Consider the following 136977-nt stretch of genomic DNA (forward strand, 5'->3'; position numbering starts at 1 on the left):
CGCACAGAGAGTGGCTTAAGATGTCAAAGTAGATTCTTTTCTAGTCCCCTGAATTTTACTGAGAATCACAGAGAGACCATCCATTGTTAAAGCTGTTTTCCTTTTGCTCAGCAGAGAGGGCGTTCCTCACTAGCAAGCCAGCAACTGCAGAGTCAGAGGATGCTGAGGTTGACCTGAGTTCCTGCAGGTGACAGAGCAGATGCACCATGGCCAGGTCCAATTGGACCTTCCCCCTGGTGAGGTTCATTCTCCTGGGCCTCTCAGCCCACCCAAGGCTGGAGAAAACATTCTTTGTGCTCATCTTGCTCATGTACCTGGTGACCCTGCTGGGCAGCGGGGTCCTCATCCTGGTGACCATCCTTGACTCCCGCCTACACAAGCCCATGTACTTCTTCCTGAGGAACCTCTCCTTCCTGGACATCTGCTACACAGCCTCCTCAGTCCCCCTCATCCTGGATAGCTTCCTGACCCCCAGGAAAACCATCTCCTTCTCAGCTTGTTTTGGGCAGATGTTCCTCTCCTTTGCCATGGGAACCACGGAGTATGTGCTCCTGAGCATGATGGCGTTTGATCGCTCCATGGCCATCTGCAACCCCCTGAGGTACTCTGTGGTCATGAGCAAGGCTGCCTATTTGCCCGTGGCCAGCTCCTGGGCAGCTGGTATCATCAACACTGTGGTCCAAACATCCCTTGCAATACGACTGCCCCTCTGTGGGGACAACATCATCAATCACTTCACCTGTGAGATCCTGGCTGTCCTGAAGTTGGCCTGTGCTGACATCTCCATCAGTGTGACCAGTCTGAGGACAACAATTATTATCTTCCTGGGCATCCCAGTTCTGTTCATCTTCTTCTCCTATGTGTTCATCATTGCTACCATCCTGAGGATCCCCTCAGCTGAGGGGAGGGAAAAGGCCTTCTCCACCTGCTCTGCCCACCTCACAGTTGTGGTCATATTCTATGGGACCATTGTCTTTATGTATGCCAAGCCCAAGTCTAAGGACCCACTGGGGACAGATAAACAGGACCTTTCAGGCAAGCTCATCTCCCTCTTCTATGGGGTGGTGACTCCCATGCTCAACCCCATCATCTACAGCCTAAGGAACAAAGATGTAAAGGCTGCTGTGAAGAACTTTGTGTGTCAGAAACACCTGAGTAATGTTGCATTGTATATCTAGAAAAATAGTATAGATGATCTTATTTGCAAAGCAGAAATAGAGACACAGATGTAGAGAACAAATGTATGGATACCAAGGGGGAAAGGGGGGAAGGTGGGATGAATTGGGTGATTGGGATTGACATATATACACTATTGCTACCATGTATAAAATAGATAACTAATGAGAACCTACTGTATAGCTCAGGGAACTCCATTCAGTGTTCTGTGGTGACCTAAATGGGAAAGAAACCCAAAAAAGAGTGGATATATGTATATGTATAGCTGATTCACTTTGCCGTACAGTAGAAACTAACACAACAGTGTAAAGCAACTATACTCCAATAAAAATTAATTTTTTAAAAAAGAAATTTAAATTAAAAAAAAAAATAGGAACACCTATCTGAGTGACTGTCATGGAATTCCACACTGCCAGAACACATGATCTCCAAACTCCTCAGTGTCCTCCTGGGGAAGTGGGAGCCCAGTGTAGAGAAGGGAGTCTCCCAAGGTTCATGTTGTGGACCATGTGAGTAAGACTAAAAAGTAAACTGGCCCTCCTCCCCTTGTTACATAGGCAATGGAATCTTCTATCTAAGAATCTAGAAGGAAAGAGCTTCGCATTTCTAGAAATGCTGGCTAGTTGTTGGCTTTGTGCATAACCATGGTGACGTCACATCATAGCTACTTTATGCCAATGAAATCTAAGATCCTCTGCAACCAGAAGCTGACTCTTTGTTCTTATAACTGAAAAAACAAAACTAAATAGATAGGGATGAAAGTTCATTGAAGAGTCAGTGGCTCATAGCTGGTCCTGGCCATAGACTCAGGGACCATCAAGATTCCCAGGGGGACTGTCTGGGGACCATGGCTTGTCCTGTTTGTTCCCAATTAAATCTGATGCTTTGTTCCCCTGGGGGTTAAGTACAGAACCCTAAGTATTGGGAAAAGCCCATTAACATTCCAAATTATTGTATTATTACAACAGCTGCTTCTAGTACTCCCAGAGAAAACAAGATAGCTGTTCAAAGAGCAGCTGGGTGGGAGAGGACAGGGAAGGGGATAAGCAGGCCACCCAGGTCAGCATAGACTGGGGCTGAACCATCCTGCCCTGTCCATCTAGAGGTGCTCTCAGCCCAGGCCAGGCAGCCAGAAACCAGCCTTCCAATTCCACCTCCAACACCATTTGCCACTGCTGAGCGCTTGGCTAAGTGTCTTTCCCTCTCTGGACCTTAAGTCCTTTGTCTGTAAAATAAGAGCTTATGGCCCATCCCTCTCACTAGACAATGCGTGTAAAAACACCTGGGGAAAGCCCAGAGAGGAGTAGTTCATGGCTCACACCCCACAAACTGCCGCTCATTGATTAGGGATCTCCTCTGGGCTCTCTCCCCATCCTTCGCAGATCAAGAGCAATGGCTCCAAATTTCTAAGGCCACTTAGGGCACTATTGGAAGGAGACTTGGGTGGGCTGATTGTGGCTCTGGATACCTGTGCCTGCTGCAAACCCGCCATCTGGTGGACATTCTGCAAGCTCCTGAGGTCAGTGCTTCTGGAACTTTAACATGCTCCTGATTCACCTGGGGATGTTGTGAAAATGCCAGTTCGGATTCACTGAGTCTGAGGTGAGGTTGGAGATTCTGCATCTCTGACAAGTTCCCAGGTGATGCCTATGCTGCTGCCCTTCGGACCACACTTTGAGTAGCAGGCTCTGCAAGATGTGCGACTAGGGCCAAGGGTCTGAAGGGAGAGTCAGGGAAGCAACTCCTGCGTGTGCCAAGTCCTCCAGCATCGGCAACCGAGGCTGCTCTCTCCACTCTGGGGGCAGCAGTTTGCCCTGTGACCTCTCTGCTCTTACAGGTCTAAGAAGAATTTTTGATTTATCAGTTTGTTCAGCTTTTCACTTGTTAGTACAGAGTGGTGTCTTCCAAGCTTCTTCCATGCTAGACCAGAAACCAGCCATTCCCACTTCAAATAGCTCTAAAAGTGCAGTCAAGTGCAAGTGCAAATAGATAAAACAATGTTGTCAAGTGCAAAATTAGAGGCATAAATATAGCAGAGAAAGAAACGGATGTCAAATTTTGCAGAAAACAAAATTGTACTTCTAAAAATTAACCAGAAAAATATTATCAGTAATATGAGTTCAGAAAAGCTAAGGAGACAGAAATAACTTCTCAAAAATCAATTGTATTCCTACATACCATCAGTATAGAACAAAAAAAACAAAACAAAACAGAAATAATATCCTATTTGCAGTAGTAACAAGTACCAAATAATTGGGAAAAAACATAATTCCAGACATGACAGACTGTGTCAAGGAAAAAATGATGCGTGTTGTCGGAGTATAAAGGAAGGCGGAGTGATTGACCAGGGGCTTGAGAGTATAAATACAAAACAATGGCCTTAATTTCTAAGGGGGAAGCTCTCAAATTGTAACAAATAGAACTTCTTTCATATGCATATTCCTGGTCTCTACCCCTCCCCCCCAACAATGATTCAAATTTCACTGTGTCTGCGGTAAGGCCAATAGGAAACCTGGGCTTAGAAACAAAGTTATTTAGTGTTTTAAATTCCCCAGAAGCCAGGACATCCTTGGTGGTCCAGTGGGTAAGACTGCGTGTTACAACGCAGGGGGCCTGCGTTTGGTTAGGGGAACTAGGTCCCACATGCATGCCACAACTAAAATGTCCGCATGCTGCAACTAAAGATCCCAAGTGCCGCAACGATGATCACACATGCTGCAACTAAGACCCGGCGCAGCCAAAATAAACAAACAATAAATAAATTCCCCAGAAGACTGTACCGAACTACATAAGTTGCTAGTGAAGAATAATTGAACGGGACTTCCCTGGTGGTGCAGTGGTTAAGAACCTGCCTGCCAATGCAGGGCACTCGGGTTCAAGCCCTGGTCTGGGAAGATCCCACATGCCGCGGAGCAACTAAGCCTGTGTGCCACAACTACTGAGCCTGCACTCTAGAGCCCGTGAGCCACAACTACTGAGCCCACGCACCACACCTACTGAAGCCCGTGTGCCTAGAGCCTGTGCTCCGCAACAAGAGAAGCCACCGCCACGAGAAGCCTATGCACCGCAACGGAGAGTAGCCCCTGCTCACCGCAACTAGAGAAAGACCGCGTGCAGGAAAGAAGACCCAATGCAGCCATAAATAAATAAAGTTAATTGTTAAAAAAAAAAAGAATAATTGAACAATACAAGGATCTTTTGAAAGTAATGATGTTAGAGTCTTCCTGCCAGATTTGAACTTATTACAAAGTAACAATTACTGAACGATACATCACTGGCTATTTTTAAAAGTTTTGTAAAATCAGTGGTTATCAGAGATACCAGAAAATTAATTCCAACTATAGAATTTAATACATATATATCAGGTCAAAATTAATAGCATGAAGAAGGAACCACTTTTTAATAAATAGTGGGACAGCAGCAACATTCAATTGAATGAAGGTTTGCCTTTAATCCATACATCACACCACACGCTACCATAAACTTAGGATGGATTAGAATTAAACATAAGACACCATCATGATTACACGAAACAAAAAGAGAACAGAATGACATATTTATTCCAGCTGGGGAAGAGGGCATGATTCACTATTCTGGAAGAGAAAGAGGGTTATCAGAATTAAAATAGACATATTCAAACATACATCGCACAAAACTCTTGAATAATATGGTCTGATCAAACAAGAATCAAACTTCTCCCAAATGGAGGTTTGTTGGGTTCTGCAAGTATTTGATTTGAGTTTCTTTTATATATATGTATATATATTCTAAATGACTTTTAATATGTAGTAAGACCATGGACACATGCAAACTTACGTTTTGATTTTTGGCACACAAGAGGCCGCTACCACAATAGCATGTGTATTGTTGAGTTGACTCCTTTGCATAGACCTCAGAATAAATCTTTTCCTGCCATCTCTTCATATTTATTTTATCTTCTTTAAATGTGTCCTTGATTAGAAAAAGTGTAATTCTGCACTGATCTTTTCCCTAATCCAAGCCTACGCTCAACTGCTCATTTATAATTGTACCAGGGAGTACAAATGTGCACTGTTCCCAATTAAGTGTCAGGCAAGGCTCAGAAGCATCTGCTTGGTACATGTTCTCATCATGGTGTCATAGCCAATTGCACAATAACAAGGAAACATGTAACTGGTCACACAGTAATAATGTCTCATTATAAATAGTATTGGGATTAACCATACATTTGGGGTGTTACTTCTCTGACTACATTTATGATAAGGAATTTGAGCAGTTATCCAAACTTATTAGTAAATCAATATTTTTTCTTATTTTTAATGTCTAATGGGCATTTAAAAAATCAACACAGTTTGTTTTTTAGAGTAGTTTTAGGTTCACAGCAAAACTGAGCAGGAAGTACAGAGAGTTCCCATATACCCAGTCCCCCCACACACACAACCTCTCCGACTATCAACATCCAGCAGCAGAATGGTATCTTTGTTACAATCAGTGAATCTACATTGATACATCATCACCCAGAGTTCATAGTTTTAGAGTTCACTCTTAGTGTACATTCTGTGGATTTGGACAAATGTGTAATGACATGTATCCAGCATTATAGTTTTGTACAGAATGCTTTAACTGCTCTGAAAATCCTCTGTGCTCTGCCTCTTCATCCCTCCCACCCCCTCTAACCCCTGGCAACCCCTAATCTTTTTACTGTCTCCATAATTTTGCCTTTTCCAGAATGTCACAGAGTTGGAATCATTTAGTATGTAGGCTTTTCAGATTGGCTTCTTTCACTTAGTAACATGCTTTTAGGTTTCCTCCATGTCTTTTTGTGGTTTGATAGCTCATTTCTTTTTATTGCTGAATAATCTTCCATTGTATGGATGTACCACAGTTTATGTAACCACTTACCTATTAAAGGACATCTTGGTTGCTTCCAAGTTTTGGTAGTTATGAACAAAGCTGCTATAAATATCCGTGTGCAGGTTTTGGTATGGACATGAGTGTTCATGAGTCAATATTGAAATTAAAATCTCTCAGTACTTCTTTTTCAAGGTACCATCTTAATTTGAACAAAGAGTAGTCTGAGATTGCAAGGTGGGCTAGTTCAAAAAACATGACCCTTTGCAAACTACTCATCTGTATCAATCAGGATTTTCTCTTATAGCAGGCAACCAAAACAAAATACAGAAATGGAAGCCAAGACTGATGTGACTGCAGTTATCATACATAATTCCAGATTTCAAGTTTTTGTGTTCATCAAAGTCTCATTTATTATCATCTTTGAACCAGTTAATTATTATTAATTATTATAAATTTGAACTTAGAAAATAAATGTAGAACTAAAACACAGCTTTTTTCTATTTTGTATGGCAGAACTCTGTAAGATTTTGTTGGATAAAAGGATTCCACTGCTAAAAAATAAAAATAATATTTTTTAAGTTTGAAAATTACTGAAATAAGCAGGCAAGGAAAGTAGAGAATGGGGACAACTTCATACTCACAAGCTCATATCTTTAGAGGGCTCACTGGAGGCTGGCAGGATATTGTACCAGTATCACAGACTAAGGTCACAGTGCTAAATTTTATAACGTGTTGGTGTTGGATGCCTTGGCATTAGGGCTTCTCTCCCTCCTGTGAGATCTCAATATAGGGGCCAACGGGGCTTTCAGATACACCGATTCTGCTCCAAGTCATGGGATCTTTTGTTCTCCAAGGCAATATTCACAGTTAGTAAATTAACAGAGAACATGATAGCACTTAGAAAATGTTTGCTCTGGCTGGGCAGTTGCTTCCAAGCGACAATTTCTAGAAGGGCTGCACAAATCTTTGATGGACAGCTACTTGTCTCTGCAAGTCCCCTTCCTGCTGAATGACTAAAACTTAATCTCAGTCAATTCAGTAGGATCTCAGCTTAGTCAAGGCCTCTCCCGAACCGCCCCCCGAGTTTTGAGAGGAAAATACAGAGTCAAACCCACCAACTGGGACTGAGGAAGAAGGCAGGACATCTGGTCCTCAGTTGTCATCATCAATCCCTGTTGACACCTGCATTCTCACCTGGTGTCCAGTGTATAGACCATGCAAATGCCAGCTACAGCCTTCTCATTCTGATCTTGAGGCCTCTTCAGGCTCTCAGCTTTCTCAGCTCCTGCCTTGCCCCTCTCAAAGGGCATAGAAAACACTCAGCTCCTCTTCTGTGTCACTTTAGGTGGGGAGCGAGGAACAGTACATACCTGCAGCCATTTCTCCTCTACACTCCCATCATGCTCAGTGCAGGGGAACTTCATGAGGTGTGTCACTTCCCTGAGCTCCATGGGAAACGAGGCTCAGATCCCCTCTTATCTCATATTCTCAAGCTTTTCTGGGGTTCTGTGTCCCAGCCCACAGTAGCCTCCCTTCTCCAGTGGCTCTCCTCCTCCCCCATCACAGGGAGTCAAGTTGTTGGGGACTGATGGGGGTGGAGGGACTGTATTGACTGACCACGGTATTCTTACAAGTCCATTGTTCAGACAAATACTTTACGCCCTCAGCCTTTTGGGCTAGGTTCTGATATCTCAAAAGCTTTTACTCTTAAAACCACTGTCTCTGGGAATTTCAGATGTCTTGTTTTTAAAACCAAAAAGCTAGGAATTATCATCTTTGTCTACTTTTCTACTCTAATAATCATCCCTGAGGAAATGAATGCCTTGCTCTCATGTCTAGTTTTAGTAAAGAAATTACTGGGAATATACTTAAAATATATTAATATTTCAAAAAATTGGCCCACCATATATATATATATGTGTGTGTGTGTGTATACATATATATGTGTGTGTGTATACATATATATGTGTGTGTATACATATATATATGTGTGTGTATACATATATATATATATATAAGACTTTATATATAAAGTCTTAAAGAATTCAAAATGGACCTATTCCTTATCAAGATAGGTCAATTTGTGATAAGAAAATGTGTTTAGGCTAAATAAACCCAGAAAAATTATTTCCATTAAAGATTAACTTCAGGAATTTACTGTGCATAAATTCCAAAAACCAATGTATGGGGTCCTAGTTAATTAAAATCAGCAAAACTTGCCATGTTCTTAATAAAAATGTTTCTCTTCCTCTAGATACTAGAGAGAAGGAGCTACATAAAGGAATGAAGAGCATTAGAAATGCTTAACATGTGGGTAAATATAAAACACATTGTCGGGACTTCCCTGGTGGTGCAGTGGTTAAGAATCCACCTGCCAATGCAGGGGACACGGGTTTGAGCCCTGGTCTGGGAAGATCCCACATGCCATGGAGCAACTAAGCCCAAGAGCCACAACTACTGAGCCCGCATGCTGCAACTACTGAAACCCACGCACCTAGAGCCTGTGCTCTGCAACGAGAAGCCACTGCAATGAGAAGCCTATGCACCACAACGAAGAGTAGGCCCCGCTCGCCACAACTAGAGAGAGCTCGCGCACAGCAACAAAGACCCAACGCAGCCAATAAATAAATAAGTTTAAAACACATTGTTTCTCATTTTATAATCTCTTATTTAAATAATTGACTATTTAAAGCAAAATAATAACAGTGTGTGGAAGCAAAATGTATGATAACATTAGCACAAAAGATGGGAGGGGAAAATGGAAGTATACTGGTGTCACGTTCTTACATTTGACATGAAGTGATTATTATTTGAAGGTGGAGTGTAATAAGTTAAACTGTATACTATAAACCCCAGCGCACCTACTGAAAACTAAAGCAAAGAAGTAGAGCTGATAAGCCAATAGAGGAGATAAAATGAAATCATAAAAACAACACTCCAAACGCTTTATTATTCTAAAAGAAGGTAGGAAAAGTGGAAAAAAGGAAAAAAGAACAAATGGAGAAAATAGAGAACAAATTGCAAGATAGATTTAAACTCACCCATATCAATAGTTGTATTAAATCAAAAGGATCTAAACATTCCAATTAAAAGACAAATTGTCAGATTAAATTAAAAAGAAAAAAAGCAACCAACTATATGATTTCTACAGGAAACTTACTTTAAACATAAAGAAACAACTTAAAAGTAAAATGATGGGGAAATTATACTACACAAAGATGAATCAACAGATTTGATGGGGTTTATTTATCTAAAATACAGAAAGATGTTTTTGAGCTCAGGACAAAATCATTGGTCAGAAACATTTTTTTAAAGTGCCATTTTAAAGATGACCTCTAAGCATTAACCTTTGTTTAGAATGAAAGATAATTACACCAGCACTGTATAATAGAACTATGTAAACGCCAGAGTGAACCACATATGTAATTTTAAGTTTTCTAAAAGGCACATTAAAAAAGTAAAAAGAATAATGGTGGCTACATGTTGTTATACGTTTGTCCAAACCCACAGAATGTGTTACCACCAAGAATGAACCCTAAGGTAAACTATGGACTTTGGGTGATAATGATGTGTCAATGCAGGTTGATCAGTTGCAACAAACCTACCACTGTGGTGTGGGATGTTGATAGTGGAGGAGCCTGTGCGTATGTTGTTATGTTGAGAAAGGGGGTATATGGGAAATCTCTGTACCTTCTGCTTACTTTTTCTGTGAACCTAAAACTGCTCTAAAAAATAAAGCCTATGTAAAACAAAAACAAGTCAAAAAAAAAAAAAAGGTGAAATTAATGTTAGTAACATTTTACATTCTTGTTTTCATACTAAGTCTTCCAAATCTGGTTCCAGCACATGTCAACTTGGACTTGCCACATCTCAAGTACTCAACAGCCACATATGGCTAGTGGCTACCATATTAGTGCAACTCTAGGATTTTTGACTCTTCTCTCCTGGGGAGGAGTGGGGAGTAAGGTGGGATGAAGTGGTAAAGGTGACTGGGTCTAAATGCTGAGAACCTCTGACACCACGTCGAATAACTGTACATCATTCTATCTTATAAGAAAAGAGGCGGCCTCTCAGAGAAGCAAGAGAATTGTTGCCACAGCAAATGTTTTAGAAAGATTATTGTAACTTATTCGTGTTTTCCTTTTGTAAACCTAAAAGAGAGGGAATAGAGAGAGACCTAAAAGACATACAAACCAACTTCAGTATATGGACATTGGTTGGAACTTGAAAAACTGTAAAAGGAAATTATGAGACAATAACGAAAATGTAAACTTACTGGACATTTAACATTAGGTATTTTAAAATGTAACTGTGGTTATGTTTTTTTAAAAAGGAAGGGGAACGGAAAAAGTTATTAACATAACTCACGAACGGAAAAGAGAGGGAGAGGAGGAGGGAGAGAGGGACAGGGGTGGAAAACGCTTTGATAGCAAGTGAATCCTCTCAAACATACCCCACAGGAGCTGTGGGGATAAGGGGTGGAGTGGGGACCCACCTCCAAATTGTCTCTTAAAAGTCTAAACCCAACCTGACATTCAAGGCTCTCCATATTTAGATACACAAGCATTCCTCTCCCCACATTTTCCTGATAGGAATAGGTACCTAGAACATCAAAGACATTGAGGCTACACGTGCCAAAGAGCTTTGGTGGTGAATTCGTGCCTCGGGCCCTTGTCAGGGGACCGTGTCCGCGGCAGATTCCCTCCAATTTCAGGAGTTGTCCCGGGTGGCACGCCTTCTTTGGGTGTGAGGCAGCGTCTGGCAGAAAGGATATTAAGACCATTGAAGGTACGTGAAAGGGACAAGTCCCTTTGGTTCAGCCTTGGCTTATGCCCCAGTTCTCAGGCGAACTTGCAGTGTGACCTGGACCAGATGGTCTCTTCTCTGAGCCTCAGTGACCACATCTGCAAACCTCGGGAGGTCCAGGCGTTCCAAGGGCGGTTCCAGCTCTGACATCCTCCGACTCTACTCTTGGAGAACGCTGGCTGCGGTACTCCGCGGCAGAAGCCGACACACAGCTGGGCCTTAACAAAGAGCCCGGGTCTCGGGCAGGTTCCCGCCCCCAGCAGGTTTTGGAAAGTCTGTGCGGCCGAGGGGCGGGGCTTCAGCGCGCCGCAGCCAATCACCAAGGGCCCAGGCCGCCGGGGCGGGGCCTCCGCGAGCTGCGGCGGCGGGCAGGCTGGGTCCGAGCATCCCGCGGCTCCGGACCCCCGGCCCGGTCATGGCGACCGTCCGGGCCTCTCCGCGAGGCGCGCTACTGCTTCTCCTGGCCGTGGCGGGGGTCGCGGAGGTGGCAGGGGGCCTGGACCCGGGCAGTGCGGGTGAGTAACTGCTGGAGCAGCGGTTCGGGGCGGTCCGGAGCGGCCGCCTCAGCGCTCCAAGATGGCGCGGGGCAGGGGGCGGGGGTGCCGGCGACCCCCAGACCCGGCCCAAGTCCGGTGACCCAGGGTCCGGAGGTCCCAGCAGGCTGCAGGAGGAGCTGAGGCGGGACGAGCAGGACCCCTCTCCACGCTCGCTCTCCCCTCCTCGATCTGCTGAACTGGGAGCGGTGACCCGGGTTCGAGGCCTTATTCTGTCACCCACCGAGCAGGGGCCCCCAGCTCAGCCCTTTATCCCCTCACCCGGCTCGGGTATCTGTCCGAAGAGGGTGAAATGCCTTTGCCCAGGATCGTCGCGAGGGTTGGATGGGATTTCTGAGGTGCCGCCGCCTTACCCTCGCCCTGGCCAGTTATTGTTGCTTGTTCCTTGACCCGCGGTTCAGAAAGGCCGACCTCGGGCAGCGAGCATTGATGGGCCCTGCAGCCTGCCTGACTTCTGAAGTCTCAGAAGAGAGTAGATCCAAGCCTCCTAAATCCGATTCTGCTGCCGTTCGCTGTGGGTATGCTGTGTGTCCAAGACAGCGCTGGGCTCTGGCAGGAGACAGATTAAAAATCAGTAAACTGTCTCTTTGGGAGCTGACTGGCTTGAGGAAAGTTTTGTTCTTGCTCTAGAGGAATTAGACCACGAGTGGATAGCAAGCTGTTCAGTGCTTATTGAGTGTCTCTCACGTGCTGGGCTTTTAGGAGTTGTTGCCATCTCCTGCTTTCCAGCAGCCCTGGCTAGGAGGTGGGGTGCAACAAGACATGAGCAGCTCGAATTCAAGGCAGAAGGGTCCAGAGGAGATGAAGGGCTGTGAGTGCACAGAGGGAGAGAGATGATGGATGATGTCCACCTAGGGTAGGAAGAAAATTGAGTGATGCCCCAACTGCACTAGATATTAAAAGATGGCTGGGATTTATACATGCAAAAGTGGTGGAGAAGTGCATTGCTTACAGGGAGACACACCTAGAAAGAGCAAAATCAGTCTCAAGGTTATAAGGTAGCTTACAATGTTAAAAGTTCTTTTGTTTTTTGTTTTTTTTTCAGTCAAGAGTATTTAAAGAAGGGAGAGGATTGTCAGGAACCTGGGGTTAGATAGTTAATTATAATTGGATTCTAACAAGCTGTCAATTAGACAAATCAAAGGAGAGAGAGAGACAGAATGCTGTGTATTCGTGGCTAAATCAGCTTACCTTTCTGGGTCCCATTTTTCTCACTAAGTTAAAGAAATTGAACTAAAGCACTTTCAAAGTTATGGTTCATTAGAAAATTAGTCGTCCATTCTTATTCTACAACTAGTCAATTCTGTGGGAGATAGTAGGGTAGAATATAGTTAAGAATATTTGAACAAATTAGTTAGCTTTAGTCTCTTTGTGCTTTAATATCCACATTTATTGTATACAGAAATTCTCATAGATTTTATTGTGAGAATTGAGGTAATACATGTATAGCATTTAGAATAGCATATAGTAAGCACTGAAATGTTAGCTCTTAAGGTTGGGAAACACTGTACACTGTACCCCTCTCTTATAAATTCACAAACACGTTAGATTCATAATAATTTGCAAGGATTCCTGTAGTAAAGAAACTTGTTGCTGGGAGAATAGAGAAATGGGGAACTGACTGCTGATGGGTATGCGGTTTCTTTTAGGGTGATGAAAATGTTCAGAATTGGAAAGTGGTGAGCACAGTTCTGTAAATGTACTAAAAACAACTGAATTGTGCCTTTAAAAGGATGAATTTTGTGGTATATGATTGTTAAAAGATAAACTGAGGCATATTAAAATGTTAAGAGTTTATTTGAGCAAAAATTGATTTGAATTGGGCAGTGCCAAATGGGAAGTAACAGGAGCTAGCGGAAGGACTTTTATGGAAGAGGTGGAAACAAAGCAAGGAAATATTCGATTGGTTATAGCTTGAGCAGGTGCCTTATTTGGGAAAGTCCAGGTGGCTGTTTGTGACTGATTGTCCTTAGGGTTCTGATTTCTTAACCTTGGGGCACTATAGGCTTAGGTTTTGGTTTGCTTAGGTAGGCTACTGAGGCATTGAAGCCGCCTCAGTCTAATGGCCTCCTTGTTTTATTAATTTAACATGATTTATATCTCAAAATTATTATGCAAAGAAAGAAAGAAACTTGTTTGCTTAAAGAACTCTTTTTTTCTTCATAACACCTAAAGCACACTTTAGAAAATTCTGGGCTAGATGATTTCTAAAGGCCCTACCAGTTCAAAAAGTCCATGACAATATAGAGTTTGCATTGTTTAGTAAGAAGAAAAATTCCAAGTTTGATGTAAAAGTGAGATTTGTTCCTTTTACTAAATTCTTAGGCATATATTGCCTGGTTCCTTACATAAAAGACATTGAGTAATACAATGGACAAAGGCTTCCACTGTGGATTTGTATAAACTGTGGAAAACGTTCTTCAATCCTAAACAAAAATTAAGAACACAATATGAAATTGTATTTCATTGAAGGCCTGACTTGTATTCCTGCTCAGACAGTCTTCTTTCCCATCTCCTTACCCCGTCCAAAGTCGGGTACTCCTGTCTCCTCTGGTATAAAGCGTTTCACAAGTCTCATCTGTTCTGACTTGCAGATTTTTGTTCCTGTTGGGGGAGAGGGGGTGAGGGAAGGAATCATTTGACTTGCTCAATTATTATTATCTCCTGTGAAGTTTGGCCACACCCTCCTCATTGGAGTAATGCCACACTTCCTATCCTGTGTACTTTCTGGTCTCCTCAACACCCCCAGCTCTCCTCCCCAGCACCTCTGGTGTTCCCTTTGGAGGATGGGATGGAACCCTATGCTGCAGTCTCAGGATCTGTGTGTCATGGCACCTGATACTAGCTCTGTTTCTATTTAAGATATTTTCTAATAGTACAAAAGAGAGAAAGATGTAACATTAAGGGCTAGGTTTCAATAAGTTGACATTTAAGAAATTATGTAATAGTCAGCCTAGAATCCTGAAAAAGAATGTAATGAATTTTAAGTTAGAAAAAGCAACCGCCTATCTGGAGGAATGTAATAAGAAGCAGATTCTCTTCCCTAAGAACTATCTTGGCCCACACTGTACAAAGAGCTAGAATTGGTGATAGACCAGATATGACAGTTTATTCTGGTGTGCTACTAAAAGTTCCTATCTTATATCCATAGATTTAAACAGTCTTTCATTAATCATACTTTTCACCATATGCCACTTCTGGAAGAAAGTGGGACAATATCAAGGAGGTGGTTTTTATATATTATAAATGTGTTTTTTTAAAAGAGCAAAACAGATACTACAGGGGTTTGTTTATTCAAAAAATATTTGCATGCTTACTATATGTCAGGCACTGTTCTAGGTGCAGGGTTGCTGCTCTCAAGGGGCTTACATTCTAGCAGAGGGGAGACAGACAATAAACAGTTAAATAAAATGATTTCTGGTAGGGATAAATACGCTGTGAAGGAAACACATAGATGGTAGCGTAGAGCAACAGTCCCCAGTCTTTTCGGCACCAGGGACCGGTTTCATGGAAGACAGTTTTTCCGCGGGGTGGGGGGAGGGGGGAGGGGGATGGTTCGGGTGGTAATGCTAGCAGTGGGGAGCAGCAGTTGAAGCTTCACTCACTCGCGCTCCACTCACCTCCTGCTGTGCGGCCCGGTTCCTAACAGGCCACGGGCCACCAGTCCATGGCCAGGGGTTGGGGACCCCTGGCATAGAGGGGAGTGGTTCTTAACATAGTGATGACAAGAATGGCTTCTTTGAGAAGGTAAGGTTCTGAACTGAAATCTGAAGACCGAAGGTGCTGTCCTTAGAAAAGACCGGGGTGGAGACCAGGAAGTACATAGGCCCTAAGGCAGGAAAGAACAGAAGGTCAGTATGGTTGCAACATAGTGGGCAGGAGAGTAAACCAGGGCTAGATGGTGCTGGGCCTTGCAAAAAGCCACGTAAGGACTGTGGATTTTATTCTATATACAAATAAAAACCAATGGACTTTTAAGTAAGAGATAAGTGCTTTGATTTCTATTTTAGATCATGCGGGCTGCTGAGTGAAAAAAAGTGATCGTAATAGGGTAAGAGTAAAAGCAGAGCTACTAGAAGCCCATTTAGTAGTCGAAGCAGGAGATAATGTCTTACAGTAGAGTGGTGGTGGAGATAGAAGAGGAGAGATTCAAGATATATTGCTGTTGGATTGGATGTGGGAAGTGAGGGAAGGAGGCAGTAAAGATTATTTATAGATTTTTACCTTGAGCAACTTAGTGAAAAATAATGCTATTTACTGAGGTTGAGAAGATGGGGAGGAGCAAGTTGGAGGGTTGGCAGGTGAGTCAGGAAGAGAATCAAAATTTCCGTTTTTGTATGTGTTTAAGATGGATATTAGGAGTAACTCCCCTTGGTCCATTGCTTTCTAAACTTAATTTCATGCCTGTAAGTATTCCATTCAGCAAATATTTGTTAAGGGGTTAATAGTGCCAGACACTGTGATAGGCACTAGGTATATAATGTGGTAAGCAAAAACAGACATGGTCTCTGCTTTCATGGGGTTTAAGGTTTATTGAGAACATCAGACATTAAATATCACCAAAAAGTGTATAATATCTACACTGCTAATATTTATGTGGTTATATTAGTACATATCCATTTATATTCTAAATCTGAATATATTTGAGGAAAAATGTGATTTAGTCAAGTAATGGATGCTGTAGAGCACATAGATTACATGAAGAAGATGTCAAGAAAAGTATAAGTATTAAGAGAAACATTTTGACCGTGGACTATACCATTGGGAGCCAGACATTAATACTTTCAGATCCCTTGTTTTACACATGGGTGTCCTATGGCATAGAATGGGGAAGGGAATTATCTGAGAGTACTGGCTATTAGCATCTGTAGGGAGGATCTGAGGAGTCATTTGCTTTAGTTGTTTCATAATGATGAATGATAATGTGTTAAGGCTCTTTTGACCCCCAAAAGAACAGAAACCAGGGTTGCTCAGGATTAGGGAGCTAGTTATATAGCATCTAACAGGGAACACATGGAAATCCAAGCATAGGAAATTGAGCACAGCACAACCTCAGGGACTGCTGTGGGAACTGGAAAGCTGCCAGCAACCAAGACTACTTTTAGAGACAGTCTCTCTCTCTACCTCTCATAGAGTCTCTCTGTACATCTCTTGCATTTCCCACTCTCCACCAACCAGCTTCCTCCTTTTACTCATGGTTTCTGCACACCATAAAACTTCCTCAGCCCCAGCTCATCTTGACCTTATAGATGCAGAGCCCACCACCAACTGGCTGTATACCTCTGTGCCTGTGCATATGATTGGGTCCAGCTTATCTTTTGACCTGGGTCAAAAACTCATATGATGTTTGCTAAATCATGGCTTGGTCACCGTGTGAAATATGGTATGGCAGTGGTATAGTGGGAGAAATAAACTTTTTGTACTTTTTTTTCTGATTAAAAAGGCATTGTATAAATAGGAAATTATTACTTATTAACCAATGAGTAAATAAAATTTTTCGAGCTGAGCACTGTGCTAAATGGGTACAAGAAGTTTCCGTTCAATCTGGAGATACCATTAGTACACACATGAAATTATTAGAGTTAAGTGTTAAAGCTTCCAGTTCTGACTGGAATAGTAGGACATTAAATAACCAAAAAACCAACATGGCCTGGAGTTGTTGGAGAAGAAAGGCTTACTAAGAGTTGAGTTGGGATTTCAGCCTTGAAAGATGTTTAGGATTTATGTCAGCAGGAAAGAGGGCACTAAGCATTTCAGGCAGAAGGCTGTGTTCATGGTAAATGTAGGCTTTCCTTGTTAAAAAGTAATAGAAGATCAGGGAAGGGGAGGTAAGAAGACGACTTGGAAAATTTAGAACTGGAATAGCAGGAAGCCATTGTAGGCCCTTAGATTAGAAGAGTGACATCATGAAAGGTCTATTTAAAAAATTAATCTGGCACTCACTGATAATAGAAGAGAATAAGCATAATTGGCTGTTGTAGCAGTGCAGTATGAGGCAAGCAATGGAGAAGGATATCCATCTGTCTAGATAAATAAAGCGGTATGACAAGATGTTAGCAGTGTTGAATCCAGGTGGTGGGTATATAAATAATCATTTTATTGTTTGGCTCTTCCTTGGCTGATGATATATTTTATGTATATACACAGATATATATATATATCATTAAAGGGATAAATGTGACAATTGTAAGAATGCATTTATAAGTTAAAGTTGCAGTTGTCATTTAAATGTTTTAAAAGTGATTGTCAATTTCCAGGCTGTTTTAGAAATAAAAATTTGATTAAAAGTAAGATGAGATTTTTAAAATTAGCGTATCTTTTTTATTTGAAATGACTGTTTTCCACTATCAGCTTGGATTTAGTTTTTTCCCCTTCAATAGTGCAGGATATATATATTTTGTTCTAGTAATTCTCTAGGAATACATTAATTAGAAGGAATCTTTATTTTCTTCAGAAAAGAAAACAGGACTGGCTTTTCATTAACCAAATTGAATTACAGCTTTTGGGAGGCTTCTGGGGCAAAATCTCTTTTAACTTCAAAAATCCTATAATTCTGTGAATATTTTAGCTTTAGATTAGGGTGTGTATTTGTTTTTAAATGCTGGTTGGTCTTAGAAGTTGCATTTTTCCCTTGTGGCTGGAGCATGTGCTTCCTGCTTACTTGCCTATCTTTAGTAGACATGTGGTCCAAACCAGCAGACAAACCTTGATGTTTCTAATTATTGGATGATTCTACTCACATATTTCTAGGTTACATTAATACCTTCTTAAACCCAATATACATGGCCTTTAGTAAGCAGTTTTTGGTTTTTATTAATTTTATAATTACAAACTTTTGGAATAAGAATGCAAAATATGACGCTCTTCCTTATGTTTCTAATAAGGATAACACCTGTGCTGTTTATTTTCATCCTGTCAATATCAAGTGTTATTTTGAACTAATTTACCTTTATCTGTTCAGTTCCATTTTATGAAAATAACCAGAGTTTTAAACTATTCTTGAAGAACTAGAAATTAGGTTAGAATCAAATTATAAAAACAAAACATTTCTAGAATTCACTGTCTTCTCTTGTATAAAACATTAGGCTTTGGAGAGTTTTTTTGCACTCTAATAGTTCAATGACCCAATTAATCCATTTTAAAAGCTCTAAAAAAGACAAAGACCTTTAATTGCCACATTAATTGCGTTTGAATCCTTTGCCCTCATTCTTAATGAAGGCATATGACTAGATGTCTATTTGTAGATATTTATTTCTTAAAAAATATGCAGTGTTTTAGATTCTAGTAAGTTTTTGTTGTTTCAAAGAAAGAAAAATGTGTACTAATATAACGATGACTAAGGTTAAAAATAAAGTGTGGAAAATGTGATGGAGTGTAGGTCCCCTAGCCTGTTCTAGGAGGGTGGCAGTCCTCTCAAGGGAGGAAATGTACTATTACTGAGGAATGCTTGGTTGGGAGGGGGAAGGGCATTATTACCAGAAGACTTCAGGCTGCTCTCTTTAATCCCATTTTGTCAGAAATTTCAGAAGGCTTTTGGAAAGACTAGAAGGGAATATGTCAAAATGTCAACACACGTTCTGGCAGGACAGTGGGAATATTAGGTCATTTTTCTTCTTATTTTCCAAATTTTGGGGTTTCTTAATGAAAAAATGAATTATTTTAAAATTTTAACTTTGGTGGCCACTCTACTATAAATTTGACCTTCACCATTAAATAGGAAAAAAACAGGCCTTTATATTTTTAATAAAACCTTTCATTGTTATTGGAGTTTTAATTATGACATGTTTTATGTTTCTGTTCTAAATAGACCTTTGCTCCAAGAAACTTTTTTCCAAAAATCCTTAGGCCCAAGTCAGACTCTTGTCTGCCTGACTGTTTACTTTTTGCTAAGCCTGTGCTTATTGGGACCATATGTTATCCTGAGCTATCTTTGCTCTTGATCAGCTGGATTTTCTGCCCTTGTGTGACCTTTGTGTTGGGGGACAGTAGAAAGTGGCAACAACTTGAGCACTTCAAAAGAGCACATCAGTATCACACAGGAGACTCCCCCCTTTTTTTCCTGCCTGTCCTCTCCATTCTAATGAGGCTGGGGACATAACAGAATCTTAGAAGAGGGGGTCGGCATGGTGTGGCATGGCAGGGGAGAAGGGGTGTTGTGAGAAAGTCTCATGAGTGATTGGGCCCTCCCTCGAATTAGTAGCTTCTAAGAAAGTAACTACAGCCTATAAACAAGGAATTTTTTAAATTTCTGAAACTTAATGGAATTTCTATATGTTTTTCAGAATTTTAAAGTCAAATGTTTAGAACTTTAAGACAGCTTTTCCCACATAGTATTAGAAAGCCAGCCCCACAATAGTCTTTTATGAAACTAAACTATAGTGGTATAATATCACTATATATCACAGTAATATCATACACCCTGTCATTGTTTTACGGATTAACAGTGATCGGTTTTGAACTTAAAGGATTGTTGGTAAGAGCTAAAGAGGACCTTTTTTATTCATTCATTTCTCCCCAATACTAATCCTACCTTCAATCAAAAAAGCTCTGCTTTCACGTATACTGAAATTGTATAGATTTCATTTAAAGAGATTATGTTGCATATATATATATAAAACCATTGTATTTGATCTACCTGCCTGAAATATAATATTATTATGTCCTTGTCTCTTTTGACTTAGCAGTCTAAACAGCCACTGATCAATGTAGTTGTATCTTTTTTTTCCAGTCAACATCACTCTAGAATAGTAACATGCTCCCCTGCTGATTATCTCTATCACCAATTTATTAATTTCTCTGGGCCCATAATGCTGCTTGGCAAATTTTTCCTTTTCTCTGATATTTCTCAAATTGGCATTCTGAAATGTTAATACGTGGCATGAAAAAAAGTATTCTGTGCTCTGAGAAATCTGTCTACTTAGATCCCTTTTTAGGAGATTAATGATGCATATTAACATATTAAAACCTTCATAAAATCCTACAGAAAAGAATTCTCTTTAATTTTTTAATCCTTTGTTTCCCAATTTATTTGAACATGAAACATTTTCTCTTGAGGGATAGATACTAACAATTCGTGAAACAGTGTTTCATAGAACAGAAGTTTGAGAAACATTTATAGTTGCCTCCTTTATTCTCTACAATGGCTGTTCCAGACCTCTACAACCTCACCTCAAGCCCAACACCATCTCAATCCTTTTTGTTTTCAGACCTAATCTCTACTTCACTGAGATAATAGAGGCTTACGTGTAACATGTCCAAAACAAAATTCACTATCTTCTTATCATTTAACCTTACATTATAGGTATAATAATAGAATATAGTCCATAGGGTAATTGTGAGGGTTGAATGAGATAATACATAAAGCAAGCAGTAAAATTCTGGCATGTAGAAAGTACACAGTACCTAGTAGTTATTATTATTAAATGACAGTCTCCCCTATTAGATTGTAAGCTTCTTGAAGGCAAAAACCATGTTCCGCAACACAGCACCGTCCTTGACTTGAAATAGGTACTCAGCAAAGCTTTGTTGAGTTAAAATGGATAGTAATAGTAATAATTGTTGAATAAATGGTTTGTGTAACCATCTGGCTTAGCTTAATCATCATGTTTATTTAACAATAGGCAACATCAGGTGTTTATTTTTTCTCCCTAGGTGCACTGTGTTGTAATCATTCAAAGGATAACCAAATGTGCCGTGATGTATGTGAGCAGGTAAGCTTACATAATAATTGTAGAAGATATTATTTAGTATAATTGTTTTGGAGAAATCTGCTGGGCAGCACTTAAAACAAGTGTTCAGAGTTCACATCACCAATGATGGAGCAAATTAACGTGTGTCTGCTGACATGATGGAGCACAGTATCTTAAGTAGGATTCTTGCCCAAAATACATAACCTGAATCATGAGGAAACAATAGGGCAAACCCAGATTGAGGGATATTCCTCAAAACAACTGCCTGTACCCTTCAGAGGTATCAGTGTTATAAAAACAAAGGCTAAGAAGCTTCTAGATTAAAGGAAACTAAAGAGACAACTAAATGCTAGTGCATAATCCTGGATTGGGTCCTGGAATTAAAAAAAAGATTGCTATAGAGGACATGATTGAGATAAATTGGTGAAATTTAAATATGAACTGTAGGGACTTCCCTGGCGGCACAGTGGTTAAGAATCCACCTGCCAATGCAGGGAACACGCGTTCAAGCCCTGGTCCTGGAAGATCCCACATGCCATGGAGCAGCTAAGCCCGTGCGCCACAACTACTGAGCCTGCACTCTAGAGCCCGTGAGCCACAACTGCTGAGCCTGTGCGCCACAACTACTGAAGCCTGCGTGCCTAGAGCTCGTGCTCCGTAACAAAGGGAAGCCACCGCAACAAGAAGCCCGCGCACTGCAATGAAGAGTAGCCCCTGCTCGCCGCAACTAGAGAAAGCCCACACGCAGCAATGAAGACCCAGCACAGCAATAAATAAATAAATACATACATACATACATACATACATACATACATACATACATACTGTAATAATATTGTACCAGTGCTATGATCTGAATTTGATGATTATATTGTGGTTAGCTAGGACGGTGTCCTTGTTCTTACGAGATATGTGCTGGGATTTAGGAATGATCATGTCTGTAATGAATTCTAAATGTTTCATCAAAGTAATAGTAATAATGTGTATATGTAGAGAAAGTTAAAGCAAATGTTGCAAATGTTAGTAATGGGTGAATCTAGATGAAGGCTATGTTGGTGTTCATTGTACTATTTTGGAAACTTTTTTGTGGTTTTGAATTTTTCTGCTTGAGCCTTTTTAGGCAGATTCCACTGAGGCAGTAGCTGTTTGTGTCTTACCTTTCTTTCATCATCTTGATTGTGTAGTTCTAGTCTTACCACTTGAGAATTAACGACCTCAGTCATCTTTTGAGGAGTTTTCAAGTAATAACCTGGATTTTGTTACTTCTTAAAAATGAGAGCACTACCTAACTGGGATTAAAACTTCTCTCAAACAGTATTATGAATTTAGAAAGATTTTGCAAGATACTCTAAGTATAAAACAAGACAGCTCATCTAAATAGCTGCTAGAGAATTCATGTCAAAACACTATAGCAGATTAGGTTTTCTACAAGTTTACTGCCAGAACGATAGCTTTTGAAAGCAAAAATGGCCTCTTGATGGTGTCACCATAAGGGAGCTTTTAAAGTAGCTCTTCTACTTTTGGAAGCACTGCTTTCCTGACTTTTTGCTTTGTTGCCTCTTGTTTTTTCCACTAAGGTTCCATAGGGTAAATGATTTTTATGAGGCACCTGGAACAGGCAAGGTCTAATTTCTTTAAATATGAAGTGCTAGAAATTCTATAATTTAGCATATTAAGTGAATACTGTAGTCATCCTAATAAAAAAAAAAATTCTTCCCTGACCAAGTTCTTAACTAATTGAGAAATAAGGCAAAGGAGTAAGGCAGGTAAAACCCCAAATATTACTTTTATTACTAGTTACACAGATGCTGAATGTAGCATTTATCTCCAGGTAACCACTAAACTACAGAATTAGACTTACTCCCAGAGGAGGAGAGGTAAGGGTTGGGTTATATATGTTCACTTTCCCCTGCCAAACTCAGCAGTCAGATGAGTCAGTCATCGCAATCACGGGAGAAGTGAGAGAGGTCAGGGTGCTAAAATTGCTAGAGCTCACTGAAAATGAAAGGAATTACCAGGAGTGAGGAATCATTATTTCTTCAACCAGTAGGAAATGAAGAAAGGGTGGCGTTCTGCTGATATTTAGGTTTTGAGTTGGAGTGAATACTAGTGCCCTTGATGGCTGTGGAAAGTTAGGAAAAAGATGGTGGGGGGATGAGTTGCTGAATTATCAGTGAAAACCACTATGTGAAGACAGTTGGAGATTTGGAGTTAAAACTTTTAGAATTTGAATTTAGATAAGAAGTCAGGACTGATGTTTTATAATAGTCAGCACAATAAGGTGTCAGATGCCATATAATTCAAGAAGTTTGAGATCTGAGAAAAGTCCCTCAGTTTTAAAAAGAGGACTTTTAGAGGAGATATTCTAGAACAGGGACTTTTGTTTGCTTTGTTTGTGCTGAATCCCCCAGTGCTTAGAATCGAAACTCTGCCTTTTCCAATTCCACTACTAATGTGATGTGCTTCCTCCTTCCCTCCTTCTCTCCCTCCCTCCCTTCTTTCCTTTCTTCCTGACTTTTTTAAATTCTTTCTTGCCTTTCGTCGTTGTCTTTTCCCCTTTCTTTTTCTTTTCCTTCTTCTTTTTAATCTTTTCATGATGGGAATTTTCAAATATATACAAAAGTAAAGAGAAATACAATAAACTCCCATATTCAGCTTTCTCATTGTTAAGTCAAGGCCAGTTGTGTTTCATTTACAGTCCCATCTACTCCTCCCCCCCGCGCATTATACTGAGGCAAATTTATATTGAAACAAATCCCAGTTGTCATATCATTTGCTCCATAAATTTTCAGTCTGTATCTATAAATTATAAGTATTTGTTTAAAAAATAACCATATTACCATTACCACTTCTTTAAAAATGTAATACTCAAATATCTAGTTATTTTTCAAATTTATTAACTGTTTAATAAGTTTCATTTTATAAGTTTGAATCAGGATCCAAGTGAGATATAAGCATTGCAGTTGTTTTTTAAATATCTTTTAATATGGGTTTCTCCTTGCAGTTTGTTTAATGGATAAATCTGGTCATTTATCCTGTGGAGTTTCCCACAGTCTGAATCATGCTGTTTGTAGCCCTATGGTATCATTTAGTGTGTTCCTCTTTCCTCTGTATTTCTGTAATTGGTAGGTAGATTTAAGAGCAGAGCTGTCCAATAGAATTTTCTTCAGTGATCAAAGTATTTCATATCTGTATGATCCAATAGGGAAACTGCTAGCTCTGTGTGCACAGTAAACCCTTGAAATATGCTTCAAGAGACTGAGGAACTGAATTTTAAATTTTATTTCATTTTCACTGATTTAAGTTTAAATTTAAATAGCCACGCATGGCTGGCAGCTACCTTATGGAGTAGATCCAGAGGCTTGATCAGATTCAGGTTAGGTTTTGTTTTTGTTTTGTTTGGCAGGTCTTACTCATAAATAGTATTGTGTCTGGTTGTCTCTTTGTAATGTTAGCAGTCATTGTTAATAATTGCCTCAATGCATTAATTCACTAGGAGTTGCAAAATGGTGATATTCTAGCTCTCTTCATTTATTAATTATAGTTTGTGGTTTGGGAGAAAATGGCTGTTAAAACTAACTGGAGATAAATCCTTTTTCATTGTCGTTAGCATTCATAGACTTTACAATCTTGACTATTTGCAGGTAATAATATATGTAATGATTTAAATTTACAGAGACATTAAATTGTAATTGCATTAATTAAAGTTGTATTTGGAAGTGAGCCAACTAGCCTGTTGAGTGAACTTGTCAACCCCTCAGCAGCTTTATTTAAAAGATGGCTTTGTCTCTATTTTATGGAATTCTGTGGAGAAGTTTTTGCTACAATGCTATTCACACAGTTGTTCTTCACCAATATAAAGGGTATGGCATAGTCTATTTTTCATTGTGGTCAGTTGACTAAAAGCAGTTTGTAGGACAGTTTAGAATAAATTTATTGTTTTTTCTTCCTTTTCTGTTTTTTTTCTCCCCTATACCCTAACAGGTTAACAGCCTGGTTTTCTCCATTTTTGAGCATTAGACTTGCCGTATTTAGATTTTGTTGATTATTTGCCAAGCTAACCAACCTTTCAAGAAATATTACCTCAACTTAATTTAGATCTTTCCAAAGGTTTTCTGTTTATAAAGGGAAATTGGAAAATATTCTAGACAATTCATATATCTAGAGGACAATAAGTTTACCTCTTCTATTTTCTTGTTGAAAAAAATGCCACAAAACTTTTTTTTTTTTTTTGTCAAATAGATATTCTCCTCAAAAAGTGAATCCCGACTAAAACATCTGTTGCAGCGAGCCCCAGATTATTGCCCTGAAACAATGGTAGGTCTTATTTAACTTAACTATGGAAGCTTTTGTCTAATGAAGCACTCTAATGAGTTACTTTAGATTTAGCAAATTTTTCAGTGTGATTGGGGTTTGTGGTCAAATAAAATGTTAGATTTAACTAGGTACTTTAAAAAGATCTTCACACAAATTGCTAGATAGAATATTGTTTTTCATCTTTCATTGTTTATTTTATACCTATGTTGTAGGTATATGATATATTCCAGTCTTTAAATTTCATTATAATAGTTTATCTGGAATTGGGAATTTTACTTATTATCATATTTTGACAATTTTATGAAAACCATAATAACTAAGTCTTACATATATTTTGATTTTTAAAAAGTTGGATTTGGGGTAAGGGAAAATGTGTGATTTCTCATTACTTCTGTCTTCCCATTTTCTGGTATATTATAGATACATTGCATTCCTGTCTGAATCATGTAACTTAAAATGCCTCTAATGCGTGGGCCATCCTCAGCGTTTGGGATACTCATGAGCCAGGCTAAGAAAGTCTGAGCTGGCATGAGGGAGCCTCCTTAGATAAGGTAGCTTGGGTTAAATGGGGGGAAGGTTGATGATCAAACAGTTCTGACTGACATATTTTCCTTTAGTCACTCAGCAGGCACTTTTATCTCTGTGCTTGGAAACAGTTATCCCAGTAAGCATCATGAGTAACCATATTTGTCCTTAGTACTCTCAGATGGGAAGATGGGAAAACAGCAAGCAGTATTTTTACATCTCAGTTCTATTTTTTCTTCCCTGAATAGCTGGTTGATACTCATATAGTTCTAGATCATTGATTGTATAGACACAAACATAATCAAATTAGCTATATATAATTTCTGTAGAAACTTTCATATTTAGGAACTGGTTATCTACATAAAAGTCTTTTGGTGATTACAATTTTAGGTTGAAATTTGGAGTTGTATGAATTCATCTTTGCCAGGTAAGCAATAGAAGTGCAACATTTAGCACTTTATTTTTTAAAACTTATTTTGTGATTGTAAAATCTGTGTCGTAGTCCTGTAACATAATGTTTACCCTTGAATTTCTATCCTCTCCTTCCTGTAGGCACCCAAATTTTCAAATGTATAATTAATTCTCATTCACTCAGTCCTTAATGGTACTCTTGTCTCCACTTCTACCATTCTGTTGAAACTGGTCTTTGAAAGATCACCAGGATCTCTTGGTTCCTAGATCTTATGGCTTTTTCTCAGTACTTATTCTCTTTGACTTCCCTGTGACACTTGATATGATTGACCACTCCCTCCTTGTGACTTCACCTTGGCCTTGTGACTTTGCCCTCTCTTATCCCCACCTCCCCCACACACCGTCCCCCCCATAACTACCACAGTTATTTCTGTGTGTGGTCCTCTTCCCTTCTCTCTCCACATTCACCCTGGTAACCACATTCCTTCCCAGAACTGTTATCTAATCAGCTCTGGGAAGATAATTTTCAAATCCAAGTCATTGTTCATGACCTCTAGACGTCTTTACCTGGATCTATGCATCCAGGTGGCATCTGAAGTGCCAATTCAAAACCAAACTCACCTTATAACTGCTTTCTCTTGTGAATGACACTCTAGACTGGAAGCCCTCAAGTCATTATCTCTGATTGCTTTTTCTTTTTAGCTCATTGACTCTCTTCTTGTAAAATCTTGCGTCTATCCTCACCATTTCTAGTTCAAGCCTTTATGATTACACCTTTGGGGTAGATTATTGCAATAACCTTGTAACTGGTGTTTCAATACACCATAGGTGTCCTCCCCACCCCCTTCAAAAAAAATCCCTCCGGGGATATCCACTTCCATCAGAATAAAGGCCAAACTCCCTAGCCTGGCATTCATGGTCTCCTAGGATTAAAGCTCATTTTCCAGTCCTGGTTAAAGCCAGTGCCTTGAAAAAAAGGGAGTATATCTTATGTTTCTCTGAATTCTAAAGGCTCTCACACTGTTTGAAGTTTTCATTTCAAACAAATTGTACTATTTGCTTCCTAGAATTGCCCACGTCCTTGCTTGTTCTCCCAGTTATCCCTCTCCCTGGTGTCTGCAATTATATATATGCGTGTATTGTTCCTACCAAACTGTAATCTCCATAAAGGGATAAATCATATATTTTATCTATCTCATAGCCCACAAAATACCTAAGAGTGCCTTGTACATAATAGGGGTTCAGTGAATGTAAATGCTTGTTGAATAATTTAATATTTTCTAAGAGACACTGGATATGTGAAAACAGCAGTAAAATGCATTATGGTATAAAAGTTCACAGAGTTTATGACCTACACTGTTTCCATTCAAAATTCTTTCTAGAATATGAGTGATTCTGAATAGCAAGCAGCAAAGATTGAGAGGAAACTATACTAGGCAATGGGACTAGATGGGAGTCTGTTGCCCTTTATACCATTAAAACATGTAGGGTTACAGAAGCTTATGATTTGCAGGATTTTTAGCCAGTTTTAACAATTGGGATGGTTTATGATTATATTTTGAGAGCTTTGTCTGTCCATGGGCCATTTGTTTGCTTTTGTTGGGTTTGTTTTTTAGCAGAATACTTCTATTTGTTATATTAGGTCTTAGTTTCGTGTAGAGAACTATGTTACATATTGCCTTAAATCCCTGACATTTTTTAAAAATGGAAATAATAATCTAATTTAATGTACATGTGGATTTGCAGATCTATGTATTATATGGAAGCAGCATAAAGCATTTCTTAAAAGAGATAAGAAGGAATTTGCAGCATTTCTACAAGTGAATCTTTTCTTTTTTCATAATTATTACTTATATCTCCTAATTTTATCCTAGGAGTTATTCATTGACATTTATGATTGCAAAAAGGGATCTGAAAATTGCATTAGAACACTGTAATTTTATCACCTTTTGGTATCACTGTAATTTGGTTGGAGAAATAGAGCTATGCATAAATTGAACCAGAATAGTCATTTTGCCCCACAATAAAGTGTACCCATCAAAGTCAGTCATGGCTCACAGGAGATGTTCCTGTCTGTTTACTAAGTATCAGTTTTTAAACAGCATCGTGTGTTTTATGCTATTCTAGGTATTTAATATTTTGAATGTTGGAGTACAATAATACTCATGCCCTTTTTTGTTTGTTGGCTTATTAAGTTAAATGTAATCCTTTCCTCTTCTGGTTCATAGTCCAAAGGTGAAGAAAGCCTCTCATTGCTTTCCTTAGCCTGTATGTCCTCTAGAGATTCTGTTTACCTAAGAGTGAGAATGAGCTAAAGAGAGTTTAGGGTGGGCAGGGAGAAGAGGGGAAAAAAACAAAGGACCTGGTAATTATGCTGTGAGGGACCCTGAGAAGACTGATAGCATTGAGAGTAAGGGTGGGAGGAGGGGCTTCATACTTTTGAGACCCTGCTATCTAAGCTAGCTTTCTTATGGACACCTGCTTTGACTTGTAGTGGTATCCATGAACCAGTTTGGCACTCTATTTGTGTTTGTCACTACTTATATGACCAAAACATTTGAACATTTTGTTTTTAAGGTGTGTTTAAGAAGTCTGATGGCTGGGTTGGCTTAGGCTGCTGTGAACTGGCTATTACCTTGGAGTGTCGACAGGCATGCAAGCAGGTAACACTTGGCAATCAGGCTTTTAAGCAGCGTGGAGTAGAGTTTTAGTTTTGGCTGTGTCTTGGACCTAGCCTACCTCATATCTTTGGAGAGGTGACCCATAAAAGCTGCAAATTTAGCATTTCTTACATGGACCATTTCCTTTTAGACATGCTGCTTTTTCAGTTTTGGCTGCTGCATGTAAGACCCTCAGCCTTCTCTTATTCTTTCTTAACTTCTCTCTGCCACACAAAGAAAGAATATTATAGGAATCAAGGCCTTTTGTATTCTGCCTATGGTCATGCTTAGTCAATGCTGAATGACTCCAAATGGTCGTGTAAATTTCAGGCATGCTTGGATGAGAGCAGACTCCAAATGGTCGTGTAAATTTCAGGCATGCTTGGATGAGAGCAGTTGACACAGCTTGGCTTATTTTGCTTTCATCTTCCCTCTGTCTTTCATCATGGGTTTACTCTGAGTATGTTCTTTTATACCTTCTCTGCTCCTAAGGTGAGCGTGACTCCTACAGTGAATTATGACTTCTCTTTGATTTGATATATCTCAGGTCCAATTCAAGTTAGGCCCCTGAACTCTTCCTCACTGTGTATATTTTCATAGTGGTTCCTCAGAGTGCTGTGGAAAAACTGGTCTCCTGGCTCCTCATACTCCAAATGGTGGGAGTATGGAAAACTGGGAAATTTAAGTGTCCCTAAAACTAAACTGGAAAGCCTTCTCTTATTTTCTCCTTCTAGTGACTGGTCTCTAGACAGGAGTATATGAGACATGCTGATGCCTTTGCTTTCATACAGACCACTGAGCCACACTCTTTGGGCAGCACATAGCCTAGCTATCTGCTATTCTCCTCCAGGCATTGAGATGAAACTGAGTTGTAGAGGATTTGAGCTATAGTACGTCTAGTGGGCCACAGAATAGTTGCCAGTCCATTCTGCTTCTTGCTTTCCCTGTCCTCATCAGCTGGTCTATTCAGAATTGCATGAGCCTAGGTGATAGAACAGGAGGAAATAGAACAAGGAACCGGAGTCCATGGCTCTGGAACTACGTCTCTAAATGAGGATTATCATCATGTGGAAGAACAGCCCCTCAGCAGATTTGTTTTGGCTTGTTTTTTATAGAAAGTGTATACTTAAATGTAGTAAATAACCTTCTATTTTTCGGTGTGTCAGTTTCCTCATCTGTAGAAGGAATATCTTCTACATAAACTTGTTAAGAAAATTACATAAAAATAACTTATTAATTGCCTGGCATTGCCTTTCCCTCTTTAGTTGTCTCCTCTGTTATATATGGATCTTGGCTCATATGGGAACTTAAAACATGAAGGGTTAAAGAAAAAGCAAACTATAAATGCCCTAGCAAAGCTTCACAAGAAAATTCACTGCAGCAGAGCTTCAGAGCTTCACAAGAAAATTTGCTACAGAATGGAATTCAGTTTAAAAAAAAAAAGTCCTCTGTTTACATTTCCTTCAAAGTTATCTAGTTTCTGAAATAACAAAAGGACTGTGTCATTATGTGAGATTAAAGCCATAAAAGTTAGAGTGAAATTCTAGCATATCTGGAGCTAATGTTTGTTTAATGTGGATTAAATAAATTAATGCAGAAATTTGTGTTTTTTTAGGCATCTTCAAAAAATGATATTTCCAGAGTTTGCAGAAAAGAATATGAGGTATGCATTTTATTTAACAAATTTGGATAGATTAATTAGATGTTATCAGAATTGATAAAATCACTCAAATTTTAAAAATGAATTCATTGTTAAATAAATTGCCTTTTACTTTACAGAAAATATGGCCTTGAGAAAAATGTCATTTACCTTTTTTAGAAATGTTATAACTTTAATTAACTTGTTGAAATTAAACGTTAATTTGAAAGAAATGCCTAAATCACATATACAGAGGATTTAACCTATAATGTTTTCATAATAAAGCAACTGGTTGTATCCAAGGTTGTAAAATAGTTTTTCTTAGGTTCCATATCCTCTTTTGCCCCTTTTGCTATACCTTGATCCATCCAGGTATCCACCTTTATCAACTACCTCTAATTGGAAGAAACAAAATCACATTGCTAGTGTGAGTAGCTTCAGACTTTCCTAGCATCTTACATTTGCGGGGAAAGGTACATACCAAATTACAAAGGCTGTATTAAATCTGAAGGACTCTTGTCTCCCAATGGTGGTGTTTCAAGCACTGTGGTATCTAGATTGGGCGTGGGGGGGGGACACAGGTTGAGGAGGGGCAGAGGTAGAGAAGGTATTTCACACCAGGCAAATATGTACAAAAGATTGTCCCTAATGTGATAAAGCTCCTCACTGGGACTACTTTGTTCAGTTCCTAGAACTTCATTGTTAAGTATGATAATATTATTATTTTTTATAGTGTAAGACCGTGTAATTAAGCATACTTAAGCACATATGCCTCATTCATCATTTGTATGTATAAACATTGGGATTCCTATTGCTTTTAATAGTCTGTATTCTCTTGGAGAAGAAAGATAGAACAACTCTCTTAACTGCTTCTAGATTATAGTTCTGATTTTTTTTTTCTTTTCTCAAAGCCTGTAATTATATCTCTCGATTAATATTTTGGAATTGGAAAAATCTTATTTATCTTTTGTTCCTTTGTACTATTGCTAAGTTATATCTGTTTCTCTGAAGACAAATTTCCAAATTAACTGCAACTCTTCTCTGTTCTTATTGAAAAGAGCCTTTCTACAAAGAAGTAAAAGATCTTTCTTTTTTTTCTTCTCTCTCTACCTTTGAAATAACTAGTTTTAGTTTCTCTTGAACAGAGTGGCTAACTGTGATAATTCCTTCTTTTCTCCCACATGATGTCTGACACTGTCCATCTCCTGTAGCCTGTCCTCCATTATTTTAGTGTGCTTCCTTCTCTTGTCTGGATTTCTGCATTGCCCTAGGAAGTCTGCCAGTATGTGTTGATGAAGGACGGGACAGGAAAGGTAAGAGAGATAAACACTGTCCTATGAGAGAAATACTAAGAGTAGTTTACCTTTTCCAGTCTATCCTCCCCTATTTGGCCTAGAATTAAGCAACTATCTTCCAAAAATTTACATGCCAAGAAGGTTCTTTCGCATATATATAAACGTAAAATATATATATGTAAAGTATACATGTGTTTTATATATATATGTGTGTTTTATATATATATAAAACTGACTGTACAAATTATTCAAGATAATTCAAGATTCAATTTGATTTTTTATATGTTATTTAGAAATAAAAAGTGAGGCAAGAGCACTTTAACACAGAAAGAAGTTTCTGCATTATAAGCCCCAAATAACAGTCACTCTCACTGAATTGTTAAAGTCTTGTCTAGACACAAAGGTTATTTGTTATAAAGTGAATTGGGTAACATTGGTGTAGTGCAACCTATTTTAACTGGATTAGTTGCTTATTAACATTAGAATAATTTATAAAACTAGGCTTTTGGTACCTTTTCCTTAACACTGGAGTGGTCCCTGGAAGTGAACTTCCAGATGTGTAAGCTATTCCTTTAGGCTTACAACTTTAGGGGTTAACATTTACCCTGAAGGATGGTGTTGTGTAGTTTGACTAGAGATTCAGAGAATGAGCAGTTATATTTGAAGGAGCTAATGTTTATCTTTACTGATAAGCTGCTGCAGAATCCCCTTTGAGGGGATTTCCTGAGAAATTTACTTACATGAATAAAGTTTAAAATTTTTATGCCATTTAAGATTGTTTTGTTCCAACCAAGCTAAGATAAACTAGTAAAATGTAAAGCATTTTTATGTCTGATTTTATAGTATCTGGTTTCTTTTTTATGCAAATCAACAAATATTTATTGAATAGTGAGAGGCAGTTTTATTATATTAGAAAACAAACTTTCGGGAATTCCCTGGCAGTCCAGTGGTTAGGACTCCGTGCTTCCACTGCAGGGGGCATGGGTTCGTTTCATGGTCGGGGAGCTAAGATCCCTCATAGCTGCACAGCGTGGCCAAAAGTAAATAAATAAAATAAAATTATCTTAAAAAAAGAAAGAAAACAAACTTTGGAGTCAGACCTAGGTTAGAATTATGGTTAAGCTACATACATATAGCTCAACTTCAAATACTAAAGAATTATACCTGAGTCAAGATAGTTAAAATATGTACTGAACGTGCAAGAACTCAAGGAAATTGGAAAGCAGACTGAGCATGTTGGGAGTTAACAGGGAAAACTTTGCAAAAGAGAGGGCTGAAAGGATTGGTATAATTTGGGTTAGAAGACTGGATCAACAGCATGTTAGCAAAAATGCACATGACTGAGGTGGGGGGTAAAAACGAAGATAGGCCTATTTTGGGCTGAGAATCTGCTTGGATAGGCAAAGTGGGACCAGATCCTGGAAAAATGATATTTTGGGGCTCAGCCCATTATTAAGTAGAGGGAGATGATAAAGATTCTGTGATAGGAGACCAACATAACAAATAAAAGTCCAGTATTTTAGAAAGCTTCAAGTCTTAGGTATGTGCAGGCTAAGTTTTAGATCCCCCAAATTCCTCTAACTTAGCTAAAAACAAATAAGGCCCACAACTAGGATGATAGCAATAGAATTGAGTATTTGGGAATAAATCAGAGATTTGAAGGTAGAGTCCATCATTCAGGATTTGTTATAAAGGATTGAATATAGGAGATGATGTTCAGGGGAATATAAAAAACAATCAGTGAATTGGGAGATAGGACTAAAGAAGTTATATGGAAAAGCAGCGCAGGATAGGCTGAAAGAGAGTTTAAGGGACATGGAGGATAGAGGAAGTATTCTAATTGGAATACTCAAAGAAGAAGAAAGAATATGGGACAGAGGCAGTGTTTAAAGAAGCCCAAGAAATCCCCAGCAGGATTTTTTTTTAAAGCCATACGTAACAGACATACCTCATAGCCACAGGTCTTAAAAGCAGTCAGGAAAAAAGACATTGTCTTCAAAGGAGGTCAACAGCTGATTTTTCAGTAGCAACAGAGGAAGCCAGGAACAGTGGAATGATACCTAAACTGTTCTGAGAGAAAACAACTATCATATCCAGCGGAAATATTTTTCAAGAAAGAAGGCAAAATTAAGGTATTTCCAGATGACAAAAACAGAGAATTGCCAGTACTGGACCCTTGCTAGAAATCCTTCTTTAAAGGAAGTTCTAAAATATCTATAATTATTTGAGATGCAAAGGAAAATGAGAACAATAAAAATACAAAGTGACTAAGTTAAAACACACACAGGTTGTATAAAACAGTAATAATTTATTATTGAGTTTAAAAAAAGAGAGAAAATACACAGCAAAGATAGCATATACATTGGGAAGGGATTTTAAAGAAATTGAAGTATATTGTTAGGTCTTTTTAAGTGTAAAAACCCGTATCTCAGAGGTAGTTAGGAATACCAGACTAAAGATGAGGAGAGATCATGCCCAAAGTCAACCATGAAGTAACCCTTGAACGTTGAGCTTGAAAGAAAACTCTGTGAAAGAAAAAATATAGAAAAAAATAGAAAGCTGATTTTGAAAATCGTTTTTAGGGAACGGAAAGAGGAGGAGCCATATACTGATCTTACATTCAATGAGAATATTAGATTGAGATATTCCAAGAAAAAGAGAAATTCTTATTAGTGAAAGTGTTCAAAGCAAAGATTTACTGGATAAATACATTGTGGAGGGGATTTCTGCAATGGACAGGAGATTTGGCTGTTCTCCCATCTTTGCAGTTCTCTTATTCTGACTCATACCTATGAAAGAGTACTTCCTTCAGAAATTGAGAATACTTCTTTCAGAATCACACACATTTGGTTAGAGCTATCAAAATCAACCAGTGGCTTGATAACTCCATCACAGACGTGTTCAAGTGTCACGGGCATGCTTGGTTCTAGGTTAGCCATGCGTTTTCACAGGCTTGGTCTTGGCCCATCTAGAAGTATTTATCAGGCCACATGCGCTCATGGATGTATGATACTAGACCAGGGATGATATTTAAAATATTAAACAACTGGAATGACAGGCACCAACAATCAGAACAAATGCTGGATATAAACTAGAGCCATACTAGTTTAGCCATACTAGGGCAAATTGGCTAATTAGAACTAAAGTAAAAACTTAATCATGTTTTCCATGAGGTGTGAGACATCTAGTGTAATACTTTTTGCATAGTCTTTGTCTACAGCTGGCTGAAAACATTTTCTTCTAGCCACCAAGACGGTGGTTAAAAACAAAAATTGGTTGTTGATAGTGATTTTCTTGAATGTCAGAATAAACATCAAGATGATATGAGGCTGGTGTATTTCCAGAGACCTGGCAGTGTCTGTAACATGATGAGACAAATTTTAGTTTCAGGTTCATAAACCCATTTCATACCTTTATGTCACACCTTACCTGCCATTCTCTAACATAATGGCCATAAATATATATACCTTTCCATTTGCTGCATGAGCCACTGAAATACAGTGTTGCAAATTTGTCATCACACTTTTGTGCTTTTACTCTTTTGTTCCTTCTTTCACAGATCCTTCTCTACGCTTTTCTTTATATTGTTTTCAGAAATGTGATTTTCAATTCTCTCCTTTCTTCCTAGCTTTCTTCAGTCCAGTTATTTGACGTTATTTCATTAAGGAAGTTGAGAAACTATGAAGGAAAGTCAGTAGGAGATATTTTTGTGAGGATTTGCTTTTTTTTTTTTTAAGCTTAAGCCATTTAAGTTTTAAACTAAACTGTTGCTAAAGAAAACTAAAATAATGTTCTGTCCTGGGGCTCTGGTTCTCTGAGAATGCTGAGATAAAATTAAGACTCTGAGGATATTAAAAAGAGGCTCTAAGAACCACAAAAACAAAGATGGTCAGCCTTGTGAGTGCCAGGCTCAGTTCTGTCAGCACTATCCTATCAACACACAGCTAAATGCATAAGAGAAGAGTGCAGGTATGTGTTAAATTTTATTTTTTGAATATTCACATGTTCAAAATTCAAAACAGCATACAATAAAAGGTCTCTTTCCTACCTCTTATACCACAGCCACCCAGTTCCTAAGGTCACCAGAGATATTTTATGCACGTAAAAGTAAATATGTATATATAGTCCTCTTCTACCCTTCTGTACACAAATGGTAGCTTACCACACACTTTGTGGTACCCGTGGATGCCAGTGTTTGGTGCATATTTATGTATGTCTATATGGGCTGTCCAGTGTATCCTCAGGAAATGTCGCAATAAAATGTTCTGTTTTAAAGATTTCTATGTTTTAATTTTATTTTGTTCCTTTTCTCTCAAATTAACCTTGATTCTAGATTTACTACCAGAAGCATAAAGGAAAAGGGATGAAAAGATAGCCCTAAAAATTTAGACCTAGGAGGGCAGGGATGTAGGACCAGCAGGATTCTCTGGACAGCTAGAGGCCTTCTGTGCCTTGGTATGATTGGATCTGTGCCGCAGTAGTTCCAGGAATAGAGTAGACCTTCTTACATGGCAGATGACAGCCTAGGCTCTGGAAGTTGGCTTGGGGATTTTAGCAAAAAGAATCATGTGGTACTTTGCCTCAGCAGAGCCTTCAGCACCTAAATGTAAAGCTTCTTTTAGTTAGTACCAAGGAAACTGAGAATTGTCAGAATATGGTAAGTAGAAGACTGTGAATGGGAGGCTTTGTAAATGGTAAAATGCTATACAGGTATGCTGTATTAGACTAGATTTGAGCCGTTACCTGCAGCTGATGAGCTCCAAAAAGAGCGAAACCTATTAGGTCCTGCAGTACTGGCTTAAGATAGTATAAAACCTTGATTATGTTCCATTTGTATGTTGTTTTGTTTTGTCATATTTTGTGCTGGGGAAGGGAATAGCTCCCATTTAGTCTCCTTGAGCTAGTGTATTTCCTCTGCAGTCCATTCTTCTTATAAGTCACCTGAATGAGATCATCCCAAAAGGGAAATCTGATCAAGTCTGATTAGATTGTGACCTGGTCTAATCCAAATGGCCAGGTTTTTCTCCCTAGGCAATCTCATCTACTCCCATAGCTTTAATTGCCCCAATATGATGACAACTCCAGAATCTTCTTTGCTAACCTCTTTTTCTCCTGAATCACTGCTGGATATGTGTTCTTTTGATGCTCAACTGACATTTCAAATCAGCCAAACTGACTGTTAACCTTCCCTACCTCTTCTTCCCTCTACCCTACTGCTACACAACACCACACATACACACATCCCCAAACAAAAACTTATCATTTTTCTTGCATTTCTTGCTTGGTTGTTTAAGTACAGTCCTCCCAGACACATAAACTAAAAGCCTAAGAGGTATTGTCTACTCTTTCTTCTTTCTCACCACCTCCCACAAAACAAAACAAAACAAAAAATAAAACAAAAAAACTGGCTATCAAACTCTAAAGATTTGCCTCTGAAATATGTCTTAAATTGGTCTCCTTTCCAGATCCTCAGTTACTGCCTACCTCAGGCCTTTATACCACTTTGGGGGACAACTACAATAGCTGCCCAACTAGCTTTCCTGTCTCTAATTTCTCCTCTTATTTACTATCTCCACTTCTCCTAGGGTGACCTCTTTAAAGACCAAATATGGTCGTATCACTCCCTTCCTTGAAACTCTTCAGTGGCTCACCTGTAAGATACAGTTCATGTTCCTCAGCCTGGTGTACTTAAGCTTTTCTCGATCTAGCCCCTGACTCTTCCCTCCTTGACGCTTCAGCAGCTTACTGCTTGTAACTTCCCAGATTGACCATGTGTTGTATTTGTTAGTTGTAGTTGTACCACCTGTTGCCCTCCTGGAATTCCTGTTCCCTGAATCCATCCTATCATCCCCATCCATTAGTAGGCTGGAGCCAGCTCCTACCAGCTAGGGAGAACTGGTTGTTAAATATTCAGGAATTTGGCAAGCCAGTTTTTAACTTGAAAAGCAGCTGTGATGGGGGTATTTATACCACACATATCAGCAAATATTACAAATCAGAACTCCCATTCACCCCCACCCCACCCCAGCATGCCACAACCCCTACTGAAATTCTGGCTTAGATGGTTCCTCTTTAAAACCTTTCCTCCTCAGCCCTCTACCCTCACACACACAAAATTAGTTGCTATTTATAAACACTTGACATGCTTTATTATAGCATTGGTCACCATATAGTGTAACTCTTTGTTTTCAAGTCACTTTTTAATGCTAAAGTCTTGAGTTCGTAGGACAGAGTCCATGTCTCAATTGTCTTTGCATGTCATTCATTCATTCCTTCAACATTCATTGAGTTGATACACTTAATATGTATCAGGCACTGTTCTCAGAGTACAAAGATGGAAGGATTTAGCCACTGTCTGTAAGAAGTTCATAGCCTAGTCCATGGGAAGAGAGAAATTCAGATAGTCCATTACAATACAGTGAGACAAGTACGTTGCTAGAAGTCTGTGCAAGACACGTTGAAGCCTGGAGGAAAAAACCCTTCCCAGGGTAATGGGGAAGTCTTCACAGAGCAGGTAAGACTTAAAGGATGAACAAAAACTTGTTGCCTGTAAATAGGTGCTACAGTTAGTATCTTTATAGATAGAATTTTTTAATAGGAAATTTTCCCACTCTGGACAGTACACAAGGTTCTTTGTTTCAGAGTAAATAGTTTTATGTGAAAACCCTGTGTAAATGTCTATGAATCAGGCATTCTTTGAATGAGCAGAGAAAGCACTGAATACTGTATCTGTAATCACAATGTTGTGTAGCAAACCATCCCAAAACTCCATAGCCTAGAATTATTATTATTTAATAATAATTTAGTATTTCTCATGAATTTAGCAGGCCTAGCTGCTTCTGGCTGGGCTCACTTGTGCATCTGCAGTCAGCTGGCAAGTCAGCCAGGGTCTGGCTGGTTTAGGATGCCCTTGGCTAAGTCAGCTCAGCTCTCCTCCATGTGTCTCTCCCAGCCTTCTAGCAGGCTAGCTCAGGCAGGTTCCCATGGTGGTGGCAGGGGCCCAAGAAAAGAAGTGGAAACATGCAAGTATATGTGCAGGTCTCTACTTACCTCATGCTTGCTACTGTCCACTTAACTAAAGCAAATCACATGCCTAAGTCCAGAGTTAGTGTGAGAGAAATAGATACAGGGAAATGTAAAAATTTGGGGCCATTGCTGCAGTCAATCTGCCACAAACACATACTCTGTGTAAGCTGTGTTCTAGACCTTATGTTACTCTGCAGGTGTTACTTGCCAGTGAATTTGCTTCCAGCTGGTTGGATGCTCTGGGTGATAATGAGCAAACTTCTCTGAGCAGTCTGGACCTATTAATCTTATCTCAGTTTTGGGTTTCATTTTTATCCCACTATTGAAATGACATTTATTATTTGGGAGGCTGAAGAGTCATTTGTTTAGTGATATCCATGTCCTATTAAACTCCTTTACATATTCTAGTCACTTAGATTTTTTTTACTAAAAAGCCATGGTGTCCACAACAAGGAGAAAATATCTTGTGGAGGTTTAAAAAACATGTTTTTAAAGGTCAGTTATTGGGGAATTCCCTGGTGGTCCAGTGGTTAGGACTTGGTGCTTTCACTGCCATGACCTGAGTTCAATCCCTGGTCGGGGAACTAAGATCCTGCAAGCTGCACGGCGTGGCCAAAAAAAGAAAAAAAAAAGGTCAATTATTTAATCTCTCCAACTTAGCATTTAATAAGCTAGATTCTTCATGCAAAACTTCAAACTGGGAGAACCCTCAGTCCATCTGTGAAAAGCAAACAGATTTTATTTATTGAGACCTTAGGAACAAAGCAGCCCCTTTACTTTTAACTAGTAGCCTTGGGAATAGGAAACATTAATAACAGTTCATAGAATGTACTCTTTTGGGTCTTTGTCCAGAAGTGACTAAAATATCCAAGATTCAAACCTGGTTTTGTTTGTTTTTAATAAGATTCATGTGAAATGTTTGTTTCATTTTCATCATTGGTGAGAAAGGGAAGCTGGAGGGACCAGTAGTAGTAGAAGGGCAGTGGACAGAGAAAGTATTGAGACAAGTGGACAAATGGAGAAATGCTAGAAGGGGTCACTGAAGTGGAAAAGTGAGTGGCCAGGTCAGAAAATAAATCTGCAGAGCCAACTTCTGAGCAAGAGGTTAGAGCCGCAGTCTACCCCACAGATGGACCCCAATGGCTCTTCTCCCCAGAAGGAAGGTCAGTGTGGCATAAAGGATCACATAGGGTTCCCTTGACTTTGATTTCACTCTGTATCTGAGTTTTTCTGCTAGGTGTGCCCACAAGTGGGAGGGCTTATTGCAGTTCTCAAAAACCATTTTAGGTAGGGCAGGGAACTGGCTAATGAAAGCAGCTGCCTGAGGAAAGATTTCATGATCAAAATTTTTTAAGGGAAATAATAATACTTCAAGAAAATGATTTTTTTTTCACAATTTAAGATGTTGATTTAAAAAGTAGACTTAAAATAGGTTACTCTATGGACATAAATTCAACCTTGCATTGGCTGCATTCAGAATAATAATCCAAAGTCTTCTCACAGTATAGTGTCATGGGAGAGCACTGGCAGAGCAGTCTGGGTTCTAGCCCCGCCTTTGCCCTTTGCTTACTGTGTACATCTCTCTATCCGGCTGTATAGTGAAGGCTTTGGGACTTGAAGATCTCTTGCTGTCAACGCTCACATACTGACTTGTTCTCTGGGTCTCTGAGGTTTTCGTAGATCCTAACCTCAGTTACACTGTAATTTTGATCTCTTCTAGAGTAAGATGAGTGGGGTGAGGGAGCTGCTATATGGAGTCACATTGAGTATAATATTGGTGGCAGAAGGTCAAAAGAGGCTCGGTATAAACCCAACTGAGTATAAACCCTCAGTTACTGCCCACTTTTGCCACTAGATGGCGATCAGACATTTGAAAGACTTAAGAATTGACTAGCTAAGACCCTGATGGACCATCTTAAGAAATGAAGAGACTGTCGGCCAGGGCTGTAACTCATGTGTGTCTTAAGCCCTGTCAAACTAGTCAGCAGTAGCTTTAGCAGTGAAAAGGTAGAGTTACCTATAGTTTATACCTTAGGCAGAGTTACCTAAGGTTAAGAGTCTTTTTATCAAAGAGGGGGATATGATAAAATCATGATGCGTGTAAAGTAAGCAACAGAGAATTGATGAATTCATCAAATACCAGTATACTTGAGTGAAGGATCATTCTTTTTTAAATTTAATTTAATTTCATTTTTTACTGAAGTATAGTTGAATTACAATGTTGTGTTACTGCTGTACAACGAAGTGACTCAGCTATACATATATATACATTCTTTTTCATATTCTTTTCCATTATGGTTTATCACAGGATATTGAATATAGTTCCCTGTGCTATACAGTAGAACCTTGTTGTTTATCAATTCTGCATATACCAGTTTTCATGGTATATACCATGCAACCCCAAACTCCCAATCCAACCCTCTCCCACCCACCTCGCCTTTGGCAACCGCCAGTTTATTCTCTATAAGGACCATACTTTGAAACCTTAAAACTGGTAAAGATAAAGAAAGAGATGTAAAAATGGTATTAACACTAGAGGTGCTGCCATGTGGAAATATAAAAGTTTTTAGTTCAACAAGTTAGAGTAACTCTATGCATGAAAGGTCTATCAGTGAACATTAAGGGAAACGAGAAATGCTTAGGGAACATCTCTGAACTCTGGATGTGACATAAAGAGAGACAGCTGAGCCCTTCTATATCAGCGGTTAGCAAACTTTTTCTGTGAAGGGTCACGAAGCAAATATTTTAGGCTTACCGGCCAGTTTAGGCTTACTGTCCACTCAACTCTACCATTATAGTGTGAGGTAACCGTATACAATATGTAAATGAATGGGTGTGACTGTGTTCCAATAAAACTTTACTTACAAAAACAGGCAGCAGGCAAGATTTGGCCTGGGTGCCATAGTTTGCCAAACCATTTGTGGGTGAAAGCTAGGGTCCATAAGTAGTTCTCCTTTCTAGGCCTCAGACTCTGGCTTCTTCTGTCAAATGAGTTGGATTAGCTGATCTCCGACATTTTTCAGATTTTGTGTCCTTTAGTACCTCTCTCTGAAGCTAAGTGATCCACAAGGCTGACCCAGAGTGATATTTCTTTTATTTTTAAGATCAAATTTAAAAAAAAAAATCAAGCTTGAACAAATTTGTAAGTTTCTAGAGCAGGATTTCTCAGCCTTGACACTATTGACATTTGGGGCCGGATAATCCTTTGTTGTAGGGGAGCTGTCTTATGCCTTGTAGGATGTTTAACAGCATCTCTAGACTCCTCTACCTACTAGATGTCAGTTCAGTAGAACACCCCAACCCCCCCGTGTTATGACAATCAAGAATGTCTCCAGACATTGCCAGATGCCCCCTGGGAAGCAAGATTACCTCCACTTGAAAACCACAGCTCTAGAAACTTTAAGAGTAACTGGAAGAATAACAAAAATGGAAATCAGGGCATGTAACCCAGGACGGCCACCAAGATAATAAACATACTTCTTTAGGAACAAGGCCAAAAATGCCGAAACCAAGAGGAACCAAGAGGAACAAGAGGAACAACCAGCATATTAGAAAGAGAATGGCAGGGAATTCCCTGGCGGTCCAGTGGTTAAGACTCCGTGCTTTCACTGCTGAGGGCCCGGGTTCCACCAGGGAACTAGGATCCCACAAGCCTCTCAGCTCAGCCAAAAAAAGCAAAGCAAACAAAAAAAAGAGAAGGGCAATGAGAATTTTATTCACCCAGTTAAGAGGGGCTGGAAAGTTGGTAGCAGATGACTTTTTGTTTTTTCTTTTTTTTGGCTGCACCAGGTCTTAGTTGCCACGTGTGGGATCTTTAGTTGCTTGCAGCATGAGGGCTCTTTTAGTTGCGTCATGCGGGATCTAGTTCCCTGACCAGTGATCGAACCTGGACCCCCTGCATTGGGAGCTTGGAGTCTTAACCATTGGACCACCAAGGAAGTCCTGGTAGCAGATGACTTTTTAATGTTGATTTAGATCATTTTATTGAAAGTGTTCCTGAAACCATTGAACCAAAATAGAGGGCTACCTATAATGGGTAGCTGAAAAGTCAAACTAAAACAAAGAAACATGGATGAAGAGAAATATAAAAAAGACCACTATTAAAGAATACCAAGAATATTTACTCTTCACTATTTTATATTTAATGAGATCTCTAACAGAAAGAATTCATACTGGGTGAATTCATTAGCCCTTTTCTATGGGTCCTGGGTATTTTGTTTTGCTTTGGATAAATCAAGTGTGGTTTATTCCTACAGTAGAATATTATTTAGTAGAGAAAATGCAGTACAGCTTCACACAACTACATAGATGGATCCTTGAAGCTAGGTTTTAAATGTCAGTAAAGCTGATCCTTTAATAAGTCTAGATCATGTAGCCAGCTTGGAAGTTAGTTGCAAATAAAAGCCAAAATCATCTCTATTTATTAATAAGGGTGTACTTGTTTTCCATCTACCTTTTATTTATGCCCATATTCTTTTAAGAATTTATTCTCTTCCAAGTGTGATATTAATCATAGTCTACAAGCCCTGATTATCCAAATAGCTTTGTACAAGGAATTTTTTGTTTGTCTTGTTTTGTTTATTTTCCTTACAATGACTTTAACACAGTGTGATATTTTCCGAACAGTGATCTAAGAGATCTAAAAACATTAATTCTAGTCTCAGATTCTACTTTTAACTTGCTCTGTGACCTGGGGCAGTCTCTCCCCAGCTAAGGAAATGGTTTCTTTATCTGTAATATGGTAGAGAGATTCCCCAACTCTGGCCCCAGGATGGCTACATAAGAATCATCTTTGAGGCCTTGTTTAAAATTTAGATTTCTGTGCTTCATTCCCAAATTCCAATTCTGTAGTCTAGGGTAAGGCCTAGGAAGCCCAGGTGTTCTAGTGCATGGCCAGGTTTGAGAACAATTAGAGGTGATCTCTAAGGTCCTTTCAACTCTAAAATGCAGTGGTTATATGAAATATGTATTTCCCTAAATAACCTTTATTATATTATTTTCTGAAAGCTTTTTTATGTTCTACAAGAAATAGTTGAGATTACTACATTGTACTTTCCCCACATACGCACATTGGTACAGCTTTACATAAACTTGGTTTGCTATAATGTGGTCAGCTTATGGCTTGGGTGATAATCTTGATCCCCAAAATGTATTAGAAGATGGTTTCTCTTTTCACCAGAATGCTATATCATAGTTTCTTTGTTTTTAATCTTGGATTTAGAGAAGGATTAAATAGTTTGATATCCTGATTTCCGTATAACTATAAAAGTGGAATAAAATTAGAAATTCTATGTGGTTGTTAATTTCTGTTTGTTTTCCTTTAATTTACAGAATGCTCTTTTCAGTTGCATTAGCAGAAATGAAAGTAAGTATATTGTTGATGGTTATACAAGCAATCCAAAGAGCAAAACACAGTTTACAGAATATGATTTAGCTGTTATAAATATTGCCAAAACTCTGACATTATAACTTAGGCTGTTACTAAACTGTCTGAAGGAATGTGCACAGCAGGATTCTGATAGGCTCTTTCCTCTGGAGTGTTTGGGCCATTCATGAATTCGAACAATTCCCATGTCCTAATTACAGATTTACAAAGCAGATATCAGTGCTGGGTGTTTTAGAGGAAGATCATGCCCCACTTGGATAAACAGGAAGTTGAGCACTCCCATGTGATATAAACAGAAGTTGAACACTCCCACATAATACAACGTAATATAATTGCAGCACTTGCTGAGGGCTGCCTCTCAGTTCATTCAGCAGATATTCACTGACTGCTTGCTCTGTGCAGGGCAGATGCACACCTGTGGGGGACACAACCTGTACACAAAGAACTCTGGGACACGGTGGGTATGGGATAGAGTTACTGATAAGGTGTGCCGAGGGAGTTCAGAGGAAGGAGGGATCACATCTTGCAGGGGCGCTTAGAGGTGACTTCATGGAGTTGGTAGCTGAACTGGGCCTTGAAGGATGGACATGATGTGAGCAGTAGAGATTGGAGGAAGGGCATTCCAGCTGAAGGGAACAGCGAGAGCAGTTGGAGATGGGGAAACAGGTGTGAGGAGTAAAGAGTTGTTAGGTGAGCTTGGCAGTGGGGTGTATTAAAGTATAAGAAACATTAGCTGTCTGTACTTTATCTTCTACTCTTTCTAACTGGGGTTTAGTTCAAGATTTTCCAGATAGTCTTTAGCACATAATCCTATATCCTCCCACACTGTGAAGAAGCCAGCCTAATTGGGGCATCAGAAGACAGGCATCTTTGTCCTATTCTCACTTGTCTCCTCTGTCCTCAGCATCCCTCACCCCTGCCCCCAGTTTTAGCTTCATTGAGGTTGACAATGATAAATGTAGCCATTAATGATTGTTCTTTGTGATTAAAATCAACAATTCAGCAATGAACAATGTAAGTTTGTTAGTAATTTCAAATCAAAAACTTAGCTGGCACAATAGGTATGAAACAGTTTCCTTGTCCAGGAAAGAGGCTTGTCTTGCTATCAGTTTAGTCCTACTTTAGTTCATTTGTGTATGATTTTATCATTATCATTATTTCTGGAAGTCGCCTGAGTTCCCTGCTCATTCCTTGGTCTGTGGAATCCACCAGAAACCTGATTCTGGTTCCTCTATAACCATCCCTACTTATTATCAGAGGTTTCCTACCTGCCATTTTCTTAACCTTTTCCGGCCATACCTCTACCCTTTTGGGCTCCCTTCAGCCTCCCACAGACCCCTTAGCCTCTCCTATGAGGACCTCTTGCTCTTCATTATAAATCCCACATCTGCACCTGCAGCCACTCATCCTGCTCTTCCCAGATACCTTAAATAGTCCACCTTGATTTTTAAAAACACGTACATACAGAATCATTTATTCCAAATGTGGGTTTTATTTTTCAGTGTTGAAGCAAGTCATATCAGTTATGAGGTGAGGACTTTCAATTTAGGCATAGTCTTGGAGATTTTCAAACAGTATAGAACTTTTGGGATTTTGTTTCAAGATAGACAGTTACATAATTTGCAAATTTATGAAGTGGTCCTGATATCTCTTAGTTTTTACTGGTCCTATTTTATAAATGTGAGGTATTTGGGGTTTTGTTTTATTTTGATATGTTTGATTTGTTTTGCTTTGGTTTGCTTTGTTTATGAATCTCCACAGATCTAACGTGGAAAGAAGCTGTTCCAGTGGTTCTCAACATGGGTGCTATTAGCATTTTGGGAAACAGTTTCGATTGTATGAGACTTTCCTGTATGTTGCACAGCATTTAACAGCCCTGACCCCCATGTGCTACATGCCAGCAGTCATCCTTAAGTCATCATGAAAACCAGAAACACTTCCACATGCATCCAAATTCTCCCAGGGGCTGGTACTGCTCCTGCTGAGAACCACTGCACTATAGACTATAAGTTGACAAATAATGACTTTCTCAGACCAGTGAGCACCTGAATGTCCCCATGGCCATGCTTATAGTAGTGCTGACTTTAAGTACGTGTCTTCTATGGCATGGTTTTATTTCTGAAATTCAAAAAGACACATATTGTTCCATCATTATTATGATGATTTAATGTTAGCAAATAGCTGATTTCATTTCAATGTAATCTCCTTTTTTCTCCCCTAGTGGGCTCAGTTTGTTGCAGTTATGCAGGCCATCACACAAACTGCCGAGAATACTGTCAAGCCATTTTTCGAACAGACTCTTCTCCTGGTCCTTCTCAGATCAAAGCAGTGGAAAATTATTGTGCCTCTATTAGTCCACAATTAATACACTGTGTAAACAATTATACCCAATCTTATCCAATGAGGAACCCAACAGATAGTAAGTAAAAGCCACATATTCCTCTCATTTCAATCTTTGGTAAAATAATTTGTAAAAAAAAAAGAAGTAAATTCTTGAAGATATCTACAGTCTGGGTCATTTGGGAAATACCAGGCTTCCTTTGGTCTTTAGATTTGGCAGACTGGACATTATCATCACAGCTAAAAGATGCCGAGAAAGACAGTGCTGTCAAGGGTATGAAGAAACAGGCACTCTCTATTCTGAAGTGGGAAAATTCACTGGTATGGATATTTTAAGAGGGAAAATTGGGTTATGACCATGAGAATTTCAAATAATCATACCTTTTAATCTAGCAATTCCATTTCTCAGAAATTATCCTTCACAAAAACTCACAAATTTTCAAAAATACATCTACACATATAAAGGATGTTTACTACAACATTGCCGGTATAGAGAAAAATTAAAAATGACCTAAACATCCACCAATAGGATATTGATTAAAGTTGATTAAATAAATTATGTATCTCTATAATAACAACATTATACAATCAACATACTGGAAAATGTATTATGTAAATCAATGAAGTTAGAACACTCCCTCACACAATACACAAAAATAAACTCAAAATGGCTTAAAGACTTAATTATAAGACATGATACCATAAAACTCCTAGAAGAGAACATAGGAGAAACATTCTCTGACATAAATTTTAGCAATATATTCTTAGGTCAGTCTTCCAAGGCAAAAGAAATAGAAGCAAAATAAACAAATGAGACCTACTCAAACTTATAAGCTTTTGCACAGCAAAGGAAACCATAAATAAAATGAAAAGACAACCTATGGCCTGGGAGAAAGTATTTATAAACAACACGACCAACAAGGGCTTAATTTCCAAAATATACAAACAGCTTATACAACTCAATATCAAAAAAATAAACAACGCAATCAAAAAATGGACAGAAGACCTAAATAGACATTTCTCCAAAGAAGACATACAGATGACCAGGAGGCACATGAAAAGATGCTCAATATCGCTAATTGTTAGAGAAATGCAAATCAAAACTACAATGAGAGAGAGGGCAGACAGCAGAAGCAAGAAGAACTACAATCCTGCAGCCTGTGGAACGAAAACCACATTCACAGAAACATAGGCAAGATGAAAAGACAGAGGGCTATGTACCAGATAAAGGAACAAGATAAAACCCCAGAAAAACAACTAAATGAAGTGGAGATAGGCAACCTTCCAGAAAAAGAATTCAGAATAATGATATTGAAGGTGATCCAGGACCTCGGAAGAAGAATGGAGGCAAAGATCGAGAAGATGCAAGAAATGTTTAACAAAGATCTAGAAGAATTAAAGAACAAACAAATAGAGATGAACAACACAATAACTGAAATGAAAAATACACTAAAAGGAATCAATAGCAGAATAACTGAGGCAGAAGAACAGATAAGTGACTTGGAAGACAGAATGGTGGGATTCACAGCTGCAGAACAGAATAAAGAAAAAAGAATGAAAAGAAATGAAGGCAGCCTAAGAGACCTCTGGGACAACATTAAACACGACAACATTTGCATTATAGGGGTCCCAGAAGGAGAAGAGAGAGAGAAAGGACCCGATAAAATATTTGAAGAGATTATAGTCGAAAACTTCCCTAACATGGGAAAGGAAATAGCCACCCAAGTCCAGTAAGTGCAGAGAGTCCCATACAGGATAAACCCAAGGAGAAACACACCGAGACACATAGTAATCAAAGTGGCAAAAATTAAAGACAAAGAAAAATTATTGAAAGCAGCAAGGGAAAAATGACAAATAACATACAAGGGAACTCCCATAAGGTTAACAGCTGATTTCTCAGCAGAAACTCTACAAGCCAGAAGGGAGTGGCAGGATATACTTAAAGTGATGAAAGGGAAGAACCTACAACCAAGATTACTCTACCCGGCAAGGATCTCATTTAGATTTGATGGAGAAATCAAAAGCTTTACAGACAAGCAAAAGCTAAGAGAATTCAGCACCACCAAACCAGCTCTACAACAAATGCTAAAGGAACTTCTCTAAGTGAGAAACACAAGAGAAGAAAAGGACCAACAAAAACAAACCCATAACAGTTGAGAAAATGGTCATAGGAACATACGTATCGATAATTACCTTAAACGTGAATGGATAAAATGCTCCAACCAAAAGACACAGGCTTGCTGAATGGATACCTAAACAAGACCCATATATATGCTGTCTACAAGAGATGCACTTCAGACCTAGGGACACATATAGACTGAAAGTGAGGGGATGGAAAAAGATACTCCATGCAAATGGAAATCAAAAGAAAGCTGGAGTAGCAATACTCATATCAGATAAAATAGACTTTAAAATAAAGAATGTTACAAGAGACAAGGAAGGACACTACATAATGATCAAGGGATCAATCCAAGAAGAAGATATAACAATTATAAATATATATAATATTATAAATATATATGGTGCACCATAGGAGCACCTCAATACATAAGGCAACTGCTAACAGCTATAAAAGAGGAAATTGACAGTAACACAATAATAGTGGGGGACTTTAACACCTCACTTACACCAATGGACAGACCATCCAAACAGAAAATTAATAAGGAAACACAAGCTTTAAATGACACAATAGACCAGATAGATTTAATTGATATTTATAGGACATTCCATCCAAAAACAGCAGATTACACTTTCTTCTCAAGTGTGCATGGAACATTCTCCAGGATAGATCACATCTTGGGTCACAAATCAAGCCTCAGTAAATTTAAGAAAATTGAAATCATATCAAGCATCTTTTCTGACCACAATGCTATGAGATTAGAAATGAATTACAGGGAAAAAAACATAAAAAACACTAACACATGGAGGCTAAACAATTCATTACTAAATAACCAAGAGATCACTGAAGAAATCAAAGAGGAAATCAAAAAATACCTAGAGGGCTTCCCTGGTGGCACAGTGGTTAAGAATCCGCCTGCCAATGCAGGGGACACGGGTTCGAGCCCTAGTCTGGGAAGATCCCACATGTCACGGAACAACTAAGTCCGTGTGCCACAACTACTGAGTCTGTGCTCTAGAGCCCACGCTCCACAACAAGAGAAGCCACTGCAATGAGAAGCCAGTGCACCACAGCAAAGAGTAGCCCCCGCTCACTTCAACTAGAGGAAAGCCCGGGTGTAGCAACAAAGACCCAGTGCAGCCAAAAATAAAACTAATTAATTAAAAAAAAACATTTAAAAATATACCTAGAGACAAATGACAGTGAAAACATGACAATCCAAAACTTATGGGATGCAGCAAAAGCAGTTCTAAGCGGGAAGGTTATAGCATTACAAGACTACCTCAAGAAACAAGAAAAATCTCAAATAAACAATCTAACCTTACACCTAAAGGAACTAGAGAAAGAAGAACAAATAAAACCCAAAGTTAGTAGAAGTAAAGAAATAAAGATCAGAGCAGAAATAAATGAAATAGAAACAAAGAAAACAGCAGCAAAGATCAATAAAACTAAAAGCTGGTTCTTTGAGAAGATAAACAAAATTGATAAACCATTAGCCAGACTCATCAAGAAAAAGAGGGAGAGGACTCAAATCAATAAAATTAGAAATGAAAAAGGAGAAGTTACAACAGACACCGCAGAAATACAAAACATCCTAAGAGACTACTACAACCAACTCTATGCCAATAAAATGTACAACCTGGAAGAAATGGACAAATTCTTAGCTATGTATAGCATTCCAAGACTGAACCAGGAAGAAATAGAAAATATGAACAGACAAATCACAAGTAATGAAATTGAAACTGTGATTTAAAATCTTCCAACAAACAAAAGTCCAGGACCAGATGGCTTCACAGGTGAATTCTTTCAAACATTTAGAGAAGAGCTAACACCCATCCTTCTCAAACTCTTCCAAAAAATTGCAGAGGAAGGAACACTCCCAAACTCATTCTATGAGGCCACCATCACCCTGATACCAAAACCAGACAAAGATACTACAAAAAAAGAAAATTACAGACCAATATCACTGATGAATATAGATGCAAAAATCCTCAACAAAATACTAGCAAACAGAATCCAACAACACATTAAAAGGATCATACACCATGATCAAGTGGGATTTATCCCAGGGACGCAAAGGTTCTTCAATATATGCACATCAATCAGTGTGATACACCATATTAATAAATTGAAGAATAAAAACCATATGATCATCTCAATAGATGCAGAAAAAAGCTTTTGACAAAATTCCACACCCGTTTATGATAAAAACTCTCCAGAAAGTGGGCATAGAGGGAACCTACCTCAACATAATAAAGGCCATATATGACAAACCCACAGCAAACATCATTCTCAATGGTGAAAAACTGAAAACATTTCCTCTAAGATCAGGAATGAGACAAGGATGTCCACTCTCACCACTATTAAACAACATAGTTTTTGAAGTCCTAACCACGGCAATCAGAGAAGAAAAAGAAATAAAAGGAATACAAATTGGAAAAGAAGTAAAACTGTCACTGTTTGCAGTATCATTTGACATGATACTATACACAGAGAATCCTAAAGATGCCACCAGAAAACTACTAGAGCTAATCAGTGAATTTGGTAAAGTTTCAGGATACAAAATTAATGCACATAACTAATAAGAACCTGATATATAAAAAAATAAATAAAATAAAATTCAAAAATTCAAAAAAACCCCAAAATTAATGCAAAGAAATCTCTTGCATTTGTATACACTAATGATGAAAAATCTGAAAGATAAATTAAGGAAATACTCCCATTTACCACTGCAACAAAAAGAATAAAATACCTAGGAATAAACCTACCTTGGGAGACAAAAGACCTGTATGCAGAAAACTATAAGACACTGATGAAAGAAATTAAAGATGATACCAACAGATGGATAGATATACCATGTTCTTGGATTGGAAGAATCAATATTGTGAAAATGACTATAATACCCAAAGCAATCTACAGATTCAATGCAATCCCTATCAAATTACCAATGGCATTTTTTACAGAACTAGAACAAAAAATCTTAAAATTTGTATGGAGACACAAAAGACCCCGAATAGCCAAAGCAGTCTTGAGGGAAAAAAACGGATCTGGAGGAATCAGACTCCCTGACTTCAGACTATACTACATAGCTACAGTAATCAAGACAATATGGTACTGACACAAAAACAGAAATATAGATCAATGGAACAGGATAGAAAGCCCAGAGATAAACCCACGCACCTGTGGTCAACTAATCTATGACAAAGGAGGCAAGGATATACAATGGAGAAAAGACAGTCTCTTCAATAAGTGGTGCTGGGAAAACTGGACAGCTACACGTGAAAGAATGAAATTAGAACACTCCCTGTTTTTGTGTATTAGAATACACAAAAATAAACTCAAAATGGATTCGAGACCTAAATGTAAGACCGGGCACTATAAAGCTCTTAGAGGAAAACATAGGAAGAACACTCTTTGACATAAATCACAGGAAGATCTTTTTTGATCCACCTCCTAGAGTAATGGAAATAAAAACAAAAATAAACAAATGGGACCTAATGAAACTTCAAAGCTTTTGCACAAAGGAAACTACAAACAAGATGAAAAGAGAACTCTCAGAATGGGAGAAAATATTTGCAAACAAATCAACGGACAAAGGATTAATCTCCAAAATATATAAACAGCTCATGCAGCTCAATATTAAAAAAACAACCCAATCCAAAAATGGGCAGAAGACCTAAATAGACATTTCTCCAAGGAAGACATAAAGATGGCAAGGAAGCACATGAAAAGCTGCTCAACATCACTAATTATTAGAGAAATGCAAATCAAAACTATAATGAGGTATCACCTCACACCAGTTAGAATGGGCAACATCAGAAAATCTACAAACAACAAATGCTGGAGAGGGTGTGGAGAAAAGAGAACCTTCTTGCACTGTTGGTGGGAATGTAAGTTGATACAGCCACTATGGAGAACAGTATGGAGGTTCCTTAAAAAACTAAAAATAGAATTACCATATGACCCAGCAATCCCACTACTGGTCATATACGCAGAGAAAACCATAATTCAAAAAGACACATGCACCCCAATGTTCATTGCAGCACTATTTACAATAACCAGGTCATGGAAGCAACCTAAATGCCCATCGACAGACGAATGGATAAAGAAGATATGGTACATATATACAATGGAATATTACTCAGCCATAAAAAGGAATGAAATTGGGTCATTTGTAGAGACATGGATGGATCTAGAGACTTTCATACAGAGTGAAGTAAGTCAGAAAGAGAAAAACAAATATCATATATTAACACATGTATGTGGAACCTAGCAAAATGGTACAGAAGAACTGGTTTGCAGGGCAGAAATAGAGACACAGATGTAGAGAACAAACGTATGGACACCAAGGGGGGAAAGCGGCGGGGGATGGGGGAGTAGTGTGATGAATTGGGAGATTAGGATTGACATACATACACTATTATGTATAAAATGGATAACTAGTAAGAATCTGCTGTATAAAGAAATAAAATTCAAAAATAAATTTTAAAAATAAATTTTACAAAAACCTACAATGGGGGCTTCCCTGGTGGCGCAGTGGTTGAGAATCCGCCTGCCAATGCAGGAGACACGGGTTCGAGCCCTGGTCTGGGAAGATCCCACATGCCGCGGAGCAACTGGGCCCGTGAGCCACAACTACTGAGCCTGCGCGTCTGGAGCCTGTGCTCTGCAACAAGAGAGGCCACGATAGTGAGAGGCCCACGGACCGCGATGAAGAGTGGCCCCCACTTGCCACAACTACAGAAAGCCCTCTCACAGAAGCAAAGACCCAACACAGCCAAAAAAAATAAATAAATTAATTAATTTAAAAAAAAAACCTACAATGAGAGAAGAAAAAGAACTACACCTCACACTAGTCAAAATGGCTGTCATCAAAAAGTAAATAAATAAATGCTGAAGAGGGTGTGGAGAAAAGGGAACCCACCGACACTGTTGGTGGGAATGTAAATTGGTACAGCCACTATGGAGAACAGTATGGAGGTTCCTTAAAAGACTACAAACAAAGTTACCATATGATCCAGCAATCCCACTCTTGGGTATATTTCTGCAAAAGATGAAAACTCTAATTTAAAAAGATACATGCACCCCAATGTTCATAGCAGCACTGTTTACAATAACCAAGGCATGGGGCTTCCCTGGTGGCACAGTGGTTAAGAATCTGCCTGACAATGCAGGGGACACAGGTTCAAGTCCTTGTCCGGGAAGATCCCACATGCCGCAGAGCAACTAAGCCCGTGTGCCACAACTACTGAGCCTGCACTCTAGAGCCCACGAGCCACAACTGCTGAAGCCCGCGTGGCACAACTACTGAAGCCCCCGCACCTAGAGCCCGTGCTCCACAACAAGAGAAGCCACGACAATGAGAAGTCCGTGTACCGCAACGAAGAGTAGCCCCTGCTCGCCTCAACTAGAGAAAGCCCGCGCACAGCAACGAAGACCCAATGCAGCCAAAAATAATTAAATAAGATTTATTTAAAAAAAAAAAATAGCCAAGGCATGGAAACAACCCAAGTGTTCATCAATAGATGAATGGATAAAGACGATGTGACACACACACACACACACACACACACAATGGAATATATTACTCAGCCATAAAAAAGAATGAAATAATACCATTTGCAGTAACATGGATGGAGCTGGAGATTATCATACTAAGTGAAGTAAGTCAGACAAAGACAAATACTATATGATATCACTAATATGTGGAATCCAAAAAATAATGCAAATGAGCTTTTTACAAAACAGATAGACTCACAGACATAGAAAACAAACTTATGGTTACCAGAGGGGAAGGGGGGTGGGGTGAGGGATAAATTAGAAGTATGGTTTAAGATGTACACTACCATATACAAAATAGGTAAACAACAAGGATTTACTGTATAGCGCAGGGAGCTATATTGACTATCTTGTAATAACATATTATGGAAAAGAATAAAAAACCCAACATATATATGTATAACCGAATTACTTTTCTGTGCACGTGAAACTAACACAATATTGTAAATCAACTATACTTCAATACAAAAAAAAAAAGATATATGTTTACAGAAGTCCAAGATGTAATAAGCAAAAAAAAGCAAGTTTCAGAACTAAATGTATATAGTAAGGTACATTTTTAGTTATATACCTATTTGTTCCACATTATATGGATGTGTAATGTTTGAATTTTACCAATGAAATGTATTACTTTTATAATAAAAACATCAATATAAATGAGATCCTGATACTTTTTAAAAATTAAGGCCTCCTAATGAACTTGCACCTTATGGGGTCTTCAAAATCTCAGCTTTGGAAAGCCCATAATCCACTTTCTTCATTTAGAGGTGATCAGACTTTAAGAACTGACTAATTAAGCAAAACTGGCAAGAGACTTGTAAGACTCAGAAGCCAGATGCCAATGTTTTGATTTACACTGGGATACTGAAAGACTTGTTTTTGTAAACTCAAAAGCAGTGCTATGGGCCTTGTTTGGCCAGAATCTAAAGCAGAACTCTAAGGCTTATGACATTTGTGTGGTTGTGTGATGAAAATCAGAGGGTGAAGCATTTGCCATAATAACCTTCATTCATTTTAAAGGCAGATCTGTCTTCACTGACATTTAGGCTATAGAGAGGTGCTGCTGAAGCAACGTTGATAGATAGCAGCTCAAAAAAAAAAAAAAAAAGGCAGAAAAATGTTTTAAGGGTAGAACAACCATCTCAAATGTCTGTGCTAATACACAGGAAATCCGGAAAAGAAAGCTACAGACAGATAACAGATATGCCTGAATAAGCTTCTTAAGAAGTCAGACTCCTAAGAAAACTACTTCAAAGAAGCCCTCTGAATCCTATAGACTGGTTGAAAGTGTTCTCTTGCTTTCTGATTTTTTATAGAAAAGTAAAGGCAGAAGCAAACTGATATCTTGTCAGAGTTTGTAATTGTATTATTTAAATTACTACTTAGATTAATTAATTTGCACAGATTTGTAAAAGCTTTATATCCCAGAATGTAATGAAATAACAGTATTTGTGGTTATTGCTATTAAAATTATCATCTTTCTCATTATGTCAAGAACATAATCCCTTTTATGTAGCTGTTTCTGACATGAAATAATTCCAGTTTGATCTACAATACCCTTTCCAGGAACATAAAATGCCTTGCATGTAAGGACCTCTTAGGTGTAAGAGAACCTTTCATTTATCTAGGAATAGTGCTGGAGATCCCATGATTGGGCACAGTGGTGAATCTGGTAATAAATACCTAGTCTACCTTTAGCTTTTCACTTATTTGATATATTGCAAAGTAATGGAGAGAGAATTTGGTAGGCTCAGTATCCTGGAGAAATTGACATGACTCAAAGTAATAACAGGTTCCAGTACACCACGGGGTCCTTCTGTCTGAGCAATGCATGACATAAAACCAGCTAATTAAGCCACTTATATTCTGAAAATGTAGGTTTATATTGCTGTGACAGAGCTGAAGATCATGCTTGCCAAAATGCCTGCAAGAGAATTCTGATGTCTAAGAAAACAGAAATGGAGATTGTTGATGGCCTCATCGAGGGTTGTAAGACCCAGCCTTTGCCTCAGGATCCACTTTGGCAGTGTTTTCTTGAAAGCTCACAATCTGTTCACCCTGGAGTCACTGTACACCCTCCTCCCTCTACAGGCCTTGATGGCGCTAAATTGCACTGTTGTTCTAAAGCAAACACTTCAACATGTAGGTCAGTACCTCATTTTCCTTTATTAAAAACAGTAGAAAATAACATTTTAATTAATGAATTTAAGTCTAGCAAATGTGTGTTATATTCTTGCACTGTGTAGTCTTAAGAGTCTAGAAGATATAAAATCATTCTTTCATCCAGCAGATATTTATTGAGCATCATGTATGTATAGAACATTGTTTTTGTACATTGAACTAAAAGCACTGTGTTTTGGGGTGTGGAGGTTTAGCATTGGCAGGGCAATAAATATTTAAAGATGATGCAATATGAATTCTACCCTCGAGGTTATCGTCAAGTAAGCTTACAATTTAGGAGATGTTTTGACCAGACATCTAAGGGATATTCTTTTTGTTAAATTGTGAAACTTTGAACTTAATCAACTTTTTGCATATGTTGGTGAATAACCTGGGCTGGCACTTATATCCAAAGTTAGACAGCAGTGTATTGGCATTCATTTGGATGATACACTTAGGGATAAAAAATTGACAATACTATTTGTGTAGGATGGAGGAAACACAATCTAGAGATAAGAATAAATGGAGATAAGGTAATGGTTTAACACAGGTGAAACAGAAGTTTGCTTTACTAGAGATATTTTGGGTGAAAAGGTACCACATATTACTAGAATATCCTGAAATGAATATGACATGCAAGGAGTAAAACGATCTTCCTGTGGTTTCTAAATTGGATGGACTTTAGCAAAAAATTGTGCCTAGAATAGCTCATCAGACTTTATCAAAGATATGAAAAAATCTGGAAAATATCCAAAGAAAATTAACAGAAGGGCTAAAAGAGAAGTTAAGTTGGCCCTATAATTCAGGAAATTGGGTTGCTGATAGGAATTAATAAATGTACATATGGGAGGGATGCTGAGTACTTCTCTGAATGTCTACAAAAGAGTTTATGCCCTGTAGTCACTGGAGATAGGACTGGCTGTGTCATCCCAGAAGAATTTCAGTAAGAAACATGGCATCTCTTACCTTGATGTAAGGTTTTATGGTATACTGAATGCTTTCACTTTCATCTTGTTTCATCCTCATGAAACCTTACAAGATGACTGGTATCATCTTATGACTGATGTCAATTTGTATAATTCTTGTATGTATATAGAAAACTAACTCTGAGATGTTAAACGATCTGTCCAAGGTCATACAGAAAGTTAGGACTAAAGAAGGGACTGATTTCCAGATCAAGGTACCTAATGGATCTTTTTTTTTTTTTTTTATGGCTGCGTTGGGTCTTCGTTGCTGCGTGCAGGCTTTCTCTAGTTGTGGCGAGCAGGGTTACTCTTTGTTGTGGTGCGCAGGCTCTCTTTGCTGTGGCTTCTCTTGTTGCGGAGCACAGGCTCTAGGCACAGAGGCTCAGTAGTTGTGGCACGTGGGCTCAGTAATTGTGGCTCACGGGCTCTAGAGCACAGGCTCAGTAGTTGTGGCACACAGGCTTAGTTGCACCGCAGCATGTGGGATCTTCCTGGACCAGGGCTCAAACCTGTGTCCCCTGCATTGGCAGGCAGATTCTTAACCACTGCACCTCCAGCGAAGTCCCTACCTGATGGATCTTGATATCAGCTTTCTCATCCCCATCATGTGTAAGCTCAATTGAGAGCAGGGACTTTGTCTCTTTTATTCAACACTGCATATCCAGTGCCTTCAACAGGGCCTCACACAAAACAGGCACTCAATAAATGCTGGTAGAATGAATGAGCAAACTTATAAAAGTAAAGATACCCTCCTCATAGGGGTAATCATGAGAGTCAAAATGTGACAGGGGTGGAGAATTTTTACTTGTGACTTTGCATATTCCGGTAGTATTAAAATTTTATATTATGTGTTACTTTTTTTTTACACTTTTATTACATTTATAAATGTTAAAAATTAAACTAATGAATATAATGTGTGAAAGCACTTTGGAAATGATACTGATGTTATTTTAGCTATATACATGCACTGAAGTTGCTTTATAATCATCGAATACTGAAATAAAAATGCATACATACTACAATAGTGTATATATATATATATATATATATATATATATATAGTATATATTGCTATATACAATAGTTTATAGCAGCTTTGGAATTCATAAAGCCTTTACATGTAGGCTATCTTGGTATATCTTAAGGAATATAAGTGGCTTGGGGATACTTTTTCAGGGAGAATCCAGTGAACCCTAAGTCTATAATGCTTCTTAAAAGGAGTCTGAGGATCATGTCACAGTTTTGTCTTCTGTGATTGAAGCATAAATTTAGTGGACTATATCTTTGTGGAGGCAAAACCATATGCTTTATCTTACTTCAAGTAAAGGTAAAAGAGAGATCAGAAATATAAAGGGGAATAATTGTGCCAAGAATAAGGATGTACAAATACTATAATTAAACATTAAATTTAGCACCAAGCTTTCTAGAAACCATAGCAAAAAGGAAAGAGATGGATAATAAAAGAAAGCTAACTTTTTCATATAAAAGATTACTTTTTCAGGCTCTAAATTCTAAAAGATAGATCTTAGTCTTTTGGTTTTTGTACTTTTTTTTCGTTTATGTTCCAAAGTACAGTTCATAGAGTTCAAGTTTTATGCAAATCAAATATTTATTCATTTGGCTCATCTGTACGTTTCTTCATTTGTTCTTTTGTTTCAGGGAACTGTGCACTAAACTTTATAGCATGAGCTGGGGCAATACACAGAGTTGGCAAGAGTTTGATCGCTTTTGTGAATATAATCCAGTGGAAGTGTCCATGTTGACCTGTTTAGCAGATGTTCGGGAACCTTGCCAGTTGGGCTGTAGAAATCTTACTTACTGTACTAATTTTAACAACAGGTAGGAGCAAGTTACTATACATGGAATAGAAGTATTTTATCATTAATTGCCTTGTTTTTAAATAAGTGAAAAGATCATTTTACTCTGATTTTGTTCCTGCTAAGTTAAAAGGAAGTAGTATACCTTTATCATTTCATCTTTAAATGCTGTATTCTATCTTGTAAATCACCCCTGGGAAAGGAAGCACTGTAACAAAGTCCCTTCTAATCTCGAGATACTTCAAACTTCTAGAATTCAAAGAGTCTCCTCTTCAGTCTACCATTCTTCCCCTCTCCCTTCTGCTGCACCACCAGTGGAAATAATTCACTGCAGAATAAAACACTGTGAGCAATTTGCTCATCCGAATGCCCTCTTATGGACAATTTGTTTTGAAGGACCTTCAGATTGGTTGAAGTTCCCACTCAGTGAGTCCCCTATTTCATACAAAAACTTTCTTTACAGAAGCAATTTGAATAGGTGTTTCCCTGAGATATCAATTATGGTATGAAAAATAAGGGCCAAGAACTGAATTAATGGCTGAAGAAGCAATGAAGAAAACAGAAAAAGGGCATTCAGAAGCATAGAGAATGCCATATCAGAGAAGCCAGAGAGGGAGAGTTTCTAAAGAAAAGGGGACTGGCTGGTTTTATGAGCTGCAGCCCAGAGATCAAGAACACAAAAAGGAAGACAATCATTCAGTTGAGGCAGAAGGAAGTTCAGAGGATACTCACCTCAAGCTAACACACATCCGATCCTCTTAAAAGTATTCAGATTATTATTTTGAGTAAGAAAATTGAGATATCTTTACAACTAGTGTTAGCCAATAAGGACCTGGCTTAGAGGTTGAGCAAATTTGAAGTCTATGAAATGTTTCAAGTTAAATTTGCACATAGTTCTAGCTTCTGGTAATGGTGGAGCAGTTTGTATCAGACTACCACTCCTGTCAGTACCAATTATGAGCTCTGCACAAAATATAAAAACACAACTGTTTTGAAGGCATTTGAGAGTGACCAAAAGCAGGAGGCGGTACATCTCATTAAAGATAGAAACCGCACTGAGTGGGGGCCACATTTATCCAGTTTTTTCTTCATGGGCACTCTCAGTCCCCTGGCATGGCATATAGAATTCAAGCAAAAAGCAGCAGTCTTGGGCTGAGGAGTTAAGAGATCACAGTTTGGGGCTGCCAGAGTGGCTGGATATGAAATTGGAAAATCCCAGAAAGGAGGGAACCACAAAAGGAGATGCCCCAACAATCTGCATACAAGCTCCCCTTAAATCCTTGAATTTAACAAAGTCACAGGGTACAAGTTTAACATACAAAAGCCAATTGTATTTCTGTATATCAGCAACAAACAGTTAGAAAATGAAATTTATAAAAAAAAATTTACACATTGCATCAAAAATATGAAATACTTAGAGGTAAATCTAACAAAAGATGTGCAAGAACTCTACACTAGGAACCAGAAAACTTTGCAGAGAGAAATTAAATGGAGAGAAGTACCATGTTCATGGATTAGAAGACTCAATATTGTTCAGATGTTAATTCTCCTGAAACCAATCTCTAGATTCAGTGCAATCTCAATCAAAATCCCAACCAGCTTTTTAAAAAAGAAAGTGCCCGACTAATTCTAAAATTCATATGAAAAGACAAATAACCTAGAATAGCTAAAACAATTTTTTTAAGGAATAAATTTGGAGAACTTACAGTACATGATTTCAAGACTTATTATAAAGCAATAGAAATTAAGTCAATGTAGCAATTCCCTGGTGGTCCAGTGGTTAGGACTCTGTGCTTTCACTGCCGAGGGCCCAGGTTCAGTCCCTGGTCAGGGAACCTAAGATCCCTCAAGACGTGTGGCACAGCCAAAAAAGAATAATAATAAATTATATAATAATAAATAAATTTTAATTTTAAAAAGAAATTAAATCAATGTAATATTGGCATAAATTTAGACAAATAGATCAATGACAAAATAGAGAGGCAAGAATAGACCCACACATATAAATTGATTTTCAACAAAGGCAGCAAGGCAATTCAGTGCAAAAAGAAACATCTTTTCAACAAATGATGCTGGAACAACTGAATATCTGTATGAAAAAAAAAAAACCTTAACCTCCATCTCACACCATCCATAAAAATTAATTCAAGATGGGTCGTAGAACTAAATATAAAAGCTAAGGGCTTCCCTGGTGGCGCAGTGGTTGAGAATCTGCCTGCTAATGCAGGGGACACGGGTTCGAGCCCTGGTCTGGGAAGATCCCACATGCCACGGAGCAGCTGGGCCCGTGAGCCACAACTACTGAGCCTGCGCGTCTGGAGCCTGTGCCCCGCAACGGGAGGGGCCGCGATAGTGAAAGGCCCGCGCACCGCGATGAAGAGCGGTCCCCGCACCGCGATGAAGAGTGGCCCCCACTTGCCGTAACCAGAGAAAGCCCTCGCACGAACCGAAGACCCAACACAGCCAAAAATAAATAAATAAATAAATAAATAAATAAATAAATAAATAAATAAAGTAGCTATAAAAGCTAAAAATAAAAGCTTCTAGAAAAAAAAATAGGAGACTATGTTGATAGCCTTGATATAGCCAGAGATTTTGTAGGCAGGACACAAAATACACTAATTATAAAAGAAAAAAATGAGTGAACTAGAGTTCAACAGTAAACATTTTTGTTCACCAAAAGACACCATTTAAAATTTGAAAAGATAAGCCACGGTCTGAGAAAAAATATTCAATATATTACACATGTACACACACACAATCACACACACGTGCATTTGACAGAGGTCCTGTATCCAGAATATATAAATAACTCCCACAGCCTCATAATAAAAAGTCAAACAACCCAATTAAAAAATGGGCAAAGAATTTTCAAGGACACTTCATCAAAGAAGACATCAAAAGAGCCACTTAGTATATGAAAAAGTGTATTACCATTAGTCATGCAAAATGCAAATAAAAACCCCAATGAGGTGCCTGCTCATACCAAATAGTTAAAATTAGAAGACTGACAAGCATGTAAACCAACTAGAAGTTTCATACATTGCTGGTGAGAGTGTAAAATGGTATGACCACTTTGGAAAACAGTTTGGCAGTTTCTTAATAAGTTATGACCCAAAAATGCCATTCATAGCCAGGGGAAAGAGACATGAAAACGAGAAACAACCTTAATGTCTATAAGACAGTGAATGAATAAACCAGCATTTCTCAAAAGTGTGGTCTGTGGTCCCCAAAACCCCTTGAGATCAAAACTATTTTTATAATAATACTAAGATGTTATTTGCCTATTTCACTCACATTCTCAAAAGAGTGAAGAGTGAAGTTTTCCAGCTGCTTTAAGACATGATACAGCAACAGATTGAATGCAGGAGCAGATATGAAAATGCAGCTGTCTTCTATAAAGCCAGACATTAAATAGATTTTCAGAACTATAAAACAGATCTACCCTTCTCACTAATTTGTGCTTTAACATGTAATGGGTTTATTATCATTTTAAATGAATTAATAAGTACTTTAAAAATCTCTCAGTTTTGAGTTACAATGTGATGGGTAGGGGGGGATATAACCCACATAAACAAAAACTTTTTGAGAACTTAATAATTTCACGAATGTAAATGAGTCCTGAGATCAAAAAGTTTGGGAACCACTGAGATAAACAAATTGTGGTACATTTATTAATGGAATACTACTGAACAATAAAAAGAACAATTTATATGTACAACAACATAAGTAAATCTCAAGAAGATTATTTAGCTAAAGACACTAGACCCAAAAGAATACATATAGTATGATTCCATTTATATGAAGTTCTACAACAGGCAGAATTAATCTATGGTGATCTAAGCTCAAATGGTGGTGGCCTCTGGGGTGCAGTCAGCAGGGAGGGCATTGACTGGACAGGGACACAAAGGAACTTTCTGACGTGATGGAAATGCTTCTTTGTTGATTTGGATATGCCTGTGTGAATGTACATGTTTGTCAAATCACATCAAACTAACCATAAAATCTATAAATTTTATTTTTATAAATAATACCTCAATTTTTAAAACTTGGACTTTAATATTTATTTTGTGAAATGAAAGAAATGTCTAGAGTTGGAGTTGATAGTCCTGTCCACAGTGTTTTAAAGTTTTTAACTGCCTCACAAAAATCCATATTATGAAGAAAAATTGCAATCAGAGTCTTAATGCTAGTGTCTATGTCTACATTGAATCTTCATATATTCAAAGCTGACAATCTTTGATGGGTTGTATGTACTTTCTTCTTTAAAAAAAAATCAGATTTTCCTGATGCATTAGCATGTCAAGATTTTACATATTGTTTCTCTGTAGAAAGTAATTGCCTCTTGATTCCTTCTGGCCTTTTTTCTCTTCAGGCCAACAGAACTTTTCAGGAGTTGCAATGCTCAGTCAGATCAAGGAGCCATGAATGACATGAAGCTGTGGGAGAAAGGAAGCATAAAGATGCCATTTATCAACATACCTGTTCTTGACATTAAAAAGTGCCAGCCAGAAATGTGGAAAGCAATAGCTTGTTCACTGCAGATTAAACCTTGTCATAGTAAATCCCGGGGAAGTATTATTTGCAAGTAAGTTTCTTTCATCATAATGACTGTCTGGTTTTGGTTCAGACCCTTCATGATCTCTACCCACAGCCTATCTTTAGTTTTCTTTCCCACCACTTCCTTTTGCCCATCACCCCCGCATGTCAAATGCTTTCCCACTTTTCCTCCTCTGCTGAAAATACTCTTCCATCTCCACTCGCCCACCGCTTGTCCTTCTTAATCCCTCTCAAATACCAGTCATTCCTATGGAATCGTCCCAGATTTCTCCAGCTGATAGTAATTTATCCCTACTACAAATTTCTGTAGACCTTTATTTGTACTTCTCTAATGGAACTTAGTTCAAGAAACATTGTGTATCTTCAATGCACAATTCTATTTGTATATTTTAATTTGTGTACTTGTTTTATATTCTGTTAGACTTTGCTCTCCTTGAGGAGTTTATTCTTCTTTGTACCTCTCTTTTCTTATCTCCTCTCTCCTCTTTTTCTCCTCTTCAGGGATTAGCATAATCCTAATATGCAATAGGTATTCCAAAAATGTTTGATGAGTGAAAGACTTAGTAGATATACTCATTAGGGCCTGTTCCTGAAACATTTTGTGAATGGTTTGCTTAAGATCTAGGATAAAGTACAAAGACCTACTGTATAGCACAAGGAACTATACTCAGTATTTTGTAATAACCTATAAGTGAGAAGAATCTGAAAAAGAATATATATATAAAGAAAAAGAATATATATATATATATATATATAAAACTGAATCACTTTGCTATACCTGAAACTAACACAACATTATAAATAAAACCATACTCCAATAAAAAATAAAATTAAAAAAAAGTAAATAGGAAGACAAAAAAAAAGGATCTAAGATAAAGATGAAAGCTGCTAAGGTGGGTGAAACCAAAAGCATTAACTACATAGTAATCTGTGTCAGCTGCTCTTCAAGCATCTTTTTTTCCAAAACCAAGGTAATATCCAGCCCCTAAGGTAATGGTATGTGGCTCAGTGCTGCTGGGCACTTGATGACTGACTGCAGATTATTTCAACCTTGAATAGGGTCCAGATCTGTTCTCTGACATGACTTTAGGGTGGCCTGAGTAGGGGAGAGATGAGGGGTAACTACTGGGTGACAAGCAAGAGGCAACAAGTGGGAAATTTATAGACTCTTAGCACAGAAATTTTATAGATGTCAAATCCCTATTGAAGACAGAAAATTTTAAAGTAGTGGATTTTCCAGTTGTTATAGGCCAAACACCTTAATGTTGATAACAAAGCAGATTTTTAAAAAGAGAACGGCAGGAAGGGAGTGATAGAAGAAGAAAGGAAGAAGCAAGCATGCATAAGGTCCTGAGACAATGTATGATTTTGCAAAGAGCAAATCAGATTAGCCTAGGTTCATTTCCTTTCAAAGACAGTGAAAAGCCACACTGATGGTAGTAACAGTAATTATGAGTGTAAAATCTGAGCAAGGCCTTTGATCTCAGGTCGGAGAAAGTTAGGCATGCTTTGATGTGGTAATACATTACTTACTCCTCAACCTAATAAGGTCTGCTATCACTCCTGTTCTCTTTTGTCATACTTACACCTATAAAGTGTGAAACATTGTCGAGTTATGAAAACTGAAACAGAATTGATATTGGCTAGACAACGTGAGGCAGTTCCTCAAACCCTAAATTTGTGTATGTATTCCTTTTCAAGATCAGATTGTGTGGAGATTCTGAAGAAATGTGGGGACCAGAACAAATTCCCTGAAGACCACACAGCTGAAAGTATTTGTGAGCTTCTGTCACCTACAGATGACCTGGAGAACTGTATACCTTTGGATACATATCTCAGTAAGTACTTTGTTTTTTTTAATTTCAAAGGCTTCTTCTCCCTTCTGTCTCTGCCCTTGATGTTTGCTTTGGATGAGCATCCTTCTGTTGAGAACATGCGGTTTAATGATACTACCTCCACTGCAGACTCTTATTTGCTTGGCCTCTTTGGCCCAGGAAAGAATTGTCATCTTTCTCTCTTTTCTTTTTTTAATTTTTATTGGAGTCTAGGTGATTTACAATGTTGTGTTAGCTTCAGATGTACAGCAAAGTGAATCAGTTATACATATACATATATACACTCTTTTTTAGATTCTTTTCCCATATAGGACATTACAGAGTATTGAGTAGAGTTCCCTGTGCTTTACAGTAGGTCCTTATTAGTTATCTATTTTATATATAGTAGTGTGTATATGTCAATCCCCCCCATCTTAAAATATGTACACAGAAGCAATTATTATATCAGTCTGAGGAGGTAGTGAACTGTTATCAATCAGGAATTCTAAGTGGTGACTCAGGGGCCAGCATACTCAGATAACCAGCTCTTTATCATTGCTGTCTCCTTGCCATGATTTTACCAAGAAGTGGAATTTCCCCTAGGGAGTCTTCAGCTTTCTGTCATCAGAATATCAGTGGACCTGAGCCAGGTGTTTGCTTGGACTTACCCACCAAATAGGGGGTAAGGAATGATGGTCTGGGTTAGTACATGAAAAATGGAATTTTTCTGTGCCAAATACTCCTACCAAGAGCTAGAAGAATAAGTTGGTATCTCCTTGAAGGATTCTGGAGCTAAGCTTCCTGGCAGGAGGTGACTATGTGTGGTGGAAACCAGGGAGTAACAAGTAGAACTCATACACACCATGTAGTTAGGGTAAGGGAAGTGTTTAGGCTGCCACCAGGGGGCATTAGTGCCTTGAGCTAGCTGGAAAGGCAGTGAATTCAGCTCCTGCTAGCTTTGTTTTCCTGTGTTAGATAGGATTAAGTTCAACTGCAAATAACAGAACAGATAGAAGCAAAAGAAAGCCCAGAAGTAAATAGTCCAGGGCTGTTAGAGTGGCTCCATCCTCAGGAACCCAGGCTCCTTTTTCTTTCTCCACCATCCTTAGTGCTTGGCTTCCATCATCAAGGTTACTTCATGTATTTATCATCACAACATGACTACTGTAATTCTAGCCACCATATCCTAGTGTAAGGGAAAACCACCCCTAATTGTAAGGGAAACTGGGAGAGATGTTTTTATCTGTGGGTCCATTGCCATCCTGCTATATATAGCAGAAAATATAGCAGAAAATATCTGCTATATTTTCTCAAGACAAACAAACTGTGTCCCTTAGCCTTAGTGACCAGTATAGAGAAAAAGAGAGCATTAGACTAGAATCATAGGCAGATCACTTCTTTGAGTCTCAGCTTCCCTATTTATAAAATGATTGGGCTGGATGAGATAAACTCCAAGAGCCCTCTACCTCTTTTAGCATTAGAGGCCTAAAATCAAGTAGGCAAAATGAATGTATTCACAATCCTGGATGCTATTAGAGCAGTCAAATATATGTGTAGAAGGAAGCTATTTTAGTGGGAGGAAACTTAAAGAAATGCTTTTGTTTAAATTTCAATACTCTTTTTAAATATCACACATATAGTTGGCCCTGCATATCCACAGGTTCCGCATTTGCAGATTGAAAATATTCGGAAAAGAAAAATTCCAGAAGGTTCCAAAAAGCAAAACTTGAATTTGCTGTATACCTGGCAACCATTTACATAGCATTTACATTTTATTTACAACTATTTACGTAGTATTTACATTGTATTAGGTATTATAAATAATCTAGAGATGGACTTCCCTAGTGGTGCAGTGGTTAAGAATCCGCCTGCCAATTCAGGGATCACAGGTTCGAGCCCTGGTCCGGGAAGATCCCACATGCCACGGAGCAACTAAGCCCGTGCACCACAACTACTGAGCCTGCACTCTAGAGCCCGCGAGCCACAACTACTGAAGCCCATGTGCCTAGGGCCCGTGCTCCGCAACAAGAGAAGCCACCGCAATGAGAAGCCCGTGCACCACAACGAAGAGTAGCCCCTGCTCACCGCAACTAGAGAAAGCCCGCGTGCAGCAACGAAGACCTAACACAGCCAAAAATAAATAAATAAATAAATAAAATTAAAATAAATAAATAATCTAGAGATGATTTAAACTATACAGGAGAGAGCACTTAGGTTATATGCAAATACTATGTATGCCATTTTATATAAAGGACTTGAGCATCCTCAGATTTTGGTATTCATGGGGGTCCTGGAACCAATCCCCCACAGATACTGAGGGATGACTGTATATTAAATGAGATTCTTCCTTGGTCATTGTTTAACAAGTTAAGAAATATAATCATGGTATAGGATCCATCTTAGCATAACAAATTATCATCATTTATGGTGAAATGTGCTAAATTATCCCTCTTAGACATAAGCTATTTGACTACCTTATTCAAAATATACCTGTTACTTTCCATCCCCTTGCACTGCTTTTATTTATTGTTATCTGACTTTTTATTTACATACGTACACACACACACACACACACACACACACACACACACACACACACAGTGTCTATTTATTGTCTATTTCCTGACCAGAACGTAAATTCTATGTCAGAGGTCTGTCTGTTTTGTTCACTACTGTATCTCTAGTACCTAGAACCTTGCCAGGTGTATTGTAGGCACCCAATAACATTTATTTATAACAAATGAATGAATGTATGTTTATGCTAAATGCACAAATGATCAAGGAATCTGAGTATTTTAATAGCTTACTAGAATCAGTCCTCATGAGCTGTCCATTTGTTCCAGATGTCATTAACTCAGACAGTTTACAGACCTCTGTTACCCTTTTGGGTTGGTTAAACTGATCTGTTTTTGTTTTTTCAGGACCAAGTACTTTAGGTAACATTGTAGAAGAGGTAACTCATCCCTGTAACCCAAATCCTTGCCCCGCTAATGAGCTCTGTGAGGTAAACCGGAAAGGGTGTCCGTCTGGTGATCCCTGCCTTCCATACTCTTGTGTTCAAGGTAAGAGGTAGATGGGTGGGGTGTGGGGTGGGTATGAGTACGTGCCTCTGCTGTTTCTTCATAGGAGTTATCTTTGGAATGAGATTATTTTCTAAATTATGTTTTTCTATAATGTTCAAGGTTTTTCCAACATGTATTATTTATGTAAGCAGAAAAAGACAAAGACAAATGTAATTTTCGATAGTCATTTTGATTGTAACCTAATTTCAATCCAAAACCAGACTCTCATAACGAGTCATAGGGTTCTTGACAACAAAAGAAGAAAGACCCTTGGGCCAGCTTTTTGTACTTTGTCTTCTATGCTGTAATGTTTGAGAAGATGTACTGCACATTGTTCGTGTTTTTTCTTTTCTTTCCTTTAAAACATGGAGAAATAGCATTCTCAATCGGATGTGTAATTATCTTCATAAATTTAATGTTGTGCTGAAATGCATATGATTTTAAGGCTGAAAAATTTTTATCCCATAGAATTCTTATGGTCTTTATCTCTCTGTGGGTCCCTTTAGAATGTAGTTGCTTTCTTTTATCTATCTCCCAATTGAAAATGTTTCTTTATCATGTTAGAATCAACATTTTTAAACATGTGTGAAGTAAAAAGGAACAAAAGATTAAATAAGCATGATGTCTCAAAGGACCATGTATAATATTTGTGTAATGCTATAATATATCAGCTATAGCATCATAATAAATCTTGTTAAATTTGGAAACAAATGGGTTTTCCTTAAGTCCAATCAAGTATTCAACTTTTCTTTGAATTTAAGATGTACTTGTTTTCCATCATTAAAAGTTTTCTGACCAAGATTATTCTAAAACTAGTCAGTTGCCATACTCCATTTTAAAAATATCTGTGATTCCAACTACTGAGCCTGCGCGTCTGGAGCCTGTGCTCCACAACAAGAGAGGCCACGATAGTGAGAGGCCCGCGCACCACGATGAAGAGTGGCCCCCACTTGCCACAACTAGAGAAAGCCCTCGCACAGAAACGAAGACCCAACACAGCCAAAAATAAATTAAAAAAAAAAAAGAAGATGTGAGATATATATATATATATATATATATATATATATATATATATATATAATGGAATACTACTCAGCCATAAAAAAGAATGAAATAATGCCATCTGCAACAACATGGATAGACCTAGAGATTATCACACTAAGCGAAGTAAATCAGAAAGAGAAAGACAAATATCATATGATATCACTTATATGTGGAATCTAAAATATGACACAAATGAACACATCTACGAAACAGAAATAGACTCGCAGACATAAGAGAACAGACTTGTGGTTGCCAAGGGGGAGGGAGGAGTTGTGGGGGAAAGGATTGGGATTTTGGGATTAGTAGATGCCAACTAGTATATATAGGATGATAAACAACAAGGTTCTACTGTAGAGCACAGGGAACTATATTCAATATCCTGTGATAAACCATAATGGAAAAGAATATGAAAAGGAATATATATAACTGAATCACTTTGTTGTACAGCAGAAATTAACAGAACATTGTACATCACTATACTTCAATAAAATTAATAAAAAATACAGTAACAATAAAAAAAAACTGTGATTTTAACATACATTTGATAAGCCTAAAGAAATAAAAAACTACATATCTTATAGCATTTTTGTACAGAACTATTGCTAACTTTGAGGTACATGTCCTTTAATCACCACCATCTCACAGAATATGGAAATTTTGTTTGAGAGGATATGTTTTTGGCCAGTGAACCAAAGCAGTTCCTTAGTTTAGTGAAAGTTCTATTACATAATCTTTAGTGGCCACCCAGTACCTATAAGACTTGTGTGAAGTGTATCTAATGTCATAAAACAATATCAGAGAACAATACCAGCTTTCTCAGCTAATTTTGTCTATACAGGTTGCAAATTGGGAGAAGCATCTGATTTTATTGTCCGTCAAGGGACACTGATCCAAGTGCCATCATCTGCGGGGGAAGTTGGTTGTTATAAAATTTGCTCATGTGGGCAAAGTGGACTCTTAGAAAACTGTATAGAGATGCACTGTATAGACCTTCAGAAGTCTTGTATTGTTGGAGGAAAAAGAAAAAGTGAGTCTTGAACTGTTTTTGTTTTTTGTTTTTAACATGAGATTAGTTATATTAATTTTGTAGGGAGAACATTGGATGGGTTCTCACCAGAAAGTAAAGTCTACAAAGCAGATATTCCAGGGAAGTATTTTTCAACTATACAGAACATGAGGACTTCTAAGGAACCCTCTTAGAAGCCTCATCAAGAAGGGACTAACAGCTAATAATAACTAACACTTGAGCTCTTAACTGTGTGCCAAGCACTATGCTAAGTCTTGGCCTGTGTTATCTCCTTAAATCCTCCCAGTTGCTCTTTGATACGGGTGCTATTGTAAGGAAGCTGATGGTAAGAGAGGTCACCCAACTAGTAAGTGACCAAAGCAGAATTCAGTCCCAGGCCTATTCGACTCCAAAGCCCTTGCCCTCCACAGGCAAGGACACAGGTCTACCCCTCCCCACCCCTTCCTCAACAGTCTCTCTCCCCTCTGCCCCTTTCCCAGAAGTAAAACTCAGAGTTTGACGTCATGCAAAGCAAACTGGGGGATGGAAACGACACTGTTGATCTGTGGTTGCGAGAGAGCACATTAAAAGGTGCCCCGCTTTATCGCCTTCTCTAAAAGTCTGAGAGTCTTGCTTTCTCACTGTTTCCTTAACCATCTTTTGCTTATAGCCCTAATAACTGTTCTTATCAATATATAACCTCAAAAATTGTGAAAAAATACCACTTTTGAGAATGTGCTCCCCACTACACGTGCTCATTCTGCTATCCTTACCTCTACGTCCATCCCCCTAGCCATCAACCAGAGTAGTTCAGCTTTTATATGCCTCTTGTTTTACTCTTCTGTGTGAGATTTTATTTTAAGAAGAGTACTCTTGGCTAAAAAGGGCTTGCAAATTTCTGCTTAGACCAGCAAGTCAGGTATTCATTGCTTAGTCCATATTCTAAAATGTAATGTATGTACCTTGAATCACAGAAAACATCTGAAGATAGACAAGTTCATTCCTTCCATAAGCTTTCACTGATTAAATGCCTATTCTATACAAAAGAACATACTAGTGCCTTGTGGAGCTGAAACTGGGATGAGGGATGGAGGTCATGCTTTGCATGCTAAGATGGGAGAGAATTTGAGCCACAAAAAGGAGCAGACCAAATGTATGTACTTTAAGGAGCTAGTCATTTCTGCCAGGGCATCAGGAGAGTCTTCAACCCAAAGATGGCATCAGGGCTGGTCCTGGAAAGATGAGTTAAGTTCCAGAAGGAGGAAAGGAACGAGCACTTGAGGCAAAAGAGGTAGCCAGAAACATTCTCAGAGAATAAGGTACAGTCTGGTGAGATGAGCACATTAGGGGTTTTGAGGGGTATGGTGGGAGGTAAATACAAAAATGTAAGTATTACAAATTTAACTCCCTAGTTTGTGTATTCAGAAGTCATCTTTCAAGAATTTCTATTTTAGAGCTCTTTAAACTATTAAATTTTTTAATTTATGATTTATTTATAAATGCATGACATAGATCAACATTTTATTTCTCTTTCTCTCAGGTCATGGAACTTCCTTTAATATTGACTGCAATATCTGTTCTTGTTTTGCTGGCAATTTGGTGTGTTCTACCCGCCTGTGTCTCAGTGAGCACAGCTCAGAAGATGACCGTCGTACCTTCACAGGTAACCATGGTCACCCAGAACCTGCCCTCATCCCTTTGTACTCATGTTCTCTTCAAAGCAGCTTCTCTGGTCTTGCCTTAACTGCAAATTTTCACAGTAAAATTAATACATAACCTGAGAGCAAGGTACTTTCCTCTCTGGATCTGTTGCCTCCTCTATAAATTGAAGGCATTAAACTAAGTGGTTTCTTAGGGTCCTTTTGGAGTTCCATGAGTCAAAAAGAACAGGGCCAGTGATTGGGATGGTTTTAGTTAAATGTAATTTTTCTACCTGCTAAAATACCCATTTATCCCTACCATTATGGTCTAAAGTGTCCATGTATTTTCTAAATTTGCTTCTGTTTTAATGTTTTTTTTACCACCTTCTTTCTTGTCCTACCTTGTCTTACTGAATTCATATAGGTAGGGACCCCTATAAACAAAGCTATAGGTAGAAAAAGTAAAGAGTGTTTCTCCCAATCTAGTATATAAAATCTAGAAGTTAGATGTGTCAAGTCTTGCTTGGGAGATTTCTGGAATGTTGAAGGGTGATAACAAAAGCAAGACAAAGACAAAGGTTGTAAACACCTTACATAGATTCCTTCCATTCATATCTCATTAGGGATGGGGAAAAACAGGAAAGTAACTCAGGAAATTATTGTAATTTTGAAACTTAAGAATTTTTGTGAACAATCTGTCAAGAATACAACTTTCTTGACTTTCCTTTGCTTTATGCTGCTGGTATTAGGCTCACACCAGCTGCAATAAGTGAAAAGGCTAGCTCGATGGGATGCTCTTTTCTTGAGAAGAAGCTACGGTTGTCAACAGCAACAGCACAGTGGCGGGTATCTGCTGGTATCTGCTTTTTCCCAAATCTGAAATACCTTTGGTTCTGGGTGAAGAGGAATCAGGTAGCTTCCCTTACTCCATTTCTTGCTGCTGCAGCAGCAGGTTGATTCTCCTTCCATGGAGTTGGTATTACACATGGAGTGGGGTAGGAAGAGAACAGAATAGGGTTTTACCAACCTTGTATCCCCAGCCCATTGGAAATAAAAAGGAGATCAGAAATAAGAAGTGAACGGCAGACTGATGAGGAAGTAGAGGCAGGACTAGCTCCACGCCATCCTCTATCCACCCTAATGAGTACCAGCCTTTGCTGCTTTATTGTTCTGTTGTTGTTGTCCTTTATTTTTATCCTTTGTCTGCTTGGTCTGATGAGGACAATTCATTCTGCTTAGAGAAACAGTTAAAATGACGTGAGGATGAAAAATGAACTAAGGATTTACACAGAAGACTTCTATTTATTTACTTACATCTAGGTGTTTTTGGAAGTTGAACTTTACAACTAGCAGGACGCTTTTTCCCTGTAATGTGTAGCCCCTCATGTCCTGGGATAAATTACATTAATGACTATTTAGCTAGCAGACTCTAAGGAGATTTTACTGGCCACAAAGTATACCACATTTTGGGGGACTCAGAGAGTGCCCCAGTCCACACAGGACTCAGAAGGAGATGTTCATAAAAATTCTTAAGTCTCAAGTTACAATAATTTCCCAAGTTACTACCTTCTTGTTCTTCCCCCTCCCTAAGGAGATGGAAGGAACCTATGTGAGGCATTTACAACCTTCATTATTTGTCTTGGTTTTGATATTATCCTTTAACATTCTAGAAATCCCCTAAGCCAGAATCAAACATCTAAATTTCAGATTTTATATACCAAACTGGGAGAAACATTCCTTACTTTTCCTACCCATAGCTCTATTCGTCTCTACCCCTGGAATCAAGATCTGGAGGCCCTCAATTAGCTGGTAATAAATGGAACAAAGGAAAGTCGTTATGCAGACAAATGGCTTTTCAGAACCTTGCCACCTTTAAAAACACTGTCAGAGATTGGAAGGATTTTTTTTCTGACTTATTAAAATTCTATTTTAACCTGAGACCTCTGCGTGCTTGTTAGTGGTTTGCCTTAATTAGGAAACATGAGGGGAAGGGGACCATACAAATGCACACTGTTGAGGCACTCTCCTCCCTTCAGGTCTGCCCTGTAACTGTGCAGATCAGTTTGTCCCTGTGTGTGGGCAGAATGGACGCACTTACCCCAGCGCCTGCATTGCTCGCTGTGTGGGCCTCCAAGACCATCAGTTTGAGTTTGGATCATGCATCTCAAAGGATCCATGTACTCCTAACCCCTGCCCAAAAAACCAAAGGTAAGTCAAATGCCTCCTTATCTTTTTCAACTGAAGGTCACCACTTACTCTATACCAGACAGTGAAAATACAAAGATGAATTAAGGTGGTCTCTGCCCTGAAAAGTTGGAGTCTAGAGGGAAAGATCCAGGTAAAGCTGCTTGGTAACATGCTTTGATTGGGGGCCCAGAAGTTGAGCAGTTTACACAGCCTGGGGGAACCTGGGAAAGCCTCTAGAGCATGTGATAGTCGGCTGGAAAAACAAGGAGGAGACTGACAGCAAGGTTTACGGTGGAGGAAAGGTGGTGCTGGTGAAGGCAGAGAGAGTAACAGGAGCAAAGATCTTGGCTGCTGGAAACGAGGAGAGAGCGTGGTGTATGCCGGGAGCTAGAGCAGTTCTGTAAGACTGGAACAAAGTGTGAGGCGAGGAGAGGTGGCAGCTGAGACAAGAGAGGCAGATGCATTCTTGTTACTAGCTACCTATGCCTGATGGCAAGAGGAAACATTCTACTTAAAACCTACCTCCATTGTAGGGATGGGACATGAGAAATCTCTGGAAGTGCAACTTCAGTATTTTATGAAGTTGTTTAGGGGCTCCTTTCTCTGCAGTTTCCTCAGGAGCTCAGAGTGCAGTTGACCTCGCCTTAATGACGGATTTCTGCCTGTGGTGGCTGCAGGGTGAGGGTCCTGATGATTCACTTAGGTTTCAAGCTTCTAGAACTGGAGTTTTCACCGACTACCTCAGAGAGCTGAGCAGGACATGTCCCAGTGCCACAGTCCTTGCCTTATGAAGGTTTTGTGGAGAATAAGCAATTGCTTCTCCATCCTGAAAATCCTGGTGCAGCATGAAGGGAGGGAAAGATTTTCTCGTGTGTTAAATTTATTTTAACAAACTTAAATTTTCTTTTAGCAAAGAGAGTTGGTCACCCATCTAGCAAAGTTTACATCATGAAAACTAAGCCCAAAGAGTTGCTATGGAAGGAAGACAGGGTGCTATACATAAGGAAACATGATAAAGAAATAAGTCAAAAGGATAATATAGTTGTATTGGGAGGTAGAATTGAGGGTTGTTTTGGTATTTGTTTGTTTCCCTCTATTTGCTAAACTTTCTGAATACGGTTGGCTTGCTTTTATAATAAAACAATAAAATCTCAAAGTGGAAAGGGCTGGCTGGGTATAATACAAAATAAATATAAAAGAAAAGTTTGAAAAATGCAGCTACATGAAAATGAAAATTTTCTGCATGGTAACAAACAAATGACAAACTGAGAAGAATCTCAGAGAAAGGACTGATGTCCTTACAATATAAAGAACCCCTACAAATCAATATGAAAAAGATGAACAACCTAGTATAAAAATGGGCAAAGATCAATAACCAATAGAAAATGGACCAAGGACGTAAACATAGGAGAAGAAGTACAGATGGTTCTTAAACACTTGAAAAGATGCTTATATTAGCTGGGGGGGAGTTACTCTAGCTACTGTATACAAACTCCCAAATATCAGTGCTTTAACATAGTAGAAGTTCAAATACAGTCCATTTGGGTGTTCAGCAGGTGGCTTTCTACATGTGATTCAGAGACTTAGGATCCTTCCATCTAGCAACTCTGCTCCTACAGCCTCTAGTCCTCCTCTGTCCAGCAGACAATACAAGGGAGATGATGGAGGTTGCTCTTGAGAAGCTTTTATAGGCCAGGTTAAAAATTCATCTCTACTTCCAGCCACATTCCATTGTCTAGAACTTAGTCATTCGGCCAGAACTACTGCCAGGGAGGCTGGGAAATGTAATCTAGATGTATGCCCAGGAAGAAAATTAAATGAATTTGATGAATGATCATCTAGCCAATCTACCACAATGCTTAACCTTTCTCATATTAAGAGAAATGTAAATTAAAGTAAAACTACAATTGTGTACCATTTTCTGTCTACCAGATTGGTAAAGGTAAAAAGTTTGATGACAAAATGTAGGGAAGTAGGCACTCCCATACAAGAGGGTTTTGGGGTGAAGATTGGTACATCCTCTTTGGAGGGCAATTTGTCCAAGGCTACCAAAATTTTAAATGCACATACTTTTTGAGTCAGCGTATATAAATGCTTATTCTTATATAAAATATCTCTGGAAGAATAAATAAGAAATTGATAATAATGGTTGCCTCTGGGGAAGGGAATTAGGTGGCTGGGACACAAGGAGTAGGAAGGAGATTTACTTTTTCACTGTATATGAGTTTGTGTCTTTTCACTTTCTACATGGGCTTGTATTATCTGTTCAAAAACTAATTGTTTAAAAAATAAGAAGTTGAGAATAAATAAATAAAGTTGTAGTCATTCATCAAGTATCTACGGATATACCAGGCATCTTTCTAAACACTAGGACACAATAGTAAGCAAGACAAAGTCCCTGCCCTGATCGTGTTTATTTTAATTTACCCACCAGAGTCTCAGCCTTTCCTCTTGATCCTCTTATTTTTGTACGTTCAAATTGGTAATGTTTTTCCTTCCAAAATTACCAAAGTTCTCCTGATAATCTTTGTTCTCATTCCTTCAATGTTAATAGATAGTGAAGTTCTAAATATTCTTCTTTTTCTTTATTTCTCTTCAAATGTCTTAAATTTCTGTAAAATTATTACTACATGCATTCTAATTTCTTCTAGTTTTTTTTTTTTTTTTTTTTTTTTTAATGAGGATCTTGAATCAGATGCGTATGTTTTTGATTGATTGATTGATTGATTGATTTTGGCTGTGTTGCGTCTTCGTTTCTGTGCGAGGGCTTTCTCCAGTTGTGGCAAGCGGGGGCCACTCTTCATCGCGATGCGCGGGCCTCTCTCGTTGCGGAGCACAGGCTCCAAACGCGCAGGCTCAGCAGTTGTGGCTCACGGGCCCAGCCGCTCCGCGGCATGTGGGATCTTCCCAGGCCAGGGCTCGAACCCGTGTCCCCTGCATTAGCAGGCAGACTCTCAACCACTGCGCCACCAGGGAAGCCCCCTCTTCTAGTTTTATTGAGATAGAATTGACATATAGCACTGTATAAGTTTAAGATGTATAGCACAATTATTTGACTTACATACATCATGAAATGATTACCACAATACGTTTAGTGAATATTCATCATCTTATATATATATACAAAATTAAAGAAATAGAAAAAAAATTTTTTTTCCTTGTGCTAAGAACTCTCAGGATTTATTCTCTTAACTTTCATATATAGCATTCAGCAGTGTTAATTACATTTATCATATTGTATATTACATCTCTATATTATAACTAGAAGTTTGTATCTTTTGACTACCTTCATCTAATTCTCCCTCCCCTCACCCTTTGCCTCTGGTAACCACAAATCTGATCTTTTTCTATGAGTTTGTTTGTTTGTTTTGAAGTATAATTGACCTACAACTCTGTGTTAGATCCTGGTATACAACATAGTGACTCAGTATTTCTATACATTTTGAAATAATAGTTTAGTTACTGTCTTCCATCATACAAGGATATTATTGTACATAGTTATTGACTGTATTCCCCATACTGTACATTTAATAGCTGTGATTCCTTTATTGTGCAACTGGAAGTTTGTACCTCTTAATCTCCCACACCAATTTCTCTCCTCTCCCCACTCTCCTCCCCTCTGGCAACCACCCGTTGGTTCTCTGTATCTATGACTCTGTTTCTTTTGTTATGTTTGTTCATTAGTTTTGTTTTTTAGGTTCCACATATAAGTGAAATCATACAGTATTTGTCTTTCTCTGTCTGACTTATTTCACTTAGCATAATACCCTCTAGGTCCATCCGTGTTGTCGCAAGATTTCGTTCTTTTTTATGGCTGAGTAATATTCCATTGTGTGTGTGTGTGTGTGTGTGTGTGTGTGTGTGTGTGCGTGCGCACTCGCACACACATGAAGTTTCCCTTTTCTCCACATCCTCACCAAGACTTATTTGTTGTCTTTTGGATAATAGCCATTCTGACAGGTGTGAGATGATATTTCATTGTGATTTGATTTACATTTCCCTGATAATTAGTGATGTTGAGCATCTTTTCATGTGCCTGTTGGCCATCCTTATGTCTTCTTGGGAAAATGTCTATTCAGATCCTCAGTCCATTTTTTGATTGGGTGTTTGTTTTTTTGATGTTGAGTTGTATGAGTTCTTTGTATATTTAGGATATTAACCCCTTATCAGATATATCGTTTGCAAATATCTTCTCCCATTCAGCAGGCAGCCTTTTGATTTTGTTGATGGTTTTCTCTGCTGTGCAAAAGCTTTTTAGTTTGATGTAGTCACATTTGTTTATTTTTGCTTTTGTTTCCCTTGCCTGAGGAGACATATCTAAAAAACATTACTAAGACTAATATCAAAGAGCATACTGCCTATGTTTTCTTCTAGAAGTTTTATGGTTTCAGGTTTTACATTTAAGTCTTCAATCCATTTTGAATCTATTTTTGTGTATAGTGTGAGAAAGTAGTCCAATTTGATTCTTTTACATGTAGTTGTCCAGTTTTCCCAACACCATTTATTAAAGAGGCTGTCTTTTCCCCATTGTGTATTCTTGCCTCCTTTGTCATAGATTAATTTCCCATATAAGAATGGGTTTCTTCATGGACTTTCTATTCTGTTCCATTGATCTATGTGTCTGTTTTTGTGCTAGTACCATACTGTTTTGATGACTGTGTGTAATATAGTTTGAAATCAGGGAGAGTGATACCTCCAGCTATGTTCTTCTTTCTCAAGATTGTTTTGGCAATTCAGGGTCTTTTGTGTTTCCTTACAAATTTTAGAATTATTTGTTCTAGTTCCATGAAAAATGCTATTGGTATTGTTATAGGGATTGCATTGAATCTGTAGATTGCCTTGAGTAACATGGCCATTTTAACAATATTAGTTTTTCTAATCCATGAGCATGGCATATCTTTCCATCTTTATGTGTCATCTTCAGTTTATTTCATCAGTGTCTTATAGTTTTCCAAGTACAGGTCTTTTACTTCCTAAGTTAAATTTTTTCCTAAATATTTTATTCTTTTTGATGTGATTGTAAATGGGATTGTTTTCTTAATTTCTCTTTACATGCATCCTAATTTTAAATCCCATCAGAAGAGGCAACCACATTAGTAGTAGTGATGGTGGTGGTGGTGATTTCAGTGCAGGAAGCTTATCTCTAAAAAGAATAGAGTAATTTCCTTTGAAATTATATGATGCTAGCTAATATATTCTTCTCCTTTTACTTTATAGATTAATATTTGTGTATCCTATTATTTCAAATACCCAGTAAAAGCTAAACATTTTCGTAGGTCTTATCTTGTTATACAAAATTATAAGTACCCTTTATAGAAATGAGGGAGGCAAAAAGAGTCTAAAGAAGAAAAGAACCATCCTCCCTAACCCCTCTGAAGAAGTTCAGAGATTGAGAATGGAGCAAGGTTCAGGTATTACTGGGAAAACCCAGCTTCAGGGGGTGGCATTCTCTCAGTGATTCACTACCAGCCAGCATCAGGTCCTCAGCCTTGTAAGCACAGAAACCTGAAATTTTCAGCACATACTGTGAAGTCTTCTCTTAAGATAGACTCATATTAGCCAAGCTGATAATTAAGCCTCTGAAAATGCTTCATTTATTACTAACGAGAAGGCCTCCAGCCTTGGGCCCCAGCCCATTTGATGGCTTCATATCATGCCTCTTCCACCCTGAGCATACTTTGCTCCTGCTCTCGGTGTCCCCTGCCCTCTCCCCCAGCACCACAGGGTCTCAGGAATCACACCTTTGCTCTGCTGCTCCCTCAGCCTGGCAGGCCTTCATCCTCCTGGTTCTACCTTCTCCCGGTGCTTTCTCCAGGCTCCCCAATCAGAATGACTCATTCCCACGATCATTTGGTGTGTGATTTTCTACCTGATAGCCTGCTTTACATGCACGCTCGACTCCCCACTCTCCATAAGCTCTTGGGCACAGGGACTGTTTCTGATTGCTCTCTTACTTTCTCCTCAGCCTCCTGTGCCCTGTCAGTGCTTTGCCGGCCCCACCATGGTCCCTTACGACATTGGCTCATGGTGCTGCGTTTGTGTTTTTCAGATGCATACCCAAACCACAAGTCTGCCTGACAACTTTTGATAAATTTGGATGTAGCCAATATGAGTGTTTGCCAAGACAGCTCACCTGTGACCAGGTCCGAGATCCTGTTTGTGATACAAACCACATGGAGCACAGCAATCTCTGCACTTTGTACCAGAGAGGGAAAAGCCTCTTATACAAAGGCCCGTGCCAGGTACCACTGTTTACCTGACAAACCCAAGTACACTGAGCATGAAATCAGCTTATGATGTTTTACACATGAATCAGCAGTGAGACCCCTTCAGGGTCTGCTGTGAATCCCGTCAAATCTAGAGCACTCAGTCCTCCACCAAAAATGAGCCATCCCGAGGCTGGCTTTTCCTCCTAACACTGGAGGGCCCCCTTGCTCATGTGTGAACCTTTGCACATCTAGTGTACAGAGCAAGAAGAGAGAGGCTTCTTGCCACCAACCATTAGGAAAAGAATTTAAAGTCTCACACCCCCTGGCATTAGTCAGCAGCATCTTCACTTCCCCTAGTTCTGCGGGCCCTCGTTAGAAAACAGCCCAGGAAGAATGCCAGGTAAAACTACGAAGAAAAGAGCTCTTTCCCCACTCTTCCCACTGAAGTCCCACCTGAGGTATGAAAAGTGACTGAAAATTTCTCTGAAACTTAATGTTGTCTTACATCAGTTTATCTTTCAGTCTTTGAAGGTCATGAAATCTGTATTCATGTTAAAAATAACCCCAAGGACAACCCCACTGAGGCCTCCCACAGTAGCACTGATCTGTGTGCTGGGCCCTCTGCCTGGGGGAAGCCCAGCCTTGGGCCAGCATCCCCTGCCCACAGCTGGCTGACACCAGACATGCTGGCTGCTCATTTCCTGGTCTTCATTGTCGGAAAATCCCTTCAGCTCATCTCCCTGGGCTTGTTTCCCCTCAGAGATCATGTTCCAAGTGCACTGATACCTTTACTCTGAATTCCCAGTCATCTCGTCCTGTTGTTCCCTGTTCCTGGCTTCAAGTTTTCTCTTCCATGTTCCTAACCTACCTCATGGATCCAGTCTGTCTGCTCTCCTGATCTCTCCACTCTTCCCTCTCCTTATCCCGAACCCAGCGTGAAATGATAAGGCCTCTGAATTTGCATGAAGATTGGTCTTGTTTTCTTCTAACAGGTTCTTCTGGAATAATGGAAGTCTGGAGGGAGGGAGGATTTTTATCTCATATCAGTTCACAGAGGACGAGTACCCAAGTCCCGGAGAGGCTGAGAAAAGTAATCTCTTCAATTCATCTTGGGACAGCCCTATTGCCCCCAGCCCCACCCCATGTTTAGCAACCTCAGGAGCTTACTTCAGAGGGTCCAAGAATTTATACTGTCTTTTTTCCTTCCTGAAAATAGGGAGACCTACTCTGCACTCTTGGTTAGGAAAAGTGCACCACAGAGGTTTACAGGCTAAGTGTGCTTTCTTGCCCTCAGCCCTTCTGCAGAGCCCCAGAGCCCATCTGTGGGCACAACGGGGAGACCTACAGTAGCGTGTGTGCTGCCTACTCGGACCGGGTGGCTGTCGATTACTATGGGCCCTGCCAGGCCGTCGGGGTCCTCTCCGAGCACAGTTCTGTCACTGAGTGTGCTGCTGTGAAGTGTCCTTCGCTCTCAGCGACTGAATGCAAGCCCATCATCCCACCCGGTAGGCTGGCGGTATTGGGGGTGGGGCAGGGGTGGAATTGGGAGGATTTGCATATCTGTCTCCAGAGAGTGAGTCACTGAGAAGAGAGATGACTAGTGTGTTTAAACTTTCCAGAAAGTCTTGACTCCAGCTGATGCTGATTAGCTGCATTACTCTGGGCCAACCTTAAAAAGCTGTGGATCTGCCTTACACATCATCTGGTCTGGTGATTTTAAAACAATGTGGAAAACTTTTTTCAATCCTGCCTTAAACACCAATAGATAAACAGCAATATATAATTGCTAGAATTATGGTTATTAGTTCAAATGCGTAGTGTTTGCATATTATAAAGTTAATGAATAAGGAATTGGTCACTAATGAATGAATAATTGAAGTAGTTTTGATGAACACAAACATTTGAAATTGAGAAAAACAGAAGATAGTTGTTGTCTTAGATTGGCCTTAGCATCTAATTTAATTGTTTTGGTTGCATATAATCAAGAAAGTCTTGTTTCGTACAGGCTATTATAAGCAGTGACAGTTTTCAAACAGCTTACCTTACAGTCTCATACTCTTCGGTTAAACAGAGGTGTCAGAAGAGACTTTATCCCAAGTCTTCACAGAACAGATTAATCTGGAGTCTAACAAGTTCATTCCTCTGTCCATGAACTCAGCAAATGTTTCTTGAGCTTCCACTATGTCCTAAACACCTTCTAGGCACTGGGGACACAGCAGTGAGCAGAACAAAGCCTCTTTCCTCCTGGAGACCATGGTCTGGCATTTTATTATGGTTTAACGGTTTTAAATAATTTTTAAAATTAAATTTGAATTAAACACTCATGGAACCCCTGAAACACTTGCTCCTGTGTTTCGCAGACAGGAGACACTTGCCCGGGATCACACAGTGAGTTCTGAGCAGGGCAGGGTCTAGGCCCTGCCTGTCTTGAAAGGCCAGCTCTCCCTGTGCTGTATTAAACCACAGCTGCCCCGCCTGAGAAGTAGCACAGGAGGAAAGCAGAGATGGAGGAAGGATTTCGGTAAATGTATAGATTATAAGACTCCAGGTTGGTCAGGGAACATATCTAAAAGTGCAGTCATCAGGAAGGACTGCTGTGACTTTCCCAGCACAAAATGAAGGGCTGGTCATTTCACTAACTATTATGAATTCTCTTTGTTTCTAATTCTGAACACACATAAAATGGTTTCTGTTATACAGGTGCTTGTTGCCCGTTATGTGCTGGGATGTTAAGAGTTTTATTTGACAAAGAAAAACTGGATACTATTGCTAAGGTAAGTTGCTTTATGTGCCATGTACTGTTGAAACCTTATCGATAAACCTGTCAGTAATCGTACAGACAGAATGGGTCATGACATTTATAGATGAAGAAACTAATTTGCACAGGAGCAACTTGCCCAAGGCCGTATAGTAGCTCACAACCAGGAGAACTGGGGTTTGAACTCAAGGTGTCTGGCTGCGTCCTGTGCTGCTTCCCTCTACAGCCTGGCTGTGTGGTGACCTTGCTCTGCAATCCGTCAGCCCGGGCCTTTCTCAGAAAAGGTCTCCTGCTGGCATAGTGGAGGCAGACCAGGCAGCCAGGGACCGGTCACGCCCAGATGGTCTCAAGGTTGCCAGCCCTCACATGGTCCCCATGCTGCCGGGGGCTGCGTCCAGAACTGGCCATGTTCCTCTGACGGTTTTGCCCCTTTCCCTTTGCTGTATCATCACTTTTTCTGCTTGCTGTTACAGAGACTCGTCTCTAGAAATGTAGCAGCCAACACCTGCCACTACCTAGAAAATTATGCCCATTTCTATGAAAACACCTGTATTTTTACAGGAAGGCTTTAATTCTTTTCCTGTGGCGTCCAACTCAGAACTGTCCCTTAAAAAAGTGCTCCTGGTGAGAGTGTTTATCTCAGCCAGAAAACTCAGCAGTCAGAAAAAAAAAACAAACCCACTGGAATGGGCTCTGTGGATATTTTAGAATTCAGCCAACAAGGCCCTGTTGGGGCCCCGCACTTAGGGGTTCCTTGGTTAAAAGAGCCTCTATGGCTTAGGCAAGGTGGCAAGGCAGCTTAGGCAGTACTAAGGAATTCTTCTTTTCTTCGGGTAATGAATTTTTTTCTCTCTCTAGGTGGCAAACAAAAAGCCAATAACAGTTCTGGAAATACTTGAGAAGATCCGCATGCACGTGTCTGTCCCGCAGTGTGACGTATTCGGATACTTCAGCATCGAGTCAGAAATCGTGATCCTGATCATTCCTGTGGATCATCATCCAAAAGCTTTGCAGGTGGGGTTCAGCACATGTTGTGCAGCCATCCTGTTACTTTCAAGTTTGGATGACCTGGGAGGGGGCGAGGGCAGGAGGAAGAAAAGCATGGCAGTCTCTGAGGGACGGAGCTGCACCAGGTTAGCAGCGGCCAACAGAACGCAAAGGAGTGGGAGAGGGGAGAGGTTGAGATGCTGTGACTCAGAGCGTGCAGAGATGGAAGGCATCTGCTCATCGTCCAGACGAGGAGGCGGCTGAGGCCCAGGGAAGGCAGGGACTGACACAGGTCACGCAGTAACAAAGCCGGAACCGACTCCTGTCTCCCGAGGGCTGTGCTCCCCACTGGGGAGGAGGAGCCCCCCAGCGCTGGTCTTATGGGCCAGCTCACAATCTAGAGGTGAACTTCACTCAGGAGGCCCAAGTTTCAGCATCAACATAGTGAGAGCTCCAGTGAAGGGGGTGAATACAGCCGTTTATAAACTGCCACAATTAGGAAGCTCATTAAGTCTAATTGCTTTCCTCCTGATGTGTGGGTGGGCATTGAAAGGCCACTCCCTGTGACTATGTTTAAGCATGAAAAGATAACTTCTAAGTGTGGAGAAGGGGTGAACAGGATTGTGGGAAAAGAAAGGGCAGTGGCAGTGTGGGTCATGGCTTTTTTCATTTGATTTCCATTGATGCAGTTATTTTTTGTGTAATAAATTAAGACTATTAAAATGTTACTTTGGGTAAGAAAAGAAGGACAAAGAGAAAGCGTATTCCTGGTGTTGGGATATTTGTGGAATTTGTCTGACTTGACCTTTTCATGGATTCTGTGATTTTATATTAAAAGAATCTGATTATCCTCTCTCAGATTGAGGCTTGCAATAAGGAAGCAGAGAAGATTGAATCCCTTATCAACTCCGACAGCCCTACTCTGGCGGCCCACGTCCCTCTGTCCGCCCTCATCATTTCTCAGGTGCAGGTCTCCAGCAGCGTGCTTTCTGCTGCTGCCAGGGCCCAGCCTCCCTGCCACTCCCACCTCTTCCTCCTCAGCCTGGGTCTCGCCTTGCACAGGGTCTGGACACACAACTGACTGCCCGTGAAAAGTGCAAATTATTCCTCCATCTAATCTTTCTACTTTGGAAAAGACGTACAGGACTGCTGGTTTATAGTTGAATAGTGGCCAAGTCAAAGCACTTGTCACCTCTAACCTCTATGCACCACACAGTATTTTTCTTAATCACCAGTGTTAGTAAGGGTTTTGTTTTGTTTCTACAAATGTTACAATACATTCTTCCAAATACTAATGAAAAGAGGATGTCTCCTTCTGGCAGATCACTGCCTTACAATTTACATTTTGCTCATTAGATGGGTCCCCCACTCTAAAACAAATTCTATATCATTGGTAAATGAGATGATCACATTTTAGAAAGATAACTCACTTTACTATGGGCTTCGTATCACAAAAACTTCATTTCCAAGTTCTTTTTAGTATTAAGGTGCCCCTAGAGTGTGTGTGTTTGTTTACAGATATTCCCTACTCTGTCTAGAAGTGAGGGGTCACAGCAAAGAGCCACTGCTATTAGAGTATGAAATAAAGATAAGGCATCTTTTGAATTATCATATAAATCATCATGCAAATTTAATTTACAGAAATCTAATTCAGGAATCCATTTAATGTGGTAAGCAAAAGCAAGCTAAGTAAATGGCACTCATATAATATATTGTAAGTGACAGTCTCAGTGGTTCCTAATGTGTGTCTGTGACTTTTGTGAAAGGGAGAAGTCATATCCCATCAAAGCGACTTGTATTATGCATTTTTATATTAACCAGATGTATATTCTTTGGTATCATCCAAGTTAAATTTAGAGTTTTTAAAAATCGACCTTTAAACCAATTGCTGCTACTTATGTAATTGCCAAAAAGTGAAATAATGAGTAGTTCATGTAAATAATACATGATTTTTCTATTTTATTATGAAGAAGGTGAATAGCCATATTTGTAAAATGACAATCATGTGTGTTAACCCAGTACTTTCCGTTCATGAAGACACATTTGCTTTTTGTGATATGCACAGTGTAGATAAGTGTTCTGTTTGACTTTCTTTTTTGATATAGAATTATAAAGAATTGTGGTTTATATATTTAAAAGTGTCAATCTAAGTTTGAAAATGTTTGCATGTTGTCTAAGAAATTGAATACTTTGAATGTGTTTCACAGTTTGAAATAAGCTATTCAGTGTAATACTTCTTGTTTATATGCACCTAAACTTAGATTTTACATGAAGTGTTTTTTTCAGTGTTATATGTACCTTCTGAAAAATATAGGGATATGCATATTATACCAAAATGTTGTTTAAAAGTGGGCACTTAAAGCTTTCAAAATTTCTCAGTGGTGATGTAGCATGTTTGTTGCAATTGCTTTTTCTATATAAATGTCTTCAATGCAATATACTGGAAAGCTTTTCTATTTTAATAAAATAATTTTATATGATTATGTGTATTTCCAAGCAATGTGCACATTTTAAATGAAACCACTGATCATTCTTGGGCAAGCTATGTCCTTTGCTTTGGAATAAGAAGTTATGGGAGTGTTATTACTCCAAACCTGGGAAAGCGGAGCAGCTGGAACAGAGCTGGTCAGAGCAGACCCAGGCGTGACCAGAGGCCAGGCTGTGGCAGAAAGTCAAGTACAAAGACTCCAGCTTTAGGTCTTCAGGACCGAGAGAGCTTCAGGCCCTCCAAGACCAGGAACAGACTAGGGAGTTCTACTCCCCACTGCCTCGGCCCAATATTCCAGCCCCAGGATATGTCCTGGGAAAAAGAGAACTGATCAGCCGGTCTGAAAGGTTCTGTCAGTCAGTGGAGGCTAAAGCCCCAAGCTTCCATCTTGCTCCCATCACATGTCTGCTGTAGGTCAGTTGCGCTTCTTCTCTATACTGTCTTCACTTCTGGACCCACCCAGTGTCCTCACAAAGAGAAGAAGGAGACGAAGAAAACCACAACTGGCCCTTAGGTCTCTGCTCAGAAGCGACACTGTCGTTTCTGCCTACGTCTTACCAGCCCAAGCAAGTCACTCCCGAGTTCAAAAGGTAGGGATGCATCGTCTTCTGGTGTGTGTGTGTATGTGTGTGTGTGTTGGCGGGAGGCAGTAGGGAAGGAGCTGGGGGCGGGACCATGAGTATTGTGAACAATGATACAGTATACTGCAGAGGCCCTTTCTCATCAGGATAGGACAATAGCCAGGACTGACTAAATTTCTTATTAAAAAAGCAGTAGAATGAGAACAGTGCTTGGGTTTGGGGGAGGGGGAATATCAAGGGAGGAAAAGATCTAAAGGTTGGTCCTGCCCTGAGGACACAATCACACAATCATGAGAACTCTGACGATAGATAGTCACTGGCCAAACAAGCCCAGTGCTGGTCAGTTAAGGAGACGGTGCTCCCCACTGGCCAGTGTCTGTGGTGATCACAGCCAGGCTGCCTCATGGACAGGGTGTCAGTGGCTTCCTAGCCTTGAAGCAGGACAGAGCCCCTGCTGGTTGGCTCTGCCCAAGTGTGTCAGGCAGGCTAGTAGAGGCCCTGTGGGAGACAGCGGGGCTGTGGGAGAGAGAGAAATGAGGCCCATGCGCCCCTGTAATTCTGCCAGGGCCTAGTAGCAGGGGGGCCTGGAAGTCCATGAGAAAACGGTTCTGCAGGATGGGGACAATTTAGCAGGTGAGGTAACTGAATGAAAAGGGGACTCCAGAGAAAGATTCAGAGGCTCCTATGGCCATGGGTGATGAGGCCAAGGCACTAGGAAACAGATGAGATGGCCCCCTATCCAGCCTAGAGGAAGTAACTGGGCAGGAATGGACCCTAGGAGAGTCATAGGCCTGGCCTGGGTCACATGCTCACCTCTGTGGCAGAGAAGGAAAATCAGGAGAGCTTCAGCCCCACCTAAACCAGATGGAATGGATTTCTCACAGGAAACAGCTCAGTTCCTAGAAGAAACCTTCTGCTAGATGTGTCCTCTGGGGTGTGTGCATCTCTCACAGGCCATTAGCCCCCAAACCAATTCAGCCTGGGAGCACACAGCTATGCCTCGCCCTCAGGCCGGGTGCACACCTGGAGCTGTCAAACCGTCAGCCACCAGAGCCCAGGAACAACCAACAGGGTCCCTGTGAGACCGACCTATTGAAAAACGGAATTATCCAAAGTGATAATAAAGTAATTGTTATCCACAGAGCAAAAGTGCCAACCAAAAGGAGAGACTGTGATGAGTGCAGAAATTTTAAATCAGTGCATAAAGAAGCAAGCCAACTTGGGGAAGATTTTGTTTGCCTCCTGGATGCCTCGCTCCAGAGCAAGCTCTATCAGGGAGCTTCCCAAGGGCTCTGGGACAGAGGACCCGGGCTTAAGACTTGATTGTCACTGGATGACACTAAATTGTTAGTCTCTCCTAAGTCATTTTTCTGTAAACCAGGGACAGCAAATGCATGTCATTCATGCCACCAAATCGTCATTTGATGTCCATGGTAAAGTGATCAGGGCTCCGTCATGGTCTCCTGGTGGTTGTCTCCGCTCCAAGCCGAGCTGCAAGCACAGCGTTCTGAGCGAGAAAAAAAGGGGACGAGAGTCGTGGTGCCTTCTTTTCCTGCCAACACCTCTTATGAGTAAGAAAAAACATCTCTCAGAAATCCCTCAACAGTTGTCCCTTGTATTTCCTTCAGGATCAGGTAATATTCCCAACCCTAGTCAGTTGGCCAAGGGGAGCAGGATAGCCGTAGCTGGCTAGTCAGGGGTTGTACACACTGCTGCCCCAACCAAGTCGAGGTGCAGGAGGACAAGAGTAAGATGGTCAGGGCCGCCAACAGCATTCGCCTTAAGATAAAGCCAGTTTTTTGCAGTCTCAACTTGTTAGAGTATAAATATGAAAAGTTTTGTTTTTCCAGTAATTGCCTCCGGCTGTTCTAGGTGGACCCCTATTTCTAACTAGGTAGCAGAACCCCATAAGAACAACTGTCTGATTTCATAACTTTTGTGCTGTCCTCCAGTTACTTAAACAGCCTCACTTCATTTCTCAGGCCTCTGTCCTGGTTATTTTAAATCTTCAATCCCATATCCAATGCGAAGGCCTCTTCCACCTCCTCTGGCCTAGATGCTTGCTTAGAGTAGGGGGCGTGGCAGGGATGGTCTTTTTGCAGCCAACAGAGGCAAGGCTTACTTCTCAGTGCGTCGGTGAGCTTGTCCTGGTGTCCCTAGTGGCATCAGTCACAGACATTAGGATGTCTTCAGTACAAACTGTGGGACATTAGTTTCTAGTAAGAAAACTTGTCAACCAAGAGCTGAGTGGTCTTGCCCTCAGCTATGGTTTGCCTGTACAAGACAGGAATAGGTAACCTTATTGTACAATGTGTCATGGGAAGTGTGAGGAGGGGGAGAGAAAATCTAATAAGGAGCAGACAGAAGTCTTCCCAGGGCGCTTGATTTGAGCTGGGCCTGGTAGAAATAGGGATGCTTTGCCAGATTGCTTTGAGGTGCGGCATTCTAAGTAGAAGGTATGGCTTAAGCAAAGATACAGAAGCAGGAGAGTCTGGGTTCATCCCAGTGGTAGCGCGGTGGAGCTGACAACTTGGGGAGGGGTGGTGAGGGGAGGTATAAGGCAGGTCATGTGTGCGGCCTTGAATGCCAGACCAGAATGGCACCCAAAGCCTCTGGCCTTGCCTTCCCAGCTATACTGGCTGACTGGATAGCTCCGGTGTACGTAGGACTGTGGCCGTCCAACTTCAGTGTCCAGAGAGACCCTCAAGATCACCCACTGATCTTGTTATGGGGCTGTGCTCCCTTCCCCTCTGTCCTGTGAACATCCTGGACTCTACTGAGGAAACATTAACTGAGCCTGGCTGGGTGCCAGGCTTCCCCTTGGCCTGGTACCCTCCCTCAGGGTTCAGTCTGGGTCTGTTTCAGCTCCAGCTTGGGAAGAAAGTTAAACCCGCCAACAACACTGATAGTCTTGACACAAAATCCATAGAAGACATTTTATTTTCCTTCATTTGATTGAATGGTTTTCCTCTAGCCCTGGCTGATGGGAGTCGAACCCATACATTCCCACAGAGGGAACTGTATTTCTCAAAGGGACCAGAGGCCCTGCTCCTCTCGCCCTCCCTCCCAGCTACGTGTGAGCTTTGCCAGGCGAGGGAAAGGGAACGCTGAGGGATCATTCCTAAGGAAATTCCTTTCCCCAGTCCAGCAATCTTGGAGCTGGGGAGCGGACATCCATTTTGTAGACAGAGGGCAGTAGACTCAGAAAGCAATATTAACCCAGGGTCACACTGCGAGTCAGGGCAGAGCCAAGCCTGAGGCCAGGTCTGGGCTTTCCCTGGCACAAGGCAGCCGGGCAGGATTTGTGTTCTCAGGGATGGAGCCAGCCGTGCAGGAGAGCTCCGTGAAGGTGGACACCAGGAGTGGCCCGAGTGAACTAGGTTCAGCAGCAGGTCAGGCTGATAAGGCAGGCACCTGAGTGGGGTCTGACAGGTCCAAGGAGCAACAGGGATCATAAAAGTAACAGACACAGCTCTCCTGCCCTTTCTGTGGCAGAAAACGGTACACAGAGAGGGCACGTGCTGAGTCTAAGATCTGGTTAGGTTCTCAGGAAGTTAGGCTGGCGGGGGTAAGGGTGAGGCAGGAAGCCTTCACATGGGGAAGCGTGTTAACACCCCTGCCCCCAGCTCCACCCACTCTTTCATTTTTCCTAAATGAAATTCTATTGTTTTCTTAATGTAAAAAATAACCTGTGTGCATTCCCCCAAATACCTGGAAATATAAACAAAGGAAAAAGTCACCCTCAATGCACCTTCCTTCCCCTGCCTCTACCAATGAGTGCAGAATCCTTCTAGAGCTGTCTCTGTACCTAGTTGGGGCAGGGTCCTTCCTCTGTGTGCGTGGGAGCACAGGTGGTTACCTCAGGACCATGGTTTCATATCTGGGACGTTGCCTGCTGGTTGGCACTTCCCTGCCTGCTGGTTCGCAGGTGGAAGCTGCATCTCGGCCAGAACCTCGCCAGGTCATCAGCTGTCCTATTCCTGAAGCCTGCCTCACTGTTTCCCTGGACAATCTCCCTCTGACCTCTGCTGGAGATGTGAACCGCAGTTTTACTAAGGAGTCATGGAGGCATTTATGTTGGTCAAGACCCAGCAGGAAAACAGGTGGCCCACCCAAATCAGGATAATTTGCGGAAGGCTTAATAAAGGGACTATTTACAAAGGTGTGAGCAGGATGTAAGAAACCACAGGAAGAGTGCAGGGCATGAGCTATGACATGGGGCTGTTAGCACCCCTTGGCCCAAATCAGTGAGGTGGTTACCAGAACCCAAGGGGAGTGCTGCATGGAGGAGGCGTCCTGCCCCTCCCTCAGGTCTCCTCCCATTGCTGAACCCTGTCAGAAGCCAGAGGACAAGGCAGCCTGCTGCAACTATACAGGTCAGCCTTCCCAGCAGAGAGCAGGGCGCGGAGTCAATTTAGGGAAGGAAGTGGAGCAAAAGAAGACACCAGCACAACAGACCAGGGCAACGCCAAGTAAGAGGACGGGAGATGTGACAGTATCTGCCCCCTCATTCCAGTGCACGCCCCTCTTGATTTAAACTTTTGGAGGGGTCCCGCTGAGCACGCCTACCTTCCTGACCTCACTCAGCCTCCGCAGTTCCTCTCTATCCTCCTCTCATAGCCCTTCTTCATGCCCACATTTCCCAGACTCTCTCCCCAGCTCCCCACCCCTCCACGACCTAGAAAGGATCCAGGCCCTCTGCCCCTTCCTGAGTCACACAAACGCACTCCCAGCCTGTAGCGCTTCAGGCAGGAGCAGAGTTACGGGCTGCGCTTGTTCAGGCTATGGCAGAACACTTCCCCTCCCAAGCAGAGGACCAGGCTTCAGGATCCAGCTCACCTTCCCCATCAGCAAGGAGCTGCCCAAGAGCAAGTACCCTCCTCAACGTGAGTATTCACTTTCTTCCTAAAGCAGCCCAGGCTGTCGCATGTAAAGGGACAAAATCCTCATAATAAAATGAATTTGATCATGTGTCTAGTGAAATAAGTCTATACTTGGGTGCTTTTAAAATGGGTTGCTGGCTTTCTGGGGTCTCTATTATAACAGCACTAATCCCATTCATGAGGACTCTACCTTCATGACCTAATCACCTCCCAAAGGCCCCATCTCCAAATTCCAGCATATTGGGGGATTAGGTTTCAACATATGAATATCAGCAGGACACAAACATTGTCTACAGCAATACAGTTATCAGTAAGAAGGGATTTTCCTTGAAGTCCCTTTATTTTCAAATCAAAGAGGTATCAAGTGATAAGTCACGGGGACTTCCCTGGTAGTCCAGTGGTTAAGAATCCACCTTCCAATTCAGAGGACATGGGTTTGATCCCTGGTTGGGGAACTAAGATCCCACATGCCACGGGGCAACTAAGCCAAAACTAAAGAACCCCGTGTGCCGCAGCTAGAGAAGCCTGCATACTGCAATGAAGAGCCTGTATACCGCAATGAAGAAAAGACCCAGTGCAGACCAAAAAAAAAAAAAAAGTAATAAGTCGCTACCTATAGAAACTTTTCTCAGCCCTTTGATGGTGAAGCTTCTCTCTTTACTGGTTTCCAAGCTCTGGGCAGAGAGTCGGGTGTGTCCCCTCTCTTAAGAAGGGGATACAGTAAGAGACTCATCTAGAGTTTGGCTCCATTGATATGCTGTGGCGACTGATTCTCTCCCTTCCACCTTCTTACCTTCCTTTGCTTATCCAAGTTTGACAGCAATGCCATCTAACTACAGCTTTTCTTTCCATCTGGAACACTCAGAGATAAACTTGGTCTGTATGTTAACAGGAATACATACTACAAATCAGCAAAATGTAAAATCTAGCCAACACTCCATGCTTGGTTATATCTTACATCTATTATCTCATGGAACTAGTATAGCTTAAGCCTTGTGTATCATGCTCTTCTACTGACGGTTCCCACTGGAAGAATTATCATGTGAAAAATGACCAAGAAGGTTCCTAGACCATTTTCTCAAGATTGTCCAAGGATTCCTTTCACACAAGCATAGTGGTCAAGTGTTTTAAATGAATTACCTCATGCAATTCTCACAACCTCTCTCTGAGATAAATAGTATTATTAATATCATTTACAGTTGATGCAATTAAGGCTTGAGGAGATTAAATAATTTCTCCAAGGTCACATGGCTGGTAAGTAGCAGAGTAAGGATATTTTGAACTTAGGTCTAATTCAAAGCTATACTCATATTTATTATACTGTGTATTTTCCTCTAAGTACAGCTTTGGCTGCATCCCATATATTTTCTAACAACAATAACAAAGAGAGCCTAACCCAATAACATAAGGAGATTTTCTGCCAAGGTTTTTCTTTCCCCCACTTTTCTAGTTGCCATGGCCTTCTACCCATTGAACTATTACAATGAATTTTTTATTCCAAATAACTCTGCAGATCAAGACCCAAAGGCTGAAGGGCTTAAAGCATTATACATATCTTAAACCATAGTTTAGGGAAGAATTCATAAGAATATAAGACTTTAGACACTGAGAAGGGCTGAATCATGGAGTGCAGCACACTCTGGGGAAGCATTTAGGACAGAAACAAAATTTCCCTTTCTGAAAAGGGAGATATGGTAGACATCTTCTGGGTTTTGGCTGCTCAGCATGTGGAGAAGTCTCTGTATGAGTGTAAAAGATCTTGTATCTAACTATGGAAGCTGAAGGGGGGCAGACATTCCTCTGTTCTCTTTCTGAAAGCTTGTGTGAAGGCATGTGACTCAGGCTCAGCCAAACAGGTGCTCCTGCCCAAGAATCTGAGTCTGGAAGAGTTGACCCAGAGGTGTAGAGAGGGGCCAGGAAAGGTTCTGGATTGCTTGAATATTTATCCCCAAGAGACTAAAATAGATATGACTGAGTTTCTGTCAATATGCAAGTTTAAGTTTTCTACCATCAGCAGAATTTGGACTAGATCTATACAGAGAAAAAGTTACCTTATTATATATCTAAATTGGGAGTGTGAAATATTACACACACAAAAATAAGTGATTTTTAAAGAGTGCTTTTAAGTAGCATCTCATTTAATTTTAAAAAAATCCTCTAAGATAGGTATTACGGTCTTCTTTTCAAGTACCTGGATCATATCAGTCAGTGGGCAGCAGAGCCAGAACATGGATTTGGGCCACATGACTTCAAGTCCATGCCCCAGGCTCTTAACTGAGTATTCTAATTGCCATTCATCTCTGAACACCTGTTTTGACTTCACCTTTCAGTGCTCTAGGAGGGATTTTTTAAATTTTCTAAATAGTTCAAAATTTTTCAGTTAATCTTTTGTTAAATTTTAGTGTTATTATATTGTGTTCAGAAAATTTAACTGAACAGTTTTTACTTTCGGGAATTTATCATGGTTTACTTTAAGGCCTAATATTTGGTCAACCTTGTATTTGTTCCATAGAAATTTGAAAATAATGTTATCAAATAGAAATGGTCTTAACACAAATTAAAAGACAGATATTGTCAGACTGGATAAAAAGAAAGACCCAACTACATCTTGTCAACTACAAGCTAGCCTTTTTTTTTTTTTTTTTTTTTACTTTATTTATTTATTTTATTTTATTTTTGGCTGTGTTGGGTCTTCGGTTCGTGCAAGGGCTTTCTCTAGTTGCAGAAAGCGGGGGCCACTCTTCATCGCGGTGCGAGGGCCTTTCACTATCGCGGCCCCTCCCGTTGCGAGGCACAGGCTCCAGACGCGCAGGCTCAGCAGTTGTGGCTCACGGGCCCAGCTGCTCCGTGGCATGTGGGATCTTCCCAGACCAGGGCTCGAACTCGTGTCCCCTGCATTAGCAGGCAGATTCTCAACCACTGCACCACCAGGGAAGCCCCCAAGCTAGCCATTTTTAATGTAAAGAAAGAGCTGTGTTAAAAGTTAAAGAATGGAGTGGTGGTAAACATTTCTACAGTGCTTAATATTGTCAAGAACTGTTCTAAGTACTTCACATATATTAGATTTAGTGTGAACAATGTTGCAATAAAGCAAAAAATATACAGTTTTTGCCTATGTGTGCAAATTTTGTCTTTTGTATGCCAGTCAATATATACAACCTTCCAAATAAGTCAATATCAAGTTTTATGCCAATAAGGCTATAATTCTATAAAACACAAAAGCAAAATGGTGTTTTGCTATGTAAAACAGTAGTCTTCTGGGTTGCTGAAAGAAGGAAGAAAAAGTTAAAGGATGCAAATTAAATGAACCTACTAACACTAATTAAAAGAAAGCTAGAACGATTATATTGATATCAGACAAAGTAGAGATTTCACAGGAAGGAGTATTGCCAGAGATAGCATCCTTGCATAATGACAAAGGAGTTTATCAAAATGATACATGAACTGTCAATATTTATGCTCCTTATTTGGAGCATTACCTTTTTATTTAAAGGTTCAAAGTACACGAAGCAAAACTGATTAGAATATAGAGGAGAAACAGACAAATGTACAATTATAGCTGAAACTTTCAACATCTCTCAATATTTGATAGAACAAGTAGACAAAAAATCAGTAAAGATATAAAAGACTTGAACAACACTATAATCAACTTTATCTAATTAGCATTTGTGGAATATTCTACCCAATAACAACAGAACACACAATCTTTTCAAGGGTACACAGAATATTTACCAAGATACGTCACATTCTGGGCCATAAAACAACTCTCAGTAAGTGTAATAAAAGATTGAAATCATTAAACAATATTGTTTCCCAAATATTTAGAAACTAAATAGCATTTTTTTTTTTTTTGGCTGTGTTGGGTCTTCGTTGCTGTGCGTGGGCTTTCTCTAGTTGTGGCGAGCGGGGGCTACTCTTCATTGTGGTGCGTGGGCTTCTCTTGTTGTGGAGCGTGGGCTCTAGGCGTGCAGGCAGCACGCGGGCTCAGTAGTTGTGGGACACGGGCTTTGCTGCTCCGCAGCATGGTCTGGGATCTTCCCGGACCAGGGATCGAACCTGTGTCCCCTGCATTGACAGGCGAGTTATTAACCACTGCACCACCAGGGAAGTCCCGAAATAACATTTTTAAATAACCCATAAGTCACAGGGAATAAGTCACGAGGTAAGTCAGAAATTATTTTGAACTGAATGAAAATGAAAACACAACATATCAAATTTGGTGACATGCAGCTAAAGACAGTCTTAGAGGGAAATTTATAGCACTAAATGCTTATGTTAGAAAAGACGAAAGGTTTACTCAGACTTCCCTGGTGGTGTGGCGGTTAAGAATCCACCTGCCAATGCAGGGGACACGGGTTCGAACCTTGGTCCAGGAAGATCCCACATGCCGTGGAGCAACTAAGACTGTGCACCACAATTACTGAGCCTGTGCTCTAGAGCCCTCAAGCCACAACTACTGAGCCTGTGTGCCACAACTACTGAAGCCTGCACGCCTAGAGCCTGTGCTCCACAACAAAGACAAGCCACCGCAATGAGAAGCCCACGTACCTCAATGAAGAGTAGCCCCCGCTTGCCACAACTAGAGAAAGCCTGCAGGCAGCAACAAAGACCCAAGGCAGACAAAAATTAATTAATTAACTATTTTAGAAAAAGAAGAAAGGCTTAAAATTAGTGACCTCAGCTTGCACCTTAAGAAACTGGAAAAAGAAGAACAAATTAAACCCAAAGTAAGTGTGTGTGTATATATATATATATATATATATATATATATATATATATATATATATATATATATATATATATATAATATATATATATGTATATATATATGTATACATATATATTTATAAAGAGAAGTCAATGAAATTGTAAATGGAAAAACAATAGTGAAAATCAATTAACCCAAAAGCTGTTTTTCTGAGATCAATAGTACAGCTGATTCTCATTATTTGCAGTAATTATGCTTTATAAAGTTGCCGGGAACATTGAATTAGAGAATACTGAACCATTGCTCCTAGAGACAGTACAGGGTTAGGTTCCTGTGAGTTTCTAGTCACATTTTTTTTGTCTGACAATCAATAATAACCCTGATTTATGTGTGTCTCTGTTTAAAGACATTCTATTTAATATATATTGTTGATTCATCAACATTGGACTCATGGCCAACAGCACTATACCTCATGCCTGAAAGAAACTTATCTAATGTACATTTTCTTCTTAAGGCACACCACAGCCTTCTTGCACTTAGGAACACTAAACAGCACTTCAGCACTTCACTTGGGGGTCATTTTAAGGAGGAAAATCACCACCACCACCACCACCACCAAGAAAAAGTTACCAAAGCTCACTCAAGAAGAAATAGATCATCTGAAAGGTTCTATATCAATTAATAAAGCTGAATTTATCATTTAAACTGCCCCCCCAAAAAAGGACCTCCATGCCTAGATGGCTTCATTGATGATTTGCAGCAAATATTTAAGATATAATACTAATTCTATACAAACTTCCAGAAAACAGGAGAACCCTTTCCAACTTACTTTATAAGGCCAGCATTACCCTGATACCCAAGTCTGAAAAAGACATTACAAGAATAGAAAACTAACTATAGATCAACAGTCTACAAAACATATCTGAGAGGGATTAAAGAAGATATAAATAAACGGAAAGATATACCATGCTGGTAGATCAGCAAACTCAATATTGTTAAGACGTAACAGTTCTTCCCAAGTTTATCTATAAATTCAAGGCAATCCCAATCAAAATCTCAGCAGGCTATTTTTAGTTGTTTTGTTTTAAAGTAATTGACAAGCTGATTTTTTAATTTACATGGAAATAAAAAGGACTTAAAAGGAACAAAACAACCTTGAAAAGAAAAAACGGGTAGATTTACACTATCTGATTTCAAGACATTATAAAGCTCTAGTAATCTAGACAGTGGGGTCTTAGTAAAAATAGGTATATAGATCAATGGAATAGAATAGAGAGCCCATATATATATATGGCCATTTGGGAAAGAATAATCTTTTCAAGAAATTCTATTGGAGCAATTTGATATTTATATGCCAAATAGGAAAACAAAGAGAGAGACATAGAGAGAGAGAACTACAACCTTGACTTCACACCATACACCATAATCAAAATGAATGTAAGAGCTAAAACTGTAAAACTTCTAGAAGAAATATAGAAACTTTTCATGATCTTGGAGTAGGTAAGGAGTTCTTAAATAGGACATAAAACAAACAAAAAATAACTTGGGTCAAACACTCTTTCCATCTGACTTTTGTTGCCATATCTCTTTTCTCTGGGGCCAGCTAGGCAGCGACGCCCCCTCCAACCAGCCCAGGGCCCTTGGTAGGGGTCAACTTTGGCACTGACATAACTCCATTCAGCACACTGTCCCTTCCCCGTGCCTGCTGCTAAAGCCAGCTCTAAAGCCCACAGCATCCCACCCTACACAGACTCCAAAGATGCCACTACTTAGGATTCTGTCCCCCACCCACTCTCAGGCTCTCACCTCTAGCCCTCAACTCTATACAAGGAGATGTGAGTGAAACTTGGTCCCCACATGGGCTTCCGGCTGCGTGCAGTGAGTGGCTCCACTGTGCTCAGCTATCTCAGCCCATGCACCGCCTTGAAGTTTTGTTTACAATGAAAACTGCCTTCTAGAGATTCTAGAGGTGACATGGAATTCTTCCTACTGGGTTCATTTGGTCATTTCAATGGGGATCTGTTGGCAAAATGGGAGAGGAATTGAACAGAGGGAATTAGACCCCCACCTAGCACCAGAAGTCTCTTTGGATTTAGAGTGGGCAGCAACTTGGTCCCCTCTGATGCTGTTTGAAAGTATGAAACTACAGTAAATGTATTTACCTGACATAGGGGAGGGAGTAAAGACAGCAGTGCCCAGCCTTGCTGTTGCCCTACTGGACATCTGAAGCCCTTGGTGTTAAAAAGTCTACCCTTATGGGGACTTCGCTGGTGGCGCAGTGGTTAAGAATCTGCCTGCCAATGTAGGCGACATGGGTTCGAGTCCTGGTCTGGGAAGATCCCACACGCTGCGGAGCAGCTAAGCCCGTGCACCACAACTACTGAGCCTGCACGCCGCAACTACTGAAGCCTGAGCGCCTAGAGCCCGTGCTCCGCAATGAGAAGCCCGTGCACCGCAACGAAGAGTAGCCCCCCGCTCGGCACAACTAGAGAAAGCCCGTGCGCAGCAACGAAGACCCAACGCAGCCAAAAAAAAAAGAAAAAAAAAAAAAGTCTACCCTTAAAATAAGCAAGTCAGTTCACTTCAGTGCCCACTTATTGAAAGGTCTTAAAATTAGCTTCCTTCCATTAGGGTTTACTGAGCCCCTTCCCCAAAAAGGAGTTACTCTGCGGAATCTCACACAGGTGCCCCAGGCTATGTCTTTATTCCCCACTCTTCTCACACGTGGTGGGGCTGTGACTGAGACCAAGTCTCCCCAGTGCCAGGTGTGTACTGACCACTGCCCCAAGGCCAGAAAAGGTCAGGACCTCTGGAAGTTGAAGGGACCCATACGCCCTGAGGGAAGGGTAGTACTTGAACCAGCAGAGATGGGCCAGCAGCCCAGGCTGACGGAACAGCCTGAGGAAGGCAAGGAGGCGAGGAATCTCAGAACATATTTGGGGAATATCAGAAAGTCTACTTTGGGGAATTCCCTGGCGGTCCAGTGGTTAGGACTCAGCGCTTTCGCTGCCAGGCCGGGTTGGATCCCTGGTCTGGGAACTAAGATCCCGCAAGCCGCTTGGCGAGCCCTCGCAACCCCGCAAAAAAGTCTAGTTTGACTTCAGGGGTGGGGGATTTGGCTTGGTGTGACAGGCAACGAGGGACAAGAGGACAGGTCAGAGCGGGGCTGCAGGAGCCTCCCCGGGACGGCCACGCAGGAGGGTTGGGGAGCGCGCATCTCCCACCTGGACTCGCACCACAGGGTGTGTGCTGGGGAGAGGACGGAGACGCCCTTCGGAGCCCGGGGTCCCTGCGGAGGGGAAGGCGGCATGCTTGCGGCCTTAGGGGTTTGTGGGGGTCAGGCCGCGGGGGGAAGAGCACCGACCCCTGGTGACGCGGGTCGGAACCGACCATCACACCTCGACTGTGAGCCCCGCGGTCCCCGCAGCGCAGCAGTTGCTGAACATCTACCAGGAACAGGGCGAGAGGCCTGGGCTTCCCTCTGCATCCCCATTCAGTGTCCCAAGAGGCACAGGTATCCAGGAGGCCCTGAGCTCCCCGTCCGCACTTGGAGAGCCCTGAGCGGTCGCTGGGGTCCCCACGCGGGGCAAGTTCTCGGGAGCAGGGCGAGAAGGCGCGCGGAGCGCCGGGCGCGCGGTGCCTCCTCCAGGAAGCCGGCGGGGTGGCCCCAGGCGCCTCCTCCTGCAGCTGCCGCTGCCTTATAAGGCGGGGGCCGGGCCGCGCCGGGGGTGGGGCTGCGGCCGCCCGGCCTCCTCCTCGGCTCTCGGAGCTGCGCGGGGCCGGCAGGGAGCGCAGCGCAGCGCAGCGGGAGCCGAGGAGCGCGCGGAGCCTGCCATGGGCAAATCAGGTGAGCCCGCCGGGCCAGCCGGGCCGGGGTGCGGGGATGGCTCGGAGCCCCAGGCTCCGGGGTTTCACTGTCACTCTTCCCGCGGTGGGCTGGATCCCCGGGGAGCGGGTCGACAGCCTCCGCCGGGGCGACACGGCTCCGGCCGCGCTCCGGGACCACTGGGTGCGGGATGGAGGGGCTCGCGACGCGGGCAATTTCCGGGGCAGCCAGGAAGCCGGGGTGGCCGTCGGGCCCTCGGGAGAGAGGGAGGAAGGCGAGACCGAGGGAGGGTCCTCCTGTCTGCGAGCCAGAGATTGCGTCAGGGAGGGCTTCCAGGCGCTGATGGGATTAGCGCTCAGCGTCCGGCCAAGGCGTGGCTTTTGCTTTGTTTCAGGACAGAGTTAGAGTTGGAAAAAGCCACAGAACTGTGACAGCATCTCTTCCTGCAAAACAGCTTGCCCCGACCAACCCTCCGAAAGACAGCTCTGAGCATCCTTTTCTTCTGTCGTTGTCCCTCTTCCTTTAAGCGCCCCTCCACTCCTACCCCGTGCCAGACTCAGTCAGGCTACACACGGCTGCCAACAACGGCTTCCCCTTTCTCTCTGACCTGTCGCGGCCCATCCTCACCACGGTGGCTGTCCCGGTGAAGTCCCGTCATTCCCTAACACCTTCCATCCCACTGTCTGCAGGTGAAAGAGTACACATTCTTCAGCCCCACGGTGGGGCCCTCTGGGAGTTGATCGTCGCCCGTTTCCTCCCCCTGCACTCAGCTATGCTCTGGGAATAGTTCTTCCCCTGGGTTCCCTTTCCCAGAGCTCACCACCACCACCAGCACTCCACCTCTCCCACTTCTGTGAAGTTGAAAATCCTCCCCATCTTTCTCGGCTCAACTCCTGTGCTGGGAGCCCACCCCGATTTCCCCACCTGGTGTCTTCTTTGTTGCAGCCCTCCCAGCAGTCAGGTTGGGACACTACCCAGGCAAAGACCTGTTTCCCACAGACTCCTCACTTTGGGCAGCCAGGAACCATGTCTATCTCAGCATAGTTCCTGCCTCACAGGAGGCTTTTTAATGAACAGCTTTTGAACAGAGTTCAAAAGTTCTGCTTCATGGGAAGTTGAGATTGTCAGCCTCAGGTGGGTAAGGCTGGGTCTCTTCTTGAATCTGTCCTCAAGACCTGGACTTATGAGGTACCAGTGTTGGGAGTAAGTAGCTTTCTCTGGCATTGGTCCTAACCTGCCCTTATCTGTAGTTACAGGTCTGGCTTTCAGCCCCGACTCTGCTAATCACTTGCTGTTTGATCTCTATCAAAGCCCTTTCCTTCTCTGTGCCTCAGTTTCCTCATCTATACAAGGAGGATGGCCTATATCATCCCCAGGGTCTTTTACAGTATGGAAAGGTGACATGCAGTTAAAGAAAAATGTGATAGGTGGCGGATGTGGGGAGAGGAGGGCGGGGACATGAGCATGGCAGATGTGAGAGGGCACTTTGAGATCCCTACTTGGGAAATCAGTTCCTTTCTCTATAGGTTAGGAGAAAATCCACAAATTCTCTAAAGCTACATTTTAATCAGTTGTTTCTGGCTTCTTCCCTAAGAAACAGTTTTCCAGAACTGCTGGGTGCCTATCTTCTATTTGTTCATTCATCCCTCTCCCCCTCTCTCCCTCCCTCCATCCTTCCTTCCCTCCCTCTCATCCTTCCATTCCACCATCTATCAGCTCTGTACCAAGCTGTGGACCCAGTGCTGCGGAGGGCATGGCCCCTGCCCTCAGGAGTGTTCATGTGGATTACGAAATGCACCATAAAGCGGATTGGGGGGATAGACAGGCACCACATGGCTCCAGTAAGAGGTGGAAAGTGATCTAAGCCACAGACAGGTACAGGTGAAGAGCAGTGGGAGCTCAGGGGAGGGGGAAATCTCTGCCCAAGCATCCAATGAAGGCTCCTGGAAGAGGTGGTCAGACCCCAGAGTGTCTTGGAACTTTGGACTTTTTCCGATGGGACCTGGGGGGACCATTGAAAAGCATCGATCTAAAAGCCGAAGGACTAGAGCTGTTCCAGGGTGGAGGGTGGATCAGCTGGGAAGAGGGTGGAGGTGGGAGAGGCTGCTGCAGTTACTCAGGCAAGAGATGACAGAGACGTCTAAGGGACTGGAGAGGAAGCAGGGATGGATTTTCAAGATGGTAGCCTCAAGCAGACTTGGTGACTAACTTGTTGTGAATAAGAAGGAAAGGTTAGCGGTATGAATCTGGGTGCAGGAAGGTGATGACACCTTCTAGGACTGGAGTTGCCGAGTTGAGCAGGATGGTGGTGGAAGACAGGTTAGAGGTGGTTCAGGCAGTTTCCACCCCCCTTCCCATGTCCACCCTCCACATATACCCAGGGACCTTCCAGAATGCTGGCCCTTAGCCACATGTATTTTATTTGTCTCCCTGCCCCCCCCCAAAGACTCTGAGACCCCTGGATAGTATCTGGCTCCCCTAAGGGTCCCCAAGAGAAAATGACTTTTCTGGGTGACACGGGCCCAAACTTGATCTTCCAGGCCACCAGCCTGAGGCTGTCTGTGCCCAAAAGACAGGTGGCATCACAGACGTGTATCCACACAGGGGCTTTTTGTGGTTCCACAAAGACCTTCATAAGGAGCCTGCCTCTTCTGGGCCTCAGTTTCCTCATCACTGCATAGGAGCCCATCTCTTTTTAATCTTCAACCTCAGATATACCCCAGAGTTGTTGGGGTAGTGGGCATTGCTGGAAAAGTGTCACATAACCAAAACAGCTTAAATTCCAGAAGTCACTTGGCCCAGTGTTCAGAGACTTCCAGGTCCGGCCGCTGGCCCTGGTCTCCCTGCTGGGCTTCAGTCTGCAGCTGAGCAGAGAAAGGCAATGGCCTGGAGCTCAGTGGAAGCCTCTAATGTAGTCCCTAATAATAGCGATCACCAATTATTCTGCTCCTGCTGTGTGCCAGGCTTGGAGCTGGGTATTTCATATGTGTTACTAATTTTCGTAACAGCACTGTGAGGCAGTTGTTAGCAGCTGAATAGATTTAAAGAGGTTGAGTACTTCGCCCAAGCTCACACCCTGACCAATAAGTGGACAAACTGGGATTTGTACCCAGCTCTCTGACTTCCCAGCTGGGCGCTGTCCCCTCTACCACAATGACCACTTGTCATCCTGCTTCTCAGCCTGGACTCTGGCCCTTAGGGACATCCACACACCCTCCTGACCCACATCTCCCAGCCCCAGAGGTTATCAGAGCAGAAAGACCTTCAGGGACCAACTAATCCAGGAATTTTCTACTGGGCGGGGCCCTCACGCCTCTGCAGGGGGAGGCCATGTGGCCAGGTCAGTCCCAGCAGTACCGTTTTCATCTGTTGATTCCAAAGAAAGGTTCAAAGAAAGGGTTTCCCTGCTTTGAAGCTATTTTGAAAACCACAGATGTCATCCTTCCTTCTCACACAGGTGGGGAAGCAGGGCCCCGGCACTGGGCAGGGACTTGCCCAGTGCTGGTGGGCAGGCCTGAGTGGCGGCAGGCAGGGCTGGAGAGGGGACTGCCTGTCTGCTGGTGGGAACAAGCGCTCTCCCTGCCCTGGCTCCTTCAGCCCTTCAGTGACTATTGCCCATCACAAAGGGGCAGCCGATACACTGGGACATCCTTGTCATTCTTGCTTAGGGAAAGGAAGATGTATGTAAGGTGAAAAGTGTGTGAGATGCGGGGCAAGGGAGGGACATTCTTAGATCTGGCTCTAATGTGGACTCACTGTGTGACCTCGGGCAATTCACATGTCCTCCTAAAGACCAAAGTTTCCTCCTCTGTAATGAGAAGAATCCTGTCCTCAGGCTTACCCAGTGATGGTGTGAGATTCTCATTCATTTGTTCTTGTGCTCACTTACTCAGTAAATATCTTAGCTCAGAGGTACTGAAAGAGGTCATCAAAGGCCAAGTTAAATACCAGCAGCCCTGCTCCTGTTAAAATCAGGGAAGGGATCTGATGGGGGCAGTTTCCCCCAAGGCCAGGAGGCTAAAGGCTCCTCTGCCCAACAGTAATGATAATAATTATAGCTGACATTTAGTTGAACTATAGTTGTTCACTTTGCTCAGATCTGTTCTAAAGCATTTACGAAGATTAATTTATTTAATTCTCACAACCCTGTGAGGTGAATACTGTTATCCCCATTTTTTATATGGAGTCAATGAGGCACAGAGTGATTAAGCAACTTGTCCAAGGTCACACAGCTAGTAAAAGGCAGAGCTGGGATTTGCCTCTTGAATTTCCTGGAACCCAAGCTGAAAAGAGCTACTCATCTGGAACTCATTGCTTTTTTGTTTGTTTGTTTGTTTTTTGAATTTTATTTTATTTATTTTTTATACAGAGGTTCTTATTAGTTATCTATTTTATACATATTAGTGTATATATGTTTGTTTTTTTAATCAACTTTTTATTCTTTCTTCCTGATAAACTAGCAAAACCAGCTTTGCCCCAAAGGCTTTCTAGCCTCTTGCCAGGGGACCAAACAAAACCAGCTTTGCCCCAAAGGCTTTCTAGCCTCTAGCCAGGGGACCAAAGGGGCCTGTCCATAATTCCTGCCTTGGCCCCTGACGGTCCTGGGCCTCTCTGGTGGGGAGTCTGGAGAGGGCTGAGAAATGAGTCAGCTGGGCTCTGGGAGGCCTCGGAAGAGAATGGATGCTGAGGGAGGAGCCCATCCCAGCCACCAGCTGCGAGGGAGGAGGGGCACGGACCTCCTTAGAGTCTTTATTCAACAGTTAGAAGCTCTGCCCTAAAGGACCTTCAAGAGCCCCCAGTCCAGCCCCACCCAAGACGCCTGCACCCTCCACGCAGCAGAGACTGCCCTGGCCTGCCGCCTTCCCTCAGCCACAGGAGCCAGGCCCAGGCAGCCCCTTCCACCTTTCAACAGCTCTGGCCTTAAGCCCCAGGTCTGCCCCCTGGAGCTTCTACTCCACAGCCCCTGATTTTCCTCTAGGGCCCCTCACGCCGGTCTGTCTATAAAGTCCTTGGCACAGAGGAGGCTCTTGAGAAATCTTAGTTCTTTTCTCCTCTTCCTTCTTCCTCTGCTTTCCCCTCAGAGATTTGAAGGCGGTTGCCAACCCCACTGGGCTGATCCTCCTCCTGGGTCTGGTGGCCCTCTCTTTCTCTTCTCAATGATTTCCTCTGTCTCGTGACCCTTGGGGTGGGGTGGGGTTAAGGGCAGGGTTTCTCTCCTCGTGGGCCTACCTCTGGACCAGTTGTGGGAATGTGGACAGGTTACTTCCTTCTTCAGCCTCAGTTTCCTCATCCAAAAAATGGGTACAGTAGTGGAAGCTCCCACAATGGTGGTGAGAAGTAAATCAGATCTTGCACAGGCCTGGCACCTAGAATGGTTGGCCATCGAGCAGAAGAAAGGTCCTCCTTCATTCCAGGCTGGTACCCTGAGGCTGTGTGACCTCTGAGCCTCAGTTTACTCTCCCACAAAATGAGGGCATAATCCCTCCCTTCCCCTCCCCCCCAACCATGGGGTGGCTCTGAGGGCTCTCCCTGCCTGATGCAGGGATTTGTGGGTTTTCTTTGACTCCTTTTTTCCTTATGTTTATCTGCTCTCAGGTTTTTCTAAAAAAGTGAGGCGTGCCTCTTTCTGGGTGTGGTCATCAGTGGTATCTTGCCTCCCTGAGGCTGCGGTTCTGCTCACAGGGGCCGCCTGGACTGGGACTGGCTGCCGTGTTGGGAGGGGACTCGTGAGTCAGCCAGGGGTGTGGTCATGGGGCCCCCAGGCCTCCCAGCCAGGCGCAGGGAGAGAGGGCACCCCTCCTGACCCCTCCCTAGGAACCCTGGCCCAGGGCACTGGCTCTGCTGGAGACAATGACTGGCTTCAGCTTCTGGGCCACGAACTTAGATTGGGCACAGGAACTTTCACTTTTGTTTCACTACTTCCCACATTCTGGGAGTGCAGTGACCTAGTTTTTGGCAGCTTTATGTCCTCTCTGCCAAGGAGACTGCAGGGCCTGAGCACTCCAGAGTCCAGTGTATCCTCACCCCAGCACTCAGAGCTGTCTTTAAACGGGCTTCACCTTAGCGACCCACCCATTCCCCTTATCCCCACCTCCTCCTCACATACCCGGGATACACCAGATCCCTTCCACACTGGCCCTTTCTGCGCTTTTGTCTCCTCATCACCTCCTCCAGGGAGCCTTCCCTGATACATCTGTGGTCACCATTGCCCATGCCACTCAGTCCCATGCATCTCCCGTAGTGTCCCACTGTGGCCTGCCTGGGACATAGGAGCTGGAAGGGACATTAGTATGGGCCTGGCCAGGTCTGTCACTCAGATAGAGACCTTCTGCCACTTTGTGTGTATCCACATCTGCCCTTGCATGGACACATACACTTACCTTGATCACTCCTTAGACAAGCTATGAACTCCTGGAAGTTTGGGGTCAGTCGGTCATCTTGCCTCCTCTCACCCCTACCCTGATGGGACCTTATGGGATCTAAGGGTTGGAAGGGACTTAAAGGTCATCTGACTGGGTCTCCAGTGCCTGAATCCCTCTGAGAGGCATCATCTGCTTGTTTGCCCCCAGTGCTGGAGAGCTCACTACCTTGCAAGGTAGCCTTTTCAGTCTTCAGAAAGCTTTCATGGAGAGAAAGATCTTTCTTAGGCTGAGCTGAAATCTGTCATCCTGGCTTTTCCACCCACTGGCCCCAGCTCTGCCCTGTGGTGCCCCAGAATTCAGCAGAGCCCTCTACGGTGTCTTCCAAAGTCTGATCTTCTCCTGTACTTGCAACCATCCCTTATAAGACCACATATCCAGCCCCTCCTTCACCTCATCACCATCTCTGAACACACTTCAGATTCTCACTGCCTCTAATGCAAGGTGGGGGCTGGGCTGGGTGAAGCATTCCAGCTGGACACTGGCTTGTGCAACGCATCGCCCTGGAGCCCGTGGGTTTCTGGCCGCCATGCCACCCAGCTGACTCCTGAAGTGTTGTCAGCGAGGCCTCAGTGTGGTTCCCATGAGTTGCTGTGGCTCCCGCCACTTGCACCTGAGATATTCTTTAAAAGCCTCTGTGACTCCATTATCCAAGGAACGTGCTAAACCCACAGTCTTTTTATTTAATTGTGGTAAAAAACACATGACATAGAATTTACCATCTTAACCATTTTTTAGTGTAGTGTAAAGTATATTCACATTGTTGTAAAACAGATCTCCAGAACTTTTCCATCTTGTAGATCTGAAACTCTATACCCATTAGACAGCACCTTCCCTTTTCCCCCCTCCCTCCAATAAACCCGAAATCCTTGTCTTTTGCACCAACAAGGGCTTGGCCGGCCTCTTGGCCACAGAGGCCTGAGACTTCAGGTGGAAGCTCCACCCTCTGCCTTGTGCCCAGTTACCATCACCAGGGTTTTCACCCACATGCCTTTGTCACAGCATCTCCCCATCTCTGCCTGTCAACCCAGATCTCCCAGATCCTGGCATTCAGCACCCCTCTCCCACCCCTGTCCCTGTCCCACTCCACATTACTGTGACTGGACCCCACTGGACTGCCCTGCCAGGCCCTGGAATGTTTGAGGTCAGGACCACTCGCTGTCCAATATCTCGGAAACCCCTAAAGCTCAACCACCACTGGCATAGCCTGCAGTTTCCTTCCCTCTCCTGGGTCGGCGTCTAGCCCAAAGCTCTGGAGGGCAAGCCCTGGGTCTTCTTCCCTCACATCCCCTCAGAGGCCCAGTGGGATTCTATCTGAAGGCCCAGGAGACCTGGGGGATCTGGCTGAGGGAGGGGAAGAGGACCCCTGCTGGTTCATCTTCACGGCCTCTGGGGGAAAAGACAGCAGAGGAGGAGAAAGGTGGCTGGTGAAGGTGACCTGGGCCAGTGGACGGAGGGGTGCTTCTTTCATCCTCCCTGCCCATGGCCAGGCCTCATGGGCAGGCTCCCTCCAGAGGGGACTAGCTCAGTGTTATGGACCCTCTGTGGCCATCGCTCATAACTCACCCAGCTCACACCCCCGTTTCCATGGTGGGGGGGTGGGGGGAGGGGGAGGGGGGACTCCCAGATTCCTAAGGCTGCGCTCTGTGCCTTCACAATCTTAGCCTGGCCAGCTCCTGTCCAGACATCTGTGGGGCCTCAAATCAGGGGTCACCTTCCTGATCCCCCAGACCATGTTAGGCTGCTTTTCTCTGAGTTCCTCTTGACCTGTGCTCACCTGCACCTTGGCCCTACCACACTGTTGGCTAGTGTCTGTTTACAAGGCTGTCTCCCTTCTGGGTGTGAGCCCTTTGAGGGCAGGACATGGCTGATTTGTCTCTGGACCCCCAGCGTACAATATGTGACCTCGCACAGAGGAGGCACTCAGAGAGCAGATGAACAGAGGGATGGGTTGGGATTGGATGGATGATGGGTGGGTGCTTGGACGCTGATGCTTAGATCATGAATCAACAGGTGGATGGATGAGTGGTGGAGAGATGGATGGAGGATGTGGGATGGATGGGGTTCCATTTCAGATCCGAATTGAAGTGACCTCTGTCCACTACTGACCTGGCCTACCCTTGGCTTCACCACTTCTTGGCCTTGCTCTTTCTGAGGTTGTGACCCAGTTGGACACAGGCTCCACCTCTTCCCTCACCTGCAAGCCTGAGCCCAGCTGATCCCACCCCACCACTGCGTTCTTTCCCACACTCTCCCCTCTCTCCGCTTCCCAGTGCTGTCCTACCCTGGTTGGTCCTCTTCTCTTCATCTGTCCCTCTCTCTCGGGACAGTGCAGGCACCCCTCCACCCCAGCCATGCCTGTTCTCTCTGGGCTCCCACCTCCAGCCCTTCCCAGTCCCCCCCACCATGCACTGTAGGTCCGCTCTGAGATACCGTCTCCTTCAAACATTTTCTTGCAGAAGTCCTGCTGCTTCCTTTCCAGCCTCCCACCATCTGCTCTGCACCTCCAGCCCATCCCCCACTCAGCAGCCAGCAGGGTCTTCCAGAAACACAGCTCTCCTCAGCTCACTTCCCCGCCCCCATTCAGTCGCTTCCTATTGCCTTGGATAAAGATCCAAAGGCCTAACATGCCCCATGGGGCCCTGCGTAGTCCAGGGGGCATCAATGTGCAGAGACTGGGGCAGCAGCCTGGGCACGTGGCCTGAGGTTTGAGCTGGGCTTCGCTCTGAAGCCCGCTGGCGTACTTTCCGTGGCTCTTTTCTCCACGCTGAGACAGTCTCCATCTTGAAATCATTGCAGCTTCCAAGCAGTTTAATGACGAGGTCCTGAAGGCCCACAATGAGTACCGGAAGCAGCATGGCGTCGCCCCGCTGAAGCTCTGCAAGAAGCTCAACCGGGAGGCTCAGCAGTGAGTCCCCCCAGGGCCCCGGGCAACTCGGGCCCCTCCCGGTGCTGCCACTGCTGCAGTCCCAGATGGGCTCTGGAAGGCAGGCGGGACGTGGGTTGGGGGGCAAATACAGCCAGACTTGAATAACCACTCTGCCACTTACCCAGGCAGGTCCCCTTGTTCCTCTGAGCCTCGGTTTGCTGCTCTGTAAAATGGGACTGGAGTGGGGGCTTAGACAAGATGCAGGTGTGATGCTCCTGATTGCCTCGGCGAGCCCAGGGCAGGGAAGGAAGCTCAGCCACACCAGGTTAGGGCTCCTACTCTGGGGGCTTCCCTGGGCTGTACTCGCTCTAAGGAAGCACCGTGGACTCCGGCAGGTATTCAGAGGCCCTGGCCAGCACAAGGATCCTCAAGCACAGCCCGGAGTCCAGTCGTGGCCAGTGCGGGGAGAACCTGGCGTGGGCATCCTACGATCAGACAGGTGAGTCGTTTCTCGGCTCCCCTCCTCCTGCGTGAGCCGGGCCTAGGACATCCAACGTGCAGGCCCCTTCGGGCCCCAGCGCCCTCCGTGGTGTCGTCGCCGTGATGCAGCCACAGGCCCAGAAAGGGAAGAGAACCCCAGAGCTGTCTGTCTGCTCCCAGGAGCTGACTGCAGCTCACCACAAGGTCTCCGATGGCCAGCTCAGGGCCAGGCCTGCGCTGGCTGCCAGGGACACAGAGATGACTCAGACTGCCCGGTCCCACCCCCTTTCCAGAAGAACTCCCAGCAGAGGAGTGAGGGCGGGGAGACAGACCGTTTCTGTGCTGAGTCTCAGCCTGACCAGGCCTGCGGGCCCTGAAGCATCCCCAGCCTCAGAAAGATTTTACGTTCCTCATGTTCTTCTGAAAATATTTACAGTGCTTGTGTATTAACTTTCTTCACGAGAAAAATGCAATAGAGCTTTTTTCCGTGCTGGAAAAAGTAATCATAATGGGAAAGACAATTCCTCATCCAAGGTCACAGCCTGGAATGGTGATCCCACCGCACTGACCAAACATTCTTGAGCTTCCTGGCTCTGACAAGGCTGTCGTGGCTTTTTAGGAAAAATGCTGGAGAGAGCTACCTCGTGCTCTGAAGCTTTCCCCAAACTCCCGCGGGAGAATGACTGCTCCTTCCCCGGCCTCACATTCCTGGGAGTTCCCTGGGGAGGCCCTGGGAGTCCTCTTGGTTTCCCTGGGGCAGAGTCCCTCCAGGAGAAGTGTGCGCTTGCTGCCCGGGAAAGCAGGAGCCTGAGGCCTGCGGCCCCTCCCCAGGCTCAGGCTGTGGGCCTTGGCGGGGAGAAGGGAGAGGGGTGGGAAAGAGCCGGCAGGAGACATGGCTCCTCCTCGCACTGGCTCCCTGTAGAGCTTTGAGCAAATCTGCTACGTTCCCTGGTCCCAGTTTCCCCATCTCTACAGAGGGGGGTTGGGTAGGACATCTCTAGGGCAGGGGTTCCCCACCCTGGCTACACACTGGGATCTTTTGTGGAGCTTTCAAAAAATACTAGTGCCTGGATCTCTCGTCCCGAGACACTGATACAGTCCGTCTGTGGCAGGCCCCAGGCATCAGTAATTTTGAACAGTTCCCCGGCTGCGGCCACTATGCAGCCACTGTTCTCGAAGGACTTGCTCCTCAAAGTGTGGCCCACGGATGAGCAGCAGCACCTGGGAACTTGTTAGCAATGCGGACTCAGGGCTCCACCCTAGATCTTCCAGAGTCAGAATCTGCATTTTAACAAGAGCCCCAGGTGATTCGTGCACTCATTCAAGTTCAAGACTTACTGCTCTGAGGTCCCAGGCTCCCAGCTCTCTGGCCCTGAGATGAGCCACTCCCAGGGAGATGCTGTGGCCAGTGGATGCTCCGGGGGAGTACCCTTCTGCCTGCAGTGGAGACCTTGACCCACCGGCCCAATTACATTTCCTCCTGCGGGTGTTTCAGGAGCCAGACTTGGGGTGGGATGAGGGTGTGGTCTCCCGGAAACTCGGAGCATCATTAGAAGCCCTTGGAGTACGTTGCATTCAACCCGATTGTACAGAACGGGGCAGGCCTTGCCCAGGATTACACAGTGAATTAGTGTCAGGGCAGGGACACAGATGCTGGTCCCCTGACCTCAGGCCAGGGCTCCTCCCAACCCCTAACAAGGCCCTCCCTTCAGCCTGGATGTGCTCATGGGCAGGAGTCCCCATGTCAGCTCGTTGGTGCTTTATGAGACATCTAACTGTGGGATGGGTGCTTTGGGGTTAATGGGAGAAGATGGAAGGAATAGGGAGTCGGTTGATTTTGCTGCTGAGTTTTAAACTGTCTTTTCCATACAGGAAAGGAGGTGGCTGATAGATGGTACAGTGAAATCAAGAACTACAACTTTCAGCAGCCTGGCTTCACCTCCGGGACAGGTGAGTGACATGGTCACACCAGTGACCTGGCCCTGGGCTGGGTTGCAGTTTGGGTCTGACTTCAGAGAGGAACTAACCCTCTGAAAATCAATCATTTCTCTCCTGTTTCACCTCTTCCATATTTCTCTGGTTGGACTTTGCCCAGAGGGCAAAACCCTCTTTCCCCAACACCTCTCCCAACACACACACACACACACACACACACACACACACACATATCCCCCCATCCAAGAGCACCCAAGCTGCCGATTCCTGCCCCACCAGCTCAAGGCTCTTCACCTGACTGGAGTGTGATATAAGGAGGCTGTGGATGTCAAAGGCCGCTGAGTGTTTCTTTCCAGGAGTGACGCCTCAGCGCTTTGAACCCGTCATGCCACTTCTGCTCCTGTTCCCCTCCAATCCAGCCTGCTCCCCAGCAGCCAGAATGTTCTAAGACCCTTTCTGCCCACGCTGCTCTCCTGATTAAGCTGCCAGGGGCTTCCTGGGGCCATCAAGAAGAGGGCCAAGCTGCTGGCTCTCCTCCTGGTCTTAACTCCCACATCCCCCCACGCCCCCACATCCTTCCTCTCTGCCCCTCACTCCTCACAACCTCCCAGGCATTCTCCCTTCACCTTTATACTCGAGTTTGTCGTTCAGGTGAGCTTGGAATGCAGAAAGCTTGGATCTAGTCTCAGCTCTGACACTATTAGTTGTGTGAACTTGGGTCAACTCCCTGTTCTTCCCTGTCCCCAAGGGAGAGGGACAAGGTGGAGGCCTCTATGGGCCGTTCTGAGAGCCAGTATTTAGATGCAGGGAACCGGCCACGGGACCATCAGCCTTTGCCATAGGCCTCCCCGGTGAGCAGTAAATGGTTAGCTTACTAAAGCCCTGGTCAGCCGCTCCAAGCTCTGGGCTCCCCGCTGCCCCTCAGCAGGAATCACCAGGCTCCTGTCTTTCCTCAGAACCAACTCACATCCACCCAGGGCCCAGGATGGGTTGGAAGGGGCTGTGGATTTCTCTGACCAGAAGGCACCAGGGAAACTGAAAAGGGGGTTCTCTGTCCACCCCCCATTCCTCTACCCCATCCCATCCCACCCATGGGTAGAGCCACTTATGGCTTCTTACCCTCTGGAGGATTCTTCAGAAGCAGGAAGTGACATGTTCTCAGAGCCAGTCACCGTTTCCTGTGGTCTGTGCTCACCCCTTTGGGCAGGGGTTCTTGCAGCCGTGTGGGGAGAGGTAGAAGCGTCTGCCCTGCGGGGCAGGACAAGGAGGCCACTGTCAGGCCCTGAGTGAGAACTGCTGGTTCTGTGGCAATTAGATTTGAGAGGTGAGGGAGGGAACGGTGACAACCTGCCACCAGTGATTAAGGACATGTAGGCAGAACCTGGTCTTCTTTTCATAAAGATCAGTGACCAGAAGACGTTTTATTTCACAGCGTCTGGATCTCCTTTTCCGTTGAGCAAGATTCTTGAGCAATCAGACATGTGTCAGAGCAAGTGATTGGCGTTGCTCGTGTGTGCACGCCCCTTGACAGTAAAAAGCATCTCCGCCTCCATGGCCACGTAACCCTGCTACACCGTTTGAAGGTGGGGCTTTATTCCACCCATTTGCAGAAGAGAAACTGAGGCCCAGAAAGGGGAAGAGACTTCTGTTTACCTTCTATCCTCAATCTGATGCTTTTTCCATGGCCCCTGCTCCAAGGTGGGAATCTCTCAAGTGTCAGAGCTGGAGATGGGACTCAACTTTCCGTGATCACTGACCCCCTGTGATCCTGTCTGTTGCCCCACATCTCCCAGCCCTAAAGAGGAAAACCCCAGAGCCTCCAGCCCCTATGCCATCCCAGGTGCCAGTGGACAATGCCTGGGGTCACACACAGCCTGATCCTCAGACGGGAGCACAGCTTTGGGTGGTGATATAAGCGGGGCTCTCAAGACCCTTAAAGATGCTCAGGCCCATCCCCCATGAGTCAGCCTCCCCCAGAGCTGCTTCTCGCTGCACCATGGTTCAGGGGTTCCCTGACCTGAGTCCATGTTGTAGGTGAAAAGGCCTTTGAAATATCCTATAATCTGTCCTAAGCCCACCCCACCTGGGTCAAAGTCTTGTGATGAAGGACACTGTTCTGTGCTTTGTGCTGAGCGGAGAAAAATAGCTTCTTGCAGTCCCTTTATGTTTTCTTCTAATGAGTAGGCTTTGTTTATTCTGAATAAATAATACTTTTATATGACATGAAATTTGCAAGCTGTATAAGGTGGAAAGTCTTCCTTCTGTCCCTGGCCTCCAGCGCTTTCCCTCCCAACCAGTAATACCAGTTTCTTGTGTATCATTCTAGAGATGTTGTGAACCAGCAGTTGTATAAATGCTCTCTTTTCCCTTTTTTATACCCTGGTGTCAGATAGATGATCTGTTTTGCACTTGCTTTGTTCACACAGCAGGTTGGCAGAGATTGTTCCATATCAATACAGAAAGAGATTTCTCTTTCTTATGCATTATTCTCTTGCAAGGATGTACTGTAACTTATTCAACTTGTTTTTCAAATGCATATTCTAGGAAGTTTGGGTCCGTAGCAGGAAAGAGGATGTGATCCCTTTAGGAAAAAAAAAGAAAAAGGAAGCTGTTAGTAGTTTAGGGTTAGAAACCAGTGTGTATCTGATGGTTGCTAAGGAAGTTGTGTCCTTTAATTCATCTCTAAATACCCAGGCTTAATTATCTCTGTGCAGACAGAAACCTCTCCAGTCAGAAGAAAGATTACTTAGTCTCATCTGTTTGGAATAGGCTTCCATGGGCATTCACACTGCTGGTGCGCATGTGGTGTCTGTAATTATTTTCTTGGCAACCAGTGGATAAATGGCAGCTCTTCCTTGTCTGGGTGACAGAGAGAGTGGGTGGCTCAGTGGCCAAAGCATGTGGTCTCTTGGAGAAAAGGCTTGTATGAAAAAGGGCATGAGCCTTAATGAAAAGACAGTCTAAGGGACTTCTCTGGCAGTCCGGTGGTTAAGACTCCATGCTTCCAATGCAGGGGGCTTGGGTTCAGTCCCTGGTTGGGGAAGTAAGATCCCACATGTCTCATGGTGTGGCCAAATTAAAAAAAAAAAAAAAAAAAAAAAAGAAAGAAGAAGAAGAAAAGACAAGACAGTCTATAGAAGCAGTGACACCTGGCAAAGCTGCTGACAGCCTGGAGATGGGAAAGAGATGTGACTCAAAAGTGTAAGGACCAAGGGTGAATTGGAAAGTAGTGTTTCTTCTTTTCTGAGGTGAGAATCAAAGTGTATTGAGCAGCAGTTAACATGAGCTTAAGGATAAGTGGTCAGGATGCATACTTGTACTTAGTGTTTGTTTTCTTTTAATTCTTGCTTTGATTGTATCACATCAACCCTACTGATGAGTGTTTATGTTTGCTTATTTTCATAAAGAATTTAGTAACCTCAAATCTTTTAGGGATGTAGGCAAAGAAATAAACTATACCTAAATTTCAAAATTGTAAAAATGGAGTTCATTTATAGGGGGAAAAAACCACAATTTAATTAATGAAAGTTTATTTAGTCCTTACCAAATACAAGACACAATGGGAAATATCAACTCTGTCTCTTCCCTGAATGGAAGAGTGTGGGTACCAGCCTGTCTCTTTCCTTCCTTCCTTTCTTCCTTTCTTTCTCTTTCTTTCCCTTTCTCTTTCTTTCTTTCTTTATTTTGTGGTGAAATACACTTAACATAAATTTACCGTTTTAACCATTTTTAAGCATACAGTTCAGTGGGATTAAGTACATTCATGTCGTTGTGCACTCATCACCACCATCCATCTGCTGAACTTTTTCATCATCCCAAATTGAAACTCTAAACCCATTAAACAATAACTCTTATCCTTTCCTACCACCCCCAGCCCAAGCCTTGTTAACTACTATTCTACTTTCTGTCTCCATGAATTTGACTATTCTACCTATATAGGTAAGAATCCTACAATATTTATCCTTTTGTGTCTGGCTTATTTCACTTAGCATAATACCCTCAAGGTTCATCCATGTTGTAGCATATGTCGGAATTTTATTTCTTTTTTAAAGTTGAATAATATTCCATTGTGTATACATACAACATTTTGTTTATCCATTCATCGATCGACAGGCAGTTGTTTTCTTTCCCCCTTTTGGCTGTTATCAATAATATTGCCATGAACACTGGTGTACAAATATTTGAGTTCTGCTTTCAGTTCTTTTGGGTGTATGCCTAGAAGTGGAATTACCGGATTATATGGTAATTTCTGTATTTAATTATTTTAGGAACTGCCATACTGTCTCCCACAGTGGCTGCACCATCTTACATTCCCATCAGCAAAACAAAAGGGTTCCAATTTCTCCCCATCCTCACCAACATTTGTTATTTGGTTTTGTTTTTTAAATAATTTCCATCTTAACAGGTGTAAAGCGGTTGCCCTCTTTCTTTCCTAACCAGCCACTGGAAGCTTAGCTACTCTGATCACAATTTTCCTCCTTCCCTCTGTCTCTTCCTTTCTTCATCAGATATTAATTGGGCATCTACTATGTGCCAAGCCCAGTGGTCAATAAGACAGATATGGTGCCTGCCCTCAAAGAGGAAACATAATCTCTTCGGGGTTGTTTTCGAAAATGAATGCCATTCTGTGACATGGCAGTAAATATCCCATTGACCTGTCAAAGGATCTCTATGAGAAAGGTGAGAAGGATGAACTCCCAATCTCTACTCCCAGGAGACGAGAATTTATGGTCATTGAGCAAAGAGTATGTTACAGCATCAGCTCTTTGACCCCAAAGCAGGAGGGGAGTTAGAAGCTAAGCTATGTTAGCAGTTTGAAAATACCAGTGAGTGAGGGGCAGGCAGCCTGAACAGTGGCAGAATGATGCTGGGAAGCCTTGGCAAGCCACAGAAGCACCTGGAGGGGCAGGCAGTAGCTTGAGAAGGAACTGGGCTATTTGGCTCAGAGCAGAGGGAACTGAAGGAGGCTCTAACTTGTCAAGGTCTCAAAGAGCTCTCAAAACATAGAAAGCCTGCACTTCCAGTGGTGGCAGAACTCAGTCCAAGATGGTTCTTCCATATGCCTTTCATTCATTCACTCATTCATTCCATTCATTCATTCAACCAAGGTTTATTTTACATTTTCCATGTGTCAGGCTGTGCCAGGGCACTGCGTGTACTTTGATGAATAAACCAATTTGGTTCCTGCCCATGTGGGGCTCATGGCCTAGTGAAGGGGCCAAACAATTAGCAAAATATCAAATATATCATTGCAAATGGTAAGAATGCTACGAGGGGGAAAATGGTGCAATAAGACTCTCTGGGGAGGGAGGTGTTCAGGAAATAAGAGTGATTGTGAAAGGCCTCTCTGAAAAAGTGACATTTGGGCTGAGACCTAGGGGACAAGAAAACGCTGGTCATCAGAAGAGCGTTGCATACAGTGGCCAGTGTGTACAAGGGCTTTATAGTCGGAAATAACCGGATGTGTTCAGGGAATGGAAAGGAGGCCACTGGGGCAAAGCATTCACTCTCGTTTTAGGTACGACTAGAAACAATGGAAGGATTTTTAAGCAGAGAAGTAAACAGATATGACTTATGTCTCAAAATGATCACTCTGGCTATGTCAGTGGAAAGTGAATTGCGGAGGCAAGGGTGGATGCTGGAGAGCCGGGCGAAGGCTGTTGCAGTGGTCCCAGTGAGAGAAGTTTGCGCTTGAGACCACAGTTTGGGGAGTGGACGGACTAGAGATGTATTTTGGAGTTAGATTCTTCAGGACTGAATGGTGGGTTGTTGTGGGGAAATGAGCGGGAGGGAGGAATACAGAGCCACCCTGAGGATTTTGCGCACAGAGGTGCCAGTCATGGAAATGGGAGGGACCAAAATCAAGAGTGAGCTTTGGGCAGGTTAAATTTGAGATGCCTGTGAGTCATCCAAGTGGAAATGTCAAGTAAGTAGTTGTGTTTGGAACACAGAGGAGAGATTTGGGCTGGAGAAAGAAATTTGGGAGCCAAGGAAAGATGAAATTGCCTAAAGAGTGCAAAAAGAAAAGATAAGAGAGCCCAGGATTGAGCCTTGGGAAATGCGGGTCCTCCAATATTCACAAGTGAGATGGAAGAGGAGGAGGAAGAGGCAGTGACATGGGAGGAATGCCAAGAGAGGAAACCAAAAGAGGAGAGTCCTTTGAAAAGCGAAAGAGTCGACTCCATTAATGTTCCTGAGATGTCAAGTAAGATGAAGACAAAAGGTGACCATTGGGAAGGAACATGGAGATCATTGGTGACCTTGAAGAGTACAGTTTGGGGGGAGGGGTGGAAGCAGGTGGCAGGTAGGGTGGCATCCTAATTGTTGGGGTCTCTGGGCTTTGCCATGATCTCTGGGAGACCATGAAACCTTTGGGCATCCGAGAGTGAGATGAGTAGGGTCTTTGTGGCTGACTGAGAGGACCTGATGCATTAGAAAATCGGTCAGTGTTTTGTGTCTCCTTCCTCTGATTGGTGGCTGAAGATCAAGCCTCTAACAGCATGGCAAGATGGCACAGGGGTTCAAGAGTCCCTTGAAACATCATTCTCCAGGCTTTGCTAACTAATCTGTTTCCCTCTCCCCATGACTGTTCCCCTACAGGACATTTCACTGCCATGGTATGGAAGAATACAAAGAAGATGGGAGTGGGGAAGGCATCTGCAAATGATGGGTCCTCCTTCGTGGTGGCTAGATACTTCCCAGCAGGGAATGTCGTCAACCAGGGCTTCTTTGAAGAAAATGTCCTGCCTCCAAAGAAGTAATTTGTCCAATGTAACGGGAAGGTGGCAGACTTAAGAACTTGGATTTGAAGTGCCTAGAACAACAAAAACTCAGCTGTGTGTCTGTCCCTGTGGGTGTATGTGCTTGCTTGTGTGATGCTATGGGTCCCTTGAGCACACACTCGGTTTTACGGTTCTGCATGAATTCATTCTTACCAAAGAAATGAGCATATGAAGCCTTTACCTTGATGGTTCCCTAGACTGCAATTATTTGGACTTTGGGGGGGGGAAATCAATTTTTAAACTTTAAAAAATTTTTTTAAGCAAACTCCTTTTGTACCTTTCTTACTTATAATATCCATCCCTGGACTTTCTGTATTCCAAATGTTTGTGATGCTGAGAAAATGAAGTTCATTTTATGTGACCTTCATGCATTGTAATCTACTTTTGGTAGATATTTAAGAATATTAAACCCTCATTAAATGTGACACAAGATACAGCTTTAAACACATAAATATAAAGCAGCTTCCATCGGAAACACGGGGTAGGCAGGGGCTCCATTTCACAGAATTACTGAGCTTTCTCAGTTGTAAGCCATGATGTCATCTGCACGCCTCCTGGAATTCTCTAGTGGGATTGCCAAAGAACAAATGGAGAAAAAAGCTTTACTTCCTTGCATTTTTCTACCTTCCACCGCCCCTTGCCCACCCACCACCCTCCCTTTTTTCTTAAAATCCTCTGGCATTTCAGAGTTCAATATGCCCCCCAGCACCACCTTGGTTTCTAGGGAGCTGGGCTAGGCCTGCGACTCACCCATCCCCCACTCGGCCTGGTGGCCCAGGGCCTGTTCTGGGAGAAAGCCCCTCACACTGCCTGGGCTCTTGGCCAAGCAGCCTTGGAGGATGAAGTCAGTGAGCGTGGGGGTGAGGGTGAGCTCACTCAGGGCCCCCAGAGGAAGCCCTCCAGCCTCTGCCCTCCCCCCAACACACAGGGTGGGAGCCCGGGGCGTGTTCCTGGCAGCTGTGCCTGCAGCTGTGCTGCTACTCCCTCCAGGAATGTGTGACAGGCCCAAGTGTTCCAGGGAGATATCTCCCACGCGGGGGCTTAGAGTCGCTAATTTAGTTCCGTGTTTTGCCTCAAACTACACAAAGTCCTCTTGAATAACGACTTCACGTGGTCCATGTGGGAGGGACCAACCCAGGCGCCAAGCTGTGTGTCCTTGAAACCGTGGCATCTCCAGGTGGTGAGATAGGCAGGGCTGGGGGTCTGTGCAGGCCAGTCTTTGAAGGTCTCTGTTGCACTGTGAACACAGGCTCATGCTGGGCCCTTCATTTCACCCAGGGATATTGACTAAGACAACAATAAAATCTTTTTTGTTTGTGTAATATCTTACTCCCATGTGATTCATGCCCGATTCTTTATCAGTGACTAAGGTAATCCATAACTCTTGAGTTCCCATCTTAGGTAACTCAAGATTCTGAATACCTCCAACCTCTCCCCTGTAGACTGTGCTCCTTAGGTGGCTATGTTTTGAATCACGTGACCTACCATCACACAGCTGACTGGACTAGAGTGGACATGTGATCCAAGGGCAGCCAATCCCTAGGCTGGCCATGCACTGGGAATTGGAGCCAAGAAATATGGAGAGAATTTACCAGTGGAACTGAAAAAATAAGGATGCCACGAGTTTGAATAAAGGCCATGGCAAGCCAAAGCTATATGCAAGCCCTGTTATGAGTTGGAAATATATAGAAGTGAGAAAGCCAGTTGTTAGAGGTATAAAGCAGGTGGAAATACGGAAAGACTCTTCTTGATCTTTCTAGTTCCAGGCCAAATCTGTATCTTTAAAACATACCCTTCATTTTCTTCAGGGCTTCCCAACAAGTTGATATATCAACTGATGGTCCCCAGAAGATTAGAATATTAGAGTCCCCTCCCTTCGGGAGTTTCCAGGAACAGAAAATGCTGAGCTGGGCAGGAAGCTGAGGATGGATGGAGTAGAGAGACCCAGCTGAGGGCCTTGAGCTGAGGTCCTATTCTGGCCACACCTGGGCAGCTACCACGAACAACACAAACTCAATGACCAGTCACTGAACTTTCTGGGGCTCCTAGGGATACACTCTGCCCAATACACACATACATAACCAGGTGGTGGACACTGGCAGGCTGCCAGCCGCTTTAGGCTGGCATCTGTTTCCTCAGTTGGCTGGAGTAAGGGACAAGCTGACCAGGGGAGATTTCCAGGCTGAAGACAAGCCAGACCACAAAGCTGGCTGAGCGGGTGGGCACAAATCTAACTTCTTTAATGGATTTCTTAAAGATGGCAACTCCCACAAGTTCAACAGGAGCAGAAGACAAGCCAGATTGTCGGCTCTCCTTTGCAGCCAGAGGGCAGAGGAAGGAGTTGGGAACCCTGGCTCCCAGCCCTAGCTCTGTGAACTGAGTTGGACGAGCCCCTTCCCGCCTCTGGGCCCCAATCTGTCCAGCTGTACAAGGTCTGGCACATGGAGTTAAGTCTAGTGGATGCTCTCAGGTCTCCATGACAGCCCATAAGCCCAACTTTCTTAACTGGGAGGAAGCATCTGATGAAAGACCTCCCCTCCATGGTGTTCTGGGACCTGAAACAAAAGCAGAGGGGCATGGCCACCTCCTCCACCAAAGTGGGTGTGCGGGCAAAGGAATGGTGAAGCACCAGGGCCTGACCCTGGGTGGGCAGGCCTGGAAGCCAATGGGAGTGACAGGTCTCTGACAGCAGCACCAAGAGACCTCATCCTCCTCCGCCTGAGTCATCGCTGCCTCTCGCCTCCCCTCTCCAGAGATCAGAGCTGGAGAAGCAATTAGAGCTCAATTATCCTCACACGAAGAGAACGGACCAGGTGGAACTCACCTCAGCCACACAGCTAGTCTGTGGAGGGGCTGAAAGCCAAGCTTTGTTCCTTTGGGGAAAACAGAAAGTCTTAGTCCTGTGCAGACTGAGTGCCTCTAACCCTGAAGACATCAAGGTGAACAAATTCAGCATTAAAAAGTAGGTACTTTAAAATAATTTTCAAATTAAGAAAAAGCCAGGTCTGGAATGAAAGGATGAGGGAGAGACAGTGAATAATAGTGAGAACTTGACTACACCAGGGAGGGAAAGACCTGGCAGGCTCACATTCCCCAGGCTGCAATGACAGTTTTCCTAGTAGGGACGCTAAGGACGGCCTGAGGGTCAGGAGTGGGGCTCAGGGCCCAGGCTGGAGATCAAGGACGCGGCCCGAAGCCAGGTCCTCTCTGCACGACCTCGCCAAGGCCGCCAGGGTCTGCGTGTTGAGCCGCTTCCGGGGAGCCCCCAAAGGCTGGTCCGGGTGGGGCCCGCAGGAGCCTGCCCTCCTCCGTGGGAGGCTCCGGCTGGTCCTTATCCCCTCCTGGGTACAGCCGCGCCTCGGGAACTCCGAGGGACCCACGCCCGCTCGGAGGCGGGGAGCGCAGTGGACGTGCGAGCCCGCCGAGCCCGCGAGCACCCCACCCCGCGGGGCGCCGAGGGGGACGCCCGGGGTCTGGATGGCTCCTCTCTGGCCGCCGGGCCCTGCGCCCTCAGTCTGGAGCTCAATACCCCCTTCTGGAAAATGGGCACAGTTATGTTTTGTGTTGATCGTAGGAGGCCCGGCTACAGGGAGGAGGGGGTGAGGGGCGGTGCGCCGCTCCCAGGCGGGAGATGACCCTCTAGCGCCACCGCGTGGCCGAGGGAGCGCATGGAGCCCGGCCGGAGGGGATGGCGATTGCAGACTTCCCACCCACCGCGAACTGAGAACCACCACAAGGGTTTCCGAAGGGAGCAGCCAGCCAGGAACGCCGGAGCTTGGCGAACTGGTGTAATATTAAAGTAATGGCGGCTAGCAACTATTGAAGGTTTGTTACGAGGCAAACACTGTGCTTAACACTTTCTAGTCCTTTTCTCTTGTAAACTCGTATTAATCTTTTTTTTTTAATTAATTAATTAATTTATTTTTGTCTGCTTTGGGTCTTCGTTGCTGTGCGCGGGCTTTCTCTAGTGGTGAGCGGGGGGCTACTTTTCGTTGCGGTGCGCGGGCTTCTTATTGCGGTGGCTTCTCTTGCTGCGCAGCACGGGCTCTAGGGTGCGCAGGCTCAGTAGTTGTGGCGCATGGGCTTCGTTGCTCCGCGGCATGTGGGATCCTCCCGGACCAGGTCTCAAACCCGTGTCCCCTGCACTGGCAGACGGACCCTCAACCACTGCGCCACCAGGGAAGCCCACTTATTAATCTTTGAAGCGGGTACTATTATTATTCCCATCTCACAGAGGAGGAAACTGAGGTTTAGAGAGAAGTCCACACTTGATGAAGAGAGCAGACCCATCACAACCTCCAACATTTTACAAGCTAGAGACTTGGAAATGTGGAGAGAATGTCCCAGTTTTCGGTGGAACTGAAATAATCGGGGCTTTGAAGGCCCTCCCATCCCCCAGTATGCAGCTTACTCCTGTGTCCCTGCTCCTGGGAGTGGCCTCCACCTCTCCCTCTATTTTATAAAGAATGGTATCTGTAATCACAAAGGTCAGAAGCCAAAGGACAGAGCTTTTCTTCTCTGATATCCAGGAGCCTTGGCAGAGAAATGTACTTTGGGGCTTGAGAATCAGAGACAGAGGAAAGCTGAGTAGTTACGAGCATCCTGGAAGGGTGGGGAAAATCCTACATTACAGAAGGCCTGGGTTCCAGGCCCTGCTCTGCTTCCAACTGGCTATGTGATCTTGGGCAAGTCCCTTCTCTTCTCTGGGCCTCAGTTTCCCTCCTGTACAATGTACATTCTTCTAGATGATCTAATAATCCCTTTCCTTCCCCCCACCCCCAGCCTTCCTAACCCTCTTCACACCACCCCTGCCCAAACTGGCTCTGACATTCCAGAAGCAGCCCTGAACTGAGGTTGAAGGTCTCAGGTGGGAGTTGCGACCCATCTCTGAGTTTCCTCCTGAGTTCTGGGCCCTGGCACTAGGCCCTGGCAGGGCATCTGGCCTTGGCAGCTCAGGGCCATCAGAGGGGAGAAAAGCCCTGTGCCTCTGAGAAAGGCCTCTGGGGGGCCTGCATTGTGATGACCTCATCCACTCTGTGACATCATCCTCTCTCCCACCCCCACTCCTCCCTGATCAACTGCTCTGCAAACAACCATCAGTCTGAATCCCAAAGGCCTGAGAAAGTCTGTTCTCCAGTACCTGCTGCTGATCTTCTGCCTCAGCCAGCAAGAAGCACCATGAAATTGGAATTCACCGAGAAAAACTACAACAGCTTCGTGCTGCAGAACCTGAACAAACAGAGAAAACGCAAAGAGTACTGGGACATGGCCCTGACTGTGGACCACCATGTCTTCTTTGCACATCGCAATGTGCTGGCTGCAGTCTCTCCACTGGTGAAGAGTCTCATCTCCAACCACGACATGAAGACCACTGATGAGCTCTTTATCACCATTGACCCCAACTACCTGAGTCCGACCACGGTGGACCAGCTCCTGGACTACTTCTACAGCGGAAGGGTGGTAATCTCAGAGCAGAATGTGGAGGAGCTGCTTCGTGGGGCCCAGTATTTCAACACACCACGCCTTCGAATTCACTGCAATGACTTCCTGATTAAGTCCATCCGCCGTGCCAACTGCTTGCACTACCTCTTCTTGGCTGAGTTGTTTGAGCTCAAAGAGGTATCAGACTTGGCCTACTCTGGCATTCGCGACAACTTCCACTACTGGGCCAGTCCTGAGGCCTCCATGCACTTCATGCGCTGTCCACCTGTCATCTTCGGCCGCCTGCTCCGAGATGAAAACTTGCATGTGCTCAACGAGGACCAGGCTCTCAATGCACTCATCAATTGGGTATACTTCCGGAAGGATGAGCGGGAGAAGTATTTCAAGAAGTTCTTCAATTACATCAATCTTAATGCTGTCTCCAACAAGACACTGATGTATGCCAGCAACAAGCTGATGGGCGTGGAGAACAGCTCAGCCCACTCAACCCTGATTGAGAGTGTCCTTGTGGACCGCAAGCAGGAGAGGCCAACCAGCCTGCTGAGCTACCAGCGGAAAGGGGCCCTGCTTGATTCGGTGGTCATCCTAGGTGGCCAAAAGGCCCACGGCAAGTTCAACGATGGAGTGTTTGCTTATATCATTCAGGAGAACCTGTGGTTGAAGCTCTCAGAGATGCCCTATCGGGCAGCAGCACTTAGTGCCACCTCTGCTGGTCGCTACATCTACATCTCTGGTGGTACCACTGAGCAGATTTCAGGGCTGAAGACGGCTTGGCGGTATGACATGGATGACAACTCCTGGACCAAGTTGCCCGACCTGCCAATTGGGCTTGTCTTCCACACCATGGTGACCTGCGGGGGGACAGTGTACTCAGTGGGTGGGAGCATTGCCCCAAGGAGGTATGTCTCTAACATCTATCGCTATGATGAGCGCAAGGAGGCCTGGTGCCTGGCAGGGAAGATGAGCATCCCTATGGACGGCACAGCCGTGATCACCAAGGGTGACCGGAACCTGTACATTGTCACTGGGCGGTGCTTGGTTAAGGGCTACATCTCCCGGGTCGGGGTGGTGGACTGCTTTGACACCAACACTGGGGACGTGGTCCAGTGTATCACCTTCCCCATTGAGTTCAACCACCGGCCCCTGCTCTCTTTTCATCAGGACAACATCCTCTGCGTGTACAGCCACCGGCAGAGCATGGAAATCAACCTGCAGAAGATAAAAGCCAACAAGACGACTACCTCAGTGCCTCTCTTGCCCAACAACTGCCCCTTGGATGTGTCCCATGCTATATGCTCCATTGGAGACAACAAGGTGTTTGTATGTGGAGGTGTCGCCACAACCAGTGATGTCCAGACAAAGGACTACACCATCAATCCAAACGCCTACATGCTGGACCAAAACGCAGGCGAGTGGAAGACCCTGGCCCCCCCACCAGAGGCACTGGACTGCCCTGCCTGCTGTCTAGCCAAGCTGCCTTGCAAGATTCTTCAAAGGATTTAAACGGCTTTTTAAGTGGGAGAATAAGTAAATGCATTATTATTCACAATTTAATGAGAGAGAGAAAAAGAAGAAGATGGCCTGTTGGTTCCTTCTTAGTCTTTGTTTGGCCCTAAAGGTGGAGATGCTGGGCTACAGCTACCCCCAGTGGGGGGAAATTCACGGCCACTCTGTCACTGGAGGGATCCAAGCTGAGGCTGGAAGAGTCCCTGATGTGTGGGATCAAGACATCTCCTGGGTAGTGGCTCCCAGTGGGTGGAAATTCAGGGCTACTCCGTCACTGGAGAGATCCAAGCAGAGACTGGAAGGGAATCCCTGGTGGGTGAGATTGAGGCACTGGCCAAGGTGATGTCTGGAAGGCCCCCTATTCTATACCCCTGTAGTCACCTTGCGGGCATCTGCTAGACTGACAGTTAAAGCATTTACTTAGAGTTGTGAAGCCTCAGACTCCTCCAACACTCATTTCCCTTGAGTCTGCCTAGGAAGGCAGGGGAGGGCCAATCTCAGGTCTGGGAGAGGAGCCTCCTGGGCTGGGGAGGGGGAAGACAGTGTGAGCCAGGCTCAGGGATGCGGGCAAAGGGAGTGGGGTTGGGATGGGAGGGGAGGCAGGGTTACTTGGCTGTTGTGCTTGGCCACGCAGCTATGGTGTGTTTGTGTCTCATTTGTGGGAAAGTTGGGGGTTTACTTACAATTGTTTCCAGTAAGCAAGGTTCATTGGGAACTTTCTCCAGGAATACAAGTTCTGAGGAGCTAGGGGTGGAAGAGAGGTGAGTAATGGGAGAGAAAAAGGAAACTGCATCTCTGTTGGAGAGAAGATTGGTGATAAGGCGAGATGACGGGATGAGAGACAGGATAGTGTTGCAGTTAGGGGTCTGGACACTGGGGACAGATGGCCTGGTTCAAATACCAGTTCCATCACTTACTGGGTAATCCTGGGAAAGCTGTTGACATCTCTGTGCCTTAGTTTCCTTATCTGTAAAAGGGGGACAATAAGAGCACCTACCTCACAGGGTGATGTGATGTGCAAAATGCCTAGGACAGTCCTTGGCATATATTAAAGTGCTGTGGGAGTACTTTTTGAAAAGAAAAAAAAGAGGAGTGAGGCAAGGGTCTAGGTTCTTGGGTCCTTATATTAAGTTAGGTTCCATAAAATGTTCTTTGAGACTCCCTACCTCAAAGTCTTAGTGAGCTCTCATCAATTCTAACTCCCTCTTCCCTTTCATTCGTGTACTTGCATATAATCCTCAACAGTTTAGAAGAAACTGACTCACGTCCTCGAACACTATATATAATCCTCATTCACCCATTCACTCATTCATTCATGAATTTACTTGTCCACTCATCAATTCAGACACACACACACACACACACACACCAGTCACTGAGGCCTCTCTGCAGGTCCCTGTGCCAGTGTGTATTACACTTACAGCATGGCTCATGTTAGACTAACTACATACATAAAGCCCCGCAAAGCTAGTGGCTACTGTATTATACAGTGCAGGACACTTTACATATCCTCATGGTTCAAATCTGCTCCATCCCCTGCCTTTTCCCACTCAGTCCTGCTTCACCTGCTTAGCGGCATCTTCCTGACTTCCCTTACAGGTGGCCTCCCTCTTCAAAGCCTACCCCTCTGCCCAAGTCTTACTTTCCTCCTTGCAGGCCAGGACCTTGGATGTCACAGCTGATGCGCTCTCCCCTGGAACTTCTCCCACGTTTCTCACTTCTCCAATCCTGGGAAGCCCCTGACTCTGCTCACCTCATTGCGTCCCCCAGCTGGAAGAACAGGGTCTTACAGACCCACGCAGCTAAGCCCAGCTGCCCCATCAGCACCCCACCAGGCTTGGCTGACCCCAGAGTCACCTCTTATGACATCGGATGCCATTCCCTAGTGCTGATTCTCCAACCTTCTCTGGTGTCCTGGGGCCCGGCCCTTCCTTTCTCTTTCTTCTCAGCCACTTACCTCTCATTCTGCCACCAGAACGCCAAAGAAATAGAGGTCAAATTACCTAGCACCATAAACGATCCCTTATCCCCCAGAGCTTCTGCTGCTTTTCTGCACCTCAGAGGAAAAGGTGTCCTTCCATGATTCAAAGCTGACCCCTCCCTGTCTCTCTTTTTTTTTTTTTTATACATTTATTTATTTTATTTTTTATTTATTTATTTTTGGCTGCATTGGGTCTTCGTTGCTGCACTCGGGCTTTCTCTAGTCGCGGCGAACGGGGGCTACTCTTCGTTGCGGTGCGCGGGCTTCTCATTGCGGTGGCTTCTCTTGTTGTGGAGCACGGGCTCTAGGCACGCGGGCTTCAGTAGTTGTGGCACACGGGCTCAGTAGTTGTGTCTCGTGGGCTCTAGAGCGCAGGCTCAGTAGTTGTGGCACACAGGCTTAGCTGCTCCGCGGCATGTGGGATCTTCCCGGACCAGGGCTCGAACCCGTGTCCCCTGCATTGACAGGCGGATTCTTATACCACTGCGCCACCAGGGAAGCCCCCCTCCCTGTCTCTTCATTCTGTGACCTCACAACTTTTCAGGCTCCCCAGTGCCCATCTCTCTCCACATCCGCTTCCTGATGTCTTCTCTTCATCCCATAAAGGTTCTATCAAGGTTCTTCTATCCTGAAAACAAACCCTCCTCAGTTCTGAGGTCCGCCTCTTGCTATCTGTGCATATCTCTCCTCAGCTGAGCTTCCTAAATGTTGCTTCTGCTCTCTGGCTCCAGATCAATCTCTAACCCACTCAGTCTGGCTTCTGTTCCCACCATGCCACCAAACTGTCTACTGATGACACTGTCCTCTGTCTTTTTCTCAGCATTCTTTCTATTCCTTGCAGTACTGGACAGTATTGGGCACTCCCACCTGCAGCAGAATCACTAGAGTGCTTGCTAAAATGGGAGATTTTTAGCATAGTGGGATTATAATTTGATATATTAACCAATGTGGCCTTTCCTTCCTCCTTCCCACATTAAAATTAGACCATGAGGCTGAAGCATCAGGGTTTATCACCTTGAGGAGGCTGACACAGCTGAATGTAGGAATCAGAGTCCAATTCTTTTGTTGCTAGGGGAACTTTAGCAATTCATAGCAGAGATTATGGTCTTGAAAGACATGACTTTTGTACTACAATCCAGGTCTTCAAACTGGGGTACATGAAGTCTTTCCAAGGGAAATTCAGACATTCATAGTTTTAAGGGAATCAGTTTCCAGATCCTCAACTTTTTCCTAAAATTGATCTGAGAATACACCTGTGGTGGAGATTTCATTCTAGCTCCCTTTTCCCATCTTCCCTTTCAAAATTATCTGTCAAACATTTTACACACACACACACAGAGCAAACTTTAACCATCCCAAATCTTCCCAGGATGCACTGCCCCGGATGCCACGTAAGGGTATAAACTGGTGTCAGTGAAGTGTCGGCGAAGACTCCTTTCATCAAGACACCAATATCCAAAGAAGAGTTTGTTGTATTTATCTGGCTTTTCTAGACAGTGTTTCTGCCAAGGTGTGAAATCTGGTGTTAGAAACTGGGGTATTTTGGTCCAAGTTGGTTTTTTCAGAAATGTTAAATAGCACAATGGTATGATGACATATTTTTAAAAGCTTTATTGAGGTGTAATTCACCTACTACAATTCACCCATTTAAAGTATAGAATTCAATGGCTTTTATATATTTACAGAGTTGTACAATCATTGCCACAATCAATTTTAGAACATTTTCATCGCTCCAAAAAGAAACCTTGTACCCCTTACCTATAACCCTCCAACCCCCTCATTTTCCCAGCCCTAGGCAACCACTAATCTACTTTCTGTCTCTATGGATTAGCCTATTCTAGACATTTCATATAAAATACGACCTTTTTTCTAGCTCTCACTTAGCATAATGTTTTCAAGGTTCATCCATGTTGTGGCATGTGCCAGTACTTCATTCCTTCTTACAGCTGAATTCTATTCCATTGTGAGGTTATACCACATTTTATGTATCCGTGTATCAGTTAGTTGATGGACCTTTGGGTTGTTTCCACTTCTTGGCTATAATGAATAGTGCTCTATGAACATTTGTGTACAAGGTTTTGTGTTCACATATGTTTTCATTTCTCTTGGGTATATACATAGGAATAGAATTTTTAGATCAAATTTTAACTCTATGTTTAACCATTTGAGGAACTGCCAGACTGTTTCCCAGAGGAGCTGCATCATTTTACATTCCCACCTACAATCTATGAGGGTTCTAATTTTTCTGCACCCTCACCAACACTTCTTATTATCTGTCTTCCCAAATATAGTTATCCTAGTGGGAGAATGTAACATCTCATTGTGGTTTTGATTTGTATTGCCCTGATGCCTAATGATGCTGGATATCTTTTCAGGGGCTTTTTTTTTTTTAATTAATTTATTATTTATTTATTATTTTATTTTTGGCTGTGTTGGGTCTTTGTTTCTGTGCAAGGGCTTTCTCTAGTTGCGGCAAGCGGGGGCCACTCTTCATCGCGATGCGTGGGCCTCTCTTGTTGTGGAGCACAGGCTCCAGGCGCGCAGGCTCAGCAGTTGTGGCTCACGGGCCTAGTCGCTCCGCGGCATGTGGGATCTTCCCGGACCAGGGCTCGAACCCGTGTCCCCTGCATTGGCAGGCAGATTCTCAACCACTGCGCCACCAGGGAAGCCTCAGGGGCTTATTTTTGATTACAGTTGTTTAATAACCTTGCCTCTTCTGTGCTCAACTGTTAGCAGAGAAAGTATTACTCTTGAGGAAGAGTTCTGTGAAGACAAAACAAAGATAGCATGGCTCAGAAACATGACAGTTGTAGCGCATTATTTCATTCAGGCCACAGAATCATGACAAGTCTATATGCCTTCCTACCTAGCCATCTATCTTAGAATTTTTTTTTTTAATTATTATTTATTTATTTATTTATTTATTTATTTGGCTGTGTTGGGTTCTTCGTTTCTGTGTGAGGGCTTCCTCTAGCTGCGGCAAGCGGGGGCCACTCTTCATCGTGGTGCGCGGGCCTCTCACTACGTGGCCTCTCTTGTTGCGGAGCACAGGCTCCAGACGCGCAGGCTCAGTAGTTGTGGCTCACGGGCCCAGTTGCTCCGCGGCATGTGGGATCTTCCCAGACCAGGGCTCGAACCCGTGTCCCCTGCATTAGCAGGCAGATTCTCAACCACTGCGCCACCAGGGAAGCCCTATCTTAGAATATTTAAGATTTTTAAAAGTATGTTAGAAAATATCCACTACCAAGCACGTCCTCTCTGCATTTTCACCATTCTCAGTAATAAGAAAGCACTCCCATTCTCCTGGGTCTATTTGCATATTTGGTACCATTTAAAGGATGACATAAAAAGTTCCACATTTCTTTTCTTTTTTTTTTTTAATCTTTTAAAAAATTTATTATTTAATTTATTTATTTTTGGCTGCATTGGGTCTTCGTTGCTGCGCGTGGGGTTCTCATTGCGGTGGCTTCTCTTGTTGCAGGGCAGGCTCTAGGCACGTGGGCTTCAGTAGTTGCGGCGCATGGGCTCAATAGTTGTGCCTTGCGGGCTCTACAGTGCAAGCTCTGTAGTTGTGGCACACAGGCTTAGTTGCTCCGTGACATGTGGGATCTTCCCGGACCAGGGCTCGAACCCATGTCCCCTGCATTGGCAGGCAGATTCTTAACCACTGCACCACCAGGGAAGTCCCCCACATTTACTTTCAAAAGAACAGTGTTATATCTTTGAGCAAAAGTAAATATATCAACTGTAAGTTAGAACGCTTATTGGGAATTCCTTGGCACTCCAGTGGTTAGGACTCCACCCTCTCACTGCTGAGGGCCTGGGTTCAATCCCTGGTCGGTGAACTGAGATCCCTCAAGTGCGCAGCATGGCCAAAAAAATTAAAATTAAAAAAATTAAAACAAAATTTGGGACTTCCCTGGTGGTCCAGTGGTTAAGACTCTGTGCTTCCACTGCCGGCGGCGCGTCTCTGATCCCTGGTCGGGAAACTAAGATCCCACATGCCGTGCAGTGCGGCCAAAAACAATTTTTTTAAATTTTATTATTAGAATGCTTTATTCAGACTTGTAAGAAACATTTAAAACCTTTTTTATTAGGGATATAACACACATAGAAAAGTGACAATACATAATTGTATAGCTTAACGAATTATTGTAAATATTGTAAATATCCATGTAACCACTATTGAGTTCAAGAAATAGAATGTTGCCAATACCTCAAAAGTCTCCTATGTGGCCCCCTTCCTGATTATATCCCTTCTCTCCCCTCTGACCTTTATGATAATGCCTTCCTTGCTTTTCTATATAGTTTACCATCTAAGTAAGCATTTCTAATACACAGATTAGTTTAGCCTGTCCTTGAACTTTACATAAGAGAATTGTACAGTGTGAATTATTTTGTGTCTGGCTTCTTTCAGTCAAATTGTTTTCACAGTGATCCATGTTGTTGTATGTAGGTGTAGTTCTTCCCATCCCTCTTCTATATAGTTTTCTGTCATATGAATGTATCCTTTCATTTATCCAGTCTCCTGTTGATGGACATCTGGGTTGTTTCCCGTTTGGACAATTACAGGCAATGCTATTCTTGTGAATGTATCTTGGTGCACGTGTACTCAAGTTTATCTGGGACATATACCTAGCAGTGGAATTGCTGTCTTCATTTCTAGGTAATGCCAAACTATTTTGCAAAGTGATTGTGCCAATTTACATTGCCATCAGCAGTACATGAGAAGTCCTGTTGTTTCTACATGCTTGCCAGTACTTGGTATTGTCCGACTTTTATTATCGCCGATCAGATTATGAAGTATTATCTCCATGCAGTTTTAATTTGCATTCTCTTGATTGATAATTATAGGTTAAGCACCTTTTAATGTTTACTGGACATTTGGATTTCCTCTTTTGTGAAATCTTTGCTTTTTTCTATTTGGTTGACTATTTTCTCTTTTTGACTTGTTGGAATTCTTAATACAGACTGGATATGAGTCCTTTACCAGTTTCAAATGTGGTAAATATCTTCTTCCACTCTGTGGCTTGCCCTTTCACTCATAATGGTATATTTTAATTTTAGTTAGTCTGATTTGTCTTTTTGTTTTTGGTTACTGCTCGTGATACTTGAGGAAACCATTCTCTACCCAGAGGACACGAATATCCCATATGGATATATAATTGTCCCAGTACCAATTTTCCCACTTCTCTGCAGTGCCGACATGCTTATGAGCTCTCTTATTCCATTAGTCTATCCGTCTGACCTTATGCCAGTACCACAGCCTCCATTTCTATAGCCTTAACATGTCCTATACAGTTTAGAATTCATTTGTCAAGATCAATTTGGATTTTGGTTGTGATTGCAATGAATTTACAGATCAATTTAGGAGAATTTCATATATTTAGAATATCAGTTTTTAAAATTCACGGAGGTGGTATGTTTCCATTTTGGGGAGTCTTCTTTAATTCCTCTTAAAGTTTTATACTTTGTAGAGGTCTTACACAACTTTTGTTAGATTTATTCCTAGGTATTTGATGTTTTAAAATTAACAAATGTTATTAAAATATATATAGTTATGTATATTATATATAATATTCTTTTTAAAATATGTAGTATTCTTTTAAAAATTCATTTCCTCTTTTTATAGTTAGTCTATAGAAATACAGTTGATTTCTGTATATTCATTATGTATTTAGCAGATTGTAGGAGATGTTTAGATATTCTAGATGTGAGCCCTTTATCAGTTGTACATGTGGTAAATATCTTCTCTCCACTCAATATGAATCACAGCTCTAAATGTAAAAGGTAAAACTACAAAACTTCTGGAAGAAAACATGGACAAAATCTTTGTAATTGGGGGTTAAGCAAAGATTTCTTAAATACGACACCAAAAGCATGATCCGTTTAAAAATTGGTAAATTGGACCTCATCAAAATGAAAAACTTTTGCTCTGGGAAAGGCGCTGTTAAGGGGATGAAAAGACAAGCCGCATATTGAAGAAAATATTTGCAAATCACCTATCTGACAAAGGACTTGTATCCAGAATATAGAAAGAATTTGTAATAATTTATTTGGAGATATTTCCATAGTTTCCATATACACAATTATATCATGTATAAATAATGACTTGTTTTTTTTTAAGGAAGTTCCCTCTATTCCAAGTTGCTAAAAGCTTTTATTGTGATAGATGTTGAATTATCAAATATTTTTCTGAATCTATTGAAATGAGCATGTTTTTTCCTTGTTTTAGGACAATTCACTTTTATTAATTTGTCAATGTAAAACCATCCATCCATTCCTGGGATAAACCTAACTTGCTTATGACATATTACATATATATTTTTATATAAAATACAATATACATTTATATAATTATTAGCCTCAGTAATTATATAATTTCTTTAAAATATTACCGGATTCCATCCACTATATATTCACTCAGGTTTTTATTTGTAAAGTTCTCATATGGAGCTATTGTAAACGGTATTTTCAATTTTTTGGTTTCTAATAATACACTGCTAGTACTATATAGAAATACAATTGATTTTTGTGTGTCGACCATATACCTTGCAACTTTGCTAAACTCACTTATTTTAGGAGTTTATTGGGTAGATTTCTTGAAATTTTCTATGTAGACAATCATGTCATCTACAAATAGGGACAAATTTATTTCTTCCTCTCTAATCTGTATGCCTTTTATGTCTTTTTCTTGTCTTGCTGTGCTGGCTAGGACTTCCAGTACAATGTTGAATAGGAATGATGAGTGGGAACATCTTTGACTTATCCCTGATCCTAGGGGGAGAGCATTCAGTCTTTCACCATTAAATAGGTTTTTCATAGATGTCCTTTATCAGGCTGAGGAAGTTCTGCTCCATTCCTAGTTTGCTGAGATTTTATAATATATATATTATACATATATATTATATATATATAATATATATATATTATATATATATAATTTATTAAAATGTTTTTACTAGCTATAGGAATATTCAGTTCTATTTCTCCTCGTGTTATTTTTAAGTTGTATTTTCTAGGAATTTCTCTATTTCATTTACATTTTCAAATTTATTAACATACAATTGTCTGTATATACTTTTATGATCTTTATAATCTCTTTAGACTCTTCAGTGATCCTATTTTTATTCCTGATTTTGAATTTTTTAAAAACTTTTATCAGTCTCACATAGGTGCCTTTATGACTTTGGATAGTCAGTAGTTTCTTAGATATTACCAAAAACATAAATGAGCATCATAAAAATTAAAAACTTTTGTGCCTCAAAGGACACCATCAAGAAAGTGAAAAGACACAAATGGAAAAAATATTTGAAAAGCACATATATGACAAGGAACTTGTATTAGAATATATAAGGAAGTCTTACAACTCAGTAATAAAAGGGAAAAAAAGCAATTTAAAGATGGGCAAAGGATCTGAATACATTTCCTCAAAGAAGATACACACATAGCCAACATGCACATGAAAAGATGCTCAATATCATTAGCCATCAGTGAAATGCAAATCACAACCACAATGAGATGCCACTTCATACCCACTAGGATGGTTATAATAATTTTTTTTTTTTTAATTTTTGGCTGTGTTGGGTCTTTGTTGCTGTGCGCAGGCTTTCTGTAGTTGTAGCAAGCGGGGGGGCTACTCTTTGTTGCAGTGCACGGGCTTCTCATTGCAGTGGCTTCTCTTGTTGTGGAGCAAGGGCTGTAGAGCACACGGGCTTCAGTAGATGCGGCACGTGGGCTCAGTAGTTGTGGCTCACAGGCTTAGATGCTCCGCAGTATGTGGGATCTTCCTGGACCAGGGCTTGAACCTGTGTCCCCTGCATTGGCAGGCGGATTCTTAACCACTGCGCCACCAGGGAAGTCTAGGTTATAATAATTTTTTTAAAAAACAGGTATGAAATATTAGTGAGAATGTGGAAAAACTGGAACCCTCAAACAATGTTGGTAGGAATGTAAAATAGTACAACCACTTTGGAAAACAGTCTGGCAATTTCTCAAATGATTAAACATGCAGTTACCATATGACCTAGTAACATATATACTGGGTATACATACCCATTAATTTCATTCCTAGGTATGCATACTCAAGATAAATAAAAACGTATATGCACACAAAAACTTGTACGTGAATGTTCATAGCGGTATCATACATAATAGTTAAAAAGTTGAAATAACCCAAATGCTCGACTCATAAATAAATAAATGTAGAATATCCATATAGTGGAATATTATTAAGCCATAAAAAGGAATGAAGTACTCACACATGGTACAACATGGATGAACCTTGAAAACATTATGCTAAATGAAAGAAGCCAGTCACAAAAGACCACATGTTGTATAATTCCATTTTTATGAAATGTCCACAATAGGCAACTCTACAGAGACAGAAAATAGAAAATTAGTTGTTGCCTAGAGCTGGGGGATTTGAGAGTACTGAGAAGTAGAGACTGAAAGTACAAAGTTTCTTTTGGGGGTAATAAAAAGATTCTAAAATTGATAGTGGTGATAGATGCACAATTCTGTGACTATACTA

The 136977-nt window shown here is 42.2% G+C and overlaps 4 protein-coding genes across 6 annotated transcripts; all 4 read left to right on the forward strand.

The window, feature by feature from the left end:
* Positions 1-206: 206 nt before the first annotated feature.
* LOC103013630 (olfactory receptor 13C7-like) lies at positions 207-1178 on the forward strand. Its single transcript, XM_007197103.2, has one exon. It carries the CDS (start codon positions 207-209, stop codon positions 1176-1178), a length of 972 nt encoding a protein of 323 aa, XP_007197165.2.
* A 9983-nt stretch (positions 1179-11161) lies between these two features.
* Positions 11162-87011, forward strand: RECK (reversion inducing cysteine rich protein with kazal motifs). 2 transcript variants are annotated; one of them, XM_007197104.2, is made up of 21 exons: positions 11162-11330; positions 21021-21079; positions 25301-25375; positions 26291-26327; positions 28889-28974; positions 30587-30634; positions 44263-44296; positions 46539-46736; positions 56214-56481; positions 59120-59299; positions 63653-63865; positions 65539-65675; positions 68573-68713; positions 70596-70784; positions 72304-72426; positions 74440-74611; positions 80640-80832; positions 82094-82304; positions 83500-83573; positions 84416-84571; positions 85404-87011. In XM_007197104.2, exons 1-21 carry the CDS (start codon positions 11231-11233, stop codon positions 85623-85625), a joined length of 2916 nt encoding a protein of 971 aa, XP_007197166.2. In that variant the 5' UTR covers positions 11162-11230; the 3' UTR covers positions 85626-87011. The 2 variants fall into 2 exon arrangements, with proteins under 2 accessions (XP_007197166.2, XP_057404903.1); XM_057548920.1 differs by lacking the exons at positions 11162-11330; positions 21021-21079; positions 25301-25375; positions 26291-26327 and adding an exon at positions 31822-31923 and having other exon boundaries at positions 28901-28974.
* A 13915-nt stretch (positions 87012-100926) lies between these two features.
* GLIPR2 (GLI pathogenesis related 2) lies at positions 100927-120837 on the forward strand. 2 transcript variants are annotated; one of them, XM_007196990.3, is made up of 5 exons: positions 100927-101051; positions 110249-110357; positions 110714-110817; positions 112671-112748; positions 119334-120837. In XM_007196990.3, exons 1-5 carry the CDS (start codon positions 101039-101041, stop codon positions 119492-119494), a joined length of 465 nt encoding a protein of 154 aa, XP_007197052.1. In that variant the 5' UTR covers positions 100927-101038; the 3' UTR covers positions 119495-120837. The 2 variants fall into 2 exon arrangements, with proteins under 2 accessions (XP_007197052.1, XP_028018360.1); XM_028162559.2 differs by lacking the exons at positions 110714-110817; positions 112671-112748 and having other exon boundaries at positions 100992-101051; positions 119334-119400.
* A 2368-nt stretch (positions 120838-123205) lies between these two features.
* Positions 123206-126460, forward strand: CCIN (calicin). Its single transcript, XM_007196991.2, has 2 exons — positions 123206-123340; positions 124616-126460. The coding sequence occupies exon 2, from the start codon at positions 124694-124696 to the stop codon at positions 126458-126460; it is 1767 nt and encodes a 588-aa protein (XP_007197053.2). The 5' UTR covers positions 123206-123340; positions 124616-124693.
* Positions 126461-136977: the final 10517 nt, after the last annotated feature.

This window comes from Balaenoptera acutorostrata, chromosome 6 (genome assembly GCF_949987535.1).
Source record: "Balaenoptera acutorostrata chromosome 6, mBalAcu1.1, whole genome shotgun sequence".
Classification (NCBI taxonomy): Eukaryota; Metazoa; Chordata; class Mammalia; order Artiodactyla; family Balaenopteridae; genus Balaenoptera; species Balaenoptera acutorostrata.

Bases quoted from the DNA above. Each gene is read 5' to 3' on its own strand.
- GLIPR2 (XM_007196990.3), top strand. The intron at 110,358-110,713 runs GTGAGTCCCCCC...GGACTCCGGCAG, and splicing joins CTCAACCGGGAGGCTCAGCA to GTATTCAGAGGCCCTGGCCA. The intron at 110,818-112,670 runs GTGAGTCGTTTC...TTTTCCATACAG, and splicing joins GGCATCCTACGATCAGACAG to GAAAGGAGGTGGCTGATAGA.
- LOC103013630 (XM_007197103.2), top strand. From the start codon at position 207: ATGGCCAGGTCCAATTGGACCTTCCCCCTGGTGAGGTTCATTCTCCTG.
- CCIN (XM_007196991.2), top strand. From the start codon at position 124,694: ATGAAATTGGAATTCACCGAGAAAAACTACAACAGCTTCGTGCTGCAG.
- RECK (XM_007197104.2), top strand. From the start codon at position 11,231: ATGGCGACCGTCCGGGCCTCTCCGCGAGGCGCGCTACTGCTTCTCCTG. The intron at 28,975-30,586 runs GTAACACTTGGC...GTGTTTTTTTAG, and splicing joins GTCGACAGGCATGCAAGCAG to GCATCTTCAAAAAATGATAT. The intron at 68,714-70,595 runs GTAAGAGGTAGA...TTGTCTATACAG, and splicing joins TCCATACTCTTGTGTTCAAG to GTTGCAAATTGGGAGAAGCA.